Source organism: Capricornis sumatraensis, chromosome 12 (assembly GCF_032405125.1).
Source record: "Capricornis sumatraensis isolate serow.1 chromosome 12, serow.2, whole genome shotgun sequence".
NCBI lineage: Eukaryota > Metazoa > Chordata > Mammalia > Artiodactyla > Bovidae > Capricornis > Capricornis sumatraensis.
The window spans coordinates 26,335,326-26,454,061 of record NC_091080.1 but is presented as its reverse complement, the minus strand read 5'-3'; the positions used below and the strand labels follow the sequence as shown (position 1 = coordinate 26,454,061).

At 44.8% G+C, this 118,736-nt stretch overlaps 1 protein-coding gene and 1 non-coding gene across 3 annotated transcripts; one reads left to right on the top strand and one right to left on the bottom strand.

Annotated features, from left to right (window-relative positions):
- Positions 1–1,714: 1,714 nt before the first annotated feature.
- TRNAC-ACA (transfer RNA cysteine (anticodon ACA)) lies at positions 1,715–1,787 on the bottom strand. The gene has a single exon. It is a non-coding gene; the product is annotated as a tRNA-Cys (tRNA).
- Positions 1,788–64,327: 62,540 nt separating this feature from the next.
- Positions 64,328–103,900, top strand: RUBCNL (rubicon like autophagy enhancer). Of its 2 annotated transcripts, none has more exons than XM_068984309.1 (14): positions 64,328–64,451; positions 80,300–80,920; positions 84,714–84,796; positions 85,271–85,481; positions 87,598–87,699; positions 88,160–88,220; positions 88,977–89,109; positions 90,713–90,858; positions 92,551–92,615; positions 96,240–96,478; positions 97,805–97,866; positions 100,781–100,934; positions 102,125–102,215; positions 103,694–103,900. In XM_068984309.1, the coding sequence occupies exons 2-14, from the start codon at positions 80,392–80,394 to the stop codon at positions 103,804–103,806; spliced, it is 1,989 nt and encodes a 662-aa protein (XP_068840410.1). In that variant the 5' UTR covers positions 64,328–64,451; positions 80,300–80,391; the 3' UTR covers positions 103,807–103,900. The 2 variants fall into 2 exon arrangements, with proteins under 2 accessions (XP_068840410.1, XP_068840409.1); XM_068984308.1 differs by lacking the exon at positions 64,328–64,451 and adding an exon at positions 76,700–76,821.
- The last annotated feature ends 14,836 nt before the right edge of the window (positions 103,901–118,736 follow it).

The following is a 118,736-nucleotide window of genomic DNA, read 5'->3' as shown; positions in this document are numbered from 1 at the left end:
TGAAAAATAAATGGAGGTATAGCCACACAATGGGATATTATTCAGTGATGAAAAGAAATGAGCGATCAAGCCACAGAAAGTCACAGAGGAAGCTTAAAGGCATATTGGTAAGTGAAAGAAACCAATCTGAAAAGGTTACATACAGTATAATTCCAGTTATATGACATTCTGGAAAAGGCAAAAATATGGAGATAATTAAAAGATCAGTGGTTTCCAGGGGTTGTGAAAAGGGAGGGAGGGATCAATAGGAGTACAGAGGATTTTAACGGCGTTGAAACTCTGCTATGTGTTATTTTCATGCTGGATTCACATCATTATACATTTTTCAAAACTCATAGGATATACACACCAAGAGTGAACTCTAAGGGGAATTTGGAGAGAATGGATACAGGTATATGTCTGGTAAGTCCCTTTGCTGTCCACCTGAAACTGTCACGACATTGTTAATGGACTATAATATAAAAGAAAAAGTTAAAAAACAACAGAGTGAACTATAATGCGAACTATGGACTTCAGATGATAATAATGTGTCAACATCAGCTTATCAAACATCGCATGTACTACACTAACGCAAGATGTTGAGGGATAAACTGAAGATGCACAGGTGAGGCAGGATGTGCGATCTCGCTGTACCTTTCACTCAACTCCTCTGTCAACCTAAAACTGCTCCCTTCAAAATCTATTAACTGTTTAAAAATTAATTATTTCCTTGTACTCAGTGTGTGACCTTGGGCAAGATCTTTAAACCCTGTGGTCTCATTTCCTTCTGTGTAAGAGGGATATAAATGTAGGATCTTCCCTCACAGAGCCGTGGTGGGCACAGGGCAGGGCAGTTCTGATATTCAGCAGGTGTACTTGGTGCATCGGATCATTATTCAAACATGGCTCACCTCCTTACCCATCAGCAAATGCCTTCCCTGCGCACGTGCTCCCCGCCGCAGACACCCGCCCCCTTAGATTCCTCACACTTCCTCAGGACCCAGTGCAACAGACCTCAGCTATCCTAGGGCAGGATTAAGGACAGTATCAATTCTCATTGATCAGTGTCCTGCCACACGGTCTGTTAAATGCTTTTATAACATTCCTGGTACCTACTGAGTCCTAAGGCCTCAGGACTGATAGTCACTGTTGTTAACATAACTATTATCCTTGGTAGTTCAGACAGCAAGGAAACTGCCTGCAATACAAGAGACCTAGGTTCAGTCCCTGGACTGGGAAGATTCCCCGGAGAAGAAAATGGCAACCCACTCCAGCATTCTTGCCTGGGAAATCCCATGAACAGAGGAGCCTGGCAGGCTACAGTCCACGGGGTTGCAAAGAGTAGGACGTGACTGAGTGACTAACATACACACGCTTCTATTATTTCAATTTTATACTTTAAGCACAGTCGTTTTAAAAAATATTTATTTATTTACTTATCTATTTGGCTGTGCCAGGTCTTAGTTGTGGGTGTGGGATCTTTAGCAGCAACACGTGGGACCTAGTTCCTTGACCAGAAATCGAACCCTGGCCCCTTGCGTTGGGAGCACAGAATCTTAGCCACGGGAGCACCAGGGGAGTCTCAAGCGCTGTCTTGTTTTTTAAAAGAGTTAATAGTGAAGTGAAGTCACTCAGTCATGTCCGACTCTTTGCGACCCCCACCAGGCTTCTCAGTCCACGGGATTTTCCAGGCAAGAGTACTGGAGTGGGTTGCCATTTCCTTCTCCAGGGGATCTTCCCCACCCAGGGATCGAACCCGGGTCTTCTGCATTGTAGGCAGACGCTTTTACCGTCTGAGCCACCAGGGAAGTCAAACAAACAAAAAGAAAAACATGAATAATCTATGGCTATTAAAGGAACATATATGCTTGAAAGGAATTTTTTTTCAACTGCGGAAAACACTATACACAGAGTAGAAGTTTTTTATGCCAGCTTGTAGTCCTGGGCTCAAAATATAGGCAGCAAAATTTAATTTCAGAGTGTGAAAGCAAGGTGGTCAGCTACTCTAGTCATAATGGTACATGGTACATAATTCCTTTATCCTTCCTGTAACATTTAGAACCTATTGGGCGATCACTAGAGATGAGAATCTTGTGGCTCCATGACACAAGCCAACAGCACTGTCATTAATTTGGATGACTGCACTTAGATGTTGCCATCATCAAGATATAATAAAAAAAAAAAGAGACTGTCAGAGTGTTCCCAGTGAATCTGAGGCTCTTGCTTTGGAGACAAAGTGAAAGGAAGAAGTGATTTTATTTAGAGAGAAATACTCCACAGAGTGTGGACCATTTCAGAAGGCGAGAGAGAGAATCCTGAAATATGGTGTGGTTAATTTTCAAAGTTTTTGTTTATTAATTTATTTTTGGCTGCACAGGTCTCTCACGGCAGTGGCCTCCCTTATTGCAGACCACAGGCTCTAGGTACGAAGGCTTCGGTAGTTGCCGCACTTGGGCTACAGAGCCTGAGCTCAGGGGTTGTGACCCACGGGCTTAGTGACCCACCCGCGACATGGGAGATCCTCCCGGACCAGGGATCGAACCCATGTCCCCTGCACTGGCAGGTGGATTCTTAACCACTGGACCACCAGGGAAGTCCCTGGCATGGTTAGCCTTTATGGACTGGGTAATTTCATAGGCTAATGAGTGGGAGGATTATCCCAATCACTGGGGGGAAGGGGCGGTGGTTTCCAGGAATTGGTTCACCACCCACTTTTTGGCGTTTTATAGTCAGCCTCAGAACAGTCATGAACCTGGTGGGTCTGTCATTTAGCATATTGTTAACGTCTTAAAATGAGCGTAAATGGAGGCTGAAGTATATCTTCTCTCACTTTAAAATGTCACCTTTCCATAAAGTATCATTTTTATATGTGTGCCGAGAGCATGTCTAGGGATCATTACCTTACTGAGCTCACTGGGCAGGATGTGGGGCTCATGCCACCATTATTTTATTGTTTTGGGGCATGCCTCGTGCTTCTGTTGCATGGTTTGGTTGCTAAGCAAGTCTGCCTGGTTTTGTGGTTAAGCAAACCTTCTTTCTTGAGTGATCATTAACTTCCAGGGACCTCCCAAACTTCCTTCTTTACTAACAATCCCCAAGAGGGATTAACTCTTTAATTACCTACTTTGTCCCTCCCTAGCATTATGCTCTCTGACCAATGCACCAGTCACAGACTGAACGGCCAAGGACTCAGGGTGGGAAAGCTCTCTGCTGGGCTGACGGAGTAAGAGGAGGAGGGAGGGAGGAGACCTCTGCTTGTTGGCGGATAAGAGCCAAGTCCTGGTCTCATTATTCCCATGGGTCTCTCTACCACGGGGAGGAACCAGCTAGAATGTTTCCTCCCAGCTCTTCTCCAAGAGGGCTGAAGGGCTGGGTGAGTTCCTCAGCATCTCCGGGAGCATACTGGAGTTTGTACTCCAGAGCCAAGGAGGCAGAGCGCTGCACAAGAATGAAAAGAAATCCCACTCTTCATGACTTAGGCTTCATTCATTCATTTCTTTCTTTCTTGGCTGATTGGTCCCCTGGCAGATGGACTGTGGGTTCCATGAGAAGAAGCTTCTAATGGGGGAAAAACTTAGTGTGGAACGGAAATGAAATCAAGCCAATTTTTAATGTACCTGACATCCTCAGAAAACGAATTATCTACATCGTAGCCCTTGTATTATAAAAAACAGCCTCTGAAGTTGACACAGAGACATAAGGCTGCAGAAAAAAGTAAGGCTCAGTCTTCCCTCAATCTCACTGAAATGCTATCTGGCTGTTTCAGCTAAAATGTAATTAAATGGTAATCATTGTGATGAAAGCCAGCCAGGCAAAATGAATATCAAATGGACAGGATTATGAACTTAAAATAGCATGAGAAAATCCAAACAGATTTTTATCTTGAAAACTTCTCTCTCTTCTCTTTTTTTGGTCCTGTTTTTATTTCAAGAAGCGGAAAGATGTGTATAGGCTAATAGCACTTATAAAATGAAAGAAACGTTTTACCCAGCAGGCTTAATTGAGTCTAAGAACAACACAACTGTGACAATAGAGTTTTAAGTTCTTAAAGCCCCTGAAAAACCTTGGATGAAATGAATCAATAAATGATTCACTAAACAACCCCATTTTTTCCCCAAGAGTCTGGAGAATAAAAATTGTGAAGTCAAATCACTTTAGGGACCTCAATAATCTGCTGTAGCGCATCTGCCCTTGGAATATGTTGACAGAGGTGCTGGAGGGGGGTGTTGTCTCAGAGGAAGGCTGGGTGCAGACACCAGAAGGGCAGATGGACTGTGAGCAAAAAAAAAAAAAAAATTGGGAACTGTATCATCTGCCCGTGTGTGCCCTACCCTCATGCTCCACCTCTGCTTAAGATGCTGCATTTTTTCTGGCCACGAGGCGGCATGTGGGGATCTTAATTCTCCAGTTCCCCCACCAGGGATCAAACCCATGCACCCTGCGTTGGAAGCATGGGGCCTTAACCACTGGACCACCAGAGAAGTCCCAGGTGCTATACTTCTTAATCCACTTCAACACTTGGACAATTCGACTTTGAAGTATCTTCACTGGGTGCAGGACTCCATGAGGACTAACAGAATTCCTTAGGATTCAAGCAAAGGGCCAAGAATCCCAAGGCTGCCATAAAGTGTCCCCTATATGAGTGATGAGGGACAAAACAACACTCTTTCTCATTTTAAGGAAAAATTTTAAAAACTATCATTGCAAACACGGACAACACTAACAGAAATTGAGGTAAAAGAAAAAAAAAATTCAGCCGACTCTGCTGCTGCTGCTGCTAAGTCACTTCGGTCGTGTCCGACTCTGCGACCCATAGACGGCAGCCCACCAGGCTCCCCCGTCCTTGGGATTCTCCAGGCAAGAACACTGGAGTGGATTGCCATTCTATGTCCTCCAACATACCAAATAGTTTTTATCTGAACTCCCTTTTAAGTTTTTTTTCATACGCATCCATATTGTTTATAAAATTATAGTAAATGAGCCTGAGTTCTAGCTGCAACTACAGAGCCAATCTTCTGCAACAAGAGAAGCCACTGAAATGGGAAAGAAACCCGCTCTCCACAACTAGGGAAAGCCTGATGAACAAAGCGACGAAGACCCAGTGCAGCCATAAAAGAATACGTAAAATAAAGTTTTGCTAAAGTAGAAAAACGTGACATGAATCGTACTTCATTCAACTTGTATCACAGTCATTTCCCCTTGGTTTCCAGTTTAATTAGTGCAAAAACTTTAATGAGTCATTATACAAAATGAGTACTTCCATTATTCTCCGTTTCTCCGTAAAATAACACAAATAAATAACGTTTGTATAACTGGGAGTTCTACACTTTGTTTCACCTGAGGATCGCAGCAACTCCATGCAGATGACTTTGTTATTCATTTCCTTTTCACAGCTGAGGAAAGAAAGACTCTGAGAGATGAAGTTACCTGTTTTTGAATACAGAGCCTGGAGGCCCTGGGTGATGACTTGAGCCCTGTCCTTCCAGGGCTCAAGACTCCATTTGCTTTGCAGATATTGGTTCTGGAAGATCTTTACTTTTAGAACCTAACTGTCCAGTAACTTCCACCTGTGACACAAGTATCCCTGTCAATAAGCAGAGCTCTGTGTCTTTATGAAAGGACCTCACAGCTCCCTACATGGGGTAATTTGAAGACACTGAGAAGTCTTTTATGCTCCTAAATATCCCATCCATCAGGCCTCCTGCAATGCCTCTATTAGAAAGGCATTTCTCTGAGCTTGGGTGACCTTTATTAAAATCTCCAAAACATTGACGGGGATGACTGCATAAACAAGGTTTTGCTAAACCTAGTAAGAGACTGTTTTTCAGTCCTCAACGTGCATGGGCTACCAGACATCTGTTGTTTTCTTTGCTCCGTACCCTACCTACCCCCACTCTCACGTAATGGAATTGCCTCTCCCTCCCAGTGACATGGTTATTATGGAAACAGTCATGCTAGAATAATATAATTATTGGTGGTGATCGTTCTAGGGTCAGGATTGAGTTATTCGAATCTATCTTGAGACTTTGGGATTGAGATACAGAGAAAAAGACACTCCCCTCCCCACCTCCTTTTCTCTCTCTGTCTCTCACTAAAAACTAATTTTACAATCCTACTGAAAGCAAAAGCAGAAACTCTCTGCTCAGAGGATTGGGAAGACAAAAATTGAGTCCAGTTCTAAAGAAACCTATAAAAACACAAATTCTGAGCGGTTTGAATTTCAAGGAGTTAAATAAATGTTAGTAATCACTCACACATCATCACAACTTGTGTATATTTAGTTCATCCTCTAGTCAATAAGCACCGACTGAGAACTGACCCCCCAGGCCCTGGAGACACAGAGATGAAATCAGCTCCTTCCTCAAGGCTGATGAGAGAGCCTGGCAGGCAAAGAAATTATTTCAAGACACGTGACCAGCTCCTTAAGGACGATAAATGTGTTAGGTACTATAACCAAGGAAGGTACGATTATGGAAGAAGAGGGGCCCAGCATTGGGTCAGATGAACTTCAAGGAGGTGTTAACGTTTTTTAAAAAATAAAGTCTTTTTAAAAATTTATTTATTTATTTGGCTGCATCGGGTCTTAGTTGCAGCAGGTGCTCTAGATCTTTGCTTGCGGCACTCGGATGCACTCGTAGTGGGCTCCAAGGCATGTGGAATCTTACTTTCTGGATCAGGGATTGAACCCAAGTCTGCTGCATTGAAAGGAAGATTTTTAACCATTGGACTCTACCAGGGAGGTCGCAAGGCACTAACTTTTGAGCAATCGTTGCTGGATGAGTGGGGATTTTCTGATGAAAGACGTTGAGCATGTAGACACTGAGTCTGGGTGTGTACGATGCTCCATGTGGGGAGAGCCGGGTATGTGAATGAACGGAGGAGAATAAAGTGTGGTGTTTGGGGGAAGACTTGCAGCCTGTGGGGTTGAACCTCAGGATGCAGGAGGAACAGGAGCCCTCAGGGAAGCAGAAGGGCAGGAAGCAGAAAGTCAAGGAAGAGCCATCCTGGGCTGGGCTTCGCTCTGGGCTGATAGACTCCATCCTGTGTTTGAGGATGATTTCTTTGAAAGCAGAAGAGTAAGAGGTTAAGCACATGGGCTCTGTGGGCAGCTAGGCTGGGGTTCAGAGTCCCAGCTCTGATGCCAGTAGCTGTGTGACCTTGAATAAATTGATGATCCTCTCTAAGCAGTAGTTTCCTCATTTGCAAATTGGTGCTCTTCGTGGTATATAGCACAAAGGCTTCTTGAGAGAATTAAATGAGTCATGTTTTGAAAGCACTTAGCACAGAATCTGACAACGGTACTGATGGCTTAATACAAAGTAGGTCCTATAAGTACTTTGAGTAGCAGTAGGTTGACGGCTCCAAAAGGGAGTAAAGACACTTAGGGTATATCTAAGAATCTCTCAGGGCTTCCCACGTGGCTCAGTGGTAAAGAATTTGCCTGCCAATGAAAAAGACCTGGGTTTGATCCCTGGGTCAGGAAGATTTCCTGGAGGAGGAAATGGCAACGCACTCCAATATTCTTGCCTGGGAAATCCCATGGACAGAAGAGCCTGGTGGGCTACAGACCATGCAGTTGCAAAAGAGTCAGATATGACTCAGCGACTAAACAATAACACGGATCTCTCAAGGAGGAGAAAACTATCACCACTTCTGGAGAGAAAGTTTAGAAATCTTGTTCACCGGACATCATTTCCTGTCCCCACTGCAAATTGTCTGGAAATGTGTTTCCAGGTAGCCATGTAGAAGAAAAACTATTAGGAATAACAGTAAGATAAGTTTCATTGAATAGTTTATGTAACTTATATAAAACCAAAGACACTTGAAAATTGCTAAGAGAGCAAATAAATCTTAAAAGTTCTCATCACAAGAAAAAAAATCTTGTAACTATGTATGGTAACAGATGTTAACTAGACTTACTGCAGTGATCATTTTATAATATATACAAATATCAAATCATCACATTGTACCCCAGAAACTAATATCATGTAACATGTCAATTAATCCTAAATAAAGAATAAATTAAATTAAATAAACTCAAAGACAGAGTCAAGGAAGTTTAATGTGTCTTGTTTACATCAGTTTGGGCTTCACCACACTGGGGAAAACCAAGATTTTATTTTTTTTCTCAACAGAAGAACATACTGGCCTTTGATGCAGATGTGTTTAGCTGATTAAAGAGTTTGTAAAATGTGCGGGACCTTTTTCTCTTTGTCAGATTGGCAAGCAACAAGGAAAGACGATTGATGCACTGGAAAATAATGTGTGGGGGGGCTTTTGTTGTGGGCTACTTCGGGGAAGCTGAAATATTAGAATCTAATCACTTCTAAGCAAACAACGAGTCTGCGGAATGACAAAACATTGGAGCATATGTTGATTATTTAGATGACAATGGACTATTTGGCCAAAGAATCAAAGTTTTGTTGTCCATGATGCCAAACATCTGGAGACTTAGAAGCAGCTGTTTGGCAACCTGTGGACCAAATAGAAGCATCATTGTGGATCTAGACTGCTTTCTTTCTGATCTGCCCACTGTCCATAAGATACGGTCCCACAAACACTGTTGACAAAGCCAGGGCAGATATTAGCTTGGGTCAAGGTCAGGTAGTAAAGTCGATGGAGACAATTTTTCACTGGTATTTAGATCTAAACAGCAGATGTGGGGCAGATCTATTAGACAGACCGAACCTCTTAAATGCAATAGAAATGGAATTCAGAAAGCTGCAGTGCGTCAGTACAATATAGGAAATAGTCTGGAACCCAGGGCAAGAGTGGTACCTCCTTGCTTCATCTTTTGCTGTCACTAGCATGACAGAATGAAAAGAGCATAGGGGACTACCCTGGTGACCCCATGGTTGAGAAGTCTCCTGCCAGTTCAGGGGATATGGGTTTGATCCCTGGTCCCAGAACTAGGATCCCACGTGCCTCGGGGCAGCTAAGCCTGTGCACCAAAGCTCCGTACCTGGCTCAAAGCACACACACAGGAGCTGCTGATATCAGGTAAGCCTCTCATCAGGGACAGGCTGAACCCCAGTCCCTCCAAAGCATTGATGGTGTGTGAGGAGGTTGGGCAAAATTATTTCTAAATGTCCTTCAAATTCAAAACTCCCCTGAGTGCCTTTTTTTAAATTTTTAAATTAATTTATGTACTTATTTGGCTATGCCAAGTCTTAGTCTCAGTATTCAGGATCTAGTTCTCTGAGCAGGGATTGAACCCAGGTCCCTCACACTGGGAGCTCAGTCTTAGCCACTAGACCACCAGGGAAGGCCTCAACGCCCCCCTCCCCGAGTTTCTGACATCAATATTCAATTGGAGGAAAGCAGCAGCAACTTGATTCTTGGAAAAAGATCATTTCATTTACGTGCAGAATGAGAAACTCCATATGAATAAACATCAAACGCGACTCTCCAAAGCTTTTTACTGGCTCCGAACCCAGACTATTACTTACCAAAGCCTAACACAACTCACCAGCGTGTTGACAATGTCCTGTGCTTTAAAGTGTCAGAATTTCAACTTCTCCCGCTCTTGTTGGGTTGGCCCCAGAACAAGATAAGGGACCAGAGGATCTTGCTGGCAAGTGAAAGACTGAAAACAGTAACAGCGGTTATCAGGGTAGCTGTGCCATTCAGCCTAACTTAGGCTGTAATTACTGGCTGGCCAGATAAAGTTCTCTGGGGCGGAGCTATCAATGTCCCTCACTTTGCAAACAAAATGCCATTCTTTCCATCAAACTCGCTTTTAGGAAAGAGAAAGGACAGCCCAGCTTTGGACACAGAGCCCTTGTTGAAAAATCAGTGTGGTGAAGAGAAAAATTCTCTTTGGAAACTGTGAATTTCTCTTGTCAGAAGTAAAGTGACCTGTGAAGACTTCAAGAAACATAAGTTTTGTTTAAACATTTTTCTTCACATTTTCTTAAATTCTTTCACTACTTTTTTCCTCCCAGTTTTATTGAGATGTAATTGACATACTGCTGCTGCTGCTGCTGCTGCTGCTGCTCCTGCTAAGTCGCTTCGGTCATGTCTGACTCTGCAACCCCAGAGACGGCAGCCCACCAGGCTCCTCTGTCTCTGGGATTCTCCAGGCAAGAATACTGGAATGGGTTGCCATTTCCTTCTCCAATGCATGCATGCATGCGAAGTCGCTTCAGTCATGTCCAACTCTGTGCGACCCCATGGACAGCAGCCCACCAGGCTCCTCCGTCCATGGAATTCTCCAGTCAAGAGTACTGGAGTGGGCTGCCATTTCATTATTGACATACAGTGCTGTATAAATTTACAGTAAACAACATTATGACTGTACTTACACACATTAATAAATGATTGCCACAATAAATTTAGTGAATATTCATTATCTGATATGATACAAAATAAAAGGAAAAGAAAAAAATTTCCCATGTGAAAGGAACTCTTAGGATTTACTCTCTTAACAAATTTTGTATATAACACACAGCAGTATAATTATATTAGTGACATAGCACATTACATCCCTCATACTTACTTATCTTATAACTAGAAATTTGTATCTTTTTTTTTTTAACTTTTTATTTTATACTGGAGTAGAATTGGTTAACAATGCTGTGTTAGTCTCAGGGGTACAGCAAAGTGACTTAGGTATACACATACATGTATCTATTCTTTTTCAAATTCTTTTCCCATTTAGTTTGTTATATTTAGACTGTTTATTAGTCTGTTATTGGGCAGAGTTCCCCGAGCTATACAGTAGGTCCTTGTTGCTTATCTCTTTTAAAGATAGCAGTGTGTACATGTCAATCCAAACTCCCTAACTAGCTCCCCCCACCATTCACTCTTTTTTATATTTCCGTGTCGACTATGTGCTCAGCACACTGCTAAGCCTTCTATGTTTTGTGCTGGGGATTCTCCACATCTTGCTTCAGATAGACTTTCATACCCTGCTCTGAGCCCCCAGGAAGCTGACCTCATATGGATGGCATCCTCTAAGCTCCACCGACTTCTGGTTTGTAGTTTGACCACTGAGGGGCAACAGCAAGAGTCAGAAGGATAGGAGGACAGAGAATTTAGGCTATTTGTTCCCAGCCTCCCATCTCACACCCGCTCCCTGAGTTGCAGCTACTGAAAATCCAAGACCTCTGCTGAGTTGTTGGCAGCCTTGGGAGGTCTCACCATCTCTTGTGGTTTCTTTGAACTCCACTTTGAGTGCTCGTGTTCAATCACTTTTGTTGTGTGCGACTCTCTGTGACCCTACAGTCTGTAGCCCGCCAGGCTCCTCTGTCCATAGGGATTCTCCAGGCAAGAATACTGGAGTGGGTTACCATGCCCTCCTTCAGGGGATCTTCTTGACCCAGGGATCGAACTCACATCTCTATGTCTCCTGCATTGGCAGGTGGATTCTTTACTACTGATCCACCAGGTAATTCCCTTAACCCTGTAAATAACCCATTTAATAAGTGGCCCTTCACAGGATGTTTACTTTTTACTCCAATTATGACTGATCCACATGCTTATTTCCAAAGGACTACAACCAGAAAGGACATAGTTACTTTGAGACCAATGGTGTAAAGAGCTAACGCGGGGCCTACATTCACTGGGAAGCAAAGACCTTCAAGATGTCAGAGATGCTATCTGGAAGCAGCCCAGAGCCTTGATTAACTTTTGAAGGAAAGCCACCTGCCCACCCCTCAGACTGTAAAAGAAGTAAAGATTTTCAGGTAGAGCCACTCAAGTATTGGATTTCATTTGTTACTGCAGCAGAACCTATAATATCCTGACTAATCTTATCTAATTTAAGTCTTGGGAATTCCCTGGTGGTCCAGTGGTTAGAACTCTGAGCTTTTCACTGCCAAGGGCCCAGGTTCGATCCCTGGTGGGGGAATTAAGATCCCACAAGCCATGCTGTGGCCAAAAAAAAATTTTTAATTGAATTCAAAAAAAGAAAACTGTAATTTTAGCCTAAGAACCAACCTAAGAAGTAGATACTAATATTAATCATCATTTTGTAGCAAAGGCCTTAAGTAACTTGCAACAACAACGGAAGTAGTAGAGCTGGTGCTCAGATTTTTCTGACTGCAAAGCCTAGGTCTTAGAGGACATAGAACAGTTTTACCCTAATTCATACTCCTTTATGTCGGATGGGAGAATGACTGAAGAGACTTAGCACGCAGGAAGATGTACTTCTATCAGCAAATCTTCAAATGGTATGAGCCCAGGACTGGCCTGCTCATCAGGCACACAGTACATTCAGAAAATATTGGAGGAACCTCACCTGAAGCTGAGAGGTGAGTGGAGATCCCCTTAATACCCTAGCTCACTTTCCCTACCACAAAAAGAATGATACAGGATTTTTCCCCCCTTGCTCTAGGCCTGTAAATTATTCATATGAAAGTATCACACTTTTCCATCCTTCTCTAGAATAAAAACTGTAGCTCTTTTTTGGTTGCTTTTATTAAATATGTTTCTTCAGAGAGACTTAGGGACCTATTTATGTTTATTTTAAAAACATGATTCTTAATGTACATAATGCCACTGAATTGCACACTTTAAAATGGTTTAAATGATCAATTTTATGTTATGTATGTTTTATGGCAATAGAAAAAAAAATGTTTTAAAGTAAGATTCTTCAAATTTTGATTGAAAAGGGTCCAGGACTGCACCCTTGCATTGGATGACTTGCTTCTGAAAACGCAGGCCTTTCCAGGGTTTCATAATCAGCTGGAGGAAACAGGCTTTGTCACTTGCAGGAAGAAATCATTGACTCCAGGTCAGATCAGTTCCTTGCATTCAACAATAATGGCTGTTTTTTCTGTTACCAAAGGAAATTCAGCAACACAGTGACTTCTGAAATTTTGCACATAGGAAGGAAAAGCCAAAGCAGGGCTTGGTGGCCCAAGCCGGAAATGTGACCTATTGAGCTTTTCTGAGGCAATGAGGTCAGAGAAATCCTTTTTCCTTTTAAGCTGGATGGTCCAAGCCTCAGCAGTTTGCATTCTATGGCTTTGTGGAGGATGAACTCGAAGGCTTAACATTCTGATGCAAATGTCCTCTGTGTTTTCCCATAATTAGCTTGCCCTGGTTTCTTTGTTGAGTTTACAACACATATGGAGTAGGTCTTAGTGTGTGGAAATCATTCACTCCTATTTATATTTTCTTAGATATGAAAGTGCTCCTTGGAAAAGCAAGCAGGAATTTACTTGGAAAAACCAGCACTGTTCCTAATATTTAGAATAGTGTCTGAACCATATATACTTGCCCAGGATCCTTTAAAAGACTTGTCAGGTGAAGTGGGAGTTGGAAGTCAGATTCTCTGGGTGGTGTCTGCAGCCAAAACGGGCAGGGAGGGAACTATCCTGAGATGGCCACCACACCTACTGTTTGCTTCCTGCCAGTCCTGACCTCGCCTGGAGGTCAGGGTGCCCAAGAGGCCAGTCAAGAGTGGCCTTATCCCCACTCTGTCCTTATGGATGATCTGTTTTAAAACAGTCACACATCTCTACAAAGAGGATGAGAACTCACAATCCAGTTTGAAGCTTTTATTCTAAGAGCTGATGAGCTGCTTAAGTTTTCCACTAACCAGCCCCTATCCATTTCCCGCCCTTTTCTGACTTGCTCTGACACTGTATAACCTGGCTCTTGCAGAGCCTAGAGCTAGTTTTATGCTTCAATCACGACAGAGTTCTGGTTTGTGGTCATGAAATTTTACTATGAAAGAGATTATCTAAGCTTTTGCCACCCAGCGGCCTCGGCATCACCAGGAACTTGTTGGGAAGCTCAGGCTGCACCCAAACCTCCTGAATTACAGTCTGCATTTCAATGAGATTCCAGGCAATTGCCCTTCTGGACAAGCACTCTTGTAACCCAGAGACTGGGCTTCCCAGTTGGCTCAGTGATCAAGAATCCTCCTCCCAACGCAGGAGACCTGGGTTCGATCCCTGGGTCAGGAAGATTCCCCTGGAGAAGGAAACGGCAGCCCACTCCAGTATTCTTACCTGGGGAACCCCATGGACAGAGGAGCCTGGCGGGCTACAGTTCCTGGGGCCGCAAAAAGTCGGACACGATTGAGCGACCAAACAACCGCCCACAGATTACTGGGATCCCTGGATACTAGTGCAAGGCTGAGTCTAGCTGCCAAAGCCTTGAACACAGGGGCTCTCTAGGCCGTGGCTCTCGCGTGGCCTTTTCTGTTTGCCCACGGCCTGGGGCGACCCTGGCAGGCGTAGGCGCACCGGGCTCTTTGCAGGCCTTGGCGAGGCCCTGCGCATGCCCAGTGACGCCGCCACGGCCTTCGGGAAAGATCCCAGGTTCATCCCCTGGTGTCTGGTGTGCCGCAGGGACTTCGCCCAGAGCTTCCAGGAAGCTCCTGGTGGGCCCAGACGGTGGGCCCTTGCGCAGGTACAGCCGCCGCTTTCTAATCCTGGACATTGAGCCCGATACAGAAGCCCCGCTTCCCCGGGGCCGCGCTGTACCCAGGGCATCCCTTCTGCCCTATTGCCTAGCAGTCACAGGGCTGCTCCCTGGGGATTTTATCTGTGAGGGTGTTTTCTTCCTCTAAACGTGCATGGAGGACTGCCTGATGTCCAGGGGAATCCGCCGAGAATGGGAGCTAGTCCTGTCCATCCCAGCCCCACCTTTCTCAGACCTCGGTTCCTCACCAATAAAGTGCTGAGTGTCAGGAAAAAATAAAAAGACAGGACAGAGGAGCAACTTTGAAGTATTTCAATTGAAAGGCTGAGGAGAGCAGAGGAAATTTGGGTTATATCCCCTTTGATCATGCCTTCCTCTCAGGCATCTCCTGAAATCCTGTTCTCTTTTCCCTCTTCAGCTCAACTCGAAAAGAATCTGGTCGTCATTTACCCCGTAGTAAACAGACAGGAAGATCCTTTTTCATTCAGGCAATAACAAGGATTGATAAGGGTGTCTTAAGACTGCTTTACAAGAAGAAATTCTGAACTAGCAATGGAAAAGGAGACAAGGCTGGTGGGAGGAACTGAGAATGAGTTAGGAGATAAATTAGCCAGAATGTAATAACTGGGGACATGATGCTGGGGTTGGGGGTGGGATTGAAGGAGAGTGTGGGGATGAGATGGTCTCTCAATTTTTAGCCTGTGTGGCTAGGGTTGGTGGTACCAATACCAGAAAGAGGACAGAGGAGATAGTCAGAAAAGGAACACATTTAGGGAAGAGGAGGAGTTTAGCATTGCCCAGGCTGAGCCAGGCATCTTATGGGCATTTAGTTATATGAGTCTGAAGTTTAGGAAATGAATTGCAAAATGAACCAACTAGGAAACGTATGATTGACCTGGAGCTACAGTGCGGGAGTAAGTGATTGTTCCTTTAAATTTGTTAATAAACTACAGGACAAAGCCCTCCTGAAACCTGTAAGTTTAAGCACATGCGTGCTCCGTCACTTCAGCCGTGTCCGACTCTTTGCAACGCCGTGGACCGTAGCCCGCCAGGCTCCTCTGTCCATGGGATTCTCCAGGCATGAATACTGGAGTGGGTTGCCATGCCCTCCTCCAAAAGATCTTCCTGACTCAGGGATCCAACCCGCCTCTCTTATGTCTTCTGCATTGGCAGGCAGCTTCTTTACCACTAGCGCCACCTGGGAAGCCCAGGTTTGAGTGGGGTCAGGTCAGCTCTGCACTGTTGCTCCTTTAGGGAGCAGGCCCGGGCACTCCTTCTCATCCTCTCTTCACACTTCATCCCAGCCCCCAGCACGCTTCTCCCTCCACACCAGGACGGGAATAGGATGTGACTGCCCTGGTCTCCATTCTCTGTAGTTCCTGGACGTGGCACGCAAGCCTTCGGTTTTGGGCTTTTCATTATGATCCCTATAGGAAATAAGAGGAGGAGGAAAATGAGAGCAAGAACAAAAATGGTCTCCTGTGTAGTATTTCTACTCTGAGTCGATAGATTTTCTGAACCATTTAATTTGGCATTTTTCCTGGACACCCCAAAAATGTGCCTTGGGAATTAAATGGGAAAGGAAACATGTTGGCTGCCTCGATTGAGGGTGAAAAGCAAGGGAATTCTAATAATGAAAATGATGGTATGTATTTTCTTCCTGGATTAATAGGTTGCTCTCTGTTTTTTTTTTTTCCCTCTTCCTTTTAGCTTTGTTGTGTGTATGTGTTTTATTTGTCCTTCTCTTGAGACCAAATCTTGACTCTTGTATGAAACCTAATGCATGCAGATCGCTGTCTGTGAGGTCCCTTCATTGCTCTGGAGAATGAAATCAGAGCCCCCAGCTATAGGTATTAGGAACCCAAGGCTACGAAACTCAGATAAATGAATTCCAAATGCTGCCCTGTGCGTGATGAATAGCAATTCCTTGCACTGAACAGGATATAGGATTCATGTGACATTTTGTGCTGAGAAATAAAGTGTTGCTAACCAGGCAAATCGCTTGTGGTTCCTCCTGTTTTCTCTCAAATTATAACGATATTCATTTTTCTCCTCTTTTTGACAAAGGAAAAAAAAACAAATTTGACCATCAGCCCTTTAGCCTTCCTGCAGAGATTTTGTGCAGCAGGAAGTAATGCTGGCATTTTTTTTTTTTTTTAGTGAAATTCAGTAATAAAAAGACTAATCTGAATAGTTTCTCTCAGTTGACCATCCTTCATCCTTGGTTACTTGAGTGAAAGTCATTTCTCCTGATTTAACAGAGTATTTGTTGTAGGGTGATGATAGTTTTTTGAAGAGGTTTCTGGGAAAATCCTTTGGGTTTTTCATAATGGAAGTAAACATACCGTTTATATTTGATTGCTGGAGATAACTAGTGGACTTCCACCTCACAGAAAAATGATCAGTGCATTTTCTTTACACACATTCAATCAATAACATTCCTTGACATGTATGATGAACACAGATAATGCCTGGTGTGGAAAGAGTCTTGCTCTTGGGAAATACATGTTCTTGGCAGGAGACAGGTATATAGTGATGAAAATAGTGTGAGAGTGATGTAACAGAATGTTGTAGAAAGGGCCAAGGGGGCGTGAAATTGTTTTAGCCGCTCAGTTGTGTCCGACTCTTTTGTAACCCCGTGGACTATAGCCCACCAGGCTCCTCTGTGCATGGGATTCTCCAGGCAAGAGTACTGGAGTGGATTGCCATTTCCTTCTCCAGGGGATCTTTCTGGCACAGGGAGCCAACCCATGTCTCTAGCATTAGCAGGCAGATTCTCTACCAATGAGCCATCTGGGAAACCTGGGGAGGGGAATAGAGACATGCTAGTTTTGTGGGAAGGAGAAGAGATGGATTGAGAAGCTTCATAGTAGCTGTGACATTAAAGCAGGGTTTTGAAGGACAAGTAAGAGGAAGACAGGTAGCCTGAGCAAAGAAAGAAGAGTGAGAAGGCCACGGGTTTAAGGTATGAGTTTAGACTATGGGTGTAGGGGAGGGAAGGAAGAAGGCAGGGTGACTGTTGGGTGGGCTAGGTCAGTTCAGTTCAGTCGCTCAGTTGTGTCCAACTCTTTGCGACCCCATGGATCCCAACACACCAAGCCTCCCTGTCCATCACCAACTCTCGGAGTTTACCCAAGCTCATGTCCATTGAGTCAGTGATGCCATCCAACCATCTCATCCTCTGTCGTCCCCTTCTCCTCCTGCCCTCAATCTTTCCCAGCATCAGGGTCTTTTCAAATGAGTCAGCTCTTCGCATCAGGTGGCCAAACTATTGGAGTTTCGGTTTCAACATCAGTCCTTCCAATGAACACTCAGGACTGATCTCCTTTAGGATGGACTGGTTGGATCTCCTTGCAGTCCAAGGGACTCTCAAGAGTCTTCTCCAACACCACAGTTCAAAAGCATCAATTCTTCAGCACTCAGCTTTCTTTATAGTCCAACTCTCACATCCATACATGACTACTAGAAAAACCATAGCCTTGACTAGACAGGCCTTTGTTGGCAAACTAATGTTTCTGCTTTTTAATATGCTGTCTAGGTTGGTCAGGAAGTTTAAATGTTATCCTGCAAATAGTGATGATCTGCTGAGAGGGTTTTAATCAGGTAAACTGCTGCTTTCTTTTATTTTCAGGGAAACATCCAGAACTTCTATTATTGCACTCTGGTACTATAAATTAAATATGGGTAGGATTATGCAATTTATATAGGATTATACAGTTTATGAAATGTTGCTTGCTGTTGGGATGTGAAAGTCTGGTTCCATCTAGCTCCAGGTCTCCCTTTTTGCCTGTGTATGCAAAGTACACGCACATGCGTGCATGTGGATATACCTATGTGAGTGAGGGTGGGGATGGGGCTGGAGATACTACTCCTGGACACCCACCGGCCAACAGCACCTGCTTAGACATCTAACTTCATTGAAGTCTACCAGCCCCTTTAAGCTGGGGTTCCCCCATAACATTAATCCTTAATGCCTTAAGGCATCTGATGTATTTTTAATAAATCAACTTCTCTCTTATGTATCTAAAATGGAACTAGCTATGGACTTGGAGTATTCTTGGGCTTCCCTGGTGGCTCAGCTGGTAAAGAATCTGCCTGCAATGTGGGAGACCTATGTTGGGAAGATCCCCTGGAGAAGGGAATGGCTACCCATTCCAGTATTCTGGCCTAGAGAATTCCATGGACTGGATAGGGGTTGCAAAGAGTTGGACACGACTGAGTGACTTTCACTTCATGGACTTGGAAGAACTGAGCAATGTCACTCAAATCACTTTCTGTGGGGCTTAGTTCTTCATTTTCTTCCAGTTAATGAAGACTGGAAACAGGGAGAAAAGTGAAGGTGGACTTCAGTGGCCCAGATGTTGGATGTGTTGTCTTTGTGTGGTTCACGACAGAAAAATGGGCCCCTAGTAACAATGCCTGTTCTGTGCAACTGTGTTCTCAGTTATAATGGACTTTAAGGGAAGACATCTCACCCAAGTACACCATTAAGATTCTCTTACCTGAGAATTTGAAACTTGGAAAAGGGACACAAAGATTGGGGAATCCTTTGAGCTGATTCATTATGGCAGAACTTGAAAGCAATGCTGTTGAACTTCTTGGTGTTGTCTTGCTTTCTGCCTTCTGGAAGCTGGGGATCATTAATTTCTTTTAAAATTTCAATGTTAACGTATTTATTTCATCACAAATATTAAAATGAAAAAATAAATTACAAGGTAAATCCTCCCTCCATACATACACTCTGTCCATTATTTATAAAATGTGACTTTGTAAAAGTATATAGAAGTATATACATATATAAGGGCCATTTACTGTTTTATAATATGGGTCAGACTTTTTTTGGTTTTGTTCTGATTTGATTTTGGTCAAAAAATGTATTGTGGTTGTCTTTCCATATCAATTGGTACAGAACTTTTAATGCTTTTTAATGGTTTCATAACATTCCATTACATAGGTAGAATATAATTTATTGATTGTTAATTTCTTCTTGGGCTTCAATTAGAAGCATTCCTAAAAACCTAATTAGGTTTTACTGAGTAAATAGTAGAAAGTAAATAATAGAAAGGCTATGTAGATCTGTGAAGCATAAAGATGAAGAGTCCAGAAATAAACCCTCATCTTTATGATCAATTGATTTTCAACAAGGATGCCAAGACAATTCAGTGGGGAAAAGATCAGTCTTTTCAACAAATGGTCCTCTGATAAATGATTATCTATATGCAAAAGAATGAAATTGCATGCCTCCCTCCAACCATATAGAAAAATCAATTCATATTGATCAAAAACCTATATATAAGCATTAAAACTATAGAACCCTTATAAGTAAACTTGGGTATAAATCTTCATACATAGTTTTGAATGAGTTTCTTAAACATAATATCAAAAACACAGGCAAGAAAACAAAAAAAACTAGACACCATTAAAATTAAAAACATTTGTGCTTCAAAAGGCACCACCAAAAAAGTGAAAAGACAACCTACAGAATGAAATTTTTTTGTAAACCATATCCAATAAGGTACTTGCGTTTAGAATATATGAAAAACTCTTACAACCCAATAATAAAAAGATGACTCAATTAAAAATGGGCAAAAAATTTGAGTAGACATTCCCTATTTGTTAAGGAAGATGCTCAAAATGCCAAGAAGCATATAAAAAGATGCTCAACATCATTAATCCTCAGGGAAATAGAAATCAATGATATTCACTTCGTACCCACCAGGATGATATAATCAAGAAGACAACTAATCACAATTGTTGGCTAGGAGGTAGAAAGATTGGAACTCTCCTACACTGCTCACAGTAAGAACATACTATGATGTAGCCACTTTGGAAAATGGCCTGACAGTTCTGCAAGAGGGTCAACATAGAGCTACCTACCACAGGACCCTGCAATTCTCCTTTTAGGCATATACCCAAGAGAGATGAAAAAGTATGTCCATGCAGAAAATTGTGTGTGAATAGTCATAGCAGAATAATTCATAATAGCCAAAAATCAACTTTAAATATTCATCAACTGAAAAATAGGCAAAGAAAATGTAGTATATCTATACAATGCAGAATTACTTGAAAATAAAAAGTTTCAATACTGATACATGCTGCTGCTGCTGCTGCTGCTGCTGCTGCTAAGTCATTTCAGTCATGTCCAACTCTGTGTGACCCCATAGACAGCAGCCCACCAGGCTCCGCTGTCCCCGGGGTTCTCCAGGCAAGAACACTGGAGTGGGCTGCCACAGCATGGATAAACTTTGAAAGCATTATGCTGAGTAAAAGAAACCAGTCACAGAAGACCTCATATTCTGAGGTTCCATTTATATCGAAAGTTCAGAACAGGCAAATCTATAGAGACAGGGAGTAGCTTAGTGGTCACCCTGGGCTGGAGGGAAGGAGGGAAGGAAGTGTTGCTGAGGAAAGCTGGGAGATGACTGCCAATGAATCTCTTTCCGGAATGATGAAACTGTTTCAAAATTGACTGTGGTGATGGTTGCATATGTCTGAGAATATCTTAAAAATCACTTGGTTTACATGGGTGAATTTGATGAAATGTGAATTATATCTCATAAAGGTGTTATTTAAAAGTCTATGGAGAAGTGGGTTGCAAGATGATTTTGTGAACTCCTCAGCAAGTTTGGGGTTCAGCAGAGACTCTACTGGGACTCAAGGCTCAGGCTCACAGGTTTAAGGACCTAAGGTGTGGTAGCAGGCACAACACTGCAGTCCCAGGTGACCCTCTGGGATTGCTCTAGCAGCGTGTGTAGGTCCAGCTGTGCTTGTCCTCCGATCCCAGGGCGCCTGATCTCCAGGGAACACATCAAACCTGAGCCCCAGGTGTTAGGAGATGGATTCAGCATCTGGTGACATTTCATTTGGCCTTTGACCTCAGCAGCTGGAGCCTAACATTCTTTGTGCAGAAAATGAATCAGTGCCTCTAGGTTTGCTGTGATGATCAGGGCAGAATACTGTTGCCATCTGAGGCCAGCCCTGTCTGCCATGAATCAGAATAACTCAGAATACCCAAGATAGAGCTCTGTAAGGCCTACCCTGTCAGATTAATGAATGGGAGGAATGAAAACCATGTTTCCAGACCTGGCGTGAGTAGTTTGAAAACTCAGTCATGCCATTCAGACCATGTAATTCACCCTTAATATTCCGAAGGAGAGATCCCCAAAATGGAAGGTGTCCCCCTCAAAGTGAGGCAGGAAGATCTACTGGAATACAACAACATCATATGAGAATTTCTATGCCTTAAAAAAATTTTTTTAATGGATTTATTTATCTGGATGTCTTGGGTGTTTTTGTGCAGGCTTTTCTTGTGACAAGTGGGGGTACTCTCTAGTTGCGGTGCACGGGTTTCTCACTGCAGTGACTTCTCTTGTTGCAGAGCTCAGGCTTCAGCAGTTATGACACGAGGGCTCAGTCGTCGGTTCCCAGGCTCCAGAGCACAGGCTCAGTTGTGGTCCACGGGCTTAGTTGCTCTGCAGTATGTGGCAGCTTCCCAGATCAGGGATGGGACCCACCTCTTCTGCTTTGACAGGCAGATACTTTACACTGAGCCCCCAGGGAAGCCCTGCGCGTTCTTTATTTTAAGTTTCTATTGTTTTTTTTTTTTTAATATACATAATATAAGAAAAGTGTACACCTATATTCGGAGAAGGCAATGGCATCCCACTCCAATACTCTTGCCTGGAATCTCCCATGGACAGAGGAGCCTGGTAGGCTGCAGTCCATGGGGTCGCTAAGAGTCGGACACGACTGAGCGACTTCACTTTGACTTTTCACTTTCATGCATTGGAGAAGGAAATGGCAACCCACTCCAGTGTTCACTTATATGTGGATAAATTAATGTTAGGGAAGGTGCTCAAAAGCTTTTTACTGATGGTTGTACACAATTTTTCAAAAAAAGTGTAGAGACTGCTGCTCTAAAGGATGTTTCGGCTTTCTGCTAGATGGAGGAATAAAGATAGACTTAAACGATATGTTGATTCACATTTGAGACCTAGCCCCCAAAGAAAAACGAGGTTTGCAAAGATTTATTTTTCAATATGAATTCATCATACCAGAGTTCAGATCTCTAGAGTTCAAACTGTTTTCCCACAATGAATGAGAGTAAACCTCATGTGGCTGGCCCTGCTTGGGATCCTAAGCCTTTTGTCCCTCTTTTTCACTAATTGAGCAATTAGGCCTGCAATGATAGATTCACTTTTGCCCTAACCTGAAAGATCTACCCTGATTTTTTTTTTAATATTTATTTATTTGGGTGCACCAGGTCTCAGTAGCAGCATGTGGGATCTAGTTCCCTGACCAGGGATTGAACCCCAACCCCCTGCATTGGGAGCTCAGAGTCTTAGCCACTGGACCACCAGGAAAGTTCCAGGATCTACTCTGACTTTGAACTTAAGGATTTAAAATGCTCGAGAACTATGTTCTTAGCCAAAGTTATCAGCTTGCCCTCATCACTAGTCTAACTTCAGGCTGCTTTTCCCATTCTGAGACCTGAGCTTGTGTTTTGATCCTGAGACCCATTGCAATCAACACTCTGGTCTGGTCATTGAATAGAATATTTTACCCTGTGTTTAAATCCAAAAACCCATCTACTACTCTGTCCTACAAAGGTGGGAACCGCAAAGGCCTCACCAGTCTCCCGGCAAATGACGAGGGCCTGGGTACCTGCTGACATAGGTTTCAGTGTTTTGGATTCTTGGAATGTTTTACATGTAAGTGACAAAATGAAGCTGTATATAACTATCTGAAGTATTCTCATAACTGGTTTTTAGTACCGGTAATCAGAAGGAATGTTCTTGATCAGCATTTGAAGGTTCTTGTTAAGTAAACAAAGCTCAGCTTTCTAAGAATGTAAAGCTGCTGGCCAGCACCAGTTCTTTTCTAATTTAAAGCAAAATCAAAGAGTATACAATCTCCAAGTGTATACAATCTGGAGGCCATACTGCTGCTGCTGCTGCTAAGTCGCTTCAGTCATGTCCGACTCTGTGCGACCCCATAGATGGCAGCCCACCAGGCATAGATAGCGCCAATTTGCTAAGCCCCCTTGGAGAACTGAGTGCTGCTTACAATGGTGAGGAATTTACCATGGTCAGCCCACTCCCTGAAGCTTATTTACACACTTGCAGATAAGCTCTCTGCTTTTCTATCTCCAATCCTTCTTAGGTTGATGCTCATAAAATGCATCTATGAATTTAATTAGCTCCGATTTCCATTAGTTCTGATTTCCATTTCTTTTCCTGCTTCCTAACTATGTTCACTTTTCATATGCTCTCCAGATTGAAAAAATAAAAATTAACTGTAGGAAACAGGCCCATGAGTTACCCTAAAGTGTTCTGAGGAGAATTTAGATCTGTCTCACTTGTAGGTCAGGGTTCTTTTTTAACTTCTTCATAGACCTGAGCACATGCCCACTCATTAGATTTCATGGCTGACTAAGAGAACTGGATTTTATTCCTGTTCAGGAGGGGCCTTGTTGATTCAGATCCATTATACCTTAACTAATTACACCTTTCAGAGAGGCAGGTTTGATCACTGATGACTTAAGAGCCAAACAACTCCTAGAGGTGTACCTAGGAGTTACTACACCTTGCAGCGTTATTTCAGTTTTCAATTACTTCATATCTTACGTTGTTACAGTGATCTACCTCACAGGATGACTGTGGGAGTGAAGAATATTAAACTTATTACAAAATATTCTTATTTCCCAGATGTCATAATAGCTGAAACCGAACACATCAAGTTCTCCAGATTTTTTGTAAGAATTTTGCATATGAATATTTGTGTACAGTATTTTCATCTGACTGTATAGGGTGAGAGTCCTTTTTGATGTCTAACTTAAATTTTTCTTCAATAGTCCATCAGGCTTGCTGTCTCAAACTAAGACCCTGACATCCGGTCCCATCACGTCATGGCAGATAGATGGGGAAACAGTGGAAACAGTGGCTGACTTTATTTTTCTGGGCTCCAAAATCACTACAGATGGCGATTGCAGCAATGAAATTAAAAGACGCTTACTCCTTGGAAGGAAAGTTATGACCAACCTGGACAACATATTAAAAAGCAGAGATATTACTTTGTCAGCGAAGGTCCGTCTATTCAAGGCTATGGTTTTTCCAGTAGTCATGTATGGATGTGAGAGTTGGACTATGAGGAAAGCTGAGCACCGAAGAATTGATGCTTTTGAACTGTGGTGTTGGAGAAGACTCTTGAGAGTCCCTTGGACTACAAGGAGATCCAACCAGTCCATCCTAAAGGAGATCAGTCCTAGGTGCTCATTGGAAGGACTGATGTTGAGGCTGAAACTTCAATACTTTGGCCACCTGATGCGAAGAGCTGACTCATTTGAAAAGACCCTGATGCTGGGAAAAATGGAGAGCAGGAGGAGAAGAGGACAACAGAGGATGAGATGGTTGGATGGCATCATCGACTCAATGGACATGGGTTTGGGTGGACTCCGGGAGTTGGTGATGGACAGGGAGGCCTGGTGTGCTGCGGTTCATGGGGTCACAAAGAGTTGGATACGACTGACTGACTGAACTGAGCTGAAATTGCTGTCTCTAGGGGCTCTCACCATCACTAAGACTAGACCTTTCAGCAGATGGAAGCTGACTGTGACTCTCTCCAAAGTTTACTGAATAATAAGTAACATTCAGAGAAGAAAGAGGTCCTTTAAAAGAAAAAATGTTTGATATTTTATTTATTAATAGTGCCTCACCTTTCAGAGTGTAAACCATGCATTGACTTTGAGTTTTTATGAACTGCCTTCAGTGAGCAGTAAAACTCATAAGGAAGCAAATGGAAAGATTTAAAGTTCTGAGATGAGAAAGCAGAGCAAAACCAATTCAGAAGGGAAAAACAGTCTCTGATACCTGGAGTTGAATTACCTGGCAGCTTGCGTGCTAACTGTGGAAACCGGGGGAAGGTTTGAGTCCTCCGAACTTAATTCCCTCGTCTATAAGATGGATGTATGTGTTAGGTTAATCTGCTGTAGCAAAGAGACTTAAAAATGCATCCCCCTAAAGAATCTAGAAGATTATTTCTAGCACATGTAATAATTCCTGAGTGAATAATCAGATTGGCTGGGCAGTTCTGCTATTGAACAATCACTTAAGGATCCAACATCACCTTGAAATCCCACATGTAACCCCATAAGAGTGTCTGCAAACATCCATTCTTCATTCTTCTGGGGCATGTGGCTGCCACTTATGCTTTGCCCCCTACTTTGTGGCATGAAGTGGCAAGGGAATTCAGAATGCATCTTGAAAACATAAACTGTGAGGCAAAATGTGATGAATTTGATTTGTTGTTGAGTTGCTCAGTTGTGTCCAACTCTTTCGTGACCCCATGGACTGTAGCCCGCCCAGGTTTCTCTGTGGGATTTCCCGGGCACGAATACTGGAGTGGGTAGCCATTCCCTTCTCCAGGGGATCTTCCCCACCCAGGGATCGAACCTGGGTCTCCTGCATTGGCAGGAGGATTCTTTACCACTGAGCCACCTAAAAATTAAACATTATTGTACCCATGCTATAAGAAACCCAGGTCCTATGGAGGGACCATGGTAGATGCTCTGACTGACAGACTCAGCTGGGCTCTGACTCAAGACTTAGCAGAAACTTCCATCGTCCTATCCCAGATGGAGAAATGGAAGTGACGAGTCCATCGTGAAGTGGCTCCTCCAAACCCAGTGACTCAGCTAATGCTACAGAGATACACACTAACCGCTCAGCTGAGCCCTTCCTGAATTCCTGACCTGCCAAATGCAAGAAAGACGAAAAGGTGATGTTAAGTCCAAAGTACTGGAAGAGAATTGAAGACAAAACCTTGAGTCAAAAACATAGATCTGAGACTTACAAGCATACATGTGGTGATCAAAAGCCCTGGAAATAGGAAATAGCCCTAAAAATGGAGAGTAATAACAAGTAGGAGTCAGATGCTAACCCTTGTGTGTGGTCTGAGGAAGAGGAATCGACAGAGGAGACTGGAGAGAAAGGGATAAGGAAGAGGACACAGGAAACAATTTTACTCTGTCAACTTGTTAAGCCGCTCAGTCATTGTCTGAGCCTTTGTGACCCCACAGACTGCAGCACGTCAGCCTTCCCTGTCCCTCACCATCTCCCAGAGTTTGCCCAAACTCATGTCCGTTTTTACTACTTAATGGCACCCCACTCCAGTACTCTTGCCTGGAAAATCCCATGGATAGAGGAGCCTGGTAGGCTACAGTCCATGGGGTCACTGAGAGTTGGACACGACTCAGTGACTTCACTTTCACTTTTCACTTTCATGCATTGGAGAAGGAAATGGCAACCCACTCCAGTGTTCTTGCCTGGAGAATCCCAGGGACGGGGCAGCCTGGTGGGCTGCCATCTATTGGGATCGCACAGAGTCGGACACGACTGAAGCGACTTAGTAGCAGCAGCAGCAGCAGTTTAACTTCAAAGGGTTACCTGAAACTCTGTAAGTGAACTCAGAGCAGCACATTCATTCAGATGATACACGTGCAGCACCAGTATGAGGCAAGGGAGAGAGAAAACCTGTTTCCCTATTGAATACCTACCCGGAAGGAAAATGTTGCCTGTGGATGAAAATACAGAACTCTTTCAGAGGAGCAGGAAAAGGTCAGCGGAGCTCACACCCCTTTCTGTTAGTTTATAGAGAGCCACAGAGAGCCTTGGTGAAGTGCTTGCAGAGCAGTGTTACTCAAAGTGTGGTTCTCACAGTGGCAGAACTGTTACCAGCCCACCCAAGATAGCTATATGAATTGACAGGAAGCATTTAGAAACTTGCTGGGCTTTGGTATTGCTGTGAAATGCAAATGTTTGGTCACCAGACTCGTCTTACTGAGCAGGGCATGGACCAGTTGGGATGCTGTCAGACGCCTGTTGTGAGTGGGATCCAGCGTGAGCTGGAGGCTGGTCTTGTGGGAGAGGTCCCCATTGTTGTTGTTTAGTCGCTCAGTTGTGTCCAACTCTTTTGTGACACCACAGACTGTAGCCCACCAGGCTCCTCTGTCCGTGGGACTCTCCAGGCAAGAATACTGCAGTGAGTTGCCATTTCCTCCTCCAGGAGGTCTTCCTGACCCAGGGCTCAAACCCGCATCTCCTGCATTGGCAGGCGGATTCTTTACCACTGAGCCACCCGGGAATCCCAGTCAACTTAGTTAACAGAAAAGAAACAAACAAATACGTTTGTCATATTAAACATGGATACAATGGTATTCATTGAAAGTATGCATTTAATAACTGATATTTAGGCACAAAATTAAGTAATGGAAGGAATTCTTGGGGAGACAGAATTGAGAATCTCCCCTAGTTTAACCTCTCATTAAAGTGGTATCATTACCTTGAAGTGATACTATTCATTGAAAGGTTAATTTGCGTCCTATTTTCCTTGGATTCTAACCTTCTCTTTTGATTCTAGAAGATGGCTGGGGCCTTATATTCTTGTATTTCGAGACCCAAAGCACAGATTTCTTAGACACAACTCCTCTAATACCACTGCCTTCCTGGCATTTGGTCTTGAAAGCCTAAAGTATCTTCCTGGAGAGGAAAGAGAGGGCTGAATGCCTTTGTGGAAGAAAGTGGTAGAAGCTGTGTGAATAGGGTGGGGAGAAGGCTTCTCCTGAGCCTGGAAAGTGGATGGGGTGCAGTAATGATGACCTGAACCTCCATCGTTTGCAGCATCACGAGGGGGTGACCAGGCTTTCAAAGAGTGGGAACAGCAACGTTGGGTGGGCACCCTACATGGGGGCTCCCATACCCAGCCAGCACCCTCTGCTGGTTTAGCTGAGAAGGAGCAGAGTGACCCGTCTTCAAAGGGCTTGGACAAAGGACAGACCACCGATGCAATTCTTGGACTAAAGACAGAAGGCCCTTTCTCAGATGTTGGTTGGGGAGAGAGGAGCCTATTAACAAGACTGAGACTAAATTTCCTGCCTCCCAGATAGGGTCAAGGTCAGAGTAAAGTTGGCTTTATAGAAACAAAAGCTTATTATCTAGTGCACCCAAGGTTGTGGGGTCAATTGGTATCTGCTTCTTCATCATTATCTAAGCTTTGAGATTAGTGATTTAACGATTTCTCCAAGGTCAGGTAATGGCAGAGGCTGTTGGATTTTTCTGTCGCATGCTGCCTTATTGTATGTGCTTAAGGCTAAGAAAAAACAGATCCAATCACAAAGCCATTTAGTAGTAATAGTGATACCAACAATACCACTGTGTTGGGAGTTTACATTTATTATTTAATGTAATTCTCATAACCCTAGGATATCATTGATGCCACCTTATAGAAAATGGAACCTTGGGGACTTTAACTACCTTATAGGCTATACATCTTGGAAAGGCTGGACCAGGGTTTAAACCAGGCAGTCTGATTCCAGGGCCTGCCCACCTAACCTCCACAATATTCCTGCAGCCGACCCACAAAACCAGGCTTCCAGGAAAGAGGGCAAAAGATTTACCATCTGTTTTCTATTCAACCATCCTGATTTACTTTAGGCTCAAGGCACTGAGAGTGCACTAATATGAAAGCCTGTGTGAGTCGTCTGTTTCAATTAGGGGGAAAGGGGAGCTTTGTACCAATGATGCCCTTTATTTTTAATGTGGAATTCTTTTAGCCTCGCAGTGAACTGTGCCCAGACCCCAGTTCTGCCATTTCACTCTTTCCCTCCAGAAAGTTTTCCAGCTGAGTGGGGATTTAAGCAACTGCAAACCTCCAGGAGAGTCACACAGCTGAGGCACTCTGAAAATAGAACCATATTATTTTACTGTAGGTTTGGCAAATGCTCTCAGAGTCAATATATTCCTTGTCTGGTTTCCAGCAGCAGTGCTTTTTGCCAGTGGGTCATCTACGTGCCTCCAGTCTACCTTTGAGTAAGAAATAAAATTCTTCGAACAAACCGGCTTTGATTTTTCTCCTTCTCTCAGAAATCTAATTCCTCACAACCACATCACTGAACAATTCCACATGGTTGTAATTAAGACCACATTTCCCCTGCTTGGTTTTCTGGTCTCTGATAAACAGCATGAATGGAATATTCAGGTTCGAAACTCCCTGGACACACGGCCCATTTTACTCCTGGCCTCTTGTGTTGCTGCTCTCTCAGGGAAAGGAGATGCTGTGAGCTGAATGTTTGTGTCGCCGCCAATTCCTCTGTTAAGATCCTAGTCCCCCAGTGTGAAGGTGTTAGGAGGTGGGCCTTTGGGAGGTGATGGGGTCATGAGGGCGCCACCCTCACAAATGGAATTAGTGCCCTTATAAGAAAAGACCCCAGAGAGTTATCTCCGTCTCTTTCTGCCAAGCAAGGACCCTGGAGAAAGCAGTCATCGGCAACTCGCAAGCAAGTCTTCACTGGAACCCAACCATGCGTGGCACCCTGACCCCCAAACTGTAAGAAACAAAGCCACTCAGCCCAGACTCACATTATGCAAAACACTATGAATATTTTATATTTCTAATTTTATGAGAGGATAAAAATACATGTTAAGTAAGAGGAACTAATTCCCTTCCATTGTGACCTGCATTTGTACCTTGCATTGCCCGTGTGTTTTCATCTAGAAAAGTGAAGTCTGGTGCCCTCTTGTGGCCTTTCATTTTGTTGTCCTACGAAATTTTTATTCCACTAAACTGCATCTAGCGTCTCTCTGGAGGAAGATGGCTTCCTTGAGCGAGAATCATTGCTTCTACTTCTAGCTGTCTCTCAACAACTTCAGATTGGAATATGCCACCCACCAAAGTTTTAGTAATACTGGTTGGGACTTTTCTCTTAGTAGCCAAGGGCTCCAAAATCACTACAGATGGTGACTGCAGCCATGAAATTTAAAGACGCTTGCTCCTTGTAAGAAAAGCTATAACCAACGTAGACAACATATTAAAAAGCAGAGACATTACTTTGCCAACAAAGGTCCGTCTAGTCAAGGTTTTTGACTAGATGGTTTTTCCAGTAGTCATGAATGGATGTGAGAGTTGGACCATAAAGAATGCTGAGTGCTGAAGAATTGATGCTTTTGAACTGTGGTGTTGGAGAAGACTCTTGAGAGTCCCTTGGACTGCAAGGAGATCCAACCAGTCCATCCTAAAGGAGATCAGTCCTGGGTGTTCATTGGAAGGACTGATGCTGAAGCTGAAGCTCCAATACTTTGGCCACCTGATGCGAAGAGCTGACTCATTTGAAAAGACCCTGATGCTGGGAGGGATTGGGGGCAGGAGAAGAGGATGACAGAGGATGAGATGGTTGGATGGCATCATTGGCTCAATGGACATGAGTTTGAGTAAGCTCTGGGAGATGCTAAAGGACAGGGAAGCATGGTGTGCTGCAGTCTATGGGGTCGCAAAGAGTCAGACACGACTGAGAGACTGGACGGACAACAACAGCTAGAGCAGATACTTTGAGGTCCTAGGGAGTTGCTTTTTTTTAATTTTAGTTCTACCAGTTTATTATTACCAACCCATCACCCTCCACCCTCATGCACACATGCTCAGTCATGTAACTCCATGGACTGCAGCCGCCAGGCTCCTCTGTCCATGGACTTTTCCAGGCAAGAATACTGGAGTGGGTTGCCATTTCCTTCTCCAAGGGAGTTTCTTTAAAGAAAGAGAATGTACTTGTAGGGAGAGACCAATTGGCTAGGTGGTGGTGGTCAGGCTCTCTCACCCCACCCCACTCACGTCCTACAGCTGGGGTCATCTGTGGCATTGTGCACGCACATCCTGGTGTGGGCCCATGTGAGCACCACCAGAAAATCTCCTGTAGGAGGTCAAGTCTTACAGTCGTCGTTGTTAACCATTAGAGAGTAAAGCATCTCTGTCTTGCTATGGTAAATGAAGAATGTCTGCAGTTCCTACAGCTCCTCGTGTCTTCTTCCAGCTTCCCCTGCTCTCACCTTGCCTGCCCTGGGTTCAGCGAACGGCGAGATACAGCGAGACACAGTGAGACAGTACATAAATAAGATAATTCCAAAATTCTGACAGATCAAGTCCAGGTATCATACAAGGGCCATCATGATCCAGCCCACATCTTGCTTCCAGTCTGTCCCCGTCCTCGTGCCTCTCGACCCTCAGAAAACCAGCGACTCCTCTTGCAAGACCACTGAAGTGCCATTTCCTTGTTAAAACATTTTCTAGGTGAAAAAAAAGTGTCTATTTTTTCTTGGTGCTCCACCCCCTCCAACCTTCAGTAATGGCCAGCAACTACCGTGCTGCTGTGCTCTGTTTATCTGAATCCTTCTTTAAGGGTTGTTGGCCTTCAGTGCAGACTTTATGTCTTAAGATGAGGCATCTGCTCGTGCCCATTTACCCAGTGTTTGGCACAGAGATGCAATTAATCTTGGTTGAATTACTGTAAATTGAAGATCAAGGCAGAAAGTTCTAATGGAAGCAAAAAACAGGCAAAAACTAATAGTTGTCCCGGTGTGGTGTGTGCAGTTCAGTTGTGTCCAACTCTTTGCAACCCTATGGACTGGCGCTGACCAGGCTCCTCTGTCCATGGGAGTCTCCAGGCAAGAATACTGGAGGGGGTTGCCATTCCCTTCTCCAGGGGATCTTCCTGACCCAGAGATCAAGCCCATGTCTGGGGTCTTCAGTGCTGGCAGGCTGATTCTTTACCACTGTGCCACCTGGGCTTCTGTGTCTCCAGGGGCCCCCAAATTCCCCTTCCTTTTGATCTCACTAACCCAGCTGTTTGGTGCAGAGACTCTGAAGGCAGCATCACTTACATGTTGCCAGCAGATCCCCTTGGGCTCACAAGGGAGGAAAATGTCCATTTTCCATCGCCTCTCTCTGCACTTTGGAAAGCATTGAGTCAAGCCAAACTCTTGAGGCAATTAAAGGTTAAAGAGAGCTAGTAAGCACTGCGTTTTTCCTATAATACCAAAATGTGAGGAGAGCAGGACCTGAAGCACTGGTAAAGCTCAGAGGTTATGCTTGACCTATGTCACGTTGCTTTTGAGTGATGGAGCCAGGACCGGAATGTGGGCCCCCGATGCCCAATTCCCCACTCCATTCACTGTGTCGTGCAGGGCCTCCTCCCGGCAGGGGGGCTCTACTACTGACCTGGACACGATAGCTCAGTAAACATTAAGATACTGTTAGATACCACAGGCAACTCTCACTGGCCAGGCAGCCTCACCCCCAACTAAAGTAAACGAAACAGCCCCGCCAAGGCAAACCACATTCCCAGAGGATCAGCAGGACGTCAGGAATGTGATGGAGGAATCTAGGCTCCCTGGGCCTGCCTTCGGATCTGTGCCTTGCCATTCACCTGTTTGTGGGCCTTGGCAACTGATTCTTCTCTGCCTTCACTTCTTCATACATGAAATAAATTAAAACTGTGTGTGAAGAGAGTTCAGTGAGTTCTGGTATGTAGTCAAGGATTTGATCAATTTTAGCTATTATTGCTGTTATTTAAAGAATTGTTTCAGTTTTTCCAGACTGTCCACATTGCTGAAACTCACTGCGCAATTTAAAATCTTTTTTTGTGTTGCCTATAGTCTTTGATGGGTGATTTCTGTAAAGAAAGCGTATTTGAGCACACGGGCGTGCGTGTGCACACACACACACAGTTACTTTACCTACTGTGTTATATACAGCAGCAGAACCATCTGGTCCCTTTTTTCTTTCTCTGTCTCTCTCTTTTGATTTCAAAGTTAAAAAACAGTTTCAATACCATAATTTCATGTAGGGTAAGCCCTTCTGTACTCTTCCGCCTGTCCTGTTTCTGAGGTTTAGGAGCTTAAGGTAAGCCACTGTTTAAAGAACTGGCTAAGACTCTTGTCAATACAGAAAAAGGAAGCCTTGCCTATTTGCCTCCCAGAGACAGCTGTTCTCTAGTCAGACTCACCCCCCAAAGGGAAGTTGGGTCTTGGGGCATTCTTTGATTATTTTTATTTCTCTGCAAATGGCTCCATCCCTCTGACCTGTCATCTCCTTTAATACCGATTCGTGATACAAATGCCCCTTGATGAATCAGAGAACTAATAGTGCCTTCTGGCCAGCTGACTTCTGCATCCAAAAACACCCACTAGCAATCACAGCTCCCCGATCTCCCAGAGTCTCCCTTTCACTGTTGGATGCCGCAGCCCTCCTTTATCTTAACACACGCAATCTCCTTAGACATTGGTTCCATCAGACAGTGTGCGTTTTCACCCCAGAAAGTGAAAAGAATGTCTCTGTCCCAGAACGCGGGATTAAATCTTTTATCTGGAAGAAGTCAACAAACGGATTTGCGGTAAGATCTTTGAACTAAGTCTTAAGAACATCTACCCTTAAGACACCACTTGAAAGTGGAATGCCGCCTGAAGTTTCCTAGAAAAAAATGAAAAATGAAGTGTGGGACTAAACAGACTTGACTGTTACCCATGACAACCTTGAATTTAATAAAACAGAGGAATCTCAAAACAGGCGCCTGTCACTACCTAAGCACCTGACTCCTATAAGGAGCCCTATAACTGTGACCCGAGTGTGTAGACAGAAACTTGGGCTGATATTTCCTGACTTTGCACTCCAGTGTCCTGGTTAAACTGCAGCCCCACAATCTGGTAGACGTCTTCTCTTAAATTCAAACCACATGTAGTGACTTATTAAATAAGCATTTGTCATAACATATCCGGGTAACTATTGGGCAGACGAGAAGGTTGGCAGCAGATCTCTTGATAGTTACTCCATTGTCTGGTAATGCAGGGTGGCTTTTGAAAGCACGGCCATTTGCCACTTCTTGAAACCCTCGATGTGAGCAGCTGCAGGATGGAGGAAGACTGAAAAAGTTGCTTTTCTCTTTCTGGGTGGGTGAAGAGGAGGGTGTGGAGGTCCAGCCAGGGCTGTGTCTGTGCTGCCTCTAAGGAGGATGAAGCCCAGCCAGGCCCACGCTCTGCACCAGATTTGCTGGAGCGATGGGTGAAAACCCAGAAAGCTCATCCAGGCAAGTGTGCTGAAGCTCCTGCCCTCTGCAGCTCTGAGAGGCATGTCGGAAGGCTGTTGGATTAATTGGGAGCCCGTTCTTGACTCTTAGTAACTTGTTTTGTTGTTGTTGTCCAGTTGCCACCTCACATCCGACTCTTTGTGACTCCATGAACTGCAGCGTGCCAGGCTCCTCTGTCCTTCACTGTCTCCCAGAGCTTGCTCAGATTCATGTCCATTGAGCTGGTGATGCTATCTAACCATCTCATTCTCTGCCATCCTCTTCTCCTTTCGCCTTCAATCTTTCCCAGCATCAGGGTCTTTTCTTCACATCAGATGGCCAGAGTATTGGAGCTTCAGCTTCAGCATCAGTCCTTCCAGTGAATATTCAGGGTTGATTTCCTTTAGGATGAACTGGTTTGATCTCCTTGCAGTCCACAGAACTCTCAAAGAATTTTCTCCAGCATGACAATTTAAAAGCATCAGTGCTTTGCACTCAACCTTCTTTATAGACCAGTTTCACATCCATACATGACTATGAGAAAAACCATAGCTTTGACTATATGGACCTTTGTTGACAAAGTGATGTATTCTGCTTTTTAATACCCTGTCTAGGTTTGTCATAGCTTTCCTTCCAAGGAGCAAGCGTCTTTTAATTTCATTAGTATAGTCATTGTCCACAGTGATTATGGAGCCCAAGAAAAGAAAATCTGTCACTGCTTCTGCTTTTTACCCTTCTGTTTGCCATGAAGTGATGGGACCGGATGCCATGATCTTAACTTTTTAAAAAATTTAATGTAGTCATTTACACATGATGAAAAATACCAAGTATCACCTAAACATACTCACCCACATCCTCCTTGCTGATGTACAGCAGCCAGAAAATACAAAAGTGTTTATTGAGTCACTTGGATTTGCAGGTTGATTGGAAGTTTCACTGCTTTTCTGTGATTATTGTGGCTACTCAAGATGATGGCAGAAAAATAGGCCTATATGTTGAAAGTCAGCAGGCCAGACCCTAGTCTCATCTCTACAGCTACTGCTGTGGCCTCTTCCTGCATGTGTGGTATGGCAGGAAGTGATCAGGGGAGCCTGGAAAGGGAAGCATTTGGAAGAGGATAACATTGTCAGATTCCCCAAATACTCTGGATAGGTCAGTATAGGACCGACTGATAAGTGTGTGGGGCTTTTAGAAACAACTTTATTGAAGTACTGACATGGAGTAAGACATACGTATTTAAAGCACATAATTTAAAAGTTTTCCTGTATTTATCAAAATTCTGGTGGTACAGGGCTGTCAGTCCTAATTTCATTTATCATTCAACTTTTACATTATGTACCCCTGTCATCTTCTAGGCCAGTGATTTTCAAATGGAGTTTTATAAAAATATCGATATCTAAACTTGATCTCTTTCTTACTGAATCTCTTTTCTTGATATTCTCGGTATAATTCCTGATACATTAGGTCTCAGGATTATTATGTTATATCTCAAGACTTTTTTCATCTATAAAGAGTTATACTCATTCATATTTGTAAAACAGATGAAGGAATCACTCTTCTCTTTGAGAATAGACTTCATCATCATCTGTAGAAATATTCTCGTTTAGAAACCGTTTTGGAATACAGGCATAGCTCACTTTATTGTGCATCACAGATACTGCGGTTTTTATAAATTAATGATTTGTGGTAATGGATGATTTGTGTGGTCAGATAATAGTTCGCATTTTTAGTGATGAAATTTTTTTAATTAAGACAAAAATAAAGCATATAGATGGTTCTCACATGTGTACACCCCCAAAACCCTCACCTCAATGAAGCTAATGAGCACGTCCTTCACCGCCCAGATTTCCCTCTGCTTCTTTCCCCTCCTCCCCACCCTCTCCTACCTGCCCTCCATAGAGAGCCCCTGTGACCTGCTTCACATTTTCTAGTTTTATACAGCTGAAATCATACAGGTTTATACAAATAAAATCACAACTCTTCTTTTAATTTGGTTTCCTTATTTTGAGAATTGGCCTAATTATTTTGAGATTGAGACTCATCCATGTTGGAGCATCTGTCAGATAGCTCTCTGTCTTTCTCCAGCCCGCGCGCTCTCCCCCGCCTCCCGGTCCTGTCTCTCTTCCTTTTTGCTGAGTGGTCTTCCATTGTAGATATACCATGGATATCTGGATATATCTTTAGTGCTTTTTAAGTGTTTATATCCCAGTTTGTTTTTGTTTTGCCGTGCTGCGCCACGTGCAGGCTCTTAGTTCCCTGACCAGGGATTGAACCCAGGCCTCTGGAGCGGAAGCGTGGCGTCCTAACCACTGGATTGCCAGGAAGTCCCTATCTCTGCTGAGCCGTCCTCCTGTTAGTGGACACTTGTTGTTTCCAGTTTGCAGTTAATACAAATAAAGCTGTTTTGAATATTCACATTCATGTTTTTGCATAAACACATGCTTTCTTTTCTCTTGGGTAAATACTTAGGCTGGCTTATACAGGTATGTGTATATTTAACTTTTTCAGAAACTGCCAAACTGTTTTACAAACCGATTGTACCATTTTTCCTTTCCACTAGCAGTGTCTGAGAATTCCAGTTCCTTCACATCCTTGCCAGCACTTAGTACAACAGGCTTTTTAACCTCCAGTCTTTCTTATATGTGTTCTCCATGAACTCTGACGATCAAATGTTCTGATAACCTTCAGAAAACATCAGTGTTTTACCTGTGGACACATAAATAAGACAACAGAGGGAGGAGACAAGGAATAGAGGCTGTTTTCAGAGACTTTGGTTATGAGGGCATGCTCCACATCCATGCGAAAATCCTGGATATACTTAAAATAGGTCCACTCTCCATCTGCATCACAACAGTTTAAAGTTTATTATTTGCCCAGTTCCCAGTATGGTAGTTAGGTGGGGACTTAGAGGATAAAATATCTCTTTCTTAATTTTACCAAATCATAAGGCCACATTGCTTCTTAAACAGTATCTAAGTATGAAAGTTGGATAAAAAAAATCAGCTGAAATTCCTCACAGTCCTTTCACCGAGCTATAAATATGTCCCATGTGTCCTCATCCTTTTCAACAGGGCACACCCACATGGATGACAAACAGGGAGGCTGGACAGGAGCGACGGAGACAGAAGGAGAAACAGATAGGGTGACCAGCCATCTGTCCCAGTTTGTGGGGACTGGCCCAGTTTTAGCACAGAACACCTTGAGTCTGCGAGTGGGTGTGCCGCTTCAGTCAGAGCGAGAGCAAGAATCAGATCAGTAATGCCTAAGGGCTTGGATGGAGGATAGGCCATGTCAGGCAACCTCAGACTGGCTTAGGGAATGCTTCTCATTGCTCCCTAGAAAGGGGAAGCGTCGCTTTCATAAATCACCAGTGAGCTATGTGTGGAAGAGCTGACTAATGAATTCCAGCTCTGCTTGTTCCTCAAGTCAGATGTATGATTTTCCTTACTATTTAAACTGTGTGACCTCCCCTTTGGCCAACAACATATAACTTACATTTCTTAAATGTGTATATCACTCCATTTCCTTGTACCTGCAAGCAGTTTTGTGAGGAGAAAAAAAATCGTATGGAATTGTGAGATAAGGGAGTCATGTTTGAGTGGAGACAGGAGTAGAACTACCCTCACAGGTTAAATGGAATTAGAATGAGCACACACACAAAAAAAGAATGAGCTCAAAGCTGCAGTTCCACAGCTGCTACTTTGTTGGGCATCAGCTGTTTTCTTTTCGGCTTCTCCATACCTTAGGGTAAATGGCTGCATAGTTAGGAGACACAATTATAGCTCCACCTGTAAACTAAAGAGAATGTAAAACTCCCTTGAACTCCAGTTTGGAAAACCTCTGAGGAAGGACTCTGATTGGCCAAGCTTGGGATGCATGTCTTTGCGGCAGAAGATGGATGGGGCACTGTGACTGGGACCCTTTGTTACCCCGTGGACGGTAGCCCACCAGGCTCCTCTGTCCATGGGATTCTCCAGGCAAGAATACTGGAGTGGGTTGCCATGCCCTGCTCTAGCCATCACAACAGGTGTGTGTAATTTCCAGTTTCTACCTCTCTCTCCTTCCCCAGCTCAGTTGGCCAAGTGTCAGGAGACTCCACATCTCATCTCCTGAGCACTAAGTTTACATTCTGAAAATCTGCCAGCATTCATACATGTCCAGACCTCTGCTTGCCTGTATAGACTGTTCTTACCACCAATAGCTCTACCTACTGGACCCTCAACTGCGCTGTGACCTCAGGTGTCCTGGCTGCACTGTGCCTTCTGCTTGGCTTATCTTCAATTCAGTTCAGTCACTCAGTCATGTCCAACTCTTTGTGACCCCATGAACTGCGGCACGCCAGGCCTCCCTGTCCATCACCAACTCCCAGAGTTTACCCAGACTCATGTCCATTGAGTTGATGATGCCATCCAACCATCTCATCCTCTGTTGCCCCCTTCTCCTCCTGCCCTCAATCTTTCCCAGCATCAGGGTCTTTTCAAATGAGTCAGCTCTTCGCAGAGCTGCCTTATCTTAATCTCCCACCATTTGGCCAACCCTCCTCATTCCAGCACCTGCCTTGGCTGCTTGTGGTCCCAGGACAGCCGTGGAGAAGACAGCACCAATGTCAATGTCACTCTCAGTTTCTAGTCCTAAATATGAAGGGCTTTCAGAGATCTCCAAATGAGAGCTTCCCTCAGATGCAACCCAGAGTTTGCCAGTCACTGGATAGTCAATAGTGTTCACATTTCATCCTTGTTGTTGTTCAGTCACTAAGTCGTGTCTGACTCTTTAGGACCCTATGGACTATAGCACGCCAGGCTGCCTGTCCATCACTACCTCCTGCAGTTTGCCCAAACTCATGTCCATTGAGTCAGTGATGCCATTCAACCATCTCATCCTCGGTCGACCCCTTCTCCTCCTGCTCAATCTTTCCCAGCATCAGGATATTTTCCAATGAGTCGGCTCTTTGCATCAGGTAGCCTAAGTATTAGAGCTTCAGCTTCAGCATCAGACCTTGTAATGAATATTGAGTTGATTTCCTTTAGGACTGACTGGTTTTCTCTCCTTGCTGTCCAAGAGACTCTCAAGAGTCTTCCCCAGCACCACAGTTTGAAAGTAGAAGTTCTTTGGTGCTCAGCCTGATTTATGGTCCAACTCTCACATCCATATATGATTACCAGAAAAACCATAGCTTTAACTATACGGACCTTTGTCAGAAAAGTGATGTCTCTGGTTTTTAATATGCTGTTTAGTTTTGTCATAGCTTTCTTCTAAGGAGCAAGTATCCACAGGGATGATTAAAGTAGCCATTTGTTTCGTATTCTTTCAAAAATTGTGGAAATAAACATGCATTCAGAAAAAAAATGTATAAAGCACATATGTGGCATTTAATAATAATTATATAGCAAACACCCAAATGGCTGTCACCCAGATTAACAACTAGAACATGATCAGCAATCAAGGAACCCACTGAGGCTTCTGCCTAGTCATAACCTGTCCCTATCCCAAGTCCTACCAGGAACCACCCCCTGACTTTTGTGTTTATTTCTTCATTTTCCTTTATAGCTGTACCACTTATGTATATATCTCGAAAAACTGAAGTTGAGTTTTGTCTACTTTGAATGTCATATAAATTTAAACAGAACACATTTATATTTTTACATCTACTTCTTTGATGGTGATTATCTTTTCCAAGACAGAAAAATTGTTCTTGTTGTTCTTAAAACACATTCTCCTTTTTTGCCGTTCTGCCTGTACTATCCAGATCTGATCTGGCAAGAAACACTTGCTGATTTCACCGTTGCTGATTTCACCGTTCTGTCAGTCCAGGTTTACCTTGAAATGTGACTTGCAGTTTCCAGGTGGAGTTGATTGGCCTTTTCCAGATTGCTTAGTAGCAAACCCAGTTCCGTCACTTAGGCTCTAAATCCCCACCAGCTGCCTACTACCCATTCCTTCAACCAAACAAAGAACATTAGATGCTTTCTGGCTTTTTTTCTTTTTCTTTTTTTTGGCCACACCATGAGCCATGTGGGGTCTTAGTTCCCCAATCAGGAATGGAACCCATGCCCTTTGCATTGGAAGCAGGGACTCGACCACTGGACCACCTGGGAAGTCGCCTGTAAGATGCTTTGTTTTCTCTGCATCTTCGCATTTGGAATAGTGTTCAATGACTTGCATTGGTACCTAGTATGTAAATGTACAAAGCTTCCCTGGGAGCTCAGATGGTAAAGAATCCATCTGCAATGCAGGAGACATGGGTCTGATCCTTGGGTCAGGAAGATCCCTGGAGAAGGAGATAGCAATCCACTCCAGTATTCCTGCCTGGAGACTCCCATGGACAGAGGAAGCTGGCAGGCTACAGTCCATGGGGCAACAAAGAGTCAAATACGACTGAGTGACTAAGCGCACACACACATGGAAATATACAAGCTCTTAGTCTATAGACAAAGAAAGAGAATTCTTCAGGCCATTTTCCTGAGGTAGGAAAAGGATATTGATGAGTTGGCTAATCTTGGATTAATAACCACCAACCTGGAGCAACTAACAGTCTCTTATGAAGAGAAGCTTTTCTCCAGGGCTTTAAAAGGGTACACACTAACACATTTTGAAGTACCCCATTTCTAGAGTATATTCATATCACTTAAAGAATATTAAGATTGTATAATTCTAGGTTATAACTTTTTGAAAGTAGTGATGTGAGCAAGTGTTTGGTTCAAGCTGAAACTTTTGGGAAGCCTGCATGTGCAGCTATATTTATGTCACACAATTTTATCAGTAGGACCCAAGTGTGTTCTCTGTTGCCATGAGTCATTAAAGTCTCACCTCTTGTCGTTGTTCCAGACATAGATTTCTGTATCAATGGTGTCACCCAGAACTGACTTAAACTGAGTGTGGTCATTTTGAGGCAGAGAATGAAAAAAATAAAATGAGAAATTAAAAACCTCTTTTATTGGCAATCAAGTCAGACACTTCCATTGTGGTTTGGAGAAATTGTTGCATAAATGCACCCACTGCTCCCAGCTTATTCATGCTCTGCACTGGGGCAGCCTGGGCCAGAGTGTGGTGGTTACAAAGGCCTGCATCAGCAGGTTCTATTTCTTACCCAAGCTCCCAGCTGCTGAGGTCTGAAGAGGGATCTGACTGTGCAATCTTAGCAAAACACTCTTTTTTTCTTCTTCTTCTTCTAAATTTATTTGGCTGCACCAGGTCTCAGTTGCAGCACTTGGAATTTTCAGTTGCAGTATGCAAACCCTGAGTTGTGGCACATGGGATCTAGTTCCCTGCCCAGGGATCGAACCCCAGCCCCCGGCATTGGGAGCATGGAGTCTTAGCCACTGGACCTCTAGAGAAGCCCCCAAATACTCTTGACTTTCAGAAATAAGAACCTGCAGCACAGCATTCCCAGGCCTACCCACATGCCCCGGTTTCCTTGCACAGCTGAAAATTCTCTTACCAATAAGATAAGGAATGGGTGAGATTAACTTTCACATACCCTTTTGTGGGCTATCAAATACAGGAAAAAAGAGGAAACGAAACACGAAGTTTATGATGACTTCTTGTTCTCAGACAGACTTCAAGTCAGGACCTCTCCTTCCTGAAGCAAAGACAACGGGTGGCTCCGTGCAGAGGGACATTGGATGACTGCAAAAAGCAACCGAAAGTTGTCTGCGTTAGCCTCGGAAGTGGGACCCTGTGGCTTCTGGAAACTTCATACAGCAGAATTTAATGTAAAAATACCCTTCAAAGGGCTTCCCTGGTGGCTCAGTGGTAAAGAATCCACCTGCCAATGCAGGAGACTTGAGTTCCATCCCTGGTCAGGGAAAGTCCCTTGGAGAAGCAAATGGCAAGCCACTCAAGTACTCTTACCTGAAAAATCTCGTGGACAGAGGAGTCTGGAGGGCTACAGACCATGGCAAAGAGTTGAATGCGACTGAACAAGAGCAATCCTTCAAAGAGTCGGTGCTGGGACTTCCCTGGTGGTCCAATGGTTAAGAAAAGTGAAAGTGAAAGTGAAGTTGTTCAGTCATGTCCAACTCTTTGCAACCCCATGGACTGCAGCCTACAATGCTTCTCCGTCCATGGGATTTTCCAGGCAAGAATACTGGAGTGGGCTCCCATCTCCTTCTTCAGGGGATCTTCCCAACCCAGGGATTGAACCCAGGTCTCCTGCATTGCAGACAGACACTTTACTGTCTGAGCCACCAGGGAAGCCTCCTTCCAATGCAGGGAGTTTGAGTTTAATCCCTGACTGAGGAGCTAAGACCCCACATGCCTCCAGGCCAAAAGACCAAACCATAAAACAGAAGCAATATTGTAATGAATTCAATAAAGACTTAAAAAATGGTCCATGTCAAACACACACACACACACACACACACACATCAGTGCTGAGAGTTTAATTTCAGAGCTGATTTTACCTGTGCAGCCTGGGAACACACCCAAGTGGGGCTGGGAGTTGTGTTCTCTCTGTCCTCTCCTTGGCTGCCATCAGATTAAGAAAAGAAAAATCCCAGCACAAAGTGATTAGATGTTCTTCCCTTCCTCCTGCCTCCTTCTCATCCCTCCCCCAAAGTTCCTCTTCATTTCCGCTTGCCCTGGATAAAATCTAGTCCATGCACATCCCACTCCACCAGAATGTAGTACAACTTTTTTTGTTGTTATTACTGAATGAAAGATTATCTGCATTCTATAGCCCTGTATAAGTTTCAAAAGTAGCGTAGCTGGGTATATGGCTTCCTTTGAATGTTTTGGATAAGGATAAGATGTTTGCAGTGATAGGGTTTTATAGTCAATTATTCTCACCCTTAGCTGCTCTATCAATAAGAGACTATGATTAAAATGAGCAGAAGCAGTGAGCAGAAGGTTTCTCATAAACCCATCCCTAGAGGGCCAGGCAGAGCTCGCAGCTGGGGGTGGTGGGTACAAGGGGCTGGCATGAGGCAGAGAGTGGGGCTGGGGCTGATGGCAAAGCTGGGCGATGCCAGAAAAAGAGTTTTGATGAAAGAAAATCAATCCACACCTCACCTTTGAAAATAAAAGGAAGAGCTAGGTGTGTTTAGGATTTATAGGAAGAGCTTACATTTGTTAGGTTGTTTTTAAAGCTTTGTATTGCTTTTTAAAAAGATTTTAAAATTTTTATACAAAGGTTATTTTCCATTTGCAGCTATTCCAAAATATTGGCTATATTCCCCATTGTTGTATAATGTATCACTGAGCCTCTCTTACACTCAACATCTTGTACCTCCCACTCCCATTTTAACCCCTGAACTGCCCCTCCCCACTTTCCCGTTGGTAACCATTAACGAAGATGTGGTATATATGCACAATGGAATACTAGTCAGTCGTAAAAAAAGAATGAAATTTTGCTATTTGCAGCAATATGGATGACTTTGGAGGGAGTTATGCTAAGTGAAATAAATCAGACAGAGAAAGACAAATCCTGAATGATATCACTTATAAGCAGAATTTAAAATGTGCATTTAACTTAGTTTGAGAATTCCTTTTCATTCAACGGTAAATACCAATCTCCTCTTACATTAAAATTAATTCGTCTATAACTCAGCACAGGCGAGAGGAATAGCAACAAATGGTAGGAGTTAGTTTATCAAGTGAACTAATAATTAATTGACAAATGGGGCTTTATTATTTAGGATCCTCTGGGAATACGTGAGGGAAAAACTAAGCATGGGAATCAAGGTAAAAACTTACGAAGTGCTTATCTCCATAGGTAAATGCATCAGTCATCGTGTGACCCCCTTCAAGGCAAAGTTTAGGGATTGTGAAAAATGGAGATCTAGTCAAAGTACTTCTTTGCTGTCATTTCTTATACATCTTCCACTTCAGGTATTTAAACGATTACAGTATCCTTTGGCCTTTAATTACAGAAATAGAGCTTGACCCACCCTTTGCATTAAAAGACCAAATTCTATCCCCAGAAAGAGAATGTACATTAGGCAATACCTGAGATGCATTTCTTTCTTCCTATTAATACAAGATTCCCTGTGGTGGAGCAATAATTTTATCATCTGAAGAAGTGAGTGTTGTGGAGAAGGAAATGGCAACCCACTCCAGTATTCTTGCCTGGAAAATCTCATGGACAGATGAGCCTGCTGGGCCAGTCTAAGGCATCGGAGAGTCGTACACAACTTAGCAAATGAACAACAACCACACACAATCAGGCAGATTGTGATTTGGGGAAATAGTTCTTGATGGAAATGTGACATAAAATGAAGAGGGAAGTGACCTAGCAATACGGAATACAGAGTTTTGTAAGAAATTAACATTTGTGTATAGAATAATAATTGCAAATATTCAAACAATAAAGTCCATGGCTAAAGAAAAAAAAGAAAAGAAGTGAGTGTTGGTTAAATAAACTGTGTATCAGTCGTGTGATGGGCTGCCACACAGTCACTCAAAATCAGGTCTTTTTCAAAGATATTTCATGAAGTGCAGAAATGTGTATGCTATAGTATTTTTAAAATGAATAATACTGTATGTACATTTCCTATTTGTAATATGTGTGTATACATATACATAAACATACATACATACATATGTATGCAAAAAAGATAGAAGTAATATAACAAAATATTAAGCATGGTGGTTTGTAAGTTGTAAGATTATGTATGGTTTAGAAATTTAGGATATTTTTTCATGCCAACTATCCTATAATGGATTCATTTTATTTAAAATCAGGGGGGGAAAAATCCACATTTTGAATATTTTAAAGAATTGTAACTCCCAGATTAAATAATATATTTTCTGGAGCCACCAGCAAAGGTGATTAAAGTAGATGTCATTAAGGCCAAGAAGATAAATTTCACTGTGTTGTGAACTGTTCCCTTTGGTTTCTGGGCCACGTGCTACAGAGTTGTCTGTAAAAGAAAAGCCGCTGAAAACTGCTGAAGAAGCAGGTCAAGTCCTTTTCCTTTAGAGGGTCAATGGCATGATCACGGCCAGGAGATAAGTGATGCCCAAGAATAACCTGAAGGTGCTTACTGGCTTACAACTCCATTGAACACCCTGCATAACTGGTGTTCTGGCACTGAGGGGATTCCTCCCGGGAAGTCTAGAGAGTGGTTTGGACTTGCACTCACGGTGTAGGCTCACACAGGAACTGCAGGAACCTGGTGGCCCTGCGCTGTACTTCAGCTCGACCTGGATCCACACAGAGCACTGCAGGACTCTGGAAATGGTGACCACGAGGATTAATGTGTAGTGACTCTATGGGAAATAGGAAAACTTTCTGTCCTATGAGTTAGATGCCTTTGACAGATGATTAGTTGTCTAAAATAAGAATAGGACTGTACTAAATGTTCATACTATCAAATTTTCAGTTTTAAACCAAGACTTAGAGAAATTAACCATCTTGTCCAAGAGGAAAAAAAAAATCCACATTATTTATCAGTTCAGTCACTCAGTTGACTGTTTATAACTCCATGGACTGTAGCACACCAGGCTTCCCTGTCCATCACCAACTCCTGGAGCTTGCTCAAACTCATATCCATAAAGCTGGTGATGCCATCCAACCATCTCACCCTCTGTCATCCCCTTCTCCTCTCGCCTTCAATCTTTCCAAGCATCAGGGTCTTTTCAAATGAGTCAGCTCTTCACATCAGGCGGCCAAAGTATTGGGGTTTCAGCTTCAGCATCAGTCCTTCCAATGAATATTCTGGGTTGATTTCCTTTAGGATGGACTGGTTGGATCCCCTTGCAGTCCAAGGGACTCTCAGGAGTCTTCACCACCACAGTTCAAAAGCATCAATTCTTCAGCGCTCAGCTTTCTTCATAGTCCAACTCTCATATTCATACATGACTATTGAAAAACCATAGCCTTGAATAGACGGACCTTTGTTGACAAAGTAATGTCTCTGCTATTTAACATGCTGTCTAGGTTGGTCATAACTTTTCTTTCAAGGAGCAAGCATCTTTTTATTTCATGGCTGCAATCACCATCTGCAGTGATTTTGGAGCCCCCCAAAATAAAGTCAGCCACTGTTTCCACCATTTCTCCATCTATTGCCTTGAAGTGATGGGACTGGATGCCATGATCTTAGTTTTCTGAATGTTGAGTTGTAAGCCAGCTTTTTCACTCTCCTCTTTCACTTTCATCAAGAGGCTCTTTAGTTCTTCTTCACTTTCTGCCATAAAGGTGGTGTCATCTGCATATCTGAGGTTATTGATATTTCTCCCGGAAATCTGGATTCCAGCTTGTGTTTCATCCAGCCCAACGTTTCTCATGATGTACTCTGCATAGAAGTTAAATAAGCAGGGTGACAATATACAGCCTTGACGTACTCCTTTTCCTATTTGGAACCAGTCTGTTGTTCCATGTCCAGTTCTAACTGTTGCTTCCTGACCTGCATATAGGTTTCTCAAGAGGCAGGTCAAGTTGTCTGGTATTCCCATCTCTTTCAGAATTTTCCACAGTTTATTGTGATCCACACAGTCAAAGGCTTTGGCATAGTCAATAAGGCAGAAGTAGATGTTTTTCTGGAACTCTCTTGCTTTTTCCATGATCCAGCAGATGTTGGCAGTTTGAGCTCTGGTTCCTCTGCCTTTTCTAAAACCGGCTTGAATATCAGGAAGTTCACGGTTCACATATTGTTGAAGCCTGGCTTGGAGAATTTTGAGCATTACTTTGCTAGTGTGTGAGAAGAGTACAATTGTGTGGTAGTCTGAGCATTCTTTGGCATTGCCTTTCTTAGGGATTGGAATGAAAACTGACCTTTTCCAGTCCTGTGGCCACTGCTGAGTTTTCCAAATTTGCTGGCATATTGAGTGCATCACTTTCACAGCATCATCTTTCAGGATTTGAAATAGCTCAACTGGAATTCCATCACCTCCTCTAGCTTTGTTGTTAGTGATGCTTCCTAAGGGCCACTTGACTTCACTTGACTTCACATTCCAGGATGTCCAGCTCTAGGTGAGTGTGAGTGATCACACCATCATGATTATCTGGGTCATGAAGATCTTTTTTGTATAGTTCTTCTGTGTATTCTTGCCACCTCTTCTCAATATCTTCTACTTCTGTTAGGTCCATACAATTTCTGTCCTTTTTTGAGCCCATCTTTGCATGAAATGTTCCCTTGGTATCTCTAATTTTCTTGAAAAGATCTTTAGTCTTTCCCATTCTATTGTTTTCCTCTATTTATTTACACTGATCACTGAGGAAGGCTTTCTTATCTCTTCTTGCTATTCTTTGGAACTCTGCATTTAGATGCTTATATCTTGCCTTTTCTCCTTTGCTTTTGGCTTCTCTTCTTTTCACAGCTATTTGTAAGGCCTCCTTAGCCATTTTGCTTTTTTGTATTTCTTTTTCTTGGAGATGGCCTTGATCCCTGTCTCCTGTACAATGTCATGAACCTCTGTCCATAGTTCATCAGGCACTCTATCAGATCTAGTCCCTTAAATCTATTTCTCATTTCCACTGAATAATTGTAAGGGATTTGATTTAGGTCATACCTGAATGGTCTAGTGGTTTTCCCTACTTTCTTCAATTTCAGTCTGAATTTGGTAATAAGGAGTTCATGATCTGAGCCACAGTCAGCTCCGGGTCTCATTTTTGCTGACTGTATAGAGCTTCTCCATCTTTGGCTGCAAAGAATATAATCAATCTGATTTCGTGTTGACCATCTGGTGATGTCCATGGGTAGAGTCTTCTCTTGTGTTGTTGGAAGAGGATGTTTGCTATGACCAGTGCATTCTCTTGGCAAAACTCTATTAGACTTTGCCCTGCTTCATTCTGCATTCCAAGGCCAAATTTGCCTGTTACTCCAGGTGTTTCTTGACTCCCTGTTTTTGCATTCCAGTCTCCTATAATGAAAAGGACATCTTTTATGGGTGTTAATTCTAGCAGGTCTTGTAGGTCTTCATAGAACCGTTGAGGTTCTATGAACCTCGAGGGACTCTCAAGAGTCTTCTCCAATGCCACAGTTCAAAAGCATCAATTCTTTGGCACTCCGCTTTTTTATGGTCCAACTCTCACATCCATACATGGCTACTGAAAAAACCATAGCTTTGACTAGACAGACCTTTGTCGGCAAAGTAGTGTCTCTGCTTTTCACATCATTTATACTCAATTGCTTTGTGTCATTGACCCAGAACAACAGAACACAGTTCTTTTCCTAAAAGTATGTGGAGGAGGAAAAAATGTATTGAGTAATTACTATATTTAGCTGCTGAAACAAATGTTCCTTTGTTAAAAAAAAAAAAAAGACATTTATTGGGACCCATTACCACATTACCAAGTTACTCATACATCTCAGCATAAAAGTCTGTGAAAAACGATGATGTGGATTCAATAGGAGTGAAATGCCCTGAGGTCTGATGGACAGATACCACACCAGTCAGGCTTTATGAGCTGATAGATGGGAAGTGACTGGCTTTTTATGACAGTGACTTGGGGAGAGAGAGCAAGCCCATAGGGAAATCTGTGTTTCAAACAGATTATGTGGTTTATGATTTCCATTTGGATTAGGGGGGGAAAAGTCAATGGACATAGGATAAGTAGAAATGGCCCTTTTATCCCTTGAAGTATAATCTTTTTGATGCTTTCAGGAATTTTATTTTATTTATTTTTAATAAGCATAGTTGATTTACAATGTTGTGTTAGTTTTAGGTACATAGCAAAGTGATTCAGTTATATATAACATGTATCTATTCTTTTGCAGATTATTTTCCCTTTTAGGTTATTATAAAACCCCCAAGTGCAGTTTTATTCAGGGAAAAGAGTACATTAAAATGGACACCCCCTTTTGTCCTTTTTCAACAGTATCAATGGTGACCAAGGAAAATGCCCATACAGGTGTGTGTGTGTATGTGTGCCTACATGGCTAGTGAAATAAAGAGCTAACAAAAGTTTGTTTTAAAAAGCTAGTATTTATTAATTTCTTACAGTGATCAGAAACAGTACCACACATATCTTAAAACATTATCTCATCTAATATTCATAAAGACCTGTACAACAGGTATTTTATCCTCTTTTACAGATGGAGAAATTAAGTCATAATGAAATCATCAGCATTAAGAATCAACGTTTTGAGTGTTTACTATACAAGACTATAGTAAATATTCATATATGAATTTTAATCTTCATATTCACTGTTTTGAATTAGATACTCTTCTCACTGAGCATTTATGAATAAGCAAATGGAAGCTTAGAGACCTTAAATGTCAGGTCTAATGTCAAACATACATCATTTGTACTATTATTTTTTTATCCAATTAATAATAGGAACTTTATTATAAGATCTTCCCACAAACTGAACTATTCCCAAGTGCAATTATAAGATTTTTATCTTATAAAATCTCATAATTATACCCCACAATTATAAGGATTTTATCTTATTTGCACGTTATGTTCATAACTGCAATTCATTAAAAATTCAAAAGCTGAAGGCTGTGAATTCGACTTTACAGCTGCATCAGGTATAATTTAGAGTCAGTCGCTCAGTCGTGTCTGACTCTCTGACCCCATGGACATCAGCACACCAGGCTTCCATGTCCTTCACCATCTCCCGGAGTTTGCTCAGCCTCACGTCCATTGAGTTGGTGATGTCATATAGTGTAGTATATACTATTGATTACTCTCTGTTCTTGATAAAAAAAAAAAGAATTAGTCCCCTTTAGTCCTTGGCCTATCTCTGTGAAATACATTCCAAAACCAATAGACAAATTTGGACAAGTTACTTTTCCATTGATGATCATCAGTGAACGGCTGGGATAAGGAGGATCCCATATCCTCAAACTGGCATCTCAGTCTCTTAACGGTGTCCATTTTTCTGTAGTTTCCACAATAATCTGATGTATACTAGGGTTTGGGACACTGAGAAGCTCAGACTCTAGGAGTTAAGGAAAGTCTTAACAGGAAGCCTTTGGGGGTTGAATCTTATGGAGTCTGAGTGTAAGGTGAAAAGAGAGTGTAACTCTGGAGCATCAGAGAGGTCTGATCGTCCCCTGAATAGTTAGCTTCCCCACTCCAGACCTTGTGCTAAGATCCGGATGTCTAATGCTATGTGCTAAATGGTTTTAGTAGTAGGTCTGTTTTGCAGAAAAGGGAAGTAAGGCTCAGAGAGAAGTATTTTGCTCAAGGCATATAGCTGGTAAGTGACAAAGAGGATGGGAACCTACAGATGTTTGCCTCTGAGCCCCAGCACTAAACACCCCACTCAGCGTTTCCAAAAAAAAAACAGGAAGACTGCTGACTGAGGAAGAGAGACTGGGCTTAGGTACCAACCCTGTTTCAGCTTGTTCTTATTAACTGAAAGGATTTAAGGAGGGAACCAAAAGTCATAAGGGGAAGATGAGGATTTTTGGAAGAAACTAAAATGAATAAGGTGGTGTGTGAAGTCAGTAAATCAAATTTTAGCTTGGAAAAAAGCAGTTAACGTGATAAGAGATCAGACTTTCCTGATTAAGACTCTGTGCTCCCACTACAAGGGGGACTGGTTCAATCCCTGGTGGGGGAAGTTCTGCATGTTACACAGTGCAGCCAAAAAAAAATTATAATAATAATAAAGAATCATGATGTTACAGGGCTTCCAGAAATTATCTACTTTATTGTCCTATTTTTCCGATAGAGAAATCCAATGTACCATTGCACAATCATGGTCTTGCATTTTATTTAAAGACTTCCCCAGAACTACCCACCTTTTAATATTAGTAAGTTCATCCTTACGTCTGATGGTGAATCACCTGCTGAAAAAAGTTTGAACAAAGCAAGATCATCCCTCCAGCAGCTGGGAGGGTCCCATGACTCAAGTCATGCTGACACCCCATCAGGAGCTCTGTGCACTGAGAGGCGGTTTTCTTTCCATCCTATGGCCTTTTTAGGGGGATTCTAAGAGCGCAACTGATTCCTCTTTTTTGTTCTCTCTCTCGTAAATCATGAGTTGGGAAAGGTCTGGTATTTTGCAATTGTCATGCAGCCATGAAATCAACGTGAAATGTAAGGCTTTGTGTGTGTGTGTGTGTGTGTGTGAGAGAGAGCATCTGGATCCATCTGAGTAGTCATTCACAATACCTTGTGAATCTCTAATAAATGAAAACCACAGCTGATACAAAAGACAGCTAAATTGTAGGTATTATTGAATATATCATTTCAAATACCATCATATCTTTTATGATTAGTGCTTCTTATGTCCTGATTAGGTAATCTCTGTTCACTTTCAAATCACAAAGGTATTTATTCTTCCATGTGAGAGAGCTTCCCATGTGGCTTAGTGGCAAAGAATCCGCCTACCAGTGCAGCAGACACCAGAGAGGCAGATTTGATCCCTGGGTCGGGAAGATCCTAGGGAGTAGGAAGTGGCAATCCACTCCAGTATTCTTGCCTGGATAATCCCATGGACAGAGGGAGCCTGGTGGGCTACTGTCCATGGGGTCACTAGAGTTAGACACAACTGAGCAACCGAGTACATAGAAATGCAAATAGGATTGAGCTGTTACCAAATCATATTTGAGCCCTTCAATGACTACTTTAGATAGGAAATAGGAGAAGGCAATGGCACCCCACTCCAGTACTCTTACCTGGAAAATCCCATGGGCAGAGGAGCCTGGTAGGCTGCAGTCCATGGGGTCGTGAAGAGTCGGTGAAGAGTCAGACACAACTGAGCGACTTCACTTTCCCTTTTCACTTTCATGCATTGGAGAAGGAAATGGCAACCCCCTCCAGCATTCTTGCCTGGAGAATCCCAGGGACAGCAGAGCCTGGTGGGCTGCTGTCTATGGGGTCACACAGAGTTGGACATGACTGAAGCAACTTAGCAGCAGCAGCAGCAGCAGATAGGAAATAGAAAAGAGAAGGCTTAATATGTGTTAAAGTAAATCTGTAGCCATTTAAATTTGAGAAGAAAGAAAAAACAGAATCCCAAGCATATAAACTGATGTGGAGAATTTGAGCTGCTTTTAGAATTAGGCCCATTGGCTCTTGAACCAAACCCATATGGGCAAGGTAGCCTTCCTTCATGGATTTTCCAGGTAAGTGTGATTAACTTCCATTGTTCTCTTTCCAACAAAAGCAAACTAGTAAATGTTTAAGTAAGTTTAGTGCAATTTTTTATAATTTTATGAGTTCTATGATTACAAATCAGAAAAAGTCATTTATCAGACAGTCTCTTAATACCATATTTAAAGGGACTGCAAACCTCTCTTGAACTCCCGACTATGCTTTTTTCCATCTTTTTTCCCCAGAAGTGTTATCTAATAGCCTATTATAATTGTGTCAGGGCCAGCTCCTCCGAGAGCTCTGCTGCTGTGATGTGATCCAAGGGATCCAAGACAGGAGCCTTCACTCATCAGAGTAGTGAGAGCCGATGCACAGGTGTATCTGGGTTGATAGAGGTGATGAGGAGAGGTTAATTTGCACAATGGGATTCAATTCCCCTTGGTAGTGAGTTAAAAAAAAATTGTGGTTACCTGGATACCCCTGAAAAAGTAGGCTGTGAACTTTTGGAGAGCATCTCCTTACACCCTAAGGAGTTAAGAGCATTCTAGAGCTGGAGAGAAGCATCCACACCCTGCCTTTGAACTTAGGGCACTCCCTGGTCACCATCCTATTGAGTTAACCTAATAGGCTGGGGAAGGACCGATGTGTCATTATGTCAAGGAGATGCCCACAACCTGTTCCTAGGGCTCATTTCTGTCCTGTGTGCTTGAGAAGTGACTGAGGTTGAAAGTTTAATTTTTTGATAAGAATTAGCCATTTAGAGACTTGCCTGGTGGTCCAGTGGCTAAGACTCTGAGCTCCCAATGCAGGGGGCCCAGGTTTGATCCCTGGCTAGAGAACTAGATCCCACATGCCTCAACTAAGACACAGCACAGCCAAATCAATAATTCTTATTTTAAAGACTTGTGACTCAGCTGGTAAAGAATCCACCTGCAATGCAGGAGACCTGGGTTCAATCCTTGGGTTGGGAAGATCCTCTGGAGAAGGGAAAGGCTACCCACTCCAGTGTTCTGGCCTGGAGAATTTCATGGGCCGTATAGTTCATGGGGTCACAAAGAGTGGGACACGACTGAGAGACTTTCACTCACTTCATTTTAAAGATATAGCCATTTTCTCTAGTACTCATGGGGCAAGAATGCTGTATTCTGATAAAACTACATTCAGTTCCACAAATGTTGGCTGAGCCCTCACTGTGTGGTGGGCTCTGTGTCAAATATTGTGGAAGCCACGGTTAGCTGAGTAACTTGAAGTGGTGGTAAAAAGTGGTATTTGGAGAAGGGGGATGCTTGGGTGTAGATTCTGGGTGTAAATGAGTTGGAGGGGAGGGGGAAAGGAATTCAATGAAGTGGGGGTAGGGTAGAGAGTTATGAGAGGGATCACCTTTGACCACACTCAAGAAATGCCAAGAAAGGGTTTGACTTGGGTTGTAATTGTTGCCTGTCAAAATGAGCTTAAGCATGTTACCTTCCCTCCTTAAGTGCAAGCATTAGTTGCTCAGTAGTGTGCAACCCTTTGCTAACCCATGGGCTATAGCCTGGCCAGGCTCCTCTGTCCATGGAATTCTCCAAGCAAGAATACTAGAATGGGTGGCCATTCCCTTCTCCAGGGGATCTTCCCAACCCACGGATGGAACCCAGGTGTCCTGCACTGCAGGCAGATTACCTCCTTAATCCTCCTGAAGTCTCATTTTAGGAAGATGATTCTATTGAGAGAAAAGGGAACGGAAGCTCATCATCGTATACCCTCTTCTTCATTATCACCATCACATGATTATAACCAAGCAGGACCCTATGGTTGGATGGCATCACCGACTCAATGGACGTGAATCGGAACAAAAACTCTGGTAAGTAGTGAAGGAGAGGGAAGCATGGCCTGCTGCAGTTCATGGGGTTGCAAAAAGTTGGACAGAGCTTAGCGACTGAACAACAACAAGGACCCTATGGGGCCTTCCCAGGACAGACCCCCCACACACACCCCCAGTATTCTCTGCTTTAGCTCCTCTCCGGAGTACCTAGATAATAGCACCTGATGGACATTTCCTGAGCTGTTTTTCAGATGGGAACCACCTGCCCCCTCAAATGGAGAAAGTACTTGCTGACCATGAGCACACAGCCCCAGGCCTCCTGGAGCGCAAGGACTGATAACCCCTGTGATACCACCTGACTGTCTCACCATCAGCCAATCAGAGAATCGTGCACAAGCTGATCACTACCTTGCGACCTTCTCCTCACCTGCCCTTTAAAAATGCTCTGCCAAAACCTTTGAGGGAGCTCAGGGCTTTTCAGGGCATGAGCCACCTCGTCTCCTTGTGTGACCTCGCAATAAACCTTTCTCTGCCCCAGACTCTGACGTTGCAGTTTGTCTGCTCTCACTGTGCACAGGGGCACACGAACTTGGGTATACATTTTTGCTGTAGTGTGACTGGCATCTGCCATGTGCGATTCTAAGTGCTCTTCACATGTTACTTCCCTCTCACAGCTTGAAAAGTATACGCTGCGAAGTCACTTCAGTCGTGTCCGACTCTGTGTGACCCCATAGACGGCAGCCCACCAGGCTCCCCCGTCCCTGGGATTCTCCAGGCAAGAACACTTCCTTCTCCAATACAGGAAAGTGAAAAGTGAAAGTGAAGTCGTTCAGTCGTGTCCGACCCTCAGCGACCCCATGGACTGCCGCCTACCAGGCTCCTCCGTCCATGGGATTTTCCAGGCAAGAGTACTGGAGTGGGGTGCCATTGCCTTCTCCTGTATATTTTGATAATAATAGCTGCTGTTTGTCGGATGCTTCCTGTGTGCTAGGTGGACACTATGCTAAATACTTTACATTTATCATTTCATTTATACTATACAACGGTGTATATATGCCCTATATTGACAAAACAAAGGCTGGAAGAGTCCTGTGTGTGTCTCTGCACTCTCAATTTAAAGGAACCTGTTTATTTATTTGCACCCTTCCTTCACATCCCTAAATTAACCAAACCACAACACAGTGATCATTTTTGAAGAATGTGAAGTTGTTGGTTTGGTGTCATCCTCAAGAGTTCTGGAGAAATCTATCCTGCTCAAGACAGCAGGAAAAAAGAATTTCAATGCCTATTTGGTTACTAAGTATACGGAGAGCAAGACAAGACAGAGAGTTCTGAGCTCAAAGTGCAGAGAGTCCGAGTAATTGTCCAGAACAAATGAAGCGCTCAGAATGAATGACTAAGGACATTGCCCCAATGTTCTCTGCTCAGCCTATTAGATCACCCCAGGAAAACACACAGCTATTTTTGAGGATGGAAAGGAGCTTTGTGTGTGCCCTCCAGCTGCTCTCTTGCCTTCTGGTAGGCTCTGAAAAAAATCCATGATGCATGCAGACAAGCGATTCTCTTCCAGCCTTTGCTACTGAAAGCATGGTCCACGGCTCAGCAGCCCTGGCTTCACTCAGGAACTTGTTGCAGCCTCTGGGGCCCCACCTGAGAACTACTGGATTGGAATCTGCATTTTATGTAGATTCAGGGTAATTCCTACACACCTGAAAGTTGTTGTTCTGTCGCTCAGTCTTGTCCAACTCTTTGCAACCCCATGAACTGCAGCACTCCAGGCTTCCCTATCCTTTGCTATCTCCCAGAGTTCGCTCAAACTCATGTCCAATGAGTCGATGATGTCATCCAGCTGTCTCTTCCTCTGTTGCCCCCTTTTTCCTCCTGCCTTCCATCTTTTCCAACATCAAGTTCTTTTCTAATGACTTGGCTCTTCACATCAGGTGGCCAAAGAATGGGAGCTTCGGCTTCAGCATCAGTCCTTCCAGTGAATATTCAGGTCTGGTTTCCTTTAGGTTTGACTGGTTTGATCTTCTTGCTGCCCAAGAGACTCTCAAGAGTCTTCTCCAACACCACAATTCGAAAGTGTCAATTCTTCAGCGCTCAGACTTCCTTATGGTCCCACTCTCACATCCGTACATGACTACTAGAAAAACCATAGCTTTGACTATATGAACTTTAGTCAGCAAAGTACCAGTTAGGAATGATGAATATACAAAAGAGGTTTCCTAGCTCATAGGAGCCTGGTAAGTGTGAATGTGGTCAGGTTCAGGGCATTAGCTCTGCACACAACTCAGTTTGAGAAGCACATCTCTTCCCAGGAGGGCTCTTGAGTCAGCAACTTGCAACTGATGACATTTTCCAAGGGACCTTTTTATTTACGGACTTCCCTTGTGATTTGAGTGGTAAAGAATCTGCCTGCACTGTGGGAGACCTGGGTTCGATCCCTGGATTGGGAAGATCCCCTGGTGAAGGGAAAGGCTACCCACTCCAGTATTCTGGCCTGGAGAATTCCATGGACTGTATAGTCCAGGGGGTTATAAAGAGTCGGACACCACTGAGCGACTTTCACTTTTTTATTGACTGTTGGTTTGACTCTCGGACAGCAGCTTCAGCTCCAGAGAATGACTACAGGACTCTTGGGAGCCCTTCTTAGCTGACCAAGTGTTGTCATGATTAATTGATACGCTCTACTTGCCTTTCCTCCTTAAAAAAGGCCTTATGTTTAGTGCTGGAGGTGATATGGTGTCAGCTGTGTTGACAAGAATGTCACAAGCTCTTCCACCAGCCTGAAGAGCTTCTACACGCCTCAGAATAGAAATGAAGCTTCCTCTTGCAGAGGCGAAATTACTACTGGAGATGGAGACTAGGCATTGATTTTTTAAACTGAGTCCGCATTTTCCCTGTAACTGGAAAAGAGAGCTGGTCATTCTCATCACAAACTCTCTGTTACTTCAATTCTGTATAATCTAACTACAAAATTTTTGATAGAGGAGGCATTCATACATAACTGGAGAGAGATAAGGGTAAGCCTTAAATTTTTTAGACTATCATCAAAAATACACCAGTTATGGCTCACAGTCTCTATATTTTGCCAAAAACTCATTGATTCACTACCTATTTTTAACAGCCTGTATTATGTTTAGAGGACTTTGATGATCAGAGAAGGGGGAAAAACATTGAGCTATCTTCAGGGGAATCCAGGAACCAATTTTGCAGGGATACCATACTGTACCTCCAGGAGTAGTGTTCATCAGTGTGAGCAAAATCACTCAGTCCCTTGGGGTCTGTACGTTTCTGCCTGCTCATTGTGATAGTAATAGTTCCCTATCATAGAGCTGTAGCAGTCTCCTATTGCTGATTCACACCATCAATAATTTAGTGTCTTAAGGGACTACCCTGCTGGTCCACTGGGTGAGATTCAGCACTCCCAATGCAGGGGGCCCAGGTTCGATCCCTGTTGGGTATATGAGACTGCACACTGCAACAAATACCGAAGATCCCACGTGCCACCACTAAGACTTGGTGCAGCCAAAATAAACAAGTAAATACATAAACATTAGGGAAAAAGAGAATTTAAAAGGATACAAATTTGCTGTTGCACAGTTTTGGAGGTCAGAAGTCTAAAATTAGCCTCCTGGAGCCAAAATCAAGATGACAGCTTGGCCACAGCAGCACTCAAGCTCAGTAGCTGTGGGGCACGGCCTTAGTTGCTCCAAGGCATGTGGGATCTCCCCGGACCAGGGATTGAAGTCGTGCTGCCTGTATTGGCAGGTGGATTCTTAACCACTAGACCACTAGGGAAGTCCTCTCATTGGATAAGTCCAACCCACTCTATCTGCAACCTAAACTCCCCCTTGCTGTGCAACATAACTACATCCTAATCCCTAATCTGGGGACTAGGGTGTGGACATCTTTGGGGGACCATCATTCTTCTGGGGCTTCCCTGATAGCTCAGTTGGTAAAGAATCCACCTGCAATGTGGGAGACCTGGGTTTGATCACCTGGGTTGGGAGATCCCCTAGAGAAGGGAAAAGCTACCCACTCCAATATTCTGGCCTGGAGAATTCCATGGACTAAGAGTTGGACACAACTGAGAGACTTTCACTTTTCATTCTCCCTATCAGAGGATCTGATTTAATCTGAAGAAATTCCCTGGAGATTTATGTATAAGCAAGAATGATAATTTATTACTATTTACTGTAACACACATAACTTTGGGGGAGCGGGGTAGGTGGGAACGCCCATGTTGGCTGATCAGCATCTCCTTTCCCTGTAGGCAAATTGACACAGAGAATCAATTTTTAAATAAAGATAGCTTGAGGAGCATGAAATCAGAATATCAAATTAAGCTGAATGATTTTAAAGGCTATTGAAATGAATTGGTGAGAGAGAAGATGTTGGTTGGATCCATCTATGTTATAATAGAGATATAACTTCCACTCATCCATTGGTATTCATTGTACTGGTACAACACATGTGTTTTAATTTTTAAATTTCATGTGGCAAAATATTGAGAAATTCAGTTGTTGTGTTCTTACTGCTTTGCAGAAAAACTTGAATGAATGAGATCACTTTTTACTTACCTCCTTGGAAAGGATGGGCTGGGATTTGAGTCCCCCAGGGCAGAATTAAGAGGTTTATATATTTGGTGTAATTGTGGTTTTGTCATATGATAAGCAGAAAGGCAGGAGTCACCTGAGTGGGAAGTCGCTTCCTCAAGAAGCAGCTAAGAAAGAGAGGTTTTGTTTTGTTTTCTCTTTTTTGAATGGAAAAGACATAGACAGCCTGTGAGAGAGAGGCAGATTCTCTGAAGGGGCATTTGGTTGCTAAGTAAATGCATCCCAAAGAGTTTGGTGAAGGAGCCTTGCGCCAGTGTTTGGCAGAGAGTGATGGAAATTTCCAAATTAATAGACTTCAGAGCATGCAATGAGAGGACTTCCCTGGTGGTCTAGCGGTTAAGAATCTGCCTGCCAATGCAGGGGCCAAGAGTTCAATCCCGCGTCTGGGAAGATCCCACATGTCTTGGAGCAACTAAGTCCTTGCCCCACAGCTGCTGGGCCCGAGTGCTGAAATCCTGAAGCCCTTGCACCTGGCATCTGTGGTCTTCAGCAAGAGAAGCCGTTGCAGTGAGAAGCCCGTGCACTGCCGCTCGAGAGCAGCCCCTGGAGAAAGCCCTCGCCCAGTAACAAAGACCCAGGGCAACCAACAATTAAAGGGAAAAAACAAACAAACATGCAATGGCTACCATGCAACAAAGACCGGAAATCTTCCCTCGGATGTTACATAAGCATCTGGGCTCTTGAGAAACTCTGGGAGGAAACAAGTCTCTCCACCACATGACAGATTTTTCTTCCCACTTATTCCAGTGGGAATACCAAGTCCAACTTACTTTACTTTAGAGAAAATTTTAGAAAAATAAGGTAACTTTGTTATGGTAACAGAATTATGGAGAAAATTCAATGCAAGCCATACAGGATTTTTCTTTTTTTTCTAGGTGTTTTAGCCTTCTTTTTAATCAAATAGTTCATGGGGAAATGACTTGAGGTATTGTCTACCCTGGGCTAGGAGGCTCCCGCAGAAACGGATGCAGTGTCAGGCATGAGACTGGGAAGCAGGTGTGCAAAGATGTGGCTAATGGCTTGAGATACGAAGGTAGGAAAATATGAAGAATTCTCCCAGAGCAATTGGTGAGCCTTTGTGGATCTTAGGGTAAGTGAAGCAGGGATGAAAATGAAGTGAAAGTGTTCATCATTCATTCTTGTCTGACTCTTTCCAACCCCGTGGACTGTAGCCCACTAGGCTCCTCTGTCCATAGATTTCCCAGGCAAGAATACTGAAGTGGGCTAGCATTCTCTTCTCCAGGGGATCTTCCCGATCCAGGGATCGAACCAGGGTCTCCTGCATTGAAGGCAGATTCTTTACCATCTGAGCCACCAGGGAAGCCCTGAGGCAGGGGTAGAAGAGACTGGAAACTGGGTTGAGATCACAGTGAAGAACATTTTCAATGTTGACTAAGACACTGAATTTTGGACACACCAACTGTCCCCGAACATGGGATCATCTTAGCTGAATGTCTTCCTCTTTTGTAAGATGGCATTTAAACCACACCCCATAAGCCACATGAATAGTTACAATTTTTCTGAAGCACCTAAAACATAAGAAGCACAGGACTAGGTCCTGGGGAGGAAGCAACATGAGGGAAGGAATTCAGAAATGAATACGGCCCCCTGGAGCCACAATCTAGTGGGCAAAACAGAATACTAACATCTTAATTTTTTTAGCACCAATGCAAACAACTGTTTCGGTGAGAAAGACTTCTCTAGCGATCCGAGAGGGAGCCTTGGGGTACCGGACCCCCCAGCCGCTGCCCCTCGCACTCATGCGAGATGTCAGGTTTTTATGTATACCACATTTTTTGTCATAAAAATAGACTGCAGAACAGGGGGAGCTTCCGGTTCTACTCGTCCAGCTAAGGGCATCTTCAAAGAGGAAAAGCAGGACCTGTGTAATGAAGACAGAGGAGGAGGAGGACTCGGGGACAAGAATTTCTCATTATCTGTCAGACAAGGGCACAGTCCCTCATCCTAACATCTCCGTAGAACACGCTGACCCTGCGGATCAGGGTTTGCTTGAAGCTGCCAGACTGCCGTGTATCTTTTGTCTTAACTGCTTCGGTCACTTAAAAGTAAAGAGGCTCTTCCGGGGGTGTGGCATCTCTGTGAGCCTCACAAGGCTCTGATTTGAACATGGCAGGGCTCTTCTTCCTTCTGAATGGGGGACGTGCAACAAACAACCTGAAACCTGGGCTGTGGCATCTCTCAATGAAAGCAAAAGAGAGAAGGTTTGTTAAAATTTAAGAAACTAAGACCCAGGGATCAGAGCCCCTCTCTTAGTGTATTGCTCTTACCTGGTCTTTCACTCCGGAGAAGTGTCACATTATGATAGTAGATTTTCTCTTTTCCTTTTAAAATATTGTATTTATTTTTTGGCTGAGCCACTAGGCATGAGGGATCTTAGTTTCCCAACCAGGGACTGAACTCACATCCCCTGCCTTAGAAATGCAGAGTCTTAACCGTGGGCCATCAGGAAAGCCTCATGATAGTAGATTTTCAATACACATGTATGTATTTATTATAAAATACAATAAAATAATGATAAAATGCAATAAATATTAAAATATTTTATTATGGTAAGATATGAATGTGTGAGTGCTCAGTCGTGTCCGACTCTTTATGACCCCATGGACTGTAGCCTGCCAGGCTCCTCTGTCCATGGAATTTTCCAGGCAAGAAGACTGGAGTGGGTTGCCATTCCCTTCTCCAGCGGATCTTCCTGACCCAGGGATCGAACCCATGTCTCCTGAACTGGCAGGTGAATTATTTACCACCACGCCACCTGGGAAGCTAAAATAACCTTTACTATTGAAACTATTTCCCCCTTTTCAGTCTGTTTTGACTGAATATTCAAAAATCTTGGAGTCCAGTCTCACCGAGTCACTTGGCATGAAGTATAAATCAAAGAAGATAGCAAGTTGGACAATCTTTGTTAACCATTTTTTAAGACTATAATTCAGTGGCATTTAGTTCACTTGTAATAATGTGCAACCAGTTATCAGCACCATCCATTTCCAGAACTTTCTCAGCATCCTAAACGGATGCTCTGTACACATGAAACAACTCCCCCCTCCCCCTCCCTCAAGACCTGGTACCCTCTGTTCTACTTTCTGCCTCCATGAATTTGCCTATTCTAGCTTCCACATGTAAATGAAATCATACAAATTTGGGGTTTTGTGGATTTAAAAAAAAAGTGGGTATCTTTCAGGCAGACAGACGGGAGGAAAAGAAAGGGAGACAAGCCAAATGCCGCTTTCCTTGGCTCTTTCACTCCCTGGCGCGTGTCCTGGCTTCACTCCCACACAGGATGGTCCCTCCTTCCCTGCACGTCTGCGTGGCGACGGTGCCCGACGGTGCCCATGAGGCTCCTCCTTGCAGCCCCTTCTGCCGTCCATCTCAGCTCGTTTCGTTTCCTTCCTGTTCTGTAAGAGGCTGATTTCCCCTTGGCCGGCTCTGTCAGATGAGCGCAAAGGCAGGGTTGCCTTTCTCCTGCTGGCACAAATCCCTTCTTGCGCAGCCTGGCTGGGTTGGGGCGGGCGGCTGCCAGGCTTCTAGTCTCTTCCGAGGGCGCCCTGGCCACAAAGGAACTTTGTGTGTGTGACCACCGGGCGCTGGCGGGAGCCCTGCCGGCTGAAGCGGTGAGTCGTTCCTGGTACTCGCTTTCACTGCCCTTGAGACCTGGGGCCTGGGGGGCACTGCGACCGGGAAGAAGACCTTCTCCAGAAAAAATAAAATCTGCCTCTGCTTCTCCTGCGTGGTTCTTGGTTTGTAATTACCTGTGACTTTCATAGGATGAGGCAGTCGAATCCTGGACTCAGATGTTAGTACACACCCCATACCCTTTTCCTTCTTGATTTAATTTAACCCAAGAATCCTGGAATGGGTTGCCATTCCCTTTTCCAGGGGATCTTCCCAACCCAGGGACTGAACCTAGGTCTCCTTCATTGCAGCCAGATTCTTTACCACCTGAGCCACCAGGGAAGCCCATATACCTCTCGGCTGCTGCTAAGTTGCTTCAGTCGTGTCCGACTCTGTGCGACCCCACAGACGGCAGCCCGCCAGGCTCCCCCGTCCCTGGGATTCTCCAGGCAAGAACACTGGAGTGGGTTGCCATTTCCTTCTCCAATTCATGAAAGTGAAAAGTGAAAGTGAAGTCGCTCAGTCGTGTCCGATTCTTAGAGACCCCATGGACTGCAGCCCACTAGGCTCCCCCATCCATGGGATTCTCCAGGCAAGAATAACTGAGTGGGGTGCCATTTCCTTCTCCAATGCATGAAAGTGAAAAGTGAAAGTGAAGTCGCTCAGTCGTATCCGACTCTTAGTGACCCCATGGACTGCAGCCTACCAGGCTCCTCTGTCCATGGGATTTTCCAGGCAAGAGTACTGGAGTGGGGTGCCATTGCCTTCTCTGATATACGTCTCTACCTGTTAGTAAAGATGATTTAAAAGTGGCTTCAGAGGGAACTGACAAAACCATACCATCTTGGTCTAAAATCTCCTAGTCTCCCTACAAGAACACTGTCCTTACCTGGGACTCAGTTTGTTTATTTGTTTTTTGCTTTGTTTTTTTGACTAATAGACTCTCTGATTTACTTTGCATGACATTGGCCTCCTTCATTTCATCCTTCTTCTGTGTCTTGCTAGTGACTGGGTGGCAACTGGATACACAGTTTCATGTAAGATACCTGCCTTCAAAGCCTGACTCTGCTACTTCCTAGCTGTGTGACCTTGGGCAAGTAACTTAACCTAGCTTAGCCACAGATCCCTCCTCTGTGAAAAGGGAACAAATGATTTGTTATTCTCAAGGATGTTGTTAGGATTGCTGAAAATAATTAGGAAAAGCATCTGCTGCATACTAGACTCAGATGTTGGTAGGCACCCCATACCCTTTTCCTTCTTGATTTAATGCAAACTGTGCCCAGCCGGCATTCAGTGGACTTGAGTTCCTGGGACAGAACACCAAGCATCCCGAGTTCTTTTAGGTCAGGCCAATCTAGGATCGGCAAAAGTGCAGTGTGTGCTAAGACGCTTCGGTCGTGTAGGAGTCTTCCTAACTCTATGAACTGTAGCCCGCCAGCCTCCTCTGTCCATGGAATTCGCCAGGCAGGAATATTGGAGTGGGTTGGCATCGCCTCCTCCAGGGGATCTTCCCAATGCAAGGATCCAACCGGGTCTCCTATATGTCTTATATTGGCAGGCGGGAAGCGGGTAATTGATAGCATGCACTCATTTGGCTCGTGATCCTGATTCTCACTTAGGGCTTCATCGGAGAACCCACGTCTACGCGGCGCTGCCCCTTAACTACTCCATGCCAGGCTGCACCTAGGAGGGGGGTGTTCCGAAGAGACACCCGGCAAATAAAGCCCCAAATACCTGCGACGTGGTTACACAACCTGGAACTGACAAAGGGCAAAGCCAAAGAACCTAAAAGGAGTGCGATGCGGGTTTGGTTTTACCGAGCAGAAGGGCCTCTTCTAAGCAAGCCAGGACTGGCTCACCTGTGTGTTGTTACCGGGCAGGTAACTGGGAGATTCTGTCCCCAAGAGACGCTGGGGGCGCTGCTGGAGCGCGCTGAAGCTCCCCGGGGGGGTGGCGTGGGACGTGATGCATTCGGCCGTAGGAACTGTCAGGGCTTGGGTTTCTATTTGTGAAAACTTTCTGTATTGGTTGGTTGCTTCTCCCCAGCCTCCCCCGCGATGCGCTGTGCTCCCCGCGGCACAGCTGTGATGGGACTCTAAACAAACCCTGGCTGCCAGCGGACAAGGACGATTAGGTTGGACGGATGCTGACCGTGGCGTCCTCCGGGTGGGGTTCCGCGGGGTGCAGCCCGCTGAGGTCAGAGAGACGTGGCTCGCGCTCCGGGTAAGTTGCAGGTCCCCGCCAGGCCCACAGCTTGCAGCGCAGACTTGAAATCAAATTGCTAAGATCATCATTTCAGGCAATTGTACTGATGCTAGAGACCACCCTTCTGGGACTCGGGTTGGGCGTGGACGTCCGCCAGATCTGTGATGATCTCGTTTCCACCCCGGAAAGCGCGGTTCCATCCGAGTCCCCCGGCTAGGGGTAGGGAGGGGTTTCCGGAGGCAACCGGGCGGAGAGCGGGGGAGTGCATAGCTGCTCCGGCGGACCCCAGCCCGCGCCACCCGGGGCCCGGGGTCGGGAGGAGAGCAGGGGGCCCGCGTTCCTTCCAGCTCGCCTCCGCGTCGCCTCCCAGCGAGCAGCAGGCCGGGAAGTGGCGCTTCGCTCCGCTGGGGGCGTTTCTCCGATTTGCTGCGGGAGCCGGGGATATTTTTGGCTGGCGCGGGGAGATGTGGGCGAGGGGCGGTGTCAGGGCGCCGCTTCCCCCTCGTCGCCCCCTCTCTCGGTCGCTGGGGGGCGCAGTGACCTCGCCACGCCGCTCGGAGCCGGGCCCGTAGAGGAGCCGACGCGCGGAGCCCAGCTGGCTTTTCCACCGCTGAGGTGAGCGGAACCGGGCCGGGGATGCAAGGGCCGCGGGAGGCGGGGGAGGGCGAGGAGGGTGGTGGGACGGGGTGCCAGAGAGGCGTGCGCAGAGCGGAGAGTGCGCGGGAGGGGGACCCCAAGATAGGTCAGGGCAGTGCTGAGTGCCCCCGACCCCGGGAGATCTTTGCGGAGTTGACCTGCAGAGGGATGGGGTGCGGGGTGGTGGGCGACCCTGTGCTCGGCTTGGGTCCGGAGGGGCGCAGGAGCCGGACCGCCAGGCACCGAGGGCGCAGAGCGACTCTTCCGTGAGCGCAGAGCCTGAAGCGGTCCCGGACGCCGAGTGGCTTTTCTCGGTTCCACAAAAGCGCCTACCCACATGGCGAGGGCCCCCCAGAGGACCACCTCCCCAACACACCCCAACAAACTACTGGCACAGCCACTTTCTGCGGCTTAACCGAAGTAGGTGAGAGCCCGAAAGCGGCACACCGGGCTTCTCTTCGGCCGAGCGCCAGGTGTGGGATCCACCTGCTGAGGTTGCGGCGGGGACGCGCCAGCTGCGTTTCACCCTCACCCCGCCTGCCGGGTGACCGCGCGGGAGGTTTGCTACCGATCTCCTGCGGAGTTGATCCTGCCAGCTTGGGGAATGTAGAGAACCTTCCGAAGAGGGGTCGTTTAGCCTCAGTGGGAATGAAGACCCAAAGGAAAGGGGATGATCAAGCGCTGCCCTGTGTTACTACAGTGCAATTTGAAAGGATCTTTAAATAGGCTTGCAGGCGAAAGTGCAAAGGACTGGGGTTCAGCCTACTTGGGTGTCTTGGACCCTGTCCTGAAGTCGAATAATAGCAGGGGGATCTCGACAAGTCAGGAAACCTCGTTGAACTTCAGTTTGCTCGCGTGAGACGTGGGAGGATCGGAGGTGCTCCACCTCCCTGGGTGGTTTGGAAGATAACAGAGGGAGGGTGGTGTTTTGAAAAGCATCACCTGTGGTTTCTACAAATTTAGCATTGCAGACCACACCTTCCTGGCCCCTAACCGAACCTTTCTTGTAGCGATGATAAGGACTTTCTCAGCAGCGCGGGAGTTTTCCTGGTTACCTGCCGGGGTGAGATGTGTCGATTTCTCAATCTCTTGTTGCAATTCCTCTTCATGGCGCAGAGCCAGTTACTCTGCCCAACAGAGTGTGACGTCAGGGCATGGGAACTTTGCTTGTTTCATCAACTCCTTTAGGACGTGTACAAAGTGGGGGCGGTTCTCGGAGAGTTGAGGAAAGTTGAAAGTCGTTGTGGAGGCTGGGTGAGGGGGACTTGGAGGTTTTTTAAAAATTTTATTTATTTGTGGCTTTGCGCGGGTCTTCCTGTGTGCAAACTTTCTTTAATTGCAGCAAGTCGGGGCTACTCTTTGCTTATTTTAGCTGCGTTTGGGGGCTTCTCATTGCAGTGACTTGTCTTGTTGCAGGACACGGGGCTCTAGAGCACAGACTCAGTAGCTGTGGCCCGCTGGACTTAGTTGCCACGTGGCATGTGGGATCTTCCCCCATCAGGGATCCATCCAGCCTCCCTCATTGGCTGGGAGATTCTTTACCACTGAGCCACCAGAGAAACCCCTGAGGGGTTAGATTTGATTGGGCATGTTTTCTGGGAGATCAGTTAGCTCCAAAAACATTTTCTGAAGTCGGAGTTCTTGTTTTCTGACAGGGGAAAATTCTGTCAGAGCCAAGGGTAGATATCCAAGAATAAGCATTTTAATTCGAACATCTTCAGAGGAAGATAGGAGCTCTGGAAATGTTTCCTACACAAGTCACACACAGCACACGATAATAGCAGGGAGGAATCTGAACAGTTTCTCTTATTACTAATTTTAGATTCCTATTTCTAATACTGAAAGGAGAGATTTGCATGGTTGGTTGGTTGCCTTACTGTTAAAATTTAAGCAGTCCTTTTTAGATAAGCATGTCCAGCCTTCCAGAGATTATAAACGTGAGCAATACTAGAGCCCTTCTGTCATATTTTATCTTTTTATGATACCAAATAGGACCTCTGATTGGCTTTTGCATTTTAACTAAAAGGAGTTGAAAGATGACTCATTTAAGAGTTTGGGAAATACAACTGAGACTGTCTTACACAGAACTGTAAATCTTATAAAATAACCCTGACGGTGATAATAAAGCCAACTTTTAGACTGTTGTGTGCCAGACTCAGATATGCGTATTACAATCCATTTAGTTCTCACAACCATCTGTAAAGAAACTGAAGCACAGAGAGGCTGAGTGCCTTGCCCAAAGTCACACAGTGAGCAATGAGGAATTTCTCTTCGATTGGCATAACAATTATATTTGATTGGTACTTTTTTTTTTTCTTCTTCTTAGCATCTGCACTGGGTTTTCTCCCAGCCAGGGTGAGAGAGACTGAAGGCTTTGGAGCAGGCATCCAGGATGCTGAACTAGTTGCCAAATTCCTGTGTGGTGTTTATTTTATTTTATTTTTTTTGGCTGTGCTGGGTCTTCATTGCTGCTCCCCGGGATGGCTCTTCAATGCGGTGCGTAGGTTCTCGTTGTGGTGGCTTCTTTTGTTGCCGGAGCATGGGCTCTAGGGCTCACTGGCTTTCATAGTTGTGGCCCTTGGGCTCAATAGTTGCGGCCCATGGGCCTACCTAGTTGCTTCGGGGCTTGTGGCATCTTCCCAGATCAGGGGTCGAACCTGTGTCTGCAGCATTGGCAGGGGGATTCTATACCACTGAGCCAGCAGGGAAGCCCTGCTGTGTGGTCTTTACTTCCTTTTTCTGATCCTCACTTTTCTCATGCACAAAACCGTGCTAATAATCCCATTTTGAGTGAATGCTTTATTTCTCACTGGAACATGGAGTGTGAACTGGAGAGAAATACTTCTCAGGGTATAAAGGGAAGTTTCAGAGTCCTGTTTTTGTCAGCTGTAACAAATGACTGGCAGATGGCAAATAAGTAAAAACTACACATGGTGTGATTCGCCCAGCAATTATGTTTGAAAATTGTTTTTAAAAAAGTCTTTAGTTTCTTTTCTTAGATCCTTAGCATTACCGTCATTAAAAGAGATAAATGCAAATTAGACCTCAAACGTTTTCTGGCAGGGAACATTGAATGGCACCTAGGGCCAACTCATGCTTTTCTGTGGTTGATTTCAGGTGATGAAAATTGGAGGGTGGAGGGTTTTGTTTTTTTATCCTTATATTCTTCTACATTCTTTTATTCCAACAAGCTATAGTGGGTCAGAGAACAACTAAGTCCTGAAAGTATATGTAAATTACTCCTGTGTTCTCTCTTTGTTTGGAAATTGAGGATGGCCACTTTAAATCTGGTAGGTGAAGAAACTTGAACTTCTGAATATACTTACTTTTAAGGGCATTTTTTTTTTAGGTTTGCTTTTTTTTTTTTTAATGTGGACCGTTTTTTAAAGTCTTTATTGAATTTGTTACAGTATTGTTTCTGTTTTATGTTTTGTTTTTTTGGCCTGGAGGCATGTGGGATTTTAGCTCCCCAACCAGGGATGAACCCACATCTCCTGCATTGGAAGGTGAAGTCTTAACCACTGAGCAACCAGGGAAGTCCCAAGGGTACTTTAAACAATATGGTTCAATTGTCAAATCATTTGAACTGTCTATGACCTATATAAAATCTTTTTCTGGGGCTGGGGTTCTCACTGTTAATTTTGATTCTGGTCTGTATGGAGATTTGGGCTGGGGGAGGTCACCATGTCAGTGTTACCGATGTTACCGGGCTCCCAGCAGCTGCTCCATGCTTGGTGACTGAGGATCTTCTGGAGAGATGGTTAAGTCCATGAGATTTAAAGGTCTTCCCTTCACCCCTGTGCTGTTGTGGATAAGAGTGTGGACTTGGAGCAAGACTAGCCTGGGTGGGAAACTGGCTCCGTTGACTGTGCCTCAGTTTCTCTTCTGTAAAATAAAGATGGTGTGGTCATATCTACCTCATAGGTTGTTAGGAGGATCGAGAGTGTGTGTGTGTGTTTAGAAAGCTTAGAACCATGTCAGGCATATAGTAAACGCCCTCCAAGAGTTAGTAATGAATGACTGCTGATGGGTAAGCAATCAGAGGCTACGTGCTGTGGAACACAGTAGGTCAGTAAATGGGGAGCGTGTACACTTGGAGGGATGCAGCTTTTAAAAGGATGATGGGGAATGTCTCAATCCAAAGGTAAACTTGAATAAGATCAGGATGGGGGTGGGAAGAGGAGGGTAGAAGGGTGTAGGGTGCAGAGGGCTATAGAGGCATAGGTTGTAGAAGTGATAGGTAAGGAGGAAAGACTGGCAACTCGGGTACACAGAAAGACATGGCACATGTTGAAGGTTGGTTGGTTGTTTTTAACTTGGGGATTGTCTTATGGAAAATTTCAAACATTAAATAGAGAGAACAGTCCACGTGCCCTCCTCCCATCTTCAACAGTGATCGGTGTGGCCCATCGTGTTTCATCCATATCCCTCCCTGGACCTTCCCGCTGTATTATTTTAAAGCACATTCAATAAATTCTGTCAATTCTGAATCCTTCTGTATATGTTTCTGAAAGATAGGCACTTAACCGAACACGACCATGATACCTAACCTCTCTGACTTTGCCGGCCAATAGAATATAAATTGGGACCAGTAGAAGCTCCCCTGCCGTGCTGGTGTGAAGAGAAGGGTGGGCACCTGGAACCCTCAGTGCAGACAAGCAGTGCCCCGGAACTCATCCATCGCGCCGGTGGCCTTGTCGTTACCGGCCTTTGGGGTTTTTTCCCGCATAGTTCAGTCGTGGCATTCTCACTTCTTCTTGCTCTCTCCCTTCTCCATACTAACTTTCGGCACATTTATTCCTGCTGCCTTTGTCTAGTCTCTGTTTCCCCTTGTAACTTTCAGTTCCACTGTTCTCAGCCTGACTCTCAGCTCATGCTCCTTTGATGCCCGTGGTCCACAGAATAACAGCATCTCTTTCTAGACCTTTCGGAAGGGAGATGGCTGTGGCCCATTTCATTTTTTCCAACAGCATTATTGAGATGCAGATAGAATTGACATCACATACATTCACCCATTGGAAGTGTACAATCCAGTGGTTTTCCTATCTTCACAGATATGTGACAGCATTAGCATAGTTGATTTGAAAACATTTAGAACCCCAGAAAGGTATTTTTACCTGTCACCCCTATCTTCCCATCCCCCAAAGGAACTGCTAATGTACTTTCTGTCTCTATGGGTTTGCCTATTCTGGACAATTTCGTTTATTCATAAAGAAATAAGAAATATTTTTTGTCAATGTCTTCTTTCACTTAGTAGGGTGTTTTCAGGGCTCACTCATATTGTAGCATGTATTAGTACTTCCCTTCTTACGGTGGCTGAACGATGTTACACTGTATGGCTGTTTGTCTGTCCAGTTGCTCAGTTGTGTTCAACTCTTTGCGACCCCATGGACTACAGCATGCCAGGCTTCCTTGTCCTTCACCATCTCCCAGAGTTTGGTCAAACTGATGTCCATTGAGTCGGTAATGCCATCCAGCCATCTCATCCTCTGTTGTCCCCTTCTCCCCCTGCCCTCAATCTTTCCGACCATCAGGGTCTTTTCCACTGAACTGGCTCTTCACATCAGGTGGCCAGAGTAGCATCCTTTATTCATTGATCGATGGACATTTAGGTTGTTTCTACTTTATAACTGTTCTGAGCAATGCTGCCATTAACATTCATGTGTGTATAGAAATAACAAATCACTGTGTTGTGTAACGGGAACTAGCGCAGTGTTGTAGGTCAGCTATACTCCAAAGACACATTTTAAAAGAGGACATCAGACATTTGGTTGCCAGTGATGACAGTGGAGGGGGCGGGGAGGGAAAACTGGATAAAAGCCGTCGAAGGTATATACTTCCAGCTCTAAGATAAATAAGTACTAGAGTTGTAATGTATAACAGGATGAATATAACTTACACTGCTGTGTGTTATGTGTGAACGTCATCAAGAGAGCGACTCCTGAGCGTTCTCATCACAAGGAAAAATATTTCTTTCTCTTTCTTTAATTTTGTAACTTTATGAGAGGATGGATGTTCACTAAACTTACTGTGATAATGGCTTCATGATGTATGTAAATCAAATCATTATGCTGTACCCGTTAAGCTCAAATATATCTCAATTTAAGAATATTTACATGTAAGTTTTTATGTTAACATAAACTTTGGTTTCTCTTGGATATGTAGCCAGGAGTGGGATTGCTTGCCCAAATGGTAACTGTATGTTGAACCTTTTGAAAATCTGTCAAACTGTTTTCTAATATGGCTCCCCACTTTATTGAATTGGCCAAAAAGTTCATCTGGATTTTTCCAACCCAATATTTGGTCTAAGCAAGATGGTCTAAAGCCATCTTTCAAGTACAGATACCTAGCCTTACTTTGGGTAAATTTTTATATTAATATTTTTCTAAGTCTTATTTAATTATCTAATTATATTCATGTGTAAGTCTTTTTTTGTTATTGATTTTTGTATGTAAGATTTTGAGTAAAGCATACCTTGAGCAGTGGTCCCTAAAGTGGAAGTTATGCACCTTTAGGGTACAAGATGATTCATTGGAAAGCGAGAACAAAATCCTATGCTCTTGGATCTGTTTCAATAATGCTTTATAATTATACAGTGTATTAGAATATCTGTGCATATGTAAGATTTATAAATAAAAGTCTTATACTGGAGATGTAAATGCAAAGATGTTTTTTCAAACAGGAAGTCATATAAAATTCTGGGAACAACTGTTCTAAAGGCATGGGATCAAATATATGCAGCTGTGTGGTTCTTAATCCCATGCTTTGTGACACATCTGATGGGGAAATTCTTAAAATTACTTTGCTAAGGAAACTGAAAATATCCTGCTAATTTCAGCCCACGTGGAACACGTAAATACCAGGGGAAGGAGCTTTGCATCAGGTGTCAGATTTTTATTTTTGTTCTGCTTCTGCTGATTGCTAATAGACTTTGGGTGAGACCCTTGATGGGCTGCATTTCAGTTCCAAGACTGCCCTAAGAACACCTGAGATATCATAAATGTTCATTGTGCAGAATGAGAGTGTTAAGTGTGACGTGTGCCGTGACCACAGGGGAAGTCAGTCATTCGTGCATCTTGGGCAACCCTGAAGTCTTCTTAGGGAAATATCTGGAGCTCCTTGACCTCTGCCCTGCCTGGGTCTTCCCCTTCCCACCCCACCCTGCTTTCTGTCCTTCCTCTGTGTTCTTCTGACAAATGACTTCACGAGTAAGGGTCACTGCCAAGGTTAAGCTGCCCAGAGAGGAGTCCAGTGGCGCCACCAGCCACCCCTGCAGGCTGGTACTGCTTCTTCCCTGTGCTGTCCTCTTGAGAATGCAGCGCATGCGCAGTGGAGGTGCAGCTGTCTGCAAACTGCAGTTGACTCGGGTTCCTGGCCCCTGACACGGAAGCCAGGAAGTCTCCTTATTGGGCATCTTGATGATTTCTGGATGAGCTGTGATCGCTGGAGTCTGCAGATGCCCTGGGGGGATATGAGCCTTTGTTTAAAGTCAAAACACGAAGGGAAGTGGATACAGAGAGATGGGAAGAGGTTCTGGGGAACTGTCTTAACCAAAGGGCTCACGTGCCGTGGCTCAAGATCGGTTCAGTCTCTGCTTGCCTCTGTCTCCTACTGGGCATGCTCACTAAGACACCACAAAGCTGCAAGGAATGAATGTGACCTTTGACGCTCAACTCCTGTGTGCAATTTCTCTTCTCTAGCATCCTCTGTTCTAAAGAAATTGTTGGCAGCCATTTGAGGTCGTGATCTCCAGTTTCTTCTACTGAGTGATGCCTGTTCTTGGATTCCTTTCTCAGGCAACAGAAATAGCCAACATAACCATGCTTAGGTACTGTTGGTGAGTTTGTTCATTCTTTTATTCATACACTCAATGTATTCATTGGGCACCTATCTATTTTGTGCCCCTGTTCTAGATACCAGGGGCAGAGCAGTGATCAAAATAAAAATTACATAGCTGATTCATTCATTGTACAGCAGAAACTAACACAGCATTGTAAAGCAATGCTTCTCCAATTAAAAAAACCCAACAACCTGGGGACTTCCCTAATGGCTAAGACTGCATTCCCAATACAAGGGAACTAGGTCCTACACGCCCCAACAAAGGTCGAAGATCCTATGTGCTGCCACTAAAACCCGGCGCAGCCAAATAAATAAATAAAAACTGCCCTCAAAGATTTTACATTCTAGTGGGTGTTAGTCATTGAGGTTAAACAAAATGATGATTAGTGGTGAGGAGTAAGGAGAAAAAAAAAATAGAGTTGCCAAGGGGGAGAGGAGCTATTAGGGAGGGGCAGTTGCCATTATTTATAGGGTAACCAGGGAGGCCTATCTGAGAAGATAACATTTAAGATGAGCCTTTTCTCTGATGCTCCCAGCAGTGTATTCAGGTACTAGTTAGTGCTGAGGCAGAGAAAACCCCAAATCCTAAACCTGACATACTGTGCCTATTCATCGAGTATCTTTAAGATTGTTAGGGGTATTAGCTGCTAAAGTTGTTTATCTACCATCAAAATGCTGGCTGCTTGGGCCTCCCTGGTGGCTCAGATGGTAAAGAGTCTGCTTGCAATGTAGAAGACTGGGTTCCACCCCTGGGTTTGGAAGATCCCCTGGTGAAGGGAATGGCGACCCACTCCACATTCTTGCCTGGAGAATCCCATGGACAGAGGAACCTGGTGGGCTACAGTCCATGGGGTTGCAGAGAGTCGGACACAACTGAGTAACTAACAACGTGGTCTACTAGGCTTTTGTGAGGTCACTCTAGAGGTCATGGTGGCTCACAATGAGTCATCTTCCCCTCTTGCAAAGGTTGCATCTTTGGAGTGGATGTGGTACCCCAGCAGTGGCCCTAGTGATGCAGTCATGCTCCGTGGGACCACTGAGTCCAGTGCACAGGGACCTTCCAGAATGATTTAGGGTGGGTGGGGGAAGTCCTGGAGTCTCTTCCCTGTCTAGGGCCTTTGCTGGTGCCCATGTGTTAACTAGTAATCTGGCCTGTGTTTGCTCTCAAAAGGAAAATCCCAGTAGAAATGACAGTAAGCTTTGCAACTAAATTTCTCTTCCTTTAATATGTGGTTGGAGATTGATTTTTATCTTTGCACATAAGCATCTCTGATCCAAAGGAGCTCATCTATGACAGTGGGAAGGACTTGGAGAAGATGCTAGTCATTCCTTAGATTCAGATTGTCTACTGCCAGTCAGTACCTGAGAGGTATCAACGTATGTGTTTAGTCCATGTCCCCCCTCTGCCAGTATGCAGGCTACTGGAAGGCAGGAAGCTTATCTTAGTCACCACTGTTACCCTCGTGCTACCAAAACAAAAACAATGCCAGTCATGTAGTATATGGTCAATAAATATCTGTTTAGTTGAATAACAGATTGTAAGCAGTGTGGCAATAAGCAACATAACCAGCAACCATTTCTTGATAGCTCACAAATCATCTTTGCCCCAAAGATCAAGAGATGGAGATGATATCTTCTCACCAGCAACTGGACTTTGTTTCCAATCATTGCTGTACCCTCTGTGTCCATGTGCCTCTCAGGGAAACTTCTGCTCCTTAATGAGTGTTCAGCCTGGCTTGCCATCCTTTCCCTGCCACTCCCCAGCTGTGACCTTAGATATAGCTTGAATTTCTGTGGTTCTATTCCCGCTCTAAAATGTTCTTATTTTATAACCTGGCAGAGCCAAGATCTGCAGGCTCTTTGTGTGAAACAAGAACATCTTTCTAGAAGGAAGTAGTACAAGCACCTGCTTCTGAAAATGACTTTTTATAAGAAAGTCTGTTTTTGCTCAGTGCAGTTGTTTCCATATCTGAGAGGCTCATAAATAACATCATTCTCTTTGAATTATTAACTTTAATCTGTTTATAAAAACACAGGGATCACGCTATTACCATATGATTTCTCAGCTGTAGTTGTCTCTCACACAGAAAACTAAATATGATGTGTAGAAATATGAGAATACAACATGACTTACATAGCTTCATTCTTTGGGAAATAGTAAGATTATCATAGGCCATGGGCTCAGAACTAAAATTAGAAGTAGTAAAAGAAAAGATACAGTAAAAGAAAATCAACAAAAACAATACGAGGATGTTCATTGCTATATATTTTATTATAGTAAAAAACTGAAGATAAACTTTCATTAATAGGAATATGACTAAGAAATGTTGATACATTTATACCCTAAAAGTGCTAAGATAGTTAAAAAAAAGGGTATGTACCCTCAAGACACATTATTGAGAGAAAAAGAAAGTATATTTAGCATATGTCCCATGTGATCACATGTATAAAAAAGAAAACATGCCATGTCTTCTGATCTGACATGTGTGTGTTAATTCATAGATGATCTGGAAGGAATAAAATGGTTGACAGTGTTATTTCTGGGACAGAATTGGGGTTGGTGGGGCTTGGTGTGATGAGAAGGCCTCACTTTTTACTCTAGACTTCTGTGTTTGGGGCATTTTATAAAACCATAGTCATGGTGGGCTTTTTTTTTTTGTAATTATAACACTTGAAATTACTGGAGAGGAGAAGATGTGTGACAGAGAGAAATTGGGGCACAGGTGGGATTTGAGCTCGGGAGAAGGAAGATGAAACACTTCAGATAGTGAGAGCTGGCAGTTTATCGCCAAATCCTGTGATATTTTGTGACTGGTGATCTGGAGCTTGTGTTCTCAAGATGGCATATATATACACGTTCAGTCCAGGCCAGTCGCTCAGTCGTGTCCGACTCTTTGCGACTCCATGGACTGCAGCACGCCAGGCCTCCCTGTCCATCACCAGCTCCCGGAGTTTACAGAGACTCATGTCTGTTGAGTCGGTGTACACACACACACACACATATATATGTCTGTCTGCCTGTCTCCGGCATCAGTCTTCCTTGGTAGCTCAGTGGTAAAGAATCTGTCTGCCAATGCAGGAGACGTGGGTTTAATTCCTGGTCTGGAAAGATCTCCTGGAGAAAGAAATGGCGAGCCACTCCTGTATCCTTGCCTGGGAAATGCTATGGACAGAGGAGCCTGGCGGGCTACAGTCCACGCGGTCACAAAGAGTCGGACACGACTTAGAGACTGAACGTGTCTTCTGCATCACTCCCAATGCTGTGACCTAGAATGGAAGACCCCCAAATCAAGAAAACCCACAGATTTTTTAGAACGATTTTCACATTGCCTTTTTGGGTCTATTTGTAAGCATTGGGTGAGAAAAATTTCGTATCTTTAGGAATCAGGGGCTCACTTTCATCTCTGATGAGAAGGTCTGCCATGACAGTCGAGCAGGTGTATCAGTCACAGAAGCCTTTTCTCTAGCCTGTAACTCTACGTTCACTTTGTTGATTTGTTCGTTCAGTCTGTAGCTCTTATTGAGCCCCCATCGGCCACTCTGAGACAAGGCCCCTGCTTTCCTGGAGCTTCTAGTCGGGGGTGGAGCGGTGGCCAAGGATGACAGGAAGCAGCCGGAAGTGAGAGCTGCTGTGCTGAAGATTAAGCAAAGTGGTGTGATAAGGTGTAACCAGGGCGCTGTGTGAAGAGAGGTGGTTAGGAAAGACTTGTTTGAGGAAGTCATTCATAAACCCAGGAGTGTATAAAACAGGAAGGTGTCAGACGTGTGGTCATTTGAGGGGAGAGCGGCCCAAACAGAGGGACAAGAACAGAAGGTGAACAAGAGCTTGCGGGAGTCAAGAGCTTGCTTCGTAGCTGGGACTGACAGAGGGTGGACAGGCCAGAGAAGTCTGCTGTCGTGCGTGGGGAACAAGGTAACGATTTTGGATTTTATTCGGGATTTAATGGGAAGCTATGATGGGGTGGGAGTTGTTAACTTTTAAAAAATGCACAATGTGAGAGTTACAAGTTGTTTTATTTTATATAATTTTATTTATATTTATATAATTATATAATTATTAATATAATTATTGATATAATTTGTAATTATATAATTTTATTTATATATATATATATATATTTGGCTGTGCTGGGTCTTGGTTGCTGCACAGGCTTTTCTCTAGTTGCGGCCCATGGGCTCAGTAGTTGAGTTCCTGGGCTGTAGAGCACCAGCTCAGTGGTTGTGGCGCACAGGCTTAGTTGCTCCTCAGCAGGTGGGATCTTCCCAGACTAGGGATCGAACTTGTGTCTTCTGCATTGGCAGGCGGATTCTTTACTACTGAGCCACCAGGGAAGCCTGTCAGTTAAGTTTTATTTGAGGTGAAATGAGGGGTCTCGCCTGGGAGACAGCACCTCAGATAGCTCTGAGAAACTGCTCCAGAGAGGCAGGGGGAAGCTCAGTATATATGTGATTTTAGTGATGGGAGAGTATGTGCAATCAAGCACATATTTTCCCAAAAGTTTTCTGCTAGTCTCGTGCTGCTTTCTGCTAGTCACGAGGAAGAGTCATCACCATGAAGGGTTTTAGGGCATTTCTAGATATGAGGAGATATTCGAGTTGGCTCGTAAAATCAGCTCCTGAAAATATCTAACTATCTGAAGACCTATCCTGCCAGTCCTGCTCATCCCCGGGAGCACAGGGTGCCTCATTTCTGCTCTCCACCCTGAACCCCTTCAGGGGGTGTTGAACATCAGTAGCTTCAGCGGCACATGTTTAATCCTTGTAGAGGTAGACGGCAAGTGCCAATTTGTAGTTGACAGGGTCAGATAGGGGATTGATTTGGATTTATAAAAGATATCTCTGAATAACTTGATTATAAGCAGGTGAGAAGAATCAGGGAGACCATTGGGAAAATGGTGACTTAGACCAGCTGGTAGCTATAGATGTAAGCCCGTTGTTGTGCTCAGTCACGTCTGACTCTTTGTGACCCCATGGACTGTAACCTGCCAGGCTCCTCTGTCCATGGGATTTCCTAGGCAAGAATACTGGAGTGGGTTGCCATTTCCTCCTCCAGGGATCTTCCCCACCCAGAGATTGAACCTAAGTCTCCTGCGTCTCCTGCATCGGCAGGCAGATTCTTTACCTCTGAGCTACCGGGGAAGTTCAGGAATAAGCTTGCTGGTGGGTTAAAGATGGAGAGCTCTGGAAGATAGGGTCATGATGACTCCTAGATTTGAGACTTCAGCAACTGGGGGCGGGTATGTTTCCTGAGATGGGGAAAACCAGGAAGAAGCAGATTGGGGCGCGTTGTGGGGGTGCAGAAATCAGTGTTTCTTTGGATATATCAGGTGTGATGCCCCTAGACAGATGTCAAATAAGCAGTAGGATACACTCTTCTGGAGTTCAGGGGAGATCAGGAATACAGGTCTATGTGGGAGTCACCTGTATACATAAAGATGATGTTTAAAGCCCTGGAACTTTATGAGGTCCAGAGCCTCGCTCGTTGAAGTGTACCCATGGACTTCACCCTTCCTTTAGGCTCAGTGTCCAAGCAGACACCTTCACTGCTAAACCTTCCCTTGCCAATCTCGCAGTGACTGTTGAAGGCTGAGCTTTACAATGTGAGGGACAGTGGGAGAGTGTTAGGAAAACATACGTGCTAGGCTGTAATTAGTGACGAGAGTGCTTCTCGTCTATGTCGCTTGCTCTCAACATTGTAATCATTGCCTAATTTACTAATGCTAACAATGGAGCTAAAAGCAAGTGGACCGTTTTAAAGACAGCATCTAGATCACAGTGTGTTCTTTAGATATTGTAAGCAAATCATGAATTTTTATTGCTTTTATAATCTAAGTAAGTTTCATAAGCTCATGTAAAGTTATACAAAACCAAGTTTTTAGTGCTGTTGGTTGCCCTCAGTTTCACATGCCATGGGTCCAGTTTGTTGAAATATGACCACAAACTAAAGAAAAAGCAGAAACATACATATACTACCATATGTAAAATAGATAGCTAGTGGGAACCTACTAAAGTGCAGGCAGCTCAGCTCAGTGCTCTGTGATGACCTAGAAGGGTGGGGTGGGGGTTGGAATAGCCAAGAGGGAGGGGATATATGTATCCTTATAGCTGATTGACTTCTTTTGTACAGCAGATACAACATTGTAAAGCAATTATACCCCAATAATAATAATTTAAAAAGCTATAAAAACATGTCTTTACTCCTAGGCAGCATTCCCATTTTGGGTTTGACATTTAATTTTGAAATAATGCATGGGATGTTTTACATTTTGCTGTTTTAGTTTTTTATCAGCAGTATCCTTATACGACTTTCAGTTCAGTTGCTCAGTCGTGTGTGACTGTTTGCAACCCATGAATCGCAGCACGCCAGGCCTCCCTGTCCATCACCAACTCCCGGAGTTCACGCAGACTCATGTCCATCAAGTCAGTGATGCCATCCAGCCATCTCATCCTCTGTCGTCCCCTTCTCCTCCTGCCCCCAATCCCTCCCAGCATCAGGGTCTTTTCCAATGAGTCAACTCTTCACATGAGGTGGCCAAAGTACTGGAGTTTCAGCTTTAGTATCAGCCCTTCCAATGAACACCCAGGCCTGATCTCCTTTAGAATGAACTGGTTGGATCTCCTTGCAGTCCAAGGGGACTCTCAAGAGTCTTCTCCAACACCACAGTTCAAAAGCATCAATTTTTCAGCGCTCAGCTTTCTTCACAGTCCAACTCTCATATCCATACATGACCACAGGAAAAACCATAGCTTTGACTAGATGGACCTTTGTTGGCAAAGTAATGTCTCTGCTTTTCACTATGCTATCTAGGTTGGTCATAACTTTTCTTCCAAGGAGTAAGCGTCTTTTAATTTCATGGCTGCAGTCACCATCTGCAGTGATTTTGGAGCCCCCAAAAATAAAGTCTGACACTGTTTCCACTGTTTCCCCATCTATTTCCCATGAAGTGATGGGACCAGATGCCTTGATCTTCGTTTTCTGAATGTTGAGCTTTAAGCCAACTTTTTCACTCTCCTCTTTCACTTTCATCAAGAGTCTTTTTAGTTCCTCTTCACTTTCTGCCATAAGGGTGGTGTTATCTGCATATCTGAGATTATTGATATTTCTCCTGGCAATCTTGATTCCAGCTTGTGCTTCTTCATAAAAAGAATTATTTTTTGCTTTGAAACCCCTTTCCTATCTCAGTGTCATATCCCTTACATTTGCTGCTAGTTTTATGGTCAACTTATTTATTAATATTTTACTTTTAAATCTAAGTGGAGTTTACTCTGTTGTATAGGGAAAAGTCCAGACTCTGTTGAAACATGAAGTTTCTTTGCTTCCTCATAAGAATGTGGAGTTAAAAAATATGATTGAGCCCTTGTTTATGGTAAATGATTCTCACTCATTGCAGATAAGCTCTCCAGCCCTCCAGCGGGCCATGTGGTGAGTTCAAGGTCCAGTCCAACAGCACAAGGGAATTCACACTAGCCCTGAGCCCTGAAGATGGTGTCACAGTCTTCGGGCCGGCAGGACTCACCTGTGGACCCCTGGGAAGGGGTCAGCGATGACCCAGGCGACACTGACAGCTTGCCCAGCCTCCTGGACACTGAGCACCCCTCCTGCCCATCAGACATCAGGTTCACAAGGCACAGAGCTGCCTGGATTAACCCACCATGTGCGCAGCAACAGCTGCAGGACGCGTCCCCCCAGGTGCTCCCAGTGGGGAACAGAGAGAGCCACACTGCGTCCAAATCTCCCTTGGGAGCTTCACCCTTGTCTCTTGGGGACTCCGTGGTGGAGACATCACTGTCGAAGGGCACCGTGGACTCCGTGGGCAGCTCCTCTGCCCGGGGCGCAGCTGGCAATGGCAGTGACTCCGCTGTTACCTCGAAGGAAGAACGGGCAGTGCTCCCAAGACACTGTCCTCACATGTCTCTCATCACCAGCTCCAAGACTGTATCCGGTCCCCCATGTCCTGAGGATGGCAGGGCTTTTTTCAAGCCTTCCCAGCTGACAGCTTCTGCTGATGCAGGTAACTCTAGTTTGGACTTCCACCCTTCCTGTCTGATCTCACACCTGCTCTTGCTTGGGGCTGAGGCTGAGTGTTCCTCATGAGGAAAAGGCTACCGGTTTTCCAGGATGCTCACCAGCCAGGGCACCAGCTCAGTTCCTAACGTCTTTAGCCCAGCCACTGGGAGGGTCACAACTGATGGAGTCAAGAATTCCCTTTCTCCTGAGTCTGCAGGAGAACTCAGTCAATAATCAGTGTCAGCTGTCATCTTAGAGCACCAGAAGCGCTCAGCATTTAGCCTGAGGGTGGAAGGTGGTCCCTAGAGAATGAGCCCCGCTTCACACCAGTGCTCCTATGGAAGAGGAACACACCTCACCTGTTAGATTTACCTGGACAGGGTGTGACTAGAAAAATAGTAAGGTTTAAAAACAGGAACCACAGTTCCTCCAAACAGGCCAAAACTTTTTTCCAATTAAAACCAAGTCTCCCATTGCTCTAAGGTCAGGCACATATTTCTAAAATGCCCAAATTCTGAAACCCAAGTAACCCATGCCAGATGCCACTCGAGTCAATAAATTAAGCTATTCTTGTTATTATGATTTGTGGCATGCTTAGTTAATTTTAAATATTAATTATTCTATATTCACACTTAGCATTAAATTGTATTTTTGTTGGAATCCTAGTTCAAATTGTCAAGGAAGTTTTTTATTTCAAAGCAATTTAAAAGCTGCCTGTGTGTGTGTGTACACTCATGTATATTTATTTCTCATTAGCAGAAACCAGTCCCTCTCCCTTTCCTAAGATATGAGGTTTATTTGTTCTACGAAACTTTTGAAAACTCAAAGATGGTGACAATCTTTAACATACAATTTAAGAATAAGCAGATTCTGGACAATCTTTTCAATGAGCTAACTTGGAGATAAGAACCAAAGTTTGAGCAACATAGCACAGTCTGATGGCATGCGTGCTCAGTAGCTCAGTCTGATTGCAGGCCTTTTTTTTTTCTTTTTCGCTCACCTGCCTGGGCAGTTCTCAGGAAAAAAGTGACTTACAAATTTAGTGGTTGAAAACTGAGAAGTTAGTCTCCTACTTGATTGTCTCATGGGAGGGTGAGAAGAAAAGAGAGAAAATTGAAAGTCTTCTTTCCCACAGACGACCACCACAACAAGTTATAAAGAGAAGATGATCTTTAGGGCCTAGTGAGCTGCTGCTGCTGCTGCTGCGTCGCTTCAGTCGTGTCTGACTCTGTGCGACCCCATAGACAGCAGCCCACCAGGCTCCCCCGTCCCTGGGATTCTCCAGGCAAGATCACTGGAGTGGGTTTCCATTGCCTTCTCCAATGCATGAAAGTGAAAAGTAAAAGTGAAGTCGCTCAGTCGTGTCCGACTCCTAGCGACCCCATGGACTGCAGCCCACCAGGCTCCTCCGTCCATGGGATTTTCCAGGCAAGAGTACTGGAGTTGGGGTGCCATTGCTTTCTCCAAGGGCCTAGGGTACCCCTGCCCCAAATAACTTTTTGTGTTCCTGTGCAAGAATTTGTTTTGCAATTTAAAATTATCCTTTCTGGGACTTCCCTGGTGGTTCAGTGGTTACAACTTTCCAGTACAGAGGGAGCAGGTTAAATCCATGCTCAGGAAGCTAAGATCCCACATGCCTCTCAGCTTAAAAACAACAACAACAACAACATAAAACAGAAGCAGTATTGTAGCAAATTCAATACAGACTTTTAAAACATGGTCCACATCAAAGGACATCTGTAAAGAAAAGTAAATAAAATTATCCTTTGTCCCAGAAAGAAAACAAACATACCAGCCCCTTTTGTCCAAAAACAGTGACCCTAGCAATCTAAGTACCTTTAAAAAACCACTCCGTTTTTTTGGCCATCTGTCTTAAACCTGGCGAGGGGATTCATTACACGGGCTTAAGGAAAAGAAGTCCCCGAGTGATCTGGTTCTTTCTTTGGTGTAGGGGCAGCAATGGGCAGAACAGGCGTTTGCCATTATGAGGCATTTTCCAGGACCTGCTGCATCTCAAATGGCAGTAGCGGGGGATTTCCTTTCTTAGATTAAATGGGAGGGAAGCACAGCTGAGCCTGCCTGCGTTTCCTGAGGCTGTAAGAAACAGTTCCTTTTGTTGGCATAGGAGCTACACATTTACAGTGCTTCTACATTCCTTAGCTCCTTCAGTTTCCTAATAAAATGACTATCCTAATTCCTAGGATGAGGAAATTTTACTGTAGAGACACAGCTGGTGTGTGGAGAGCTGGAACTGGAAGCCACTGCCTGATTTTTCTCTGCATTTTCCCTTCTATCCTCAGAGTCCCCAAGCCAGGACCTGTAACCAAATGCCACCAGACTTCTGATTTTACAGATAAAGCTGTGTGTTTTTTTGTTTTGTTTATAGCTGCTTTCTCAGGGCAATGGCAGAACCGAGTGATAATTGCAGCAGGTGCTGTGTGGCCCTCAGGTCCTACATTTACTCCATAATCCTTTCTAGAAAAAGTTTGCCTACCCCAGATGGCTTCTGAAGCTAAGAGGTCCAAAGTTTTCAATGGAACAGTGGAGTTCTTGAACACAAGGCAAGGAAGGGGTTATGTTACTGAGTCCAAACCCACTCTGCCCATCATACAACAGGTCAATTAACTGAGAGATGAGGTGTTGAGGCAAGGACTATGGCTTTATTCAGAAAGCCGGCTGACCCAGAAGATGATAGACTAATGTCTCAAAATAACCATCTGATCAGGGTCTGGATGCCAGGTTCTTTTATAGAACAGAGATGGGGGAAGGGAGGATGTAAAGTACAAAAGACCATTAATCTTACAAATATCTCCTGGAATGGCCAGCTTCCAGGAAGGAATGTGTTAATTTTTTCCTTCCTATAGCCATCCACTGGTGGCCGGGGGTGCTGAACAAAAGGCATTTTGGTTTAACATTAAGGCAGAGGGGCAGGGTTCCCTGAGGCAGGCCATTCATTATGTATGGACAGTATCCTTTTAGTGAACCAAAGCAATAGGGAAGCACAGGTTAAAGCAAAAGAAACAGATCCATCATGGAGTCAGTTTTTCCCTGCAATAGTTGGAGGAATCCTGCTTGCCTGTGTGTTTGCCACCCCAAGAGCTTTGAAGCCGTCAAGGCATCTGTAGCACTCTGTTCTGATTCATCAGGTTGGCACAGCAGCGCTTATGGATGCCACAGAAATGTTTTGCCTTATGTGCTGCAATCAGATATCACATGACAGACCTCATTTTTGTCTTGGTGGCGTTCATTGCCAGTAACGGAGTGGCTTAATAAGGATGCAGAATGGATGAGTCAGCCGAATATAATCTCTGCAGTTTCTTCTTGTTTCTGACTAGGGGAAGATCATTTTAGGGAAGCGGTGCTGACCTTTTTCAGATAGATTTTGTTACTGTAAACAGGAAGTTTTAGGTCATTTGCAGTGAGTTGGAGGAATGATCCCGTAACTCTTACGGTCCTGCTTCCAGACTATTCCTTCTCACCTTCCATCTCCTGTAGGTGGTTTCCATGTTTCTCTTCTCTTTCCCCTCTTTCCTCATTGCTCTCCTCCATTCCCGTGGTTCTCCCGTGCCTTCTCTAAGGATTCCTCTCAAGTTATTCCAGTAGCTTCTTGCAGAAATGATGACCCTCTGCCACCTACAAGGCCTTCCATCAGGGGAGTCTTTCTTCTTGTGTCATCCTATTTTATTCTAGAATTGTGCTAATATTTTAAACATTTGAAAGTCACTCCCTAAAATTGTTTTCGTAGAGAAACTTTGAATTTCTTTTTCTCCATTTTTAATAACTTGCTGTATTGGCAGATGCTGTTCAAGTTGGCGGAAGAACTGTTTCCTCAAATTCCTTCTCACCAGAGGCATTCATTCTCCCTGTGGATGTAGAAAAGGTGAACATGGCTTCCTTCTTCTTTTTAAAACCACCAAGAGGGTTAACACTTCAGAGTATGCCTGTTCTGATTTCGGTCTGTAAACTTCACTGGAGGAGGCATGGCAAATAAGTTTCATTTCAACATTTGACTGGTAGGGTCTGCCCTCAGCTGGGAAATTTTCCATGATCGATGAGTAATGTCTGCCATTGCAGCACCACCAATCTAGGGTTTAATATCACAGGAAATTCAACTTGCGTCATCTTTTGGTTGCAGTGGGCTAAATCTTCCACCTCTGGAAGATATGGGCTATTCTTGATGTAATGACCTATGATAACACAGTGAAATAAATATATGTCTATGCATTAACTTCACTTAAATAAAACTTCTTGATTTTTCAATCTAATACACCCTCAGTCGGGGGTAGGGGGGGTAGGGGGAAACCAAGTTGATTATGCTTGTGAGAATTTTAACTGATCATCTTTGCCTCTGCAGGAAAATGCCCACTTTTATGTTGCAGATATGATTATATCAGTCATGGAGAAAATGAAGTGTAATATTCTAAGTCAGCAGCACACAGAGACCTGGAGTACCGAGGAGGCCGGCAGGTCACTCGGCAATGATCAGGCAGACTTGGAAGGGACCTTTTATACCCACGTAAAGCAGGAATCTGGGTCTTCCGCTTCGTCTGACAGTGGCTATGAAGGTGAGTGGTGGGGGGGTGCAAATATGAGGAAGCTTTCTGCTGTATTCTCCCCACACATCTGCCAAACCCTGTCCTTCTGGAGTAACCCAATGATCCCCGCCATTTCTGCCACTTGGCTTGGAATTGGTCATCATGTGCCACTCAGCTGTGCAATCCACCTGCTTTTTCTTAGGCTCCATCCTGCTTTCCCCTTCCTCTGTCTTGTCACCCAGCATTCCTCTTCTTTATACTGGCTTCCTTCCCCACGTTGTCCTCTTTCATTCATCCTGGTAACAAGGAGTCCGTGATGCACTGGGTATCCGCAGATGTTGGGGATCCACAGGTAGGGCTTTGCCTGAACTACTTTATGAATATGTGTTGAATCATGTTTAACTGAATTTAAAAAAAATGTTAATATATTAAATAAAAATTTAAAATATTTCTACCACCCAGATAAAAATTTGATCTTTTCTCAAGTATCACCCTTGTGACATTTATGGTCATAGAGGTTACTTCATGAGGTAGAGCAGAGTTCAGCAAATTGCAGTTTGATCCAGACAGTGTTAAAAAGGCAAGCAAACAACTGCACAGTATCAGCACGCACCTCACATGGGGTGAGCGATGCTTGCTGGAACTTTACCAGTTATATATACTTTTGTGCCTGTACCAGGTTGTAAAGTAAATTGTATCTTACTGCTGATCATGATCAAAAGAGTGTAAGAAACACAGAAGTGGGTGAAACTGCCCCCATTTAACCCAGGAGGAAACCGAAGCTGAGAAATTGATATCCCCCAGCTAGAATGGTTTATCAGTGATCACATTTTTTCAGTGAGGGTGTTTCTTGAAGTAACAGCATGATTTGCAAAGTCTTTTCCCAGTTATTTGGCATTTAGGTGGCTTTCAATATTTTAACACTTTAAATGGATTTTAAAACTCCTTTGTGATCACAACCTTCCTTTTTCACTTTTTTTCCTCTGTGTGTGAAGACATTCTTAGTCTAATTCTCCAAACTGGTATTAGGGATAGAAAAGCATGAACATATTTGTATTCGTGTCTTGGAGGTCCTGTAGCAAAATACTACAAATTAGGTGGTGTAAGACGGCAGAAATGGGTCCTTTCACAGTCATGGAGGTCACAGGTCGGCTTGGAATTGTCTGGACGCTTGGTTCCTTCTAGAGGCTTTGAGGGAGAATTTTTATCCCTGCCTGTCTCCAGACTCTGGGCAGTCGCTGCTGCTCCTGGCTTGTAGAGCGTCCCTCCAGTCCTCCATGTTCACAGGATGCTTGGTCTGAGTATCCGTGTCTGTGTACAAACTTCCGGAACTCTTTTTACAACATCACTCACATTGCCTCTAGGACTCACCCTGATCCAGCGTGACCGCAGCTTAACTTGATTACAATGACCCTATTTCCATGTGAAGTCATGTTCACAGGCGCTGGGTAGGGGGCATTTAGAGGAACAGATTCAACCTAGTGGGCTCCCCAGGTGGCTCAGTGGTAAAGCATCTGCCTGCCAATGCAGGAGACACAGGAGACATGGGTTTGATACCTACTCCAGTTATTCTTGCCTGGGAAATGCCATGGTGGGCTGCAGTCCATGGGGTCACGAAGAGCTGGACACGACTGAGTGAGTGAGCACACACACTCAACCTAGGACAGTGTTCGTGTCACCTGTACTCTTTTCCTTACTGTGAACAACAACAACAAAACATTGTTTCTCCTGTCTCTTCCGTTTGTTAAACTTTGTACTGTGGAAATTTCCAAACTTCCATGGAAGTAGGTAGAACACTCCTATGGACCCCAATAGACTCATCAGTCTGTTTCACTTAATCTTGTGAACATAAGAACAACACAAAAATAGCTCCCTGCCCTTTTTATTTTAATTGGAGGATAAGTACTGTACAACGTTATGATGCTTTTTGCCATGCATCAACGTGAATCGGTCCTAGGTATACATGTGTCCCCACCATCCTGAACTCCCCTCCCACCTCCCTCCTCACCCCCTGACCTCTCTAATTATTGCAGCTGAATTTTAAAAATTCTTTTCAAGTCAACTCAGCCCTTTCATTCCTCCTTTTCAGTTTAGCCGGGTGTTGCAGGTTGGACAGTCTTTTTTTCTTCTTCCTTTCTTCCTCTAGGTTGCGCTGTGTTACAGGTCAGCCCAGTGGTTGAAACACCTGCTTTCTCTGAGGTGACGGAAGAGGACTGCAAATGTGACTTCGATGACTTTGTTATCGTAGGTGAGATTTGGAAACTCATGGGCCGTGATGGAGGCACCCTCCCCCACACACCTGATGACAGGCATCACACACAATACGTGATAGTGTCATTCAGGGAAACCCCTCCCCAAATCAGATTGTGTCCCTGATATTAAAAAAAAATGTGATGTCTTGATATTAATCTCTCATCTCGTGTAGGTTTGAATGCAAAAGCAGATACCATTAGGGTCTGATATCTGTTTGGCCCCCTCCATTATATTTTGGTGAAATTTCAGATAAGCATATTTTAAAATCCCATCTGTAGCCTCATAATAGCTGTTGTTTTATAACAGAAATGCAAAAGAACCTGAAGGATGGCGGTCTGAAATGATTGGTCCTTTCTGAGATGTAGGCAGCTAGTTTTGTGTTCGTATCAAATTGACGATGGTTAAGAGAAACAGACTAAAAGCCCTCCATTCCCTTTTCTTCAATTTTCCCACAGAACTTGGAGATTTCAGCAATACCACAGTGCCCTGTGGATGTTCCTCCGACACCTCTAAGAGGTATCTACCTCCCACTTTCATCAGCACACAGACCCCTGGGCCATCACACCAGGCCTCAAATTCAGCCAGTTCCGATAACAGGGATCACTGTTTAGAAGTGAAACAATCACCACGGAAGTTCCTACAGTGTTTCTAGAGTGTTTGAAAGACTTCTGTACACATTCTCATTTAATCCTCCTGGGTGGGATGGGCAGGGGTTTTAAACCCAATTTGATGGGTGTAGAAACTGAGGTTCAGATGAGAAGTGCTTCTGGACACCATGCTGTTAAATAGCAGCGGGGAAACTCCAACTCGCTTCCCAGTTTGCTGAGTAGAGAAGAATCTGCCTGCCAATGCAGGAGACGTGGGTTCAGTCCCTGGGTGGGGAAGATCCCCTGGAGAAAGAAATGGCAACCCACTCCAGTATTCTTGCCTAGGAAATCTCATGGACGGAGGAGCCTGCTGGGTTGCAGTCCATGGGGGCACAAAAGACAGGGCTTGAACCCAGGTCTTCTGACTTTAAACCTGGTCCTCTTCTCACCACCCCTCCCCACCTTGGTACCCTCAATAAACACAAGCTGCTCTGTGGGACGTGGAGGAATTGAGTTAAGTAAGATAACCACTGGGGCGTGGTTGACGCACACATGGTCTGCTGTGTGTCACCTCCTCTGCTTTTTTTTGAGGGGGGAGGGGAAATAGTTAAAAACCCTCAGCAAAAGACCCTTAACACACTTTTTATGAAAATAATTTTCCATGTTTGCATCTCTTACATTGCAGTGTCATTCATGAGCCAAACTTCAATTCTGCTGAGCTAACAGCCAAAGAGTTATACCGCGTATTCAAGAAATGCTGGATGCTGGCAGAAGTTCATTATCAGCTGGCAGGCTCTCTCGATGCAGCTGGCTCCATAGTAAGTCTCAATAGAATTTGATCTTCAGTTCTTATATTCTCATTTTGCCTGCTCTCCACATCAGAGGTTTATGTGTTTCCTTGTATGGCTGCTGGGCGTTAGGGGAGACTCGAAAGGAAGGACGAATATGATGTTTATTGGGCATTTGTAATGCACCAGGGCCTGTGCTCAGCAATTCATGTCTTAATCCTCACATATCTCCTGTGAGGTAGATGCTATTGTTAATTTAATTTAATTGATTTACTCGTTTATTTATGGCTGTGCTGGGTCTTCATTGCTAGGCACAGGTTCTTCTCTAGTTGTGGTGAGCCAGGGCTAATGCAAGGGCCTCTCATTGCAGTGGCTTCTGCGCATGGGCTCGGCAGTTGCAGCTCACAGGCTTAGTTGCCCTGCGGCATGTGGAATCTTCCCGGACCAGGGATCAAACCCATGTGCCATGCATTGGCAGGTGGATTCTTAACCACTAGACCACATGGAAGCCTGTTATTTTAAGTTTAAGGTGTTAGTTGCAGACCCTCAGCGGGGCTGCTCAGTGGTACAGCAGGAGTCGAGCCCCCAGGCTGCCTCATTTGAAAGTCCAGGCTGGTCCCCTTGTGGAGCGCTCTGCCCTCCAAACAGGCAGCTCACTGCAGGCAGAGGATGGGGTGGCAGAGGCTGTAATCAGGTAGGAGAGAAAGCACGCCGGAAGTGCAGGGGAGGCGGTGTTCCACGTCAGCAGGGGAACCTGGAAAGGCTGAATGGAGATCTCAGGACTTGAGCCAAGTATCAGGCCAGGCAGAACTGTAGCGGGTCAGGTAGAAGTGCATGAAGGGCACTCTTGGCAAAGGAGCAGCTGGAGTAAAAATGACTGGGAGGTGCCTGGTGCTTCTGGGTTTTGGTTCTTTTGGCTGCGTCATCTTAGTTCCCTGACCAGGGATCGAACCCTTGCCCCCTGCAGTAGAAGCACAGAGTCTTCACCACTGGACCACTGGGGAAGTCCCCATGGTGTGTTGAGCAGAGTCATTTGATGTAGTTGGAGAACATGTTTGTGGGTAGTGGGGTATGTTTGGGGGAGGGTTCATCTTAATCTTCCTGGGAAATAAGGCTCAAAAGCGGCCAAACTGTGGAGATGTAGATGGTAATCGGAGAAGTCTTGATTTTAGATGCTAAGAGGAAAGTTTCATGGTCAGAGGTGGGGGTGGTGTCTCCACCTGTACAAGCTGGGCAGTGTCTGCAGAGAACAGTTCCTGGAGAAGGGGATTCAGATCCACAGCGTCTGTCAGCTATTGACTAGGCAGGGTGAGGCTTTGGCTTCTGCTAGGCAGGAAGGCATTACAGTTCACACTGACCTACTTACAGTAATTCGCAGTCTGGAAACAAAAGAACTAACTAAAAATATCGAGCAGAGTGATCTCAGCTGGGTGGCGTCTGAAGCAGTTCTCCTGCAGAGGGTTTTAGACACGGAGACGGCTCTGACCAGGTTCTGTTATTCACTTAAAAGCAGTTTTTATTTCTCAAGGTAAAGGTTAATGTTGGGAATACATCTGAACGTTTCTTTTGTTTCAGTTCCTGAAATGTGCTCGTTTAAGTTGTTCCTGAATCCTCTTCTGGGTTATTTATGCAGGTCGTAAATGAAGAGCAGGTCCAGAAAGACTTTGAATCCAGCACAGATGTCGTCCAGGAAATTAAACTGAAGTCGAGGATCAGAGGGACTGGAGACTGGGCGCCCCCTAGGTTTCAAGTCATATTTAATGTTCATCCACCACTCAAGTAAGTCTAGGTTGCTGCTTGGACCACCAGTCCAGTTAAAACAAAAGTTGTGGTGGGTTCCTTCTGTCTCTTCATGGAGATGAGTGAAGGCAAAAAATAAAACACCAAGGGACAAAGGAAAATCTGTTTTAGGAAAAAGAAATTTGGGCACATTTTTCTGACTTAGCTTTCTTGGCACCCCATTTATAGTGGGCTTTTGGTCTCTAAGTTTTGACACGTTGAGAACTTAACTGTGTTTCCTTAACTATGAACATTACATAACAATTGAAAAGTAAACAAGCTGATATTAAGTGGCTAATGGTGAACCTTAAAAATATCATACAGTAATTTTAAGACTAGACCACTCTATTTTCCAGGGCAATGTGAAATAAAAAGTCAGTGAATTCATTTTTTTTAAAGGAAAATTTCATCTTGAGGAGAGCTCTTATAGTTAAAAAACGTGACAGAATGCAAATGAAATCATCTCTGTTCTCTAAGAAGTAATACAATTCTAAAAGACAAACAAATAAGATGGTACAAAAAGGATATAGATATATATAAATATATACAATAATTTAAAGTAGTGCTGTGCTGAGTTGCTCAGTCATGTCTGACTCTTTGTGACCCCATGGACTGTAGCCTGCCAGGCTCCTCTGTCCATGGAATTTTCCAGGCAAGAACACTGGAGTGGGTTGCCATTTCCTCCTCCAGGGGATCTTCCTGACCCAGGGATGGAACCTGCATCTCCTGCATTGGCAGGTGGGTTCTTTACCACTGAGTCACCTGGGAATCCCATAATTTAAAGTAGTAATTTATTTATTCTGAGAGTATATGACATTGTAGACAAAAGGATATATTAACCAAATGCATTTTTTTTCATTCCTCTTGGTTGGTATTTAATACAGTGTGCCAACTGCAGAGTTATGAAGGGGCTGGCAATTGTCATTGCCAGTGCCCCACAGAGGTGCCGTATATTCTTTTTTCCTCTTGGGAGAGTATGAGGAAGTTCTCTGGGGCTGCTTAGGGAGAAGAGTTCCCTCTCCAAGCCTTAGGTGGGGTCACTTCCCTTGATGTGGATTGTCTTTCCTCTGGGATTTTTCTGGGTTCTCTCAAAAGCACACTTTTTTTTTTTTTTTTTTTTTACCACGCACACATATTTTTACCATGCATTTTTACTTTGGCCATTTTTGCTGACCTTAAACTGTATTAAAGTGTTACAACTTTCTCCATATTGCCAAATCCCATATGGAATTGCAACACGAACAGTTGAATAGCAAACACTTCAATATTCTATCTTTCACCAGAAATCTTTGACAGCACTGTCTTACAATACCTCATATTCATCTAAATGTCCCTGGATCCATTTGTAAACTTCCCAAGCAAGTTTGGGGGTGGTGTCTTGTCCCCCTGAACCTCCTCCCATGTATTATATGCTTCTAGTTCTCTCAGGAGAGAGAACTCTGTGATGCCCCATAAGAAGTCTCTAAAGACTCTTTGGTGGAATGGTTATTTGTGATACTGACTTCTGCTTTGGTGGAAAGCTGGAAAGCTCTGTTCTTGGGAAAGAAAAATTCTGTTTCTTTCCCAAATGAAAAAATGATAAAATTAAGCCCTCAAGCTAAGAACATCCTGATGTTAATTTCTCTTCCAATCAGTGAAAAACGCTCTGTTGGCCTTTTCTGAAATATAACTCTTATCATTTTCTGTCCTCAGGAGGGATCTCGTAGTAATAGCCCAAAATTTTTTCTGTGCTGGCTGTGGAACTCCAATAGAACCTAGTAAGTATGCATATTGGGTTGCTTACTTATTAGGCAATGACATTTTTACCTTAAAGCATAAATATGGGTATATTCATTTCTCTCAAGTACATGCAAGACAATACACACAGCAACAAATCTTTTGTTCAACAGTGATTTGATTAATAAGCATATGAATGAAATTTACATAATTTTATATTCATACTCTTACATTTTTAAATATCGTAAGTAAAAGAGCCCCTCAAATAAACAATTATAGATTTCCTATTTATCTCTCTATACATCCAAAGAAAGTTGAGCAGTTTGCATCATTATTTTTTAATGTTTTTTAATTGTCATGAAAGTCGTATAATATAAAACATACTCTTGTTGTTCAGTCGCTAAATCCTGTCCAGCTCTTAGCGACTCCATGGACTGAATTATGCCAATCTTCCCCGTCCTTCACTATCTCCGAGTTTGCTCAGATTCATGTCCATTGAGTCAGTGATGCTTTCTAACCATCTCATCCTCTGCCACCCTCTTCTCCTTTTACCTTCAAACTTTCCCAGCATCAGGGTCTTTTCCAATGAGTCAGCTCTTCACATCAGGTAGCCAAATATTGGAGCTTCAGCATCAGTCCTTCCAATGAATATTCAGGGTTGATTTCCTTTAGGATGGACTGTTTGGATCACCTTGCTGTCCAAGGGACTCTCAAGAGTCTTCTCCAACACCACAATTCGAAGGCATCAATTCTTCAGCTCTCAGCCTTCTTTATGGTCTAACTCTCACGTCCATGCATCACTAGTCCATCCACATTAGTCATGTATGGATAAAACATACTATTTTAACCATATTTAACTGTATATTTCAGTGGCACTAAGTATATTCACACTGTTGCACAACTCTCACCATCATTCATCTCCCCAACTGTTCACTTTCCTAAACTGAAACTCTGTCCCCATTACACTGTCCCCATTCCCCCTTCCCACCTCCTATCCCCCAGCCCCTGGCATCTACCAATGTACTTTCTGACTCTATGAATTTGACTTTTCTTGGTACCTCACGTAAGTACAATCAAATAGTATTTGTCTGCACCTCATGTATATTGTAAGCTGAAGCTGAAACTCCAATACTTGGGCCATCTGATGCAAAGAACTGACTCACTGGAAAAGACCCCGATGCTGGGAAAGATTGAAGGCAGGAGGAGAAGGGGACGACAGAGGATGAGATGGTTGGAAGGCATCACCAACTCAATGGACATGAGTTTGAACAAGCTCCGGGAGTTGGGAGTTGGTGAAGCACAGGGAAACCTGGCATGCTGCAGTCCATGGGGTCACAAAGAGCTGGACATGACTGCTGAATGTATATTGGAATACATATTTAAGGTTAACTTAATGTATGTCCTACAAATAAACTATACCTTCTTTTTGGGGGTTGGAGATTGGGATTGACGTATGTATACAACTATGAATGAAGTACATGACTAGTGAGAACCTAGTGTATAGCACAGAAAGGGGGACATGTATTGTTTTTATGAGAGATGCCCACAATGAGTTGTTATAGTCATTTCATAACACTGCCCTCTCTTTGGTGAAGAGGCCACTGTGACCTGCACTGTGACTGCCCATTACTTTCCGACTCTCATCTCCCAGCTCTTGCCCCATTGGGCGTTGAGCTCAAGCCACATGGCCTCCCTGCTGGTCCTTGAAGGTGACAGGATCACTCCTGACTCAGCGATTTGTCAGGATCTGTGCTTCTTTCTCCCCTGGACACACCCCACCCCACCAGGGCCAGCTCCCTTCCTTCCTTCCCATCTGCACTCTCAGGTCTTCCTTAGCTGCCCTATTGAAACTCCGCCTCATCACCCTCTTGGCCACAAACACACATATACACTTGATATTCCCCTTCCTTTTTGTTTTTATTCAAGTCCTTATCTCCCTAAAATACTCTGTCTTATTGCTTTTTCTTACTATTATCTGTCTCTCACTAGATTCTAAGTTCCATGAGGACAGATACATGGTTTCTTTTTAATTGACTCATTAAAGTTTACTTGCTTTACAGTCTTATGTTACTTTCTGCTGCACAGCACAGTGAATCTGTTATATGTTTACATATATCCCCTCTTTTTGGAATTTCCTTCCCATTTAGGTCACCACAGAGCACTGAATAGAGTTCTCTGGGCTATACAGTAGGTTCTCATTAGTTACCTCTTATATACATATCACCAATATTTGGTCTGTGTTATCCATTGCTTTCTCTCCTGCTCCTACAAGTATGCCTGGCACACAGTTGGGACTTGAAAGATATTTGTTAAATGATTGGATGGCTTACCTAGGACCTAACCAGACTTCTCTGAGAAAGTTTGAGGGAGTGGCCTGAGAGCCTAGAAAATCAGGTTTCATCCAATCAGAAAGGCGAGTTGCCTAGTTGAGAGTGGGAATCACTTATTTTGCTGTGAGAACATCCATAGGTCTGACCTGTGGAAGCCTGCTGCTAAGTCACTTCAGTCGTGTCCGATTCTGTGCTACCCCATAGACGGCAGCCCACCAGGCTCCCCCGTCCCTGGGATTCTCCAGGCAAGAACACTGGAGTGGGTTGCCATTTCCTTCTCCAATGCATGAAAGTGAAAAGAGAAAGTGAAGTCGCTCAGTCGTGTCCGACCCTCAGCGACCCCATGGACTGCAGCCTTCCAGGCTCCTCCGTCCATGGGATTTTCCAGGCAAGAGTACTGGAGTGGGGTGCCATTGCCTTCTCCGTGTGGAAGCCTAGGAAGAGAAGATTTGCTGTAAAGGGTTCCTTTGGCCTTCGATAGGTGTTCTGGGATGGAGTAAGACTTTGAGCATCTCCACCTTAAGAAATAAAAGCAAAAAGCATAAATCCATCTGAACTTCCTTCTGCCATGCCTGCCATGCATCACAGTTGGAAACGGTTTTCTTTCAATGACTCATCTTCCCAGCTAAAGTCTAGTGGGGACCATATCTCTCTGGTTAACCACTGTATCCTGGTGCCTCAGTAAATATTGAATGTATGAGTCTGAAACTGTGAAGATATGTGACCATGATTCCACCAACTGTTAAAGTACCTCCCAGAGTTTGTTCAGATGTGAAGACGTAGGTGTGCAATGTTGATTGGAATGTGGTCCTTCCCTCATGGAGCTTGCTGACAGGATGTCATCAGCCAAGTGAATAACTGGGTGATATTTTCAATGAAAGAGAAAGTCAAGAATGCTATGGTTTTTATAGCCAGGGAACTTAATCCAGGTTTATTGGCTTGGGAGTGAAAGGGCTGTTTTGGTGGCTTCAGGACAATTAGCCTGAAGAGATTCGGGCTTGTCAGAGTCTTCCTGCCAAGTAGGAGGTTGGGTCTGAACTCCCACCAAATGCTCAGACCTTGAATCTCAGGTTCTGTTGGCCACGTGTCAGTTTTAAAGGCCCATCTTCCAAATCCAGGAGTGCTGGAGGGAGGGTTCTCTTTTCCAGCATCCGTTCCACAAAAGTGGAGCTCATGACTCAGGGCCTCCAGTGTCTCCTGTTCTCCCCAGCATGGCTTCAGCAGCATGAGGACAGCCATCTTGAGTCTTGGGCCGGCGTTGGAGGCAAGGGCGGGGCGCGGGTGGGTTTCCGGCCTCAGGTGACCCGGTGCTCATCGTCCTGTGCACCCCGGCAGAGTTCGTGAAGCGGCTCCGGTATTGCGAATACCTGGGGAAGTACTTCTGCGACTGCTGCCACTCGTACTCGGAGTCCTGCATTCCCGCCCGGATCCTCAGGATGTGGGACTTCCGGAAGTACTACGTCAGCAACTTCTCCAAACGCCTGCTGGACCACATATGGCATGAGCCGATCTTCAACCTGGTGCACGTCAGCCATGGCCTGTACACCAAGGCCAAGGAACTGGACAGAGTGAGGGTGAGCAGCCACCTTTCCTGGGGGAGGGAGTCCAGCGGCCAAAAGGGCTCTGCGGCAGTAAGTGGACGTCTCCCCCGGCTCCAGGGATCCAGACAGACCCTTTAAGGGGCAGACTTGCCATCCAGTAGCTGGAGCTTATGCTTCAGAGACCTTCTCCTGCTTCGGCTCTTTTCAAAGCCCCGTACCCAAGTCTTACCTTTATGCCTAGTTTTATTTGTACCTAGCTTTTGAATTTTATTGTCTTTTAAATGGGGCTTCCCTGCTAGCTCAGTCAGTAATGAATCTGCCTGCATTCTTGGAGACCAGGTTAGATCCCTGGGTTGAGAAGATCTCCTGGAGAAGGAAATGTCAACCCTGCCCCAGTATTCTTGCTTGGAAAATCCCAGGGATAGAGGAGCCTAGTGGACTACTGTCCATGGGGATGCAAGGATCGGACACAACTTAGCAACTCAACCACCGCCATCTTTTAAAGAAAAATTGTGTGTGTTTAAGGGTACCTGATGACTTGATGTATATATATAAACACAGTGAAATGATTGATAGTCAAGCCAATTAACATATCCATCCCCTCACAGGGTTACCTGTCTGTGTATGTGATGAGAACATCTGAAACTTACTCTCTGAGCAAATTTCCAGTTTTTAGTACAGTCTCGTGAATTATAGTTATCATGCTGTACCTGAGATCTCTAGACTTAGCCTTATTGTTTAGCTGTTGTTTAGTCGCTAAGTCGTGTCCAACTCCTTCGTGACCCCATGGTCGTATCCTAGGTAACTGTAACTCTGTGTCCTGGACCAATTATCTCCCCATTTCCCCAGCTCCTCAGTCCAGGATCCACCCTTATAGTCTGTGCTTTTATGTATTTGACTTTTTTTAGATCCCCTGTATAAATGAGATCAGGCAGTTTTTGTCTTTCTGTGTCTGACTTCACTCACTTAGCATAATGTCCCCCAGGTACATCCATGGTGTCTGCAATCCTAGAATCTCCTTCTTTTGTACATAGTTTGGTGTTTTTTAAAAAGAAGGCCCCCGACATTGTGTAAGCTTTAGACTCCCCAAGACCTGGGTCCTTCCTGGGCCCTTCCTGGGCCCTCTGTGGATCTCTGGACTCAGTCATGGGCCCCTTTATAGACTCTATAGACTGTGCATTATATGCCTTATATATATGCACAGTTGATATGCTTTATTGACTGTGCATTTCAAAGGCTTATTTTCTAGAGTTATAGCATTTCAAGGTTAGAACTAACATTTAATTTTGACTTATGCAATTCCAGTGTTAGTTATCACATTACACTTTCCCCCGCCCCCTGTTTGGTTTCTCACATTAGGAAATCCAGGAGCAGCTATTTCATATCAAGAAGCTGTTGAAGACCTGCAGGTTTGCTGAAAGGTACTGCTGCGGGCTGGGCTGGGCTGCGCTATGAACGGGAGGTCTGATAACCTCCACACTCTTTGTGGTCCATCTCCACCAGTGCAGAGTGATTGTCTCCTGCCTCTCCTTGGGGATGTAGATACTCTCTTGAATGTTGCTAAACGTTCTTACTCACCACCAGGGAATTTAACATGTTAAGAAGAATGGACCAGTATAAGTATCAAACAACCCTAGCCAGTGGGCTTTTATTATTATGAAAAAAAACAAAGAAAAGAAAGTGAAAGTCGTTCAGTTGTGTCCAACTTTTGCAACCCCATGGACTGTAGCCCACTAGGCTCCTTTGTCCATGGAATTCTCCAGGCCAGCATACTGGAGTGGGTAGCCTTTCCCTTCTCTAGGGGATTTAAGTTGTGATAAAATACACATAAATTTACCATCCTGACCCTTTTTAAGTGTACAGTTAAGCGGTTAGGTACATTCATGTTGGTAGGCAACCGTCATCACCATCCATCCACAGAGCTCTTTTCATTTTGTAAAACTGAAACTCTTTACCTACAGTAGTTCTGCATCCTCTGTTCCAGCCTTTGGGAACCACCATTCTCTGTTCTGTCTCTATGATTTTGACTATTCTAAGTACCTCATATGAGTGGAATCATACAGTGTTTATTGTTCTGTGCCCGGCGTTTCATGTGGCATCATGTCAAGCTTCACTCGCACTGTGGCCTATGTCAGGATTTCCTTTGAAAGGCGGAGTGATGTTGAATATTCATACATTGTCTGTATATTCCATCTTTTGTTGATTGATCCCCCCATCTTGGGTTGCTTTCTTTTGGTTATTGCTGCTGTGTTCATGGGTGTACCAGTGCCTTTTAAAACACTGTGATAAAGAGGCATGTCAACTTTTATTGGCTGTATAATATTCTGTACTATGATGTGGTATTCATTTAAGTATTTTCCTGTTACTGAACACCTAATACATTTAAAGTATCTTTTGTTATAAAAAAAAAAAATCACACCCAAACACTAAGCTTCAGCTGAATCTCTGACCACATCCATAGGTATATCCTGAGGATGAGCTTTTGGAGGCCATGGCCATAAAGGCACAGGCATGAATTCATTTACCAGAGATATTTTTAAGAGGAGGAAAAACAGCTTATTCAAGGAGTTAGGATTATTTGTTATAATAGATGAGATCATAGTGTTAGTCTCTCAGTTGTGTCCAACTCTTTGTGTCCCCATGGTGTGTCCATGGCAGTCTCCAGGCAAGAATACTGGAATGGTTGCCATTCCCTTCTCCAGGGGATCTTTCTGACTCTGAGATTGAATCAGGGTCTCCTGCATTGCAGGTAGATTCTTTAGCACCTGAGCTACCAGTTGGGATTATAGGTTTTTAAAAACTTTTCTCTTTTAAAGCTGCTTTCTGTTTCTGATCCTTATTTAATGATGCACTACTTCTGAATTACATTTCTTGGGGAGCAGCTTGTCCTTTATAATCATTTTGACCTTGAACTCTACCTCCTGGCTTTGGGGTGAAAAATTAGTTTCTTCTCAGGGCCTCAGTTTTCTCTGTAACATGTAACAACATCCACAGTTCTTACCATCTGCAAAAATGTCTTGAATATCCACTCTGTGCTTCAGATGAAAAAGTCACAGGACACGTGTTCAGAGAGAGTCTGGGGAGGAAGTCAGCATGGAGAGATCTTTGCCAAAGTGCGTGCCTGTCACTGGTGCATGTGCTTCTGAGGGCATGGGGGAGGGGCAGCAAGTAGTTTTTAAGGGACAAGGTGGGGAGGCGGGCAGACAAGGCTTCCTAGGGACAAAGCCAGAGCTTGAAGAGCAAGTCAGAGCAAAAACAAGGGTTCAGGGACCCTCTGGCTGAGAAAATAGTGTGAGCCAGGACCACCCGTTGCTGGGCAGAGAATTAAAGTGGGTTTAGCATCCCTAGTATTATCAGTATTGGGCTTTCCTGGTAGCTCAGATGGTAAAGCATCTGCCTACAATGCGGGATACCCAGGTTCGATCCCTGGGTTGGAAAGATCCCCTGGAGAAGGAAATGGCAACCCACTCCAGTATTCTTGCCTGGAAAATCCCATGGATGGAGGAGCCTGGTAGGCTACAGTCCATGGGGTTGCTAAGAGTCAGACACAACTAAGTACCTTCACTGACAGCATCCCTAGAGCGTCAAGTTCAGTATAGGCTTGGGAATGCAGTGCGTGGTGATGCTGCTAACTGACATAAGGGGTTCAGAAAGAGATCGGGGGCTTGGAGAAGATTACCTACAGTTCTGAATGCCCTTGGGACATCCAAGTGCCTTTAAGCAGCCCGCACTTGGATTGTGGTTGTTGCTTAATTGTGTCCGATTCCTTGTGGGACTGCAGCCCGCCAGGCTCCTCTGTCCATGAGATTTCCCAGGCAGGAATACTCGAGTGGGTTGCCATTTCCTTCTCCAGGGGATCTTCCCGACTCACTTGGATGCTTGTGTCTTAATATCATTGCTGGACCTGAGGTTTGGGAGTCACAGCATCAATAACTCTTCCTGAGATATCCATCAGTCACACTGATGGACTTAAAATTCAGCTGGAGTTGAATAAAGTGGTCATTATTATCTCAGTACATGTTATCAGGACTCAAAAACCAAATTTTAAGTTTTCTTTCACTCAAAGTGTACATGGGCAGCTGTCAGACACTTTTCTTATTCAGCTTTTTGCAATCATTATTTACGGAATTTTACCTTCCTGGCTTCCAAGCAAAACTTGGAAAACGTAAAATAGGGAGTTAACTTGTTCCTGGGGCTTTTTTTTTTTTTTTTTTTTGAAGTTGAAAAACTTCAGTTTTGAGAGCCAGGAAAAAACAAACCCTTCTCCCAGTCCCTAGTTCCTGCCCCGACCTGTGTGGGTGGGTTTCTGATTTCCTCTGGTTTTCTCTCCTGAAGCACATTAAAGGAGTTTGAGCAGCTGCCGGGACACTTGACGGAGGCGCTCCACTTGTTCTCCCTGGAGGACATGGTCAAGGTCAAGAAAGGGCTCCTGGCGCCCTCGCTCAAGGAGATTCTGAAAGCTTCCCTTGAGCACGTGGCCAGCTGTGAGGTGAGATCTGCTTCCCCAGCGGGCGTGCCCTGAGCTGTCCTTTCTTCGGCCGATCCTGGAGGGGCTGTTTTGCACTTAGCTCCTTTATCCTCACAAGCTGAGGAAAGTGCCAGCAGCACGTGTCATTGCCGTAGTTTAGTCACTCAGTCGTGTCCGACTCTTTGCGACCTCACAGACTGTAGCCCACCAGGCTCCTCTGTCCATGCGATTTTCCGGGCAAGAATGGGTTGCCATTTCCTTCTCCAGGGGATCTTCCCAGTCCATGGACTGAACCCACGTCTCCTGCATTAGCAGGCGGGTTCTTTACCACTGAGCCCCCAGGGAAGCCCCTGCACTATTTACAGATGAGTGAAATGAGGTTCAGAGCTGTTCAGTACCAGACCAAGAGTGTCCTGCTGGTATGTAACCCTGGGCCAAGCGACTGGTCGTCTGAGCGCCCAGCCCGGCGTGTGGCCTCCCTCCATTCTCGTCTGCTCTGATGTGCCAAGTGCAGCCGCATAGACTCAGGATCCAGTGGAAACAGAAGTTCTGTGTCTTCACGGACTGATGAATTGCAGGGGAGCTCCCAGAAATAAAATGGGATCATTTAAGAACATGTGTTTAAAATCATGATCTTTCTCTGGTGCCTCAAACTACCCTGATGCAGTTGTCCAGACAGAACGGACGCACATTTATTGCTCTGACCCATCCACTGTGGCAGGAGATAGTATTCTGTTCCTTCTAGAGGCTGGAATCACAGACACTTAAAAAACGATGTTTTTGAAACTGTATATCATTAGAATGTTTGTATAGTGAAAGGAGATTACCGTCTTGGCTTATAGAATACCAAACTGAAAATTTTCTTTCATCTGACATAGACAGGCTTTTTAATTGTTACTTGTATCCATGACATTCAGTGGCCTTCTGCAAATATGATATGTGGCTTAGGCCTATCTTTTGTCCTGTGCAGAGTGTTTCATTTTGACTTGTGTGAAAATTGCAATTCACAGATTTATATAAACCTTTTAAATGCAGAAACTTGTTACCTCCACAGCCAATTTAGGGGATTTTAGAATAACAAATTTCAGTACCTGGGGCGGGGGAGTGTGGAAATCTGGTGTTTATAGAGTTCTATGAAAGTGGAACTCAGTTTCTCCATTAGGAGAAATGTGACTCATGAAGACTCTCACTTTTGACTCCTATTCTTACAGCTGTGTCAAGGAAAGGGCTTCATTTGTGAATTTTGCCGGAGTACAGCTGTCATTTTCCCATTTCAGACTGCAACGTGTAGAAGATGTTCAGGTATCTTAATACCATAATACCGTAAGCTTAATAGCAATATTATAACATAAGCGCAAAGTTTCTTAACTTAAGCAGAAAATTAACTTAAGCTTGAAACTGAAAGTCGCTCAGTCGTGTCCAACTCTTTGGGACCCCATGGACCCGTGGAATTCTCCAGGCCAGAATACTGGAGTGGGTAGCCTTTCCCTTCTCCATGGGATCTTCCCAACCCAGGGATCGAACTCAGGTCTCCTGCATTGCAGGCAGAGTCTTTACCAACTGAGCTATCAAGCTTAATAACAGCTTAATAACTAAAGCATAGTGTTATTTCCTTAAGGTATAATGATGCTAGTGTGTGCTTCTCTGTTGAATTGGAGCTGATAAAGTTTTGGATGCACAGGGAGGAGGTGTGATGGGGCAGGGATAAAGGATGATGTCTCAGGGAACAGAGTTCAGAGATAGGAGGTGGCCCTGTTTGACCTGTCCCCCAGTTCTTCTACATCAGGGCAAGTTACAGCTGCACCTGTTTTGTAATTGAATCAGTCAACCCCAAGTTCACTCCAGGGGTCCCCAACCTCTGGGATCTCATGCCTGATGATCTGAGGTGGAGCTGATGTAATAATAATAGAAATAAAATGCACAAAAAATGTAATGCACTTGAATCATCCCCAAACCATCCCCCACCCTGACCCATGGAAAAATTACCTTCCACAAAACTGGTCCCTGGTGCCAAAAGTTTGTGAACCACTGCCCTAGGGTTAGTTCTCAGGCTCCACACCCACGAGGGTACGAAGGCCGCAGGACTGGGCCAAGGAAGAAGGCTCGTTGCCATGAAGGCTCAGGGCATCTCTCAGAGAACTATAGAGCTGAGGTGGATTTTCAGCATTTTCCCAAATTAGGGACAGAGAGCCAGCCAGGCCTTTAAACCTCATATTGACCAGTCACTGGATGTGGCCTGCGACTACCAAGGGGACATAACCTTGATCGAGGCAGCTCTCTTTAGTTAGGGCCATTTCCAGAGAAGGGATGTCACCTCCTGAGCCATCAGCCACCAGCCCTCCCAGCACCCATGGTGGACGGTCTTTGACCGGATCTGGGAGGCACTGCAGTCCACTACCCAGGCTCTCTCAGCCTGTTTCACTGGTCCTTATGGCCTTGTTGTTGTTTTTGTTTAGTTGCTAAGTCATGTCTGAGTCTTTGTGACGTCATGGACTATAGCCTGCCAGGCTCCTCTCTCTATGGGATTCCCCAGGCAAGAATATGGAGCAGGTTGCCATATCCTTCTCCAGGGTATCTTCCCGATCCAGGGATGGAACCTGTGGATTCTTTACCACTGACCCGCCAGGGAGGCCCATCCTCATGATCTTCTGGGGACAAATCCTCTTGTCTTCAAGGGACCTCTTGGCTTTAGGTCCTCTCTCCCCAGGCTGGGGATGAGTGTCTTACATATTTGAGAAACCAGCTACCCATTTGCTGACGGCTCTCCTCCTTGCTTGCAGCGTGCAGAGCTTGCTTTCACAAGCAGTGCTTCCAGTCCTCCAAGTGCCCCCGGTGTGCGAGGATCACAGCGAGGAGAAGACTTCTGGAAAGTCTACCCTCTGCGGCGACATGATGTGCTTGACTATAGCGAGAAAGACCTTGAAACATGCCTTACGATCACATCGCTCATGTCTCCTGTTGATAACATTGTTTTGACTATTGTCTATTAAGAAGAAAGATGACCAATATTCTCTTTATTATATATATTTAATATTTTTGGAGACTATGGATTCTTTGTTATTAAAAGTAGAGTTGTTACTGGTGCCAAAGAATGCTCAAACAACCGCACAATTGCACTCATCTCACACGCTAGTAAAGTGATGCTCAAAATTCTCCAAGCCAGGCTTCAGCAATACATGAACCATGAACTTCCAGATGTTCAAGCTGATTTTAGAAAAGGCAGAGGAACCAGAGATCAAATTGCCAACATCTGTTGGACTGTTGAAAAAACAAGAGAGTTCCAGGAAAAACATCTATTTCTGCTTTACTGACTATGCCAAAGCCTTGGACTGTGTGGATCACAATAAACTGTGGAAAATTCTGAAAGAGATGGGAATCCCAGACCACCTGCCCTGCCTCCTGATAAATTTGTATGCAGGTTAGGAAGCAATAGTTAGAACTGGACATGGAACAACAGACTGGTTCCAAATAGGAAGAGGAGTATGTCAAGGCTGTATATTATCACCCTGCTTATTTAACTTATATGCAGAGTACATTATGAGAAACACTGAGATGGATGAAGCGCAAGCTGAAATCAAGATTGCCAGGAGAAATATCAATCACCTCAGATATGCAGATGATACCACCCTTATGGCAGAAAGTGAACAACTAAAGACCCTCTTGATGAAAGTGAAAGAGGAGAGTGAAAAAGTTGGCTTAAAGCTTAACATTCAGAAAACTGAGATCATGGCATCTGGTCCTATCGCTTCATGGCAAATAGATGGGGAAACAGTGGAAACAGTGGCAGACTTTATTTTTCTGAGGTCCGAAATCACTGCAGATGGTTATTGCAGCCATAAAATTAAAAGACGCTTACTCCTTGGAAGGAAAGTTATGACCAACCTGAACAGCATATTGAAAAGCAGAGACATTACTTTGTCAACAAAGGTCTGTCTAGTCAAGGCTATGGTTTTTCCAGTGGTCATATATGGATGTGAGAGTTGGACTATAAAGAAAGCTGAGCGCCGAAGAATTAATGCTTTTGAACTGTGGTGTTGGAGAAGACTTGAGAGTCCCTTGGACTGCAAGGAGATCCAACCAGTCCATCCTAAAGGAAATCAGTCCTGAATATTCATTGGAAGGACTGATGTTGAAGCTGAAACTCCAATATTTTGGCTACCTGATGCAAAGAGCTGACTCATTTGAAAAGACCCTGATGCTGGGAAAGATTGAGGGCAGGAGGAGAAGGGGATGACAGAGGATGAGATGGTTGGATGGTATCACCGACTCAGTGGACATGGGTTTGGGTGGACTCTAGGAGTTGGTGGTGGACAGGGAGGCCTAGTGTGCTGGGGTTCATGGGGTCGCAAAGAGTCGGACACAACTGAGCGACTGAACTGACCTGAACTGTTACTGGTGATTTTGTTTACAAATGTTCAATGTTTTTGCTGCTACTGGTGTTTTTTTTTAAGGGTTTTTTTAAAATACTTCTTAACTTGTATTTGAATGGTTGTATTTAGCTAATGGTGGATCCTGTTTTGTATGAATTGTAACTGACAAGATGAATTACTCAGTTCCTATTCCTATAAAGCTTGTTTTGTGAAAGGAATTGGTACTTTCAATGAAAAAAAAACTGCAAGCAAAAATCTGTATTCTCAGGCTTTGTTTCTGACCTAAATTCCATTTTGTAACTGTATCATAGAGACTTGACTTCTTCCAGGGTTTGTGTCCGGGGCATGCTTCACTTTTGCAGTTACATGTATGTATAGATGAGTTTTGAGTTGCTTAACAGCGCATGGAGGTGCTATTTGAAGTACTTGCCTCTAGATGGCGCCCTTCAAAGGGCACAAATCAAACCTCTTGTCAACTCTATTCCACAAAGTCAGGGCATGTGTGGGTGACTAGAACTTTATCCCTGCCTTTCAGAACTTTGTCTTGTAGATATGAAATTGAACATAAAGTAGTTGAAAATGTAAATAAGCTATTTACTTCTTCAAATACAGGGGAAATGCTGTTAATGAACAGTGTGATGCTGGTAGTAACTACAATCACAGACATTCCATTAACAAGGTTAGGTGAATCCCTGAACCTTTATGAATCCCTTTTTCTTATTATTTCTTATATTTGCATGCTTTCTTGAAACTTGTGAGCTTATTTTTTCTCCCACCTCCTATATACTTTATCCTGCTTGAGAAAGAGCCCTGGGGCTGGGCCCCTTCTCAGCACATCTTTAGTCTGGAATGTGGTGTCATATCCCCGGGATTCCCAGGCCCTAAGAAAACCTGCTCGGAATGAACTTGTCAAACATTACTGCTGCTGCTGCTGCTAAGTCGCCTCAGTCGTGTCCGACTCTGTGCGACCCCACAGACGGCAGCCCACTAGGCTTCCGCTTCCCTGGGATTCTCCAGGCAAGAACACTGGAGTGGGTTGCCATTTCCTTCTCCAATGCATGAAAGTGAAAAGTGAAAGTGAAGTCGCTCAGTCGTGTCCGACTCTAGCGACCCCGTGGACTGCAGCCCACCGGGCTCCTCTGTCCATGGGATTTTCAAACATCACTGGCCGGCAGTAAAGTGGGACAGGTGGTTCCCTGGCCCCACCCATGTGTGTGTGTGTGTTTCATTCAGTGGGTTAATATTATTGTTTAGTCACTAAGTCATGTCTGATTCTTTGTGACCTCATGGACTGTAGCCCGCCAGGCTCCGCTGTCCATGGGATTCTCCAGGCAAGAATTCTGGAGTGGGTTGCCATTCCCTCCTCTAGAGGATCTTCTTGACCCAGGGATGGAACCCACATCCCCTGCATTGGCGGGTTGATTCCTTACTGCTGTGCCACCAGGGTAGTCCTGGGGTGAAATTGAGTCCATGGAAGAAATGAGTGTCTCCTGTGAACCTGGTATTCTCTCATTCTATCCATGTTTTCTTGTCCCACGTACCTCTGCCAAAGCAGGGTCCCTTTTCATTATTTAAGCTGGGTCTCTTTTAAATAGAAATTTAGGCACAGATGGACAGGGAAGCCTGACGTGCTGCAGTCCATGGGGTTGCAGAGTCAGAGATGACTGAGCGACTGAACTGAGGATAAGAGAGATGAAATTTAAGACTTTTTTTCCTTTAAAATATTTTATTTATTTATTTGGCTACGCTGGGTCTTAGCTGTGGCATGTGGGATCTAGTTCCCTGACCAGGGATGGAACCCAGGCGCCCTGCGTTGGGAGCGAGGCGTCTTAGCCACTGGACCACCAGGGAAGTTCTGATAATGTTTTAGTCTTACCCATAGCTTACATTCCCTCTTAGGAACTCAGAGTCCGAGGGACATGTTGATATTCCTGAGAACAGCTCCATGAGGTTCATGTTATCTCCTCTTTCTAGGTGAGCACACTGGGACTTAGAGAAGAGAAATAACTTCCCTAGGTTCCCACAGGTAGTGTATTCTGCCTGCCTCCAAAAGACTGTAGCACAGCCTCCACTTCTTCTGTGGTCTCTTTTGGAGATGATAACAACAAAGATAACTTGTGAGAGCTGGTCACCCCCAAGTTGGCGGCATCGTGCCGAGAGCATTCTCACATCCTTCCCTTGTGTTTATTTATTGCAGGAGTTGCTGTGGCTCACGCACTGCTTGAAGGGCTCTGCGTTCAGGCTGTAAGGCACTGGTGAGTGTGTGGGTCTGTGTGAGTGTGTATTCGTGCTTGCGCACAGGTGTGTGACACAACTTTTGTTGAGGAAGAGTGCACAGGCACTACCCAGGAAGTGATACTTGTGAATTTTTGTTTTGAGGAAGACTGTAGCCATTGGAATAGCCAGTCTACAGATTTGACTGGACTGTGGTTCCTCCCAGCCTTGGTAATAGAGGCTCCGTCTCACTAAGACACCTGCTGGAACAGAAAAGTGGGCTGAGCTCACGTGCAGCATCTTGGAGGAGGTAATTTGTTGTGACTTTTCTGGTTGTTGTTTGGTTTCTAAGTCGTGTCTGTCTTTTGCAACCCCATGGACTGTAGCCCACCAGGCTCCTCTGTCCCTGGGGTTTTCCAGGAAGAATACTGGAGCCAGTTGCCATTTCCTCCTCCAGGGGATCTTCCCAACCCAGGGATTGAACCTGAGTCTCTTGGGTCTCATGCACTGGCAGGCAGATTCTTTACCACTGAGCTACCTGAGGGGCCCTTGTTGTGACATAGGTTGCTCTTTAATAGGATATACCCCTTGCCTGGTTTTCCCATGTGATTCTTCCTCGATTGCCGGAAGGAAGATGAAGACCTGGCATTTCTCATCAGACCATGGCCCACTGTGGGGCACCCAGATGCAGAACCCAGACCCCAGTGATTAACTTTCTGCCTTTGTATTCTTCACTTGGAAAATTCCAGTAACATATGCTTTACAGTCCGATGCTCTGCAGATAGGGAGTTACACCTTCAAGACACATGGGGTGAGAAGGGCGAGCCATCCCAAAGATATTCTGGTGTTTTGACTTGGGTGAGAATCTTTGGCTGAAACGATGGACCAAATCCCACATCTGTGCTTCCTACCCAAGTGACTCTGACCACACTACATCCATGACTTGATCTGTTTGGAAATAAGGGGATGATAACAGTGTGTAGTTGATATGAGGATCTGACATGAAAACAAATCACCCAGCAGAGGGCTGACTGACCCCAGGCGGGAGCACGCAGGCAGGAACCCAGCTGGATGAGGGTCGCGGTGGGCCTGGGGTGCGAGGCCCCTGGAGGGCCCGGCAGAGGCCTGACATGACGCAGAGAAGAGCTAAGGACTGGCTTCAGCTCTGTGGTTAATCTCTGGGATCCCTCTGGACCGGAGAGCTGCCCCTTCATGTGTGACGAAGCAGGGAAGTGTGTTTTTCAGTTTTAGGCTGAGGTTTTCCAGCTGTATTTGCACTCCGCCTCCCATGGCACAACTCGTGAACACACTGTTTGAGTTTCTGGTGAAGTGAAAAAGAGAACTCTGCTTCTCCTTCCCAAACCAGTTGGGGAATTATTTCAAGAGAGAGGTCCTTAAATGTTTGTTTTGAGGAAACTGCTCACAAGGATGTTGACAATGAGGCGTTGCAATGCTCCCCCACATTCCCGTTTGGAGAAGACCTTGAGAAGTCTCGTGATGGAGGCTTCCTGTATGTGGCATCGGGCTGCCCTGAAGCCCACTGCGCCATGGTGACTGGGACTGAAGTTCCCAGCTCTCCCCTGACACACTCACAACGTCCCTCGCGGTGAGAAGAGGAAGCCGGTTGCAAGGAGTCTGTGGGATGCGTGAACTCACCAGCCCTGCAGTCCGGAGCCCTGGGCCTGTAAAACCTTCCTGCCACACCCAGGCAGGGACAGAAAAGCTTCTAACTGCTCACTGGGAAGCGTCCCCTTCTCACCTGCCTGAAGTGAAGTGAAAGGTCCAACTCTTTGTGACCCTATGGACTGTAGCCCACCAGGCTCCTCTGTCCATGGGATTCTCCAGCAAGAATACTGGAGTGGGTAACCATTCCCTCCTTCAGCGGATCTTCCCAACCCAGGGATCGAACCCAGGTCTCCCACACTGCAGGTGGATTCTTTACCAGCTGAGCCACCAGAGAAGCCCAAGAATACTGGAATGGGTGTCCTTCTCCAGGGGATCTTCCGGACCCAGGAATTGGACTGGGGTCTCCTGCATTGCAGGAGAATTCTTTACCAGCTGAGCCACCTCCCTTCCCCCACTCTTGTTCTCACCTGCGGTCCCACTCACTTTAAACAAGTCTCAACATTAAAGGGAACTGCTGTATAGCACCAGGAGCTCACTTCCGCGCTCTGTGGTGACCTAGAGGAGTGGGGCCACGTGGGAGGGAGGGGGTTCTTGGAGGGAGGGGATACATGTATATATCTAGCTGATCCACTTCATTGTGCAACAGAAACTAACACCACATTGTAAAGTAACTATACCCCAATTAAAAAAAAAGCCATTCCATTGGCCACTTGTTGAGCGGGTACTGTTGCCAGGCAGATAAAGGTGACTTTGGGAAAGGGCTGGACTCCAGACTCCAGTTACCCGGATCTGAACCCCTTCCCCTGAACTTGGTTCATTATGGGCCCCACGAGGATCAAACAAGAGTACCTTGTCTTCCCACTAAAAGGGGGAGACCCTGGGGATAGCTTCTCAATCAAAAGTCAATAGAAGATGGCTTATTAGTAGCTGGTGGACAGTCTTCATTATATCAAGGGACTGGACAATGGCTCCCATTAACCATGGGCCTGTAAAACGAAAGGAAAGATGAGTTCACAGCTTGCAGCGCGTCCACCAAGATCTGCTCTCCTCCTCCTAGATACACCGTCCTAGCCTCGTGCATCTGGTTGAGCCAACGCAGCCAAAGAGGGGCCAGTGAAATTCAAGTGGAGGTGATGCCACTGCTTCCGGTCCGGCCTTGAAACACCCTGCCTTTCCTTCCACTCCTCTGTGCCCTGAGACCCCTCTCTGACGTTTAGCCTGAGAGGAGAGAGCTAACCTGGATCTGGAGTGTTTGTTTTTATACGTGTGGATTGGTGCTAGGATGTAAGAGGAACAGGTGGGACTGTCGGGGAAGGGTGGCTGTGGCCCCCAGCCTTCCCTGAGTTTAGCCCAGTTCCTTTAACAAGGTTCTCTGGTGTTCCAACTAGACCCCCCTGTCCCAAGGATCTCAGCCTCACGTGGATACAAGCTGAACTCACCTACTTACGACTATCCCCTTAGTCTTCCCAACTTCACTAAATTATGCTAACAAGTCAGTGTGTTCCCCCAGTTCTGTACCAACTTCAGAGCTGGGGGCAGGTGAGGACTTCAAATGATAATTCTTTCTACCCACGGCTTTGTCTGTGTTAACAGCACTAGAGCCTTGGATGTCTGGAGAAAGGAAGAAAAGGAATACTTACTGCGCCTCTGTTATGTAGTAGAAGTAGGGGCTTCCCAGGTGGCTCAGTGGTAAAGAATCCACCTGCCAGTGCAGGAGACACAGGAGACATGGGTTCAATTCCTGGTTTGGAAGGTCCCAGAGTAGGAAATGGCCACCCACTCCAGTATTCATGCCTGGAGGATCCCATGGACAAAGGAGCCTGGGGAGCTACATTCCATGGGGTTGCAAAGAGTCAGACATGCTGAGCAACTGAGCACAGTTTGTACTAGAGACGGAGATTTTCTGTTTTAAAATGAATGGCCAGAAATTCTCTCTTGTGAAATGACTTTGATTCTGTGCCATAAATAACAAAAAGTAGACAGGCATGCAGATGTCTGTGTCCTGAGCTTTCCTTGCCAGGAAGAATGGCAAATGCCAAGGTCCAAATATGCCTGCTCTGTCCCCAAACCAGATGCTGACTGGAGCAGCCTAGGCAGTGGTTCGAGAGCAGTCAGGTGCTAGATCTCCTAAGGCTGCAGAGGCCATGGGAACGAGCCCAGATTTAGATCTGTATGAACCTGGAGCCCATTGGAGGATATATGAAGGGGAGTAGCATGCTCTTTGTTGTTCAGTTGCTAAATCATGTCTGACTTTTTGCGACCCCATGGACTACAGCACCCCAGGCCTCCCTGTCCCTCACCATCTCCCAGAGTTTGCCCAAGTTCATACCCATTGAGTTGGTGATGCCCTCCAACCATCTCAACCTCTGTTGTCCCCTTCTCTTCCTGCCTTCAGTCTTTCCCAGCATCAGGGTCTTTTCCAGTGAGTCGACTCTTCACATCAGGTGGCCAGAGTATTGGAACTTCAGCTTCAGCGTGCTCTGGTTTACATTTAAAAGTGATCACTTCGGAGAAGGGTGTGCTTAGGGGAAGACACAGTGGCTGGGTGATCAGTTGGAGACCATCCAGATTCAGGGAAGGGCTAAACCTGCAGTGGTAGCAATGGGGTTGAAAGAAGCTGATGGTCTGTTGTCCAGACATCACTGTTGTGATTAAGACTTCAGAGTATACCTGTGCTCAATTGTGAGAAGAAATGCAGTAACACAATTGTGTCTTTGGCCGTGACCACAGCTAGGCATCGACTCAACACTTAAGGAGAGTGATTTAAATTGATCATCTCCTCTATCCCTTCTTTGTTTTTATGACTGTTAACATTGTTTTGCTGCTGCTGCTGCTAAGTTGCTTCAGTCGTGTCCGACTCTGTGCGACCCCATAGACGGCAGCCCATCAGGCTCCCCCATCCCTGAGATTCTCCAGGCAAGAGTACTGGAGTGGGTTGCCATTTCCTTCTCCAATGCATGACAGTGAAAAGTTAAAGTGAAGTCGCTCAGTTGTGTCCGACTGTTTGAGACCCCATGGACTACAGCCTACCAGGCTCCTCCATCCACGGGATTTTCCAGGCAAGAGTACTGAAGTGAGGTGCCATTGCCTTCTCCGAATGTTGTTTTAGGAAAGAGAAAAAAGTATCAGCCCATCTCTACAGCAGGTGGCAGTCTTGCTTGGAGTTTGAGCCTCAAACAATGACGCATGTGCATATCAAAGCTACCAAAATCCACAGTACTTCAAGCCAGATTTGGTGTCTCCATGGGAAGAGAAGCAGCTAATCAATAATTATCATTATCTAGAAAATCACCCTTTAGGAAGGTGGTCGATCAGAGTATAAACATGTCATTTTCACTAAGGATAACATGTCACCTTTTTATAAGGAAGAGTTGGTTTTTCCTGCCTTTCCAGTCATTATAAACCAACACACCGCACCAGGAGTGTTTCCTGCTAAATCTTCACTGTCTTTATCTCTTTAAAGGTGGGGCTCCCAGGGCTGTTTTTAGAGCTGGGGTGTAGGGTATGGGTGCCAAACAGCACAGAGGTTCAGAGCCTCAGACCTCTTGGGTTTCAAAGCTGGCTCTTACTAGTTATGACCTTGTGCAAATTATGTAAGCCTTATGTCTCAGTTTCCTCATCTGTAAAATGAACATAATAGCAGCATCTGCCATGTGGGGTTGTTGTAAAGACTAAATGAGTAGTAAGTGTGAAATATGGGCTTCCCTGATGGTAAAGAATCTGCCTTCTGATGCAGGAAATGTGGGGTTCAGTGTTCAGTCCCTGATCCAGGAAGATCCCCTGGAGAAGGAAATGGCAACCCACTCCAGTATTCTTGCCTGGAGAATCCCATGGACAGAGGCGCCTAGCAGGCTACGGTCTATGGGGTCGCAAAAGAGTCAGACAGAGCTTAGCAACTGAACAACAGCAAGTGTAAAGCCTGTGAAACAGTACTGGCACACGGAGGTGACAGCATGATGTGAGTGACAGTGAATGTTGTCGGTATGGCGAATATGCATTTCAGGGGTGGGAGCAGCTTTGCAGTGCACCGAACGCTCATCACCCCAAGCCAGGGACAGCTGCCACAGAAACCTCCTCTCCCCGAAGGGTAGAATCTAGGTGGTAGAAACCTCAAGTTGGAGTGGACGGAGAGGCATGAGGTGTGTCTCTGCTTTTAGAATGGACTACACGCTGAACTCGTGGAGGGGCAGTGCTCAGTTGCTCAATTGTGTCTGAACTCTTTGCAGCCCTGTGGATGGTAGTCCACCCGGCTCTTCTGTCCATGGAATTTTTTCCATGGCATTCAGGCAAGAATTCTGGAGTGGGTTGCCACTTCTACACCAGGGAATCTTCTTCCCGACCCAGGGATCAAACCCTCGTCTCCTGCATTAGCAGGTGGATACTTTACCACTAGCGCCACCTGTGGAGAGGCAGAGTAAAACCGAAATTTATACCTGGTCCAACCTCCCGCTCCTGTGAAGTTCTGGTCTCAGAAGCACAGTGGCGCCCCTCTGCCAACATCCCTTGACTCCCCTGCCATCTATACCCCAGTCCTAACGGCACATTCAAATCAGCCTCAATAAATGGAAATCTGCCCCCGTTCCAACGGTTCTGCAGGGAAAGAAAGCGTGAGATGCAAACTTTGCCCCAACACTACCACTGTCACGAAATCCATGAGGAAAAGGGACTATTGGAGAATTCAGTAAGGAAAGGGGACTCTTTCTGAACTTAGCCTTTTTCTTTTGTTTGAAAAACAGAAATTCATTACGGTAGGACTTTGACCTTAGGGTCAACCATGAGCTGGTCTGTCCTTCAGTGAGTGTCCAAATGCTCTGGGTCCATAACCTGCCTCAGTAAGAGAGGAATAAAACGTGTCCAGTATTTGAGTAGCTGTGAAGCAGCACCAGTGAAAAGACAGCGCTTCGCAGAGCTGAGTTAGGACTGTCCCCTGATCCCATTCCGAGCCTGTCCTGCCAGCATCGCTTAAGAGAAGAAGCTAGGCTAGTCTTGAAGCCCAAAGAACCAGGGTTTATTTGGAGACTTAGTTTTCACACGCATCACTCCAGTTACATGACGGACATGAGCAAGTCACCTCACTTCCCCAGGCCTTCATTTCCTCTCCCATAAACTGAGTATAAATGAACCAAGTCAGTGTTTCCAGAAGTGAATTCCCTGGAACATTAGTCCTTTGAGTTGCTCCATGAAGGAAAGAGTTCTATGGTCTAAAGCAGTAGTTTCAGTCTTGTCCCTCTGGAAACAGCTGGCCATGTCTGGAGATAATTTTTTTTTAACTAAAAAAAATTTTAATTTATTTTATTTTTTGGCCACACTACACGGCATGTGAAATCTTTGTTCCTCAAACAGGAATCGAACCCACACCCCCTTACAGTGGAAGAATGTTTTCCTATCCACTAGACTGCCTGGAAAGTCCCTGGAGATAATTTTGGTTATTAGGACTTGGGAATGGGGACTGTCCTGGCATAGAAGCCAGGGATGAAGCCAGGAATGCATAGAACAGTCCCCACAACAAAGAATTATCTGGCCCAGAGTGTTATAAGGTTGAGGAACTAAGATGCAATGAGGGTGCTCGAAGTGGGTTGCCATTTCCTCCTCCAAAGATATAATGAGAAGCCCTGATCTGAGAGTTTGAGGTTTATGGAGCACATCCCATCACTTTCTTTATCCACACATATTAGCACAATGAAGACAAAGTGTTAGTTACTCAGTCATGTGTGACTCTTTTGCAACCCCATGGACTGTAGCCTGCCAGGCTTCTCCGTCCTCTGAATTCTCCAGGCAAGAATACTGGGGAGTGGGTTACCATTTCCTTCTCCAGGGGATCTTCCCGACCCAGGGATCGAACCCAGGTCTCCTGCATTGGCAGGCGGATTCTTTACCATCTCAGCCACCAGGGAAGCCCTTGAAGACACAAGTGTCACCATAAATTTTTTTTCACCCCGTGTTTCATTTGATCATGGAATATTCTGCCTCCCCACCCGCACCATCACATACCCACAACCTTATTACCCTCATGCAGAATGCCCTCCAGATAATGGGCCACTGGGGGAAAGGCTGGCAAGACGATCTCCAACGTGGTTTTCCAGTTTCAAAAACATCTGAAGGAATTTTCCTCTGATGAGGCCTCTGAGGCCTCCCGCTGAGTCGTGAGGACAGCTCTTGAAATCCCCCTCCGTGAGTTGGGTCCCTCTGTGACCTGTGTGCCGCGTGACTTTGGACTGCTGGCTTCAGCCCCGGGTTCCTCGGTTTCCTCTGCTCTAAGAGGAGGTATCATCCCCACCACCCAGCGCCCTCGCTCAGGGAGCTCTCAGGTCAGCGGCACCCATTGTCTATAAATTTTGTTTATTTCCTCAAGGCGCTGAGATGCCAGATCTGCCCGCAAGAGGGCGCAAGACACACGGTTTTTGCCTCACTGCGTTTTCAAATTCATTTGGAAGGCCCTGCAGGCAGTTTTGCCCGAATGCGCCTCCTGTGTCAGATTTCTCCTGAACCACTGAACCACGGACTTGAGAGCCGAAAGTGTGTGTGTCAGTCACTCACTCATTGTCCGACTCTTTGCGACCCCACGGACTCTCCAGGTTCCTCTGTCCATGGGATTCTACAGGCGAGAATACTGGAATGGGTAGCCATTTCCTTTTTCAGGGGATTTTCCCAACCCACGTCTCCTGCACGGCAGGCAGATTCTTTACTGTCTGAGCCAGAAGAAACCCTGCAAAAGATGGGATGCGACCACCAGATTTTGCAGTTAGCCACAGAAGGCTAACTGTGAAGCTGGTGAGAGTGACTTGCAAAACAGCAGAGTGGGAGGGAACCGACTCCAGGAACATTCTCTGTGGGGTTGGATGGCCGGGCAGAAACAGTGTTTCTGGAAGGAAGAAAATAATGCATCAAGTGGGTTAACAGCATGTGAAGCTGAAATGAAAGGATGCTGCTGGTGTGTGACTGTGTGTGTGTGTATGTGAGACAGACGTCGAAAAAAAGAGAGAGGAAAAAACACCAGATTCTGTACTGTTCCTTTCCTCTGGACCTTGGTGGTGGTTTAGTTGCTCAGTCATGTTCGTCTTTTGAGACCTCATGGACTGTAGCCCACCAGGCTCCTCTGTCCATGGGATTCTCCAGGCAGGAATACTGGAGTGAGTTGTTACTTCCTTCTCCAGGGGATCTTCCCAACCTAGGGATCAAACCTGCGTCTCCTGTATTGCAGGCAGATTCTTTACCACTGAGACTTTTGGAGGACTGAAGTATTCAAGACTACATTTGACACACTGAGCTTGAGAGTATCTTTCACACCCATAGCCCCTTTAAGGGACATTGTTCCATCCCCCCACCAGGGGTTCAGACACCCGTATTTTGTCCTTCTCCCTCCTCTCCAGCCGCACCTGACCCCAGGTGTCCAAGTCTTCAACTGGCTGGGACCTGTGGTTCATTGCCTGGTGGGGTGGTTGAGCTGGGTCCCTTGTTCCCTGAGATGTAAGTTATTAAAAGATAGAGGTGATGAGCGGTGGGAGTTCCAGGTGACAAGTCACAAGGCGAAAAGGGGGCAAGGGTGGCCTGAGTGACCACACCAGGCCAGAGGGTGAGGTGAGAGGACAGAGGTGACCCAGAGCCGTACACACACCCCGAGAAGCGAAAGTGCTATGAGAGGGGATGAAACCACGTGCCAGGGAAGGGCTAAAGGAGATGGAGGGTTACTGCAACGTTCTGTCCTCTGTGTTTTCTCAGAGCAAATTGTTTGGGTCTTTAGGCTGCCCTGAGAGTTTAGAAAACGCAGAGGAACCAGATCAAATTGCCAACATCCGCTAGATCATGGAAAAACCAAGAGAGTTCCAGAAAAACATCTATTTCTGCTTTATTGTCTATGCCAAAGACTTTGACTGTGTGGATCACAATAAACTGTGGAAAATTCTGAAAGAGACGGAAATACCAGACCACCTGACCTGCCTCTTGAGAAATCTGTATGCAGGTCAGGAAGCAGCAGTTAGAACTGGACGTGGAACAACAGACTGGTTCCAAATAGGAAAAGGAGTACGTCAAGGCTGTAAATTGTTACCCTGCTTATTTAACTTATATGCAGAGTACATCATGAGAAACGCTGGGCTGGAAGAACCACAAGCTGGAATCAAGATTGCCAGGAGAAATATCAATAATCTCAGATATGCAGATGACACCACCCTTATGGCAGAAAAGTGAAGAGGAACTAAAAAGCCTCTTGATGAAAGTGAAAGTGGAGAGTGAAAAAGTTGGCTTAAAGCTCAACATTCAGAAAACGAGATCATGGCATCTGGTCCCATCACTTCATGGGGAATAGATGGGGAAACAGTGGAAACAGTGTCAGACTTTATTTTTCTGAGGTCCAAAATCACTGCAGATGGTGATTGCAGCCATGAAATTAAAAGACGCTTACTCCTTGGAAGGAAAGTTATGACCAACCTAGATAGCATATTCAAAAGCAGAGACATTACTTTGTCAACAAAGGTCCGTCTAGTCAAGGCTGTGGTTTTTCCAGTAGTCATGTATGGATGTGAGAGTTGGACTGTGAAGAAAGCTGAGCACCAAAGAATTGATGCTTTTGAACTGTGTTGCTGGAGAAGACTCTCGAGAGTCCCTTGGACTGCAAGGAGATCCAACCAGTCCATCCTAAAGAATAGTCCTGGGTGTTCAATGGAAGGACTGATGCTCAAGCTGAAACTCCAATACTTTGGCCACCTCATGTGAAGAGTTGACTCATTGGAAAAGACTCTGATGCTGGGAGGGTTTGGGGACAGGAGGAGAAGGGGACGACAGAGGATGAGATGGCTGGATGGCATCACTGACTTGATAGATGTGAGTCTGAGTGAACTCCGGGAGTTGGTGATGGAGAGGGAGGCCTGGTGTGCTGCGATTCATGGGGTCGCAAAGAGTCGGACACAACTGAGTGACTGAACTGAACTGAACTGAGAGTTTAGTGGTAAAGAATCCACTTGCAATGCAGGAGACACAGGAGATGGGGGTTCGATCCCTGGGTTGGGAAGATCCCCTGGAGGAGGAAATGACAACCCACTCCAGGATTCTTGCCTGGAGAATCCCTGTGGACACAGGAGCCTCATAGGCTACAGTCCCTGGGGCCTCAAAGAGTCGGACACAACTGAGGGACCGGGCACACACGAACTAGTTTCCTACAACTAAATTGCTTACTGAAAGTAAAGATTTGAAGGGACTGTCAGGTTGGAAATTTTATGACAAAAGCGACACTGACCGTGTGTTTATAGAGTGAAATCATATTGCAGGGGAGCCTGTGGGTGTATGTGCAGTCTCAGCGGGCACAGCCTTCCTCCCCTCCCCCTCCCTCCCCCTCCTTCACCCCTCCTCCCCTCCTCCCCCTCTCTTCCCCCTCCTCCCCCTCCCCCACCCCTTCCTGCTCCTCAGTCTCTTCCTCTTTCTCTTCCTCTTTCTCCTTTACTTTCTCTTTCTCTCCCTACTTCTCCTTCTCCTCCTTGGCTCTAATACCTTAATTTTTAAAATCTTTCATATTTTGAAGTTTTTTCCGAATTACAGAAAGTTGCATTCTGCTGACCACCTGCCCTGATAGGTTCAGGGCTGACTCCCTTTTGTCATTAAAATTTGAGCTCAAACATCA

Bases quoted from the DNA above. Each gene is read 5' to 3' on its own strand.
- RUBCNL (XM_068984309.1), top strand. From the start codon at position 80,392: ATGGTGTCACAGTCTTCGGGCCGGCAGGACTCACCTGTGGACCCCTGG. The intron at 92,616-96,239 runs GTAAGTATGCAT...GCACCCCGGCAG, and splicing joins TGGAACTCCAATAGAACCTA to AGTTCGTGAAGCGGCTCCGG. The intron at 96,479-97,804 runs GTGAGCAGCCAC...TTCTCACATTAG, and splicing joins AGGAACTGGACAGAGTGAGG to GAAATCCAGGAGCAGCTATT.